Source organism: Anolis carolinensis, chromosome 2, assembly GCF_035594765.1.
Source record: "Anolis carolinensis isolate JA03-04 chromosome 2, rAnoCar3.1.pri, whole genome shotgun sequence".
Lineage (NCBI taxonomy): Eukaryota > Metazoa > Chordata > Lepidosauria > Squamata > Dactyloidae > Anolis > Anolis carolinensis.
The window spans coordinates 24253714-24355350 of NC_085842.1; the positions used below are offsets into that span (position 1 = coordinate 24253714).

The 101637-nt window shown below is 41.5% G+C and overlaps 2 protein-coding genes across 2 annotated transcripts; both read left to right on the forward strand.

Moving 5' to 3' along the window:
• Positions 1–2274: 2274 nt before the first annotated feature.
• Positions 2275–59825, forward strand: LOC100560312 (uncharacterized). The gene is made up of 19 exons (XM_062969314.1): positions 2275–3586; positions 5897–5992; positions 7369–7599; positions 8318–8340; positions 15648–15766; positions 23836–24362; positions 30260–30367; positions 32379–32609; positions 33932–33954; positions 35606–35724; positions 36602–36634; positions 38522–39030; positions 43613–44083; positions 49442–49537; positions 49973–50203; positions 55189–55211; positions 56092–56210; positions 56720–56764; positions 58144–59825. The coding sequence occupies exons 1-19, from the start codon at positions 3101–3103 to the stop codon at positions 58659–58661; spliced, it is 4008 nt and encodes a 1335-aa protein (XP_062825384.1). The 5' UTR covers positions 2275–3100; the 3' UTR covers positions 58662–59825.
• Positions 59826–83998: 24173 nt separating this feature from the next.
• Positions 83999–94612, forward strand: LOC100559717 (zinc finger protein RFP). The gene is made up of 5 exons (XM_003218015.4): positions 83999–84450; positions 85220–85411; positions 87033–87055; positions 90246–90364; positions 92915–94612. The coding sequence occupies exons 1-5, from the start codon at positions 84064–84066 to the stop codon at positions 93394–93396; spliced, it is 1203 nt and encodes a 400-aa protein (XP_003218063.2). The 5' UTR covers positions 83999–84063; the 3' UTR covers positions 93397–94612.
• Positions 94613–101637: the final 7025 nt, after the last annotated feature.

Below are 101637 nucleotides of genomic sequence, written 5' to 3' on the forward strand. Positions count from 1 at the left end.
ACACTGGGGGTTGGTGCTCATCTCCATTTCTAAGCCGAAGAGCCGGCGTTGTCCATAGACACCTCCAAGGTCATGTGGCCGGCATGACTGCATGGAGCACCATTACCTTCCCGCCGGAGCGGTATCTATTGATCTACTCACATTTGCATGTTTTCAAACTGCTAGGTTGGCAGGAGCTGGGGCTAACAGCGGGCACTCATTCTGCTCCTGGGATTTGAACATGGCACCTTTTGGTTCACAAGTTCAGCAGCTCAGCACTTTAACACACTGTGCCACCAGGGGCCCCAGTGGCACATTAATATGCCTTTAATATCATGGGGATATCTTGTCAAGATCTTGTCAAATGGGAGTTGCCAATGCTTTCCCTCTGAAGCTGCGGGAGAGTGTCTTGACCAAGGTTACCCCGTGGGTTCGCATGGTCATTTGGGGATTGGAATCGTAATCCAAAGCTTAAATCACTATAGCACACTGGCTTTAATTTGTAGATCTAATTCTCACAAATAATATAAATTTCATGATCCTATAACCTCGGGTTTCTGTGTTTTCAAGATAGCAATAAGAGGCAGTCAAAAACCAAAAACATAACACAGTGACATAATGTTTAGGAACTGGGTATTAATTAAACTGTGTTACGATCAGCAAAAGCTGTTCTCTCTGAACACTACCCTCAAAATACAACATGTTATGATCTCACACGGGCTCCTGGTTACACAGCGGGTTAAATTGCTGAGCTGCTGAACTTGCTGACCAAAAAGTCAGTGGTTCAAATCTGGGGAGCAGGGTGAGCTCCTGCTGTTAGCCCCAGCTTCTGCCAACCTAGCAGTTCGAAAAAATGCAAATGTGAGTAGATCAATAGCTACCCCTCCGACGGGAAGGTAACGGCATTCCATGCAGTCATGCCGGCCACATGACTTTGGAGGTGTCTACGGACAATGCCGTCTCTTTGGCTTAGAAATGGAAATGAGTACCAACCCCCAGAGTCGGACACCACTAGACATAATGTCAGGGGAAAACCTTTACCTTTACTATGCTCTCACACACAAACACTTCCCTATCTGTACTTTTATCTACCTAATAATAATAATAATACCTAAATATACATCTTATCTGTCTAATGCAATGGTTCTCAGCCTGTGGGCCTCCAGGTATTTTGGCCTACAACTCCCAGAAATCCCAGCCAGTTTACTAGCTGTTAGGATTTCTGGGAGTTGAAGGCCAAAACATCTGGGGACCCACAGGTTGAGAACTACTGGTCTAATGAAGTAGCTTAATCTTGCTAGTGTGTACTTAAACTTCACAAATTAGATTCTCGTAATGCATAATAATGGATTTAATACTTTGTAATAATGAATGATAGAAAAGGCTGTTGTAGGCCACCTCTCATAGAGGAAAAAAATACTACAGAACAAAAGTAACTCTTCAGTTGCTGTTTTAGCCATCTTTCGTATTTCTAAATATAGTTTCCAAATTGTTTTTGTTTTTAATTTGATTCTGTTCAACTTTGACTTTTTTAAAATTCAGAGTGGTGGGTTTATATACTGAAACTTGTATATAGAAGTTATATACTAGGTACAGTAGAGTCTCACTTATCCAACGTTCTGGATTATCCAACGCATTTTTGTTGTCAATGTTTTCAATGCATTGTGATATTTTGGTGCTAAATTCGTAAATACAGTAATTACTAGGCATGTCCGATCGAAGAAAAACTATTTCAATTCTCGTTTCTAAAATAGGGGGCAGTGGCGCTTCGATATAGAAAGTATTTCTGATTTTCTCACCCAAAAATTTCGGATATTTCCGAAAATTCGTAATGATTCTAAATGTTTCTAAAATGGCGGACACGCATGCACAATCGCCAAAAAAAAAAAAAAAAGGGGGGGGGAGGGACTTTTACAGGGCTCTCCCGCCCTCATTTCTTGAGCTATCCTCATCAAATTTGCAATGCCCTTGCAAGTTGTGCAAAGATACTTTGAAAACTAGAAATTCCCTTGCTATATTTGTAAGCAAGAAGGACACTGGAAATCAATGGTGTCTCTGGCTATGTAACCCCACAAGCCTCAACCCAATGCCTTCCATTAGAAATGGACCAGTGACCACCACGCCAAGCAATGCCCTGGCAAGGAGTGCAAAGATACTTTGAAAACTAGAAATTCCCTTGCTAGGAGAAAGAACCCTGTTAGGATGAGCTAAGCTCCCATTCAAGGTAGGTTGCAGAAACAAAAAGATTTTAAAAAATATTTTTAAAAATACGTTAAAAATGGGGGGGGGGGGGGAATAACAAAACATTAAGAGACAATTAGAGAATGGGCCAACAATGGTTCGAATTACATTGCTGGTTACGCTGTGAGACAATGTCTCGGAATGCGTATCAAAAAGCGAGAACAATCCGAAATAATTCCGATATACGATTCAAAACAATTTTTTGGACATGTCTAGTAATTACTACATAGCATTAATGTGTAATGAACTACTTTTTCTGTCAAATATGTTGTATAACATGATGTTTTGATGCTTAATTTGTAAAATCATAACCTATTTTGATGTTTAATAGGCTTTTTCTTAATCTCTCATTATCCAACATATTCGCTTATCCAACATTCTGCTGGCCTATTTATGTTGGATAAGTGAGACTCTACTGTATATAGAAAACTGAATGAGCTTTTGCAAGGATCAACCCCAAGGTTCAGGTAGATGTATGTGTAAAGAAAGAAAGGGTCCACATGCAGGTGTGTTGCATGGGTTAATAGGTGCAAGTGATTTCTCTTGCTGCAATCAACAGGATATAACTGCAGAGGTTTGAGTATACCATTTGGAGCTCTTTCCAAACTGCTGTTGAGGGTGTTTCAGCCAGAGCGGTCCTGGGCCTCCTTAAAATGCAAACCCCAGAATTTGATGGGAGGCAGTCAAAAGATTTAAAGTGGAATTGTGGTGAGATTAAAGGCAAATGCTTTTAATCAATAAAAATATAGTTGCAGTTTTCCTAAATCCCTAGTGCTTTAATTTTAAAAAGAAATGTTCTTGATCTAGAAAGTTTTCCTCCAACATATTCCTTCTTTGTCACGTGCTGGCATTGGCATGCTGAGTGAATCATTTACAGGAAATGCTCTGTCAGGAAATGCAAAGGAAACTGAAAGTAACCGTTGTTCTTTGTGAAAGAGGCATGGCTGATCTTTTTGCTGTTTGGGATCCCATGGAGGATCTCCTGGAGGAAGCCACTTGTCCTATTTGCCTGGAGTATTTCAAGGATCCGGTGACCTTGGAATGTGGACACAACTTCTGCAGAGCCTGCCTGACCCAATGCTGGGAGAAGCCAGAGGACACAGAAACCTCCTGCCCTCTCTGCCGGGAAAAAGTTCCGCAACGGAAGCTCAGGACAAACAAACAGCTAGCAGAAATAATAAAGAAACTCAGTCTGCAGGGATCCAGAAGGGGAAAGGGCCAGGAGAGATTCTGTGGGATACACCAGGAGCCCCTGAAGCTGTTCTGCAAAGATGATGAGGCCTCCATCTGTGTGGTGTGTGACAGATCCAAGGAGCACAGAAATCATGCAGTGATTCCTATGGTGGAGGCTGCTCAAGATTACAAGGTTAGAAACAATGGGGTTGAGTTCAAAAAGGGAAAAGGAATACAGTAGAGTCTCACGTATCCAAGTTTCTGGATTATCCAAGCCATTTTTGTAGTCAATGTTTTCAATATATCATGATATTTTGTTGCTAAATTCGTAAATACAGTAATTACAACATACCATTCCTGTGTATTGGACTGCTTTTTCTGTCAAATTTGTTGTATAACATGATGTTTTGGTGCTTAATTTGTAAAATCATAACTTAATTTGATCTTTAATAGGCTTTTCCTTGATCCCTCCTTATTATCCAAGATATTCGCTTATCCAATCTTCTGGCGGCCCGTTTAGGTTGGATAAGTGAGACTACTGTACTTATGGATGCTTCTGGAGATGTTCTCTAAAGAGCCTTTCCTATTAGAAATCCTTGCAGCTCAGCTATAAAAAGCAATTCCTTGAATGCAATGATGAAAACACTAAAAGGATTTCTTTTTTATTGAAAGTTTTACAGATTGCAAGAAAAACAAAGGGAGTGGGGAAGGGGAAGTGGGTAAAGAAAGTAAGGAGGGGAGAAGGGGATATTCGAAGTGAAAAGGGTGGCAGAGGGGTGGGGGGATAGATAAATAGGGACGGGGAATTGTTGCTTCCATTCTTCTTTATAGTGGTCTCATTTTGTTAGTGGTTCTGTGAAGTCTTCTACAAAACTATATACACTCCCTCTTCTCATTACATTCAAGGAATTGCTTTTTATAGCTGAGCTGCAAGGATTTCTAATAGGAACATAGCCAGCCATTCTGATTCTGTGGGCTCCTGGAGCTCAAAGGAGCAGGAGGATGCTCATCCCACCAGCCCTCCATTTCCCCCTCAAAAACTTATCTCAGGCGTCTGCCAGTGTTCATCTGATGCACATAAATGACACATGAGATGGAGGGAGGAGTGATTTCACGCCTCACCCCCATCTCCTGACACATCATTTTTGTGTATCAGGAGAACTTCCCAGAGGGGCCTGCACTGCTGGCAGGCCCCTCAGGTAAGCTTTTGAGAGAGAAAATGGGAGGCTGGGGGGTGGCTCAATGGCATCTAGCCACTCCCCAAAGGAAAGCTTGGGTTGGGGTTAAAATAGATTCAAATAAGCCAGTTCCTCTTCAGTTTTAGGATAGTATAGAACAGTGGTTCTCAGCCTGTGGGTCCCCAGGTGTTTTGGCCTACAACTCCCAGAAATCCCAACCAGTTTACCAACCGTTAGAATCATAGAACATAGAGTTGGAGAAAACCTTATGGGCCATCCAGTCCAACCCCTTCCAAGAAGCATCTAAGAAGTTAGGATTAATCCAAGAAGTTAGATTTCTGGGATTTGAAGGCCAAAACATCTGGGGACCCATAGGTTGAGAACCACTAGTGTAGAAGAACCCTAAGACAGGCACCCTTAAACTGCAGCCCTCAACCTCCAGAATCCCTAGCCAGCTTGTTCAATGATCAGGAATTCTGGGAGTTGGAGGTCCAAACAGCTGGAGGGCTGCAGTTTGAAGATGCCTGCTTTATGGCCTCCTAGAATCTCAAAGAACCATTAACCCTCAAGGGCAGACCATTTTAATTGGTCCTCTCCCACCCCTGCAAGGGTAGGTTGCAGTTATGATACTAGCTCTGACCAGAAAATGATCTGTCCACAACAATGTGGAGGTATCTCTCTGTATATTCTGGGTTTAAAACCACATCAAGGGTATGACCTGCTGCATGTGTAGGTCTGGAAATTAATTGGGATAGGCACATGTGTGTCATGGATATCATGAACTCTTGAGCTGAACCTGACAAACTGGCCTCCAGTGGTATGTTGAAGTCACCCAGAAGCAAAAGTCTGGGTGACTCCAGCAACATCTCCAAGACCAGTTCTGTGAGCTTGGCCAGGGAGTCTGTTAAGCAGCAGAGTGAATCCCTGGTTTTCAGATTCAGGTACACAGCACAATGATGATTCAGCTCCCGAGAAGATAATCTGGTCAAGTTGCTCTTTATATACTACAGCTACCCCAAGTCCCCCACCCGCTTTCCATCACCTGCTCACTGATACAGGACCCAGTTGAGACTGGAAGTAGGTTTGGATTTATTGCTGATATGATATTGCTCATCCTATACTGCTTATTATATACTGAGCTTAAAGTGAAGAATCTAAACTGTTTTATAGTCACCCACTTTACAGATCCAAAGAGATAAATGCACGCACTCCTTTCCTGTACGAAAATGGAAGGCAGTGGGCAAATATTGTTCATTTCCTCTGTCTCATTCTTTTACTTTTCTTCTTCCACCACTTTCCAACCAAGCCTGATTTTTTGTCTTTAGGAGTTGATGATTATTCGTCAGGATGATCTGGAGAAGAAGAAAGAGAATATTTTGTTATATAAAACAAAGACAGAAAAGGAAGTTCAAGACCTTCTTGTAAGTACTGGTATAAATGTTATTAAGGAAGGAACAAAGGCTTAAACCAATACCTGGGAAAGATTATCAAATACACATAATTCAAGAACCACGAGGCAGTTTATTGCAGAATAATTGACTGTTATAATCCTTGAAGTAAAGTAAAGGTTTCCCCTTGACATTAAGTCTTGTTGTGTCTGACTCTGGGGGTTGGTGCTCATCTCCATTTCTAAGCAGAAGAGCCAGCATTGTCCATAGACGCCTCCTAGGTCATGTGGTTGACATGACTGCATGGAGCGCCGTTATGTTCCCGCCAGAGAGGTGCCTATGATCTACTTACTGAAGGGACCATAAGCCAGAAAATAGTAAACTTTTGCATATGTGGCTTTGCCTCTGCATATATCATATTAGCCTTTTATATAGACAATGTAAGCTCTTTGTATGAACCAAAGTAGTACTTGTGACACAGGACTTGTGCCCCTCCCTTCTTGGGGGCTGGTGCTTTTCTCCAGAAAGTTCTGAGGAGAGAAGCTAGCTCAGAGTAAACAAATTAGGTCACAGACATCACTTGTGCCAAAATAGGTGTGGAAGGTGAGGAAGACCATCAGTAATTGGTCAAGTTTAGATAAGCCAAGGTATATAATCTTCGTTAACTGCAACACGCTTCGCAGTGGCCATTTGCCTGGTACAGACCTTTGTGTGTGTATGGCTGTTTTGCCTTATCATAACTATGATAACAATAAATACTTTGCTTTTTGTACTTTCATGGGACTGGGTTTTTTGCCTGATTTGCCTCCTGAGCCAGAACCCTTTCCGAACTGCTAGGTTGGGGCTAACAGTGGCAGCTCACCTCACTACCCAGATTTGAACCTCTGAACTTTGGATCAACAAGTTCAGCAGCTCAGCAGTTTAAACCGCTCCGCCACTGGGGGCTCCAATAGCACGCTGAAAAAGACTAAGATAGGCTGTTGAAAATGCTAACCAGAGGGGGCTTCTGTCTCCTTCAGGGTTGTGTGGTGTAGTGGTTGGAGTGACTACAACTCTGGAGACCTGGATTGGAATCCCCACTTTACTGTGGAAACCCACCGAGAGTGACACACTCTCCCAGCTTCAAAGAAAAGCAAAGGCAAACTTTCTTCTGAATGCACTTTCCTCATAAAACATCATGATGGGGGTCCCTAAGGGTTGTCATGATTTGGAAATGACCTGAAAGCACACAACAGCAACAAGGAGAGGGGAGGGAAGGGGAGGTCACCTGGTTCTTTGTAAAGCAACATTTCCTCACATTCCCACTTCTCTGTAACTATTAAAGTGTCAGGAGTCCTTTCTAGTTTTTACTCTGGTGACCCCAAACTAATAGAAGATTAATTTGCTTCCCTTTCCACCCAATACTGCAGAAGCAGAAAAAAGCAGAGATGAAAGAAACCTTAGAAGAAATCACACAACTACGCCTGATTCTAGAAAAACAAGAGAAACATCTCAGGGCCCAGATGGAAGAACTGGAGAAGCAGATTACAAGAGAAAGGGATGAACGCTCAGTCTTATTTTCCGAGGAAGTTTCCTCTCTGGAAAGTCTAATTCAGGAGATGAAAGAGAAATCTCAGCAGCCACCAGCTGAACTCCTGCAGGTAAGATTGGACAAAAGAAATTTACGTGCATCTACACTGTAGGATGTTCACACTTTGGTACCACTTTAACTGCCGTGGCTGAAAGCTATGGAATCATGGAGGTTGTAGTCTGGTAAGGCACTAACACTCTTTGCCAGAGAAGAGTAAGGGTCTTGCAAAACTACAGCTCTGATTATTTTATGGCATTAAGACAAGGCAATTAAAATGGTGTCAATCTGCATCAGTTCTACAGTGTAGATGTACCTTTAGGTGCTGCCCAAGCCAAAAATGGATAAAAAGCTTTGTGTAGTGGAACCCCAAAATATTTTGATGAGCGAATTATGATGCTATCTACCCCTTACCTTGGGCTCTCAGGCCCCTTCTACACTGGCATATAAAATCCAGATTATCTACTTTGAACTGGATTATTTGACAGTGTAGATTCATATAATCCATGATCTTGGGATAAAAGGCAGTGTGGAAGGGCCCTAAGGCAGAGTTGTCAGAGAGCAACAAGGAATAGAGGCATCAGACAAGTCAAAGGGAGAAAACTTCAGGGAACTCTTAACTGTCCTTTTCTTCTCTGTTGCCCTTTTGTGCATGTAGCCCTTTGCAGTTTGGCTATTCCCAATTTTTAAGTTACAGCAGTGTCCTTTGGGAAAGATAGACTATCTCGTGACTCAGCACAGAACGTGATATGTCAGCCATGATATCCCTCTTTTTCTCTTCTTCCTTCTAGGATGTGAAAAGTCTAATGCTGAGGTAAGTGGATTCCAGTCCTCTCTGTTAGTGCTTCTGGGAAGTGACTAGTCATAACAAGTGGAGACTGTGATCCTCCATGGGAGAGTATGAAGACCTCCAACAGGCCAAAATAAAAAAAAAGTTGCTTTACTACTGAACTCTAACCTGGTTGCTGTTTAATCAGCATTATTGATCTTCTAATGGAAAGCTCCCTCTATGCCTTTTCTTTAAAAATTAGATTGCAGGGTTCTCCTATTGCTATTTCTCAGGTGGGCTTACTAATAACTTTAACTGATGCACCAACTGTGCCCCTTCCTAGAATCTGAGGATCTAAAGATGGTAGTGCATGTACTGGTAACCTCAATATTGGACTTTTGCAATGCTCTTTGCATTGGGCTACCCTTGTACCAAGTTCAGAAACTCCTGTTGGTTCAAAATATGGCAGCCAAATTGATTACAGGAATATCTAGAAGTGAGCATATTACACCTATTCTAAAGTCACTCTGCTGGCTGCCAGTTAGTTTCCAGGCAAAATAGAAGGTGTTGGTTTTGACCTTTAAAGCTCTACATGGTTCGGGTCCAGGTTACCTACAGGATCTCCTTCTCCTGTACAATCTGAGCACTGAGGTCCTCTGGGAGGTGGCAACTCAATCTTGGCACCTGTCACCCAGAGGACGTTTTCATTGGCCAGCCCAAGACTGTGGAACGACCTGCTGGAAGAGATCCGACAGCTAAATGAACTGTTGGAGTTTAAAACACATCTGAAGTTCTCTCTCCCAATCGGCCTACGCAATCAGTTATTATCATGAATTTTAAACTTGCATCTTGTGCTCACTTTCCACTTCATTGAACCAGGTCATTGAGCTCAGTCATACTTCTCTGGAAATGAAACTGATAATTTCCCTATCTTCATCACACTGTTAAATTTAAGCAGTGTAACTCAGTTGTACTCAGTATTCTTTCAGTTTATTTTGGCCCTGCCCACCATTCCTCGCCCCCTGTTCTTTGTTGAAAAAAAACCCTCCTCTCTTTGAAATGTCAGCTGTTACAGTCTTCAATTCCCTGCACTTTCAGTCTAGCCTCTCTCTCTGCTGCTCCACCGCCCCACTGGGGAAGGAAGCAAGGAATAAGGGAGGGAGAGAAAACGGCAATGCATTTTCCCTCTCTCTCCCTCTCGGCTACCCCACAGAGAAGGGTGTGGACCTTGGGAAACTCTAACTCCCAGGACTGCATAGTATGGAGCTATGGTATTTAAAGTAAGGTTCATTTCACAGTGTAGATGCACCCAGAGAAGGGTATGGACCTTGGGAAACTGACTCCCAGGACTGGAGAGCATGCCACAACAACAACAACAACAACGGCATTTAAAATGAGGCCCAACTGTGTTTATTCTCCAGTGCAGATGCATCCAGAGAAGGGTTTGGATCTTATGATGTTCAAGGTAGTGATGTGGTTTCCCCCTATGAACCTGCATGATCTCTTTGATCATCTGGGGAGGCCCTTCTCTCACAAGCATCACAAGCTTGGCTTGTTGGGATGAGGGAGAGGGCCTTTTCCGTAGTGCCCCCCCCTCCCCCGATTTGGAATTCCCTTCCCAGGGAGATTAGGCAAGCACCCACCCTATCAGCTTTCAAAAAGGAGTTTAAAACTTGGTTCTTCCAGTGCACTTTTGAATAATTGGTCCCCACAACCAAAACCCCACTTAAATGAATTCACTATATTTCGCACTTTATTCTGCTCTCTGTTGGAAGTAACTTGAATTCTTACTTCAAACCAATTCTCTTAGAGAATGTTTAGCACATTGTCCATTTATGCTCCCAAATGGCATTACAATACATATCTTGGCACTTTTGCCTAGACCGCCCTCCCATTTTATTCACTTTGTTACTAAACGGTGGTCTTTTTATGTTTTATTTCTTAATGTTTTTATTGTTATTATATTGTATTACCTTGGTTTTAATGTTTTTTTTAATCTGTTTGAATATGTTGTTTTTATATGTACAGTAGAGTCTCACTTATCCAAGCCTCGCTTATCCAAGTTTCTGGATTATCCAAGCTATTTTTGTAGTCAATTTTTTTTCAATATATCATGATATTTTGGTGCTAAATTTTTAAATACAGTAATTACAACATAACATTACTACGTATTGAACTGCTTTTTCTGTCTAATTTGTTGTAAAACATGTTTTGGTGCTTAATTTGTAAAATCATAACCTAATTTGATGTTTAATAGGCTTTTCCTTAATCGCTCCTAATTATCCAAGATATTCGCTTATCCAAGCTTCTGCCGGCCCGTTTAGTTTGGATAAGTGAGACTCTACTGTATTTTACCTTGCTCATTATTTGTTCTTTGTGCTTGGCCCTGTGTTAGCCGTCTCGAGTCCCTGTGGGGAGATGGAGGCAGGATAGAAAAATAAAATTATTATTATATTACATTTGGGAAACTGCAACTTCCAAGACCATCTCATGGAGACATGGCATTTAAAGTAAGGTCCAGCTGCATTCGTTCCATAGTACAAATGCAGGTAATAGCAGAATTTTCCCTAACATGGGTACTTTTGGATCCTCCCACAATTTCCCCTCCCACAAATTGCCTTCTTGCAGTACCACCTCTATGTGAAAAAACGATCCCTTGCTTGTTTACCTTTGCAAAAGGTATTTTTCAATTGTGGCTGCATTTTGGCTATTTTTACAGGTGTCATGTAATATTGATAGAACGTTTTATAAAAGTTTTCCAACAGTGAATCATTTCTGAATATTGGTATTTTTACTTTCCAGAGGCATTCCCACTTGTCTGTCTTTGGCCTGTTTAGCATATGTTCTTGGATATATTTATCTTCTTGCTTGTAATATTTTGTCGTAATCGGCCTTTCCCCCTCAAATCCTTTTGATATTGATGGTATATTTGTGTAAATTCAAACCAGATCAAGCTGTAACCTTGTTGGCTTTTTCTGTCCGTTTTTAGCCTCCTGTTTTCTTGAGTAAATCCTCATAGGTTAACAGTCTTCTGTTCAACTTGGGATTTCCACTTTGCTTAAAGGCTTCCTGAATCCAAATCCATTGTGATTTTTTTGTATAAAATTTTCTTTTTTGCTTGTGCCAAGTTCTCGTCACAATTTTCCTGTTTGGGTGCTTTGGTCTTCTGCCACTTTCCCATAAATTAGGTATGCATGCAAGTCAAATTTTAAATCTCCTCCAAGAACTGTGAGGCTTTTATTATCAAGATGAATCCATTCTTCTAACCAATTCAGTATAGCTGCTTCTCTGTATAGTTTTAAGTTTGGGAGGGCAACCCCTTCTCTTTGTTTAGTAACTTGTAAATTTTATCATCTTTATTCTAGAGTTTTTCCCTCTCTAAATAAATCCTGTACGTTTAGCATTAGAATTATTTTATTCTTTTTCCTCAATATCAATTGGAATATATTGGAGCAAGAGATCATATTTCATGTTGGCAGAGCATGACACCCCCCCCCCCCCCAGAATGTTTCTGTTGGATGTCTGGTTGTCACCTGATGTTTAACGCAACTTGATAGCAGCAGGGTGCAGCTCTCAATTAATCCCACTAGCTTGGGAAGAATAACAAAAGGATATTTGTTCTCCCTGCTATAAAGCTTCACCCAGACAGTGTCTGATTCCCTAGTCAGTGATTGGCTAAAGGGGCACACCTGGCACCATCAGGTTGAGGTGAGACATGTTGGGTGCAGGAATGGCATCACTGCAGAAAATGGCACTGGGTATTTTGTCCTGCAGTAATCCCGAGAGTGCACATACAGGGTATTTCACCTAGAGGATTTCATTTGTTATATGGTAGAGTCTCGCTTATCCAATGCGATGGCAGAATGTTGGATAAACAAAAATGTTGGATAATGAGGGATTAAGGAAAAGCCTATTAAACGTCAAATTACATTATGATTTTACAAATTAAGTACCAAAAAATCCTATTTTTGCAACAAATTGACAGAAAAGCAGTTCAATACATGGTAACATGTAGTAATTACTGTATTTACGAATTTAGCACCAAAACATTGGAATGTATTGAAAACATTGACTTACTAAAAAACTGACTACAAATACAGATAGAATTGCATAAAATGACTTTACAGTAACAACATTGTAGGAAGTTAAATCCGTTAAAAGTTCAGTCCTGTGAAGATTTTAAGAAATCTGTGATCCTTGCCTGTCTAGAGAAACACTTGTGGATCCGGGCAGGAGGCAGACTGCATTGGATAATACAGAACATTGGATAAGCGAAAGTTGGATAAGCGAGATTCTACAGTATTATGCACTCTAGCAGCCTTAAAATCCCTGGACAGCTAGAAAGAAGTGCACTTTCCGAAAGCCCATCTTGCCACAAAAAGGAGATTGCAGTTTGCAGCTCTAACAGCTACAGTGAAAGTGGCTAATATGTTTAAAAGGAATATTCATAAAATGATGTGGCACAAAATGGATGGAAAACATTATAAAACAAGAACAATGTTTTATAAAACATTGCCTATCTGGACATCTTCTTACAAAGCTGTGCAATCATGGGATGGAGAAGGAGGAAAGACACAAGGGAAGGGAGCCATCAGTGTGAAAGTCTGTTTCAACAGTCACAGAATTTGGAAATAGTGGGTCTTGGAAGTCCCTTTCCACCTGTGCCCACCTCATCCCTTCCCATTCCTCCTTTTCCTCCCGGGTTTCGCTGGGAAGGGAGGAGGGCTGAAGGAGGAGAATTCTGCGTTTAAGGAGAGCCACCACAGAGAGTGAGAAAGGCTCAATGGGGAAAAGAGTTGTGCAAATATACATTGCACACCTCTCTCAGCCTTTCCTGGACAATGTTTTGAAATGAAGGGCAGTCCAGACAAATTCCACACAGTGGTCCTCCCAGTGTAAGGAGCTGACACTGGAATGCCAGGTCTGCCATGAAACTCTGTAGGTGCTTGGATGGTGGGCTGGGGGAATGACTTTTACACCAACAGAGAAAGATATGGCCCAGGCCTGTCTTTGATCAAAGAGCTTCCCCGGCCTCTTTACAAATGCAGACTAAACTCCTTTCACAAATCAAGTGTCCCATGTTGCTGACAATGTTCCTGCTGCTACATATAAAACTTTAGGACTTCTGTAGATAAGAAGATGGAATTTCAGTCTTGTCTTAAGTTCCTTTTTTTGTCTTAGGCATGGATTTGTAATGGATTGTCCTTGTTTTTCTCTAATAGGAGTGAGAAGGAAACCTTTGAGAAGCCAGTGGTTTTCCCTCCTGAGTTAAAATGGAAGATCGTTCAGTTCTGTGATCTAAACTGTGCTGAAAGGATTTTTCCAGGTACATTGAGGCCTTTAGACAACTCCTTTCCTTTATCACTCAATGTATGGGAAAGGGGAGCACAAAACATTTGACATCCACTTGAATGTTGGGCCTTTCTTGCAAAGCTGTGAAACCATAGCATGGAAAAGGAGGGGAGATATTGGAGAGGGGAGGCACCAGTGTGAAGTTATGTTTCCACAGAATAGCTGGGGATAGTGGCTCTGAGACAGGACTCCCCCCTCCCCATGGGCCTTCTTCCTCTGGCTAAAGGGGAATGGTGCCATTAAGGATAATAGGAAAGGCATGATGAAAGGAAGACACTGCTTCTGTGAGCCAACATGCACCCAGTTCTCACCTTCTCTGAACAAATCACCTTTCTGGACAAGTACCAAGAACATCTTTTGAAAAGAAGGGCAGTCCAGACAAATGCCACACAGGGGACCTCCCTACTCCTCCAAGAGGTATTTGGGGAAAGGAAAGCAAAGAAACGGGACCCAGGAAACTAGAGGGGTTTGCCTTGATTTCACTCCTGCCCATTGGTCTAAATTAAAATGAAGTTAAAAATAGAGAAAGAACAGAGAGGCCCAGTTGACATCAAGGAAGGCGTGGGACTGTTGTGGTGGCCGAGAGGTAAAAACCTGCACCAAAATTGCTTGTATATCTGCAAATAAAACAACATCACACCCAAGCAGAAAAAAAGGTTCTCTGATTACAGGCAGTCCCCAAGTTACAAACAAGGTAGGTAGGTTTGTTCTTAAGCTGAATTCATATGTAAGCCGAAGCAGGTACATACGAATTTCTATATCTATATATATCTATATCAATATCTATATCTATATACACATATGCACACATGCACACATGGATAGCATAGGTAAAGGTTTTCCCCTGACGTTACGTCCAGTCATGTCTGACTCTGGGGGTTGGTGCTCATCTTCATTTCTAAGCCGAAGAGCCGGCGTTGTCCGTAGACACCTCCAAGGTCATGTGGCCGGCATGACTGCATGGAACGCTGTTACCTTCCCGCCGGAGCGGGATAGCATAGGGAAGGGTTAACACCCCTGTGGTGTTTGCATTGCTCTCTGTGCTCCTCACTGTCTGTCCCTGTGAGAATTGGATTTGGAAAATGTGACCTGTTGTGTCAACAAGTATTGGGGATAAAACTTCAGTGGAAGCCTCTTTTTCCCATGATATTTATTTATTTATTTATTTCCCTCTTTTCTGTCCTACCCTTCTCACCCGAAGGGACTCAGGGCGGCTCACAATCTGGCAAAAATTCAATGCCAATATACAATACAAGAAGATAAAACATAAGCAATTCAAACAATTGAGTAATTTAACAAAATACAATAAATACATTTAAAACCATACAGTATAAAATCCTTGAACCATTCGTCCGCAAAACCTTATACATAAACCTTAATCCGGACCGGGTCGAAGCCAACAGAATTCACTCATCAAACACTTGCCCACAAATCCAGGTCTTCACCAACTCTTCCAGAAGTGAATTTCCTTTCTGAGGGATAGATTTCTCTCACTTCCTGTAGTCTCACCCCCATTTTGTAAGTCGGGTGTGTGCAACGCAGGAACTGCCTGTATATTTTTATGCCTGTACATAAGATTGAGAACCAAATACTGAGATGACTGCCCCACACAAGTCAATTGAACCATTGTTGCAACCTTGGATGATTCATGAGGGAGCAAGGGTTGTAAGTGTCCCCTGTTCCTTGCAATGTTCCTAGGAAGAAAACAAAGTTTCTTTTAAGCTTCCCAGCAAGGGCACCTTCTTTCTTGCACAAGCATTACATTGGTAACAATTTAGAAAAAGAAATTGATATAGTCTTTCTTTTTTGTGTGTGTGTTTTTTGTCCTTTACTGGTTGATTTTGGGGTTTTAGGAGGCAAGCAGAGAAATCATCTCTTCAGCGTGTGCTCCTGAACTTCTGGAGTTTGCTTCCTACCTTAAGTTCCTTTATTTGCACCTCTCAATGATCCTGGATCCTGGACTGGGTTTGTGGAGGGTTGACATTGTTTTTCTCCACTAGGTTTGAGGAGAAGCAAACATTCGAGAAGCCAGTGGCTTTTCCTCCGAAGCTGAAATGGAAGATCTGGGAGTTTTGTGATCTAAATTCCTTTGTAACTGCTGCCATGAAGCCATCCCGAGGTAAAGAAATATGTTCACAAGGATTTATGCTGGACTCTGCATTGGCCTAAGAGGGAATATGGGAAACGCTGGTTTTTGTTCTATTCTCATCACAGCTTGAGGCAGAAGCAGTGGGGCTTCTTTCTTCAGACCCAGGCATTGTTTTCTTCTTATTTACTAGAAGGAGCCAGTATTGTTCAGTGACAATGGCAGTCTGTGTGTTTGCACAAACATAAACACACATAGAGATATACCACTACCGGTTTATATGCATTTACAAGAATACCTCAGTTAATGAAATAGATTTGTTTCTGAGTGTTACTTCTTTTAATAGTGAATTTGGTAGTAGAGGCAGAATCAATATGGAAAAAATAGGGATGAGTTCCAACACCATGGTGTGTGTGTGTGTGTGTGTGTGTGGGAGGGGGGAGTAGAGGAAATGTTCATCATCTTATCGCAGACTGTTAAATCCAAATTAACAATATGCACATATGAAATGAAACAGATAAATTAAGTATTCTTTCCATTAGTACATGAAGATATTTTGAGCCTTCTAGAAGCCATTTCAAGGCCCCTGGCAAAGTGGATCCAGGAATTCATCCCCCCCCCCCCCCCATATTTCTTATGATTTCCACTTTGGTAGAGGATGCTGGTGGTGGAAGCTTCCCCACTCTCCTCTCTCTTCCTATGTTTTGCTGTTCGGGCATGATACCTGGAAAAAGATTGCACAACTTAATTGTAAAACATAACAGAACATCTTACGGAAGAAGAATCATGTCATAAGTATAGCCCTCCCTCCTTAAGCATGTACCATTCTTCCAGTATAATAAATGAGTATTGGTTTCAGTTTCTTTTAAAACCTTTATTGGAAGTGTCTAATAATAAACTTAATAATACACTTTTATTTATATCCTGCCACCATCTTCCATATGGGACTCGGAGCAGCTTACAAATAGCACACATAGTGCCACATCAGATATAAAATACAGTATATCAACATTAAAAAACATATTTAAAACCAGAATTATAAAATTGACAAAACTAAATTTTGGTAATAGTCATTGATTAAAAATTCATGCAATCAATTTAACCTTCCCTGGCTAAAGAATAGTCTGGCTGCTATCTTAAGCATTATCAAAGGCCCGTTGAAAGAACCAAGTTTTTAGTTCTTTCTGAAAGTACTGTATTGTGGGGGCTTGCCTAAATTCCTTGGGGAGGGCATTTCAGAACAGGGGGGCCATCACCGAGAAGACTTCTCCCTTGTCCCCACCAACCGAGCTTGAGACGGAGGCGGGACCGAGAGGAGAGCCTCCTCGGCAGATCTTAGAGCCCGTGACAGTTCATAGGGGGAGATCTACTGTGAATTGATATTTTTCTCAACAAGATGATTTGGTGCCTAATCTTATATATGTTTTGCTTTATTTTAGTTGCTTTCCTGGATGCTCTTTTACCTGGGATAGAGCTTCAGAAAGGTAAATTTCCAATAGTGGACAAAAGCCACGGGAAAGTGGTGCCATTTGCCTGGTCGCATTTCACTAAATCAATTTCATTATCTCCTCCATGTCAGTTCTTTTTATTCCTTTGGATGCTCTTGGTTGTAATTTCATGGATCAGCACCAGGGATTTTTACCATTTTTAAAAATGTGTGTTTTGCTGAGGGAATTCCATGGTTTAAAGCGCAAAATGGGGCCGGGCTGTGGCGCAGATGGCTAGTAACCAGCTGCAATAAATCACTACTGACCGAGAGGTCATGAGTACAAAGCCCGGGTCGGGTTAAGCCTCCAACCATTAATAGCCCCGGCTTGCTGTTGACCTATGCAGCCCTGAAAGACAGTTGCATCTGTCAATTAGGGAAATTTAGGTACGCTTTATGCGGGAGGCTAATTTAACTAATTTACAACACCATAAAACTGCCAGCAAAACACGAGGAAAGGAATGAGGATGTACAGCCACTACTGGACGGTGAAGCAACAGCTCCCCCTGTGGCCGGAATCGTGAAGCTGGAAAAATGTTAAAAATGCCTCTGAGTCTGTCTACTGTATGTTGTTTGTCTGTTGGCATTGAATGTTTGCCATATATGTGTTCATTGTAATCCGCCCTGAGTCCCCTTCGGGGTGAGAAGGGCAGAATATAAATACTGTAAATAAAATAAATAAATAAAATATCTCCTCTGAGTTTTCAAAAAAATCTCACAGCTAGAATGTTACAGTGTAAAAGAAGCATTGCACTTGTGCAATGAAATACCTCTAAATCAATTATTAAAAAGAGTGAATGGAGGATAATATAATGATAAGATAATAGAATGATACTCATTGAATAGCAGTGCTGGGGAAAAATGGGGAAAAAATTCAAGTTAAAAGAGCTAAAATAAGAGTAGCAAGTTATTCATTCTGGGAGTATTATTGTTTGTTTTCTTGTCATGTGATTTGATTGGCAATCGGAGCAGCTGTGTTCATTCATGAACAAATCAATACAGCATTCTGAGTAGAAAACCGTCGTAACTGAATGCAGCATCCACGTTGCTGACTGAACTAACAAAGCATATGTCCCCTTTGCTGAAACAACTACCAGTCCATTTACAATCAGAACTCGAAGTGCTGATGACCTTTAGCAAGCTATGTTTACTTGGGTCCTTACAACCTGTAGAGAGACAAAGTTTTTCATGACCCTGCCCATGCGCTAAGGTCTGCAGGCTTCCTCTCCTCCCACCGCCATCCCAGACACATTGGAGAGGAAACAGGAGCGAGCCTTTTTGGTGTCTCAAGCTGTAGGATCCCCTTCTTCAGGAGATTGGTTTGGATCTCTTCATACCGTCTTTTTGCCAGCAGTAAAGATTTTTTTAATTTAAGGAGACATTTGGTTTTTAGTGTGTTGCAGTGGATGGAGCTTTGAAGAGTACAGTGAGGAGGTTATGCATCTTTGGGTTGCTATGAGTTTTTTGGGCTATATGACCATGTTCCAGCAGCATTGTCTCCTAACGTTTTGCCTGCATCTGTGGCCAGCATCTTCAGAGTTCTGTTGGCAATGAAGCAAGTGGAGTGCATATATACCCGTGGAATGTCCAGGGTGGGAGAAAGAACCCTTTAAAGATTGTGCCAAAAAGGGAGTTTCAACGGGTGTTTCTTGTCGCACAACCATTCAGGAGACATAGGCCCTTTTTGTTCAAACAATCCCATTCAAAGGCGATACTACTATATGTATTCATTCAAAAATATTAACTGTAAAAGAAGGCTAACTTCTCTTTTTGAGAAGAGACCAACAGCATCCTGTTTTCTAGACAGAACCCACACAAGTAGAGTTTGAACCCTCTCATGATGGAAATACTGGTTTCACAACAAGTTGTCTTTATCACAATTATAAGAAGGATGTCTTATTGTGAGCAGAATGAAGTTGATTCTGTGGTGTGTTAACCCTTTCTGTACCATTATTCTCTCAATTCCTTCTGCTTCTGCTTATCTTTGGTTTCCTTCCTTCTCTCCCCCCCCCCCCCTTCCCCACTCTCTCTCTCAACAGCAAATGTCACTCTGGATCCAGACACAATGTCTCCCTGGCTCACCCTGTCTGAGGATCAGAAAAGTGTGAGATTCGGAGACGAGCCTCAAGATCTGCCTGACAATCCTGAGAGATTTAATCCCCGAACTTATGTGTTGGGACGAGAGGGATTCACATCCGGCAGGCATTTCTGGGAAGTTGTTGTGGAAGGGGAAGGAGACTGGTCTGTGGGGGTGGCCAGGAAATCTGTCAGGAGAAAAGGCCCTCTTGACTGTGGTCCTGAGGATGGGATCTGGGATGTGGGCAAGTTGGCAGGTGAGTATTGTGTTGTCAGTTGTGCTTCTAGGACTGATTTCCTGCTGAATGAAAGGACCAAGCGGGTCCGAGTCTGTCTGAACTGTGCTTCAAACCAGGTGGCCTTTTATGATGCTGATACAGGAGACCAGATCTGCCTACTTTCAGATGTCCCATTCTCCGGAGAGACTGTCCTCCCATTCTTTTATGTGCATGAAAAAGGCCACCTCATAATTTCACCTTAAAGCAGGCAAGCCTCTTTCATGGGGCTTGTTCTCTAAACCTGGATGATAACAATATAAGGAGTTTATTAAACTCTTCTTGAAAAGTGTTTTCAAAGTGAGTAATATTTGAAAATGTTTTTAATTTTTCAAAAAAGGATGATTTTATTTATAGTATTCTGCTATGAAAGCTATTGAGAGAGAATAGGCCTCAAATGTTTTAATGAATAAACAAAAATTATACAAACCTTAAAGTATATTTTTATTGAGTGAGCCTATTTTATATTTCTCCAAAGCCATCCAGGGAAGTTTCACAAACCACAGTCTTCAGAACTCCCACTGATGGGAAAGCACTTGGACCTGGTGGGCTGGACCCAGAATATGAGGCAATGATCACTCCAAAATTATTAGAATTATTCAATGCAATAATGGAGAACAAATACCCGGCTCATGGAAACAATCATTAACAATACTATTACCCAAACCAATTTTTTTTTGACAGACCCCGGTTCTTACAGACCAATATCATTAATTAATCAAGATCCCAAAATTTTAACAGCGATTATTACCAATAGAATGAGCAACTTTATGTATAAATATATAAAACAAGATCAATGCTGGTTTGTTAAAGGGAGGCAAATGTCCAACCTGATAGGAAGAGTTATAAATAAAATACAAACAACAGAAGGGGAAAAAATAAAGCGGGGATTCTAGCACTGGATATATTTAAAGCCTTTGATAGTGTGGAATGGCCAACTATCCAAATAATAATGAACAAATTTGGATTAGGAAATAGGATTAAAATATAACGAGCCAAATGTATTCAGATAATTATACAAAGATAATAATAAATGATGGAATCACAGGAGAGATAAAAATAACATGAGGTACAAGGCAAGGATGTCCTATGTCGCCTATACTATTTGCAATGGTAATGGAATTACTGGCTAATGTAATAAGAAAAGACAAGGAATTAGAAGGCATAGGAACAAAGTTAGGAAAAATTAGCTTATTTGCGGATGTCACATTGATAACAATTAAGGAGATAATGAAGAAAATGGAAATAATTAAGAAACATTTAACATAATTTGAATGGGCGACCAGATTGAAGATAAATTAGAATAAATCAGAAGCAATGTTATTTCATTATACCAAGCAGGAGGAAGAAGAGTTTAAAAAGCAAATGGATATAAAAGATGAGAATATGCATAAAAGAAAATATAAAATACCTTGGAATAACCATAATCAAAAATCTAAAATCCATAGAAAGGAAAAACCTAGAAGAATTAAGAAAAGACGTGGAGGGGAAGTTAAAGGATTATAACAATCTATGATTATCATGGTTTGGCAGTAAAAATGAAAATCTTACCCAAAATAAATTTCTTGTTCAGAATGATTCCATTATTGATTTCAGAAAAGGAAATAAATAAATGGCAAGAAATGATAAACAAATATTGCAATAATGGTAAAAAGAACAAATTAAACAAATAACTTTGGTACAACCCCCAAAAAGAAGGAGGACTGGGCCTTCCGAATATAAAAAAATATTATGAGGCAAACCAATTAAGATATGTAGTAGAGAAGATGATGGATGGAGAAGGTTTGGAATGGATGGAATCAGGGAATAAGGCAATTGAGTGGGAAAAGGATAACATTCTTTAAGGAAATCTTGAAGAAAGAGATAAAACAGATTGAAAATATATCATTAAGAAATATAATGGAAATATGGAGTAAATATAAAGGACAATAAGAATTAACACCAATAATAATGGAAAAAGATGTCCCAAAGTAACTAAAAGGAACACTAGGTAAAGAATTAGAAAAAAGGGAATTAAAAAGGGTAGGAAATTGGATAGAATGAAAAATGGAAAAGGTAAAAATGAGAGAAGAATTGAGAGGAATAAATATTTCTTGGATTCATTGGATTCAATTAGAAAAATGGAATGAAAATTGGTGGGCTCGAAATAAAACAGGAAAACAAATATCGCAATTTGAGGAATTAATAATAAAAGCATTCAAAAGAGAAAATAGCAAGAAAATAAAAGGAACAACAAGTAAAATATATAAAATACTAATTAAAGACATAGGAAAAAAGAAAAGATTAGCATTAAGAGAATCATGGAAGGAGGAACTAGGAACAAAGATAAAGGAAAAAGAATGGGAGGAGATATGGAAAACAAGACAATTAAAAACATGTCAATTAGAATTAAAAAATTATTATAAACTAATTTGGAAGTGGTATCTAACACCAAGAAGGTTAAACATTATGAATAAGAATAATAATGAAAAATGGTGGCAAGGGTGCCAGGAAATTGGAACTTACATGCATATGTGGTGGGATTGTAAACATGTACAAGATTTTTGGGAATTGGTTATAAGGGAAATAAAAATATTATGAATATAAAAATTAGAATGAATCCAGTGGAAATATTACTTTTAATTAAAAAAGAAGATGAGAAAGATAAGAGGAGGGGAAATTAATAGACATACTATTAACAGCAGCTAGATTACTAATTACAAAATATTGGAAAGGAGAAATAAAAATACAAATTAATGAATGGTATAAAGAAGTTTGCAAAATGGCACTGAATGACAAATTAACATCATATTTAAAAGTAAAGAAGGGATTATGGAAAAAATGATTTTGAAAGTATTTGGAGAAAATTTCTAGAAAAATTATTGGAAAAAGAAGATGGGAATTTACCTCCAAATGAAGAATTGAACTTTTGGTGGGATTTCAGAAGAAGAAATGGCTCTGGAGAAGGGGAGCACAGGAGTGAATGTAAATAAAAGAGGGGGAAATGCATAGAATATGTTTATATAGCTAATTTTTTCTCAAATGATAATAAAAACTGTAAAAAAACTCCCCCTCATTCATTCAAGTCTTATTTTTGATCTCTTTTCACATAATATCCTGTTTCTTAAAGAAGCAGTGGCACATTAATATGCCTTTAATATCATGGAGTTCTCTTGTCAAGATCTTGTCAGCAGGGAGCTGCCAATATTTTCCCTTTGAAGCTATGTTAACCCAGTGGGTTTCCATGGTCAAGTGGGAATTTGAATCCTGGTCTCCAAAATCGTAATCCAAGACTAAAATCGCGTTAGCATGCCAGCTTTAATTTGCAAATCTAATGCTAATAAATTATATAGATTTTGTGATCCTATAACCTTGGGTTGCTATTTTTTCAAGATAGCAATAAGAACCAGTCAAAATGTTTGGCATCCAAAAACAACACAGAATCATAATTCTTAGGAACTGGGTATTAACTAGACGGCTGTGTTACTATAAGCAAAAACTGTTCTTTCTGAACACTATCTTCAAAATACATGTTATATTCTCACACACAAACACTTGCCTATCTGTACTTTTATCTACCTCAGTGGCCCCCAACCTGTGGTCCGCAGACCACCAGTGGTCTGCAAGAGTAAAAATATAGTCCGTGGTCTTGCCATTACTACACTATTGCCTCAAAACCACATGTCAACAAGAGGGATTGGTCTTGCAAAACCCTTGTTTTGAACTGCTGACCTGAAGGTCAATGGTTTGAATCCAGGAGACGGGGTGAGCTCCCGTCTGTCAACCCCAGCTTCCCATGCAGGAACATGAGAGAAGCCTCCCATAGTATGTTAACACATCAAACATACGGGGTCCCCTGGGCAACGTCCTTGCAGACAGCCAATTCCCTCACACCAGAAGTGACTTGCAGTATATTCTCAATTTACTTCTGACACGATAAAAAAAAACAAAACCCTGGAGACTCCCCTCTTTGTCTCCTGCCTGAAAATAATCCATGAACATTGAACACTTAGGGACCTAACAATCTCAGGTTAAAATGTTTGAAGTCATATGCTGGATTTCATAGGATTTTAAGGGCAGGATTAAAATAGACAATTAATAAACCACATAATGATGATTATTGCATGTGGCATTGGAGGCACTGGCAGATTGAGAGGCAAGTGCTTTAAATAAATAAACAAAACACTGTTGCGGTTTTACTAAATCCCTGGTGCCTTGTCTTTAAAAATGAATATTCCTTATCTAGAAATGGTTTCTTCAAGGTGTTCCCTCCCTGTTAATTGCAGATGTTGGCATGCTGAGCAAATCATTTACAGAAAATGTTCTGCAAGTAAATGCAAAGGAAAGTGACATTAAGTGTGCTCTTTGTAAGTCAGACATGGCTGCTGCTCCAAGGGCACAGGATCCCTTTCAGGATCTTTGTAAAGAAGCTACTTGTTCTGTTTGCCTGGATTATTTCAAGGATCCTGTGACCTTAGACTGTGGGCACAACTTCTGCAGAGCCTGCCTGACCCAGTGCTGGGCGAAGCCGGACAACGCACAGAACTCCTGCCCTCATTGCAGAGAAATCAGTTCACTAAAGAACCTCAGGACAAATCAGTTACTAGCCAACTTTGTAGAAATCACCAAGAAACTCAGCCTTCAGAGACCCAAGAAGGCAAAAGGCAAGGAGAAAGTCTGTGAAAAACACCAGGAGCCCCTCAATCATTTCTGTACAGATGATGAAACCTTAGTTTGTGTGGTTTGCAGCAGATCCAACGAGCATGTAAATCATAGGATGATTCCTCTGGGGACGGCTGCTCAAAAGTACAAGGTAAGAAACTAGTGGAGTTTGATGAGGGAAGGAAATGACTGTGGAGGCTTCCTGGGGAAGTCTATGAAGATGCTCTTCCATTACAAAATCTTATTACTAGGCTCAAAATAATTTCTTCCCTGAAGTGGGGGGAAAGCCATTATTAACCAAAAAAGTTTGTTGAACTAGGTATATGTGATGGTAAAACGGAATTCAGTCACTCTTGCTTCCCACCTTTTATTAATGGGCTAATCTGTCTAGAAGCCTGCAAATTATAGGATTCTAGTAAAATTATATCTTTCTGGAGAGCACCAAATGGAGAAGATTAAAACAAAATTTCTCCCTGCAGTTAGTGCTGCCTTTAAGCTGCCTTGAAACACTGCTAAAGTGACTGCCAGTCTGTCCTGTTTAGCACATCTAGTGGGGAAACCTGGAGTTTCTTTCTAAGAAAAGTGAAGCTTTCTTACTCTTACGCAGAAGTAGATACTAGTTGTATTGGATTTGTATTACTAATGTGGTTATTACACATCCCATTTTGTGTATTAAAGAACTGAAATTAAATTGTAAGGTTTCCCCTGACATTAAGTCCAGTCATGTCTGACTCTGGGGGTTGGTGCTCATCTCCATTTCCAAGCCGAAGAGCCGGCGTTGTCCGTAGAGACCTCCAAGGTCATGTGGCCGGCATGACTGCATGGAGCGCCGTTACCTTCCCATCAGAGCGATACCTATTGATCTACTCACATTGGCATGTTTTCGAACTGCTAGGTTGGCAGGAGCTGGAGCAACAGCAGGTGCTCACTCCTAAGCCATTTTATAAGTAACCTGTTTATGATTCCAAATTTTTCTAGTAACTTATATTTTGGTCCCAAAGAGAAAAAGATACACTCTCCTGCACTGTACACAGTGGGTGGCAGTGGGCAAACATATTTTTCAACTGCTCACTTTCTATTTTTCCATTGAATCACAGATTTGGAAAAGACTCCAAGTGCCACTCGGTCCAACCCCCTTCCATGTAATAACACATGATCAAAGCACTCCTGACAGATGGCCATCCATCCTCTGTTTAAAAATTTCCAGAGAGGGAGACTCCATCATATTTTGAGGCAACAGCCTATTCCACTGCTGAACGGCTCTGACCATCAAGCAGTTCTTCCTAATGTTTAGGTGGAATCTTCTTTCCTGCATTTTTAACCCATTGCTCATTGTGTCCTAGTCTCCTTTCTCAATATGATATCCTTTCAGACATTTACACATGGCTTTCGTGTCCCCTTTTACTATTCTCTTCTTTGAGGGAAATACAACTGATTTGTTCCTTATAGGATTTGACATCCAGACTTTGGACCATTTGCCCCTCCTTGCCCGCAATCTCTGGACATGTTCCAACTGGTCAAGATCTGTCTTGAATTGTGGTGCCCAGAGGTGACCATAGTGCTATTCTAAGTGAGACCTTACCAAAGCAGAATAGAGTGGTATTATTATTTCTTAAGATCTAGGCACTTTATCCTATTGATGCAGCCTAGAATTGCATTGGCTTTTTGAGTTGGCACATCACACTGTTGACTCAACTTGAGTTGAGTTCTGCGAAGACTCCTAGATCCCTTTGACTTGTATTGTTTTCTTTTTGCAAATAAAAGACAACAGCATAAATATAAACATACTTGAACAACAATGACATATATATGTCTAATTACAAGTCAATCTAAAATAAAACAAATATAGATATTAGTTTCAAAAGAGGGCTTTCTGCTTCTCTTTTGTTGGTTTCTCTATGATTTAACTTTTTTCTTCCACTTTACATTCAGCAAGGTATTTACTTCTGCTTATTTTTGCATTGACAAATGACTATTCCAACTGTTTAAATCCCAAATCTGTACATGTTTTATCCTCTCCCTCAGAGATATAATGTTTCCTTGGAGAGAAACATACAACAGTTGGTAATGTCCACATAAATGATCCGCCTCGGTTCTCCCACCTATGTGAAAGGGGTCTTTAATATGACCCATGTCAGGATGTTCTCCCCTCCAGTTTGAGTGTCTGAGCTGGAAACTGAGGCGACTGGCTCTGCAAAGGGGATTATAAGATGCTTAATTTTTTTAGTATCTGGTAGAGTTACTTTTTTATTCTTAGCTCGGTGAATGGGGTGTGTATGTGCTCCTCTCCTTTGCCTACTGCTGCAATGAGTGGTATCAAGCCATGGCAGAAGTTTCTCCCTCCAACTCTAAAGAGAAACATGATTGCACAGCTCTCTGGATCATTTATGCCCATCGAAAATATCCACAAAAAAGAGAAGGCCCAGTTATCACCAAGGAGGAGGAGAAGAACTTCCAGGTCTTTGTCAGCCTGTGCATGGTTCAGGCCAAAGGGCATCCAGACCAAAGGGCCAAAGAAGTTGCTGAGCAGGAAATGAGAAAAAGAAACAATAATTTCTTTGTGTTGTCGAAGGCTTTCATGACCGGGATCACAGGGTTGTTGTATGTCTTTCGGGCTGTGTGGCCATGTTCCAGAAGTATTCTCTCCTGAAGTTTTGCCCACATCTATGGTAGGCATCCTCAGAGGTTGTGAGGTATCCTCTGAGGATGCCTGGCATAGATGTGGGCGAAACGTCAGGAGAGAATACTTCTGGAACATGGCCACACAGCCTGAAAGACATACAACAACCCAATGATTTCTTTGCTCAGGGACTCTCAATAAAAGTGGATGGATTTGGGGGAAAAGAAACAAACATCTCACAGTTCAGGCCAATGTTCCCATTTGTGACGCACAATCGGGCCGAAAACAGTTCTGATGGACTCTGTTGTTATCTACTTGGCTTAAAAGTTCAAAGTACAGTCATAAACTGCACAAAAAGAATCCAAGCAAAGAAAATAAAAGGCACCTTGGTACCTTACAATCGGTTGTTTAGAGTTCACATCCCAATTCAGTGTGAACTTTGCTTTTGAAAGGTAATAAATAGAATAGAATTATAAGGTTTTTCTTCTTCTTTAGAGCATGTCAGCCATCAGCTACTCTCATAAGAATGCATGGATGACTTTCAAATGAAATAGTGTCTCATAAAGGAGGAGTGTGATAAGGAATCAGTCAGACCTCTAGTGGGGTGGCACAAAGAGAAAAGTGTGAACCACTGATTTTGGCTCGATGATTTATGGTTTTAACAAATAATAATAACGTTTTAAAGGTCAAAACCAACACTTTGTGTTGTCCCCAGAAACTAACTGGCAGCCAATGGAGTAACTTAGTAAACCATGTTTTACTATGGTCACCATTTTAATTTTATGATGTTAGTTGTGTAAATTTTATATTACGTTGTGTTTCTTTTTTGATGTGTTTTATTTTGTTTATTGTAATTACCCGGGCTTGGCTCTATGTAAGCTGCCCCGGGTCCCTTTGGGGAGATGGTGGTGAGGTACAAAAATAGTTGTTATTATCCTGTAACCAGTCTGGCTGCCATATTTTGAACCAACTGGAGTTTCCGAACTTGGTACAATGGTAGCTCAATGTAAATCACATTGCAGAAGTACAATCTTGAGGTTACCATTGCACACCATACCATCTTTAGGTCCTTAGGTCTTTAAGGCACAGTGCCTCTAATTCCCAAATCTCCCAGACGTTCCAGAAGGATTTGTTTATTTATTTATTTACAGCATTTATATTCCGCCCTTCTCACCCCGAAGGGGACTCAGGGCGGATCACATTACACATATAGGCAAACATTCAATGCCTTTTAACATAGAATAAAGACAGACAAACATAGGCTCCGAGCGGGCCTCGAACTCATGACCTCCTGGTCAGAGTGATTCATTGCAGTGATTCATTGCAGCTGCTCTCCAGCCTGTGCCACAGCCTGAGTCCAAGGATACCAAGGTTAATGGTATAGAAAGCCACTGAGAGATTTAGAAGCACCATAACCCTGTTAGTGTTAAGATGGAGATCATCAGCTCAAGCGGTCATAGCAGTCCCAAATACATATCCTTCTCTGAAGCCAGTTTGAAATGGGTGAGGAAAGTGTCTGTCATCTAAGACTGTCTTCTTGGAGGGCAACTACCTTCTCAATCATTCCCACCCTCATCACAAAAGGTTGAGAATGGAATATTCCACTCCTCGAGAGATGCATTTGTTGTATTTGAAATTGAATTGCATCTCTTCCCTGGATGACCAGCCAAGAGGGACAGGAATCAGGAAAGTGAGTTGTCCTCCTTCCTTGCCCCATTGATTTCACTCAATAAAAACCTTTAAAAATAATGATGGGTGACAGGATAAAAGGCCTGCTTACAGGGCCAGCCCTAGGTAATTTTCAAGTGTAAGCAAACAGAATTTTTGCGCCCGCCTCCCAAACCAATCACTGAAAAATAAAAAGCGTTGGATAAGCGAAAATGTTGGATAATAAGAAGGGATTAAGGAAAAGCCTATTAAACATCAAATTACATTATGATTTTACAAATTAAGCACCAAAACATCATGTTTTACAAGAAATCAACAGAAAAAGCAGTTCAATGCATGGTAATGTTATGTAGGAATTATTATATTTGTGAATTTAGCATCAAACATTGAACTGGGTTATAGGGCAGTGTGGACTCAGATAACCCAGTTCAAAGCAGATATTGTGGGTTATTCTGCCTTGATATTCTGGGTTATATGACTGTGTGGAAGAGCCCTGAGGGTCCTTCCACACAGTCATATAACCCAGAATATCCAGGCAGATAATCCACAAGTATGTTTCAGTCTACTTGGAATACATAAAGCGTGTTTAAGAACCAGTCCAAGAATCCAGAAGTGCCTTGACTCCCCATATGACCATCATCCCACTTTCTGTGCTAGTTAACTTGAACCCAGTATGCTTTATTATGCCAATTGTTTGCCTTAGATCAGGCATGAGGCAAACTTTGGCCCTCCGGGTGTTTCGGACTCCAACTCTCACAATTCCCAACAACCTACCGGCTCTTAGGAATTGCGGGAGTTGCAGTCCAACACCCAGAGGGTCAAAGTTTGCCTATGCCTGCTGTAAATTGAACAAATGCAACTTCACAGCACTTTTAACTGCCATGACTCAATGCTATAAAATCCTGGGAATTTCAGAAAGTCTTCGGGCTGGTGACTCCCTCCCTCAGGCCCAGGTATCTGAAGCAACCAATCAGGAGGCCGCATCTCAGCCCTCCCCGGGGGGCGCTCGGTGAGCTCCTTCAACCCCTTCCCAACCCCCCCGCCCACCCCAAGTCCCAGCTTATGGTGCTTGGGGCTGCTGTAGGAAGCACCAAAGGTCGAAGGGGCTGCCCGCCTTGGCCGCTCCATAGGTGCCCCCGTTGCCCTGGCCCCCGCTTTCCACACCGGTGCCCTACATTCCTCGCCAGCGCTGGGAGCAAGCTGCGGCCGTCACACCTGAATTTGAGTGGCCTCAGGCCACACCCCCAGGGAGAAGACTTCAACTCCCAACAGCCTCACTGCTTTGGCTGATGCTCAGGATTGGTGGGAACTGGAGTCCAAAACACCTGGGTCATCAGTGAGGCTTGGGAAGCACTTGAAGGAAGTGACTCTGTGACTCTGCTTTAAAGTGAAGGCACCTCACCGCCACTTTTAACTGCCATGGTGGCCTGGTCGCCACAGAGGCCAGGCAAGGCCACGGCCGCGGAGGCAGTAAGACCACGCCTGGGCGGAGGTGCTTCAACAGTGCCCCCTAGGCACCCCCTAGAGGATGGCGCCTTCAGAAACCGAATACTTTGCCTAATGGTTGAACCGCCCCTGCCTGCTTATTAAATTTGCAGATGATATCCCAGATGACAGAATCCAAAATGATTTATCAGATTAAAGAGCTGGGCCAAGAAAATGAATTTCAGCAGAGAAATGTATGCAATTGCACTTGTGTGTGTGTGTGTGTGTGTGTGTGTGAAATATCACTGTTACCTTCCAATGAAAATTGAATGTTTGTTTCTCTGAAGGTTTTGATGGGTCTTCGTCAGGATGATCTGGTGAAAGAGAGAGAAAAGATTCTGGTATATAAAGCAGAGACAGAAAAGGAAGCCCAAGACCTGCTTGTAAGTATAGGAATAAATGTGATTACGAAAGGAACACAACTTAAAACAATGTGCAAAAACATGTTATAAAATGCAGCTTCATCATATAAATATTTGGATGGCGTGAAGACTGATCATGAATCCCACACTGTGACCTTGAGTGAGTCACCAATTCTCAGCCTCAGAGGAAGGCAAAGGTCACTCACCCTCTGAACTACTAAAATAATGTATAAATATTAAAATAAATATAGTGTCCCTACTTTGCGGATTTTCACTTATTGTGGGTGGTCCTGGAATGTAACCCCCACGATAAGTGAGGGAACACTGTATACTCAAAGATAAGGAGCCCTTTTTTTTAGTTGAAAAAACCCTTCTCAGCTTATAATGGGGTCAAGCCAGGCAGCGGAGCCTGGAGACCATTGCTTGCGGGCTGTGGCGCAGGCTGGTTAGCAGCCAGCTGCAACAAATCACTCTGACCAAGAGGTCATGAGTTCGAGGCCAGCCCGTGTCTGCGTTTGTCTCTGTCTCTATTCTATGTTATGGCATTGAATGTTTGCCTTATATGTGTGCAATGTGATCTGCCCTGAGTTGCCTTTGGGGTGAGAAGGGCGGAATATAAATACTGTAAATAAATAAATATTTCTCTCTCCTCTTCCCCTCCCTTAACAGTGTGTTTTCTTTTCCAGTCAAAAGAAAAGGAAGGAGGGAAAGGAGATATTTTTCATGTCCTCGTTGTTTGTATGTCTCTTTTTCAAACCCACCCAATTTCCTGGCTTTTTTTGTGTATCAAATTTATTAACTTTATATGTGCATTTTTGTTTCCTTTGAAGTGTTTACTGGCCATTGCAAGCTCTATAGATATATAAATATGTTTCTGTATATGCATGTTTCTCCTGACGTCTTTGCAAATCATATATATCCATTAATCTTATAAAAGCATTTTCTCCTGAAATCTGAAAATTGTTAATCCCTCCTATAGATATATAGGCATTACCCCTACAAGCCTTTGCAATCCCTATGTACCTATATATCTGTATCTATCAATCTATCTATATACAATAATTTTATATTTTATATTTTAATTTTCCCCTCATATGTTTGCAGGTCTTTGCAAATCTATATACATAGATATATCTAGAAATTTCCATGTACCTGTATATCTGTATCTATATGTATACATTATTTTTATATATGAATTTTCCTCTCACAAAATATCTGCAAATCCGATCTAGATAACAATAAATATATAGAGGCATCTATATCTCTCTCTATATCTCTCTCTGTGTGTATGTATATGTGTGTGTGTGTGTGTGTATATATATATATATATATAATTTTATATATGGTTTTTCACCTCACATGTATGCAAGTTTTTGCAAATCTTATATAGAGTGATGTCTAGATAGATATACATGAATATAGATATAAAGGGCTTGCAAATATTACAGGGGAAATGCACACACAAATAGATATGTCTAGCTAGATATGAATATAGATATATAGGGCTTGCAAATATTGCAGGAGGAAAATCACAAAGGATTTGCAAATGTTTCAGGGGGAAAGCATATGTAAAATTAGTATATATAATTATAGATCTATATCTAGCTCTGCATTGTTTAAAGGTATTGAATGTTTGCCTGTTACTATGCTGGAAGTCAGCCTGAGTCCCCATGGGGACGTTATTATTATTATTATTATTATTATTATTATTATTATTATTATTATTATATTGTTGATACCATTTTGTTTTTGTTGACCCTACTTTTCCACTTATAGTTTACTGTTTTTCTTTGAAATATGGTAAATATTCAAAAACATTTTACCTATGATACCTTAATAATATCATTTTATTGGTATCTATTTTTATTTTGAAATGTATCAGTAGCTGATGCATTTCCCACCCTCAGTTTATACTCAATAATTTTTCCCAGTTTTTGGTGGTAAAATTAGGTGCCTCAGCTTATATTCGGGTCAGGTTATACTTGAATATATACGGTACATATATACTTGCTTTTCTTTCTGTTCACTGTAGAAGCAGACAAAAGCAAAAACTGAAAAAGCCTTAGAAGAAATCACAGAAATGCAGCAGTTTCTGAAGAAACAAGAGAAACATCTCCGGGCCCAGATGAAGGATCTGGAGAGGCAGATTGCAAGGAAAAGAGATGAACACTTGGTCTTACTTTCCTGGGAACTTTCCTCTCTGGAAAGTCTCATCCAGGAGATGAAAGAGAAATGTCAGCAGCCACCAGCAGAACTGCTGCAGGTAAGACTGAGCAAAGGAAAATAGCTGCGGGCCATAGGAAAGCTAGATACAAAACTGCAATATTGTAGAGTCCCACTTATCCAAGCTCAACAGGCCGGCAGAAGCTTGGATAAGCGAATATCTTGGATAATAAGGAGGGATTAAGGAAAAGCCTATTAATTAGGTTATGATTTTAGAAATTAAGCACCAAAACTTCATGTTATACAACAAATTTGACAGAAAAAGTAGTTCAATACACAGTAATATTATGTTGTAATTACTGTATTTACGAATTTAGCACCAAAATATCACGATATATTGAAAACATTGACTACAAAAATGGCTTGGATTATCCAGAGACTTGGATTAGCGAGGCTTGAATAAGTGAGACTCTACTGTATTTTGGAAGTAGTTTTTCTGTCATGGACAAGATCCATTAAAAATATGTGCTCTTTGTTTATTATGGAATTAACTAGCCACTGTTTTAGTTAAGCACAGCTACCTGCATTTTTAATTTACTTTGATGTAGTGCCCTGGGCCCATTTACACAACACAAATATAGCACTATATTTTCTTTTAACTGCCATGGCAACATCTTATTGAATCCTGCATTCCCAATTTAGAATGGGGAATGTAGAAGTCTCAGCCAGAGCACTCTGGTGCCTTTTCAAACTACACATCCTAGGGTTAAATAGCAATTAAAGGGAAACAACTATTAGATTTGTCTAGTTTGATAAGGGCCTCCAAAATCTATGACTACACCACAGGTACAGAAGGAGTTAAAGGACCAAGCCTGATGTATTGAGAGACATTTCTATTCCATATATAGGAGCTTCCAAGATGATTGGGTGTATGCATGAGCCCTGGACCACCTCAGAAATGTTTAGTATTTTGATTCTTTTGTATTTACAGAGAATTACATAAGTTAATTGAAATCAAAGCTCTTATTTAGTATTTTCATGGAACAGAAACTTGTTAACAGCTGTTTCTTGTTTGTCAACCCTGCATGTCCCGAATTTCGACTGTTCCCTTTTGCTCTTTTGGAATACTCAGGAAGGAGACTGAGGGGGATTTGACAGAAAGGAATTCAAATCTGAGGGTGTGTATCTGTAGGCAAGAAATTGAGATGACACAATTCAAAAGGAGAACGCACCAGGGAACTCTAACTGTCCCTTTCTACTCTGTTGCCCTCAAGGGCACATAGTCTGTGTGTAAGGATAATCGCACTACTCCCAATTTTGAAGTTGCAGAAGTGTCCTTTGGGAGGGACAGGCTGCCTTCTCATTCAGCAAAGAATCAGATATGTCAGCAATGCATTCTTCTTCTTTTGTTCTTCCTTCTAGGATGTGAGGAACCTCTGGCAGAGGTAAGTGGATCCAAGCCTTTCCATTAAACCTAACACTATGATCCTCTGATGCTCTGTGGAAGAAAATTAAGGCCTCTAACAAGTCATAGCCTTGCCTTTGACCTTATGGCACTCTTGTCCCAAAGCTAGTGTCACTGCCATAGCGAGATCTCTACTCATTATTTGTTGTATTTGAGGACTCTGCAATATTTATCTTGAAATGGAAAGCTCTCCCTGTATCTTTTAAAATGTAATTTGCAGGAGTGTCCACCACTACTCCACCCGTTGCTAATCTATATTGTCAACATTTGGTAGTACAGTAGCCAATTTGTCAATAGGAGCAACAACAAAAACAGGTCAGAAGGTACATGGATTTTGACTGAGATCCTAATATCTTCATCACAATATTTCTACTGGACATCTGGTTGTTACCCAGTACATATTAACTCGACTCTCAGCCACTCAGGATGCTTGAGCTCGGAAAGGATTACATCAGTGGTTCCCTTTCCCCTGTGATGGTTGGAGTTTTTATGAAGGTATCTATATGTGTGTGTAGGTTTTCTGTAAACTGTGTGGCCCAATTGTTTATTGGGTTTGTGGATGACCAGAACATCTAGAAATGGCAGTTTTCCTTCCTTTTCTTTTTCCATGGTGAATTGGATGTTTGGGTGGATGCTGTTGAGGTGGTCCAGGAACTTGCTGAGTTCTTCCTCTCCATGGCTCCAAATAGTGAAGGTGTCATCTACATATCTGAACCATACAGTTGGCTTTTTTGGTGCTACGGTCAGCGAAAGACAAGAGGGATCCTCTCTCCTCTGCAGGAGTCTACCGGATACCATGCAGCTGTGGACAAGTATACATAGGGACCACCCAACGTAACGCCCAAACATGAGTCAAAGAACACGAAAGGCACTGCAGACTCACTCAACCAGAGAAATCAGCCATAGCAGAGCACTTGAGGAACCAACCTGGACACAGTATATTATTTGAGAACACAGAAATGCTTGACCGCTCCAACAACTATCATGTCAGACTACACAGAGAAGCCACTGAAATCCACAAGCATGTGGACAACTTCAACAGAAAGGAGGAAACCATGAAAATGAACAAAATCTGGCTACCAGTATTAAAAAACTCAAAAATCAGAACAGTAGATGGGAAGCAACACTCTGAAGGCAGAGGAGCCCCAAGGACGCTAATGACTCTGAACAAAGGATGCCGCCCAGGCAAGAGACAAACCTTTCCAATGCTAATTAGGGTGATTAACTGAAACATTAGCGCTGGCTTCCAACTGACAAAGGACTCTTGTCACACCCTGGACTCTCACAGATATATATTTACCTTCCTTGCCTAGTTCATCCATGCCTCACAACCTTTCAGGATGCCTGCCATAGATGTGGGCAAAACGTCAGGAGATAATACTTCTGGAACATGGCCACACAGCCCGAAAGACATACAACAATCCTAAATTGAAACTGACATTATGTTATATTGAATCATCATGCTCAAGATTTCCATAATTCTTGCAAATGGCAGGTGATGGTGTGGAAGTAAGAAAATTCCATACATAATGATATTATATAAAATATCAGGTTTCACTGGCCATTACTGGAAAGATAACAAGATATAGGCTAGCTGTTCAGAGCGGTGAGTTACTATACCTTCCTTTCAGGTGTGAAGCAAGAAAGGAGTTCAGGAAACCTGATGTATTTCCTCCTGAGCTGAAGTGGAAGATCTGGGACTATGGAGATATAGCTCTGTTTCTGGAAGTTACCATGAAGCAAGTCAGAGGTAAAGAAAATGCCTACAAGAATAAGGAACCTGTGGACATTTAAGTGTTATTTAAAGAAATACTTTCATTCCTTTCTGAGGAGAGCTCAGAATGGCAGCATTGTACCCATGTGTATTCTAGGGTGGGAGTTTCGACTGCTCCTCTTCTTCTAACTTTACTCCTATAGATAGACATGTGCAACCTCTATGCTAATGCCTGATTTTCTACTTCCATTTTGCTCCCCATCAGTCACTGTCCTTGTTTTTTCTTTGCTTTTTATTTTGAGTGCTTAGAATGAGTGACCAAATATTTATTCAGTAATCTCAGTGATTTTTACAACTCTTTTAAATACTGTAGAAACTAGGTTGCTGTGAGTTTTTCAGGTTGCTGTGAATTTTTCGGGCTCTCACAGCAACCCAGTGATTCTGGCCATAAAAGCTTTCGACAACACACTGTAGAAACTCTTTGGCTACAGAAGGAGTTTGCTTTGTGGCTGGACTAACAATACAGTTTGATGCTGATATATTTGGATAGTTGCAGCCTTTGTATTTCTCCAACAGCATCTTATCTTGAGATCTTTTCATACAGAGTAGACAGCACATTTGAGTCTTAGGATTGCCTGCCCTCTGTCTTACAGTGCTAGTTTCAGTGATGTTTGAAAACAGCCTTTTGTTTTCAAAATCCAAGAGCAGCCATAGTCAGGAATGTTAAAAAAAACTTTTCATTAGAATTCACATAAATAAATCTGCATACTTGCGAGGATAGAGCAGTTCAGAGATTTCAGCTAAAACATGTAGATAACCATTATGTTGTTATACCTATGCAGTGATTTTGGACACAGGATTTGTTAACACCTAACAATGCCGCATATTACCTTTCTTCTTTTTCCTTCCACAGATGAGCTAATATCTGGACTTACACTTCAGAAAGGTAAAATTTGGAAACACAAATTCTCAAAACGGAAGAGCTGCTTGTTGGTTTTTTACTAGAGATCCCTAGTTCTGCTTGTGTTTCCATTTAGAGTACAGAAAACAAACAATTTCCATCAATGGAGGCATTCTGATGGGATTGCACTTTGACATAGCCAACACCCAAGGTTTCTTGGTTTCCCTGTATTTATTACTAAATGTACATGTCTTGCTTACCTGTACCTGTGGTACTTCAAGAGGTCATCTATGAACTCTCACAGCTCCATCTGTTCTCCCTTCACTGTGTCTTGCTCTCTTTTGCTCTTTGGCTGCTGCATTGGCATCTAGGAAAAAGGGAATTGGGCAGGAACCTTGCCGGTCATAGGTACAAATAATTGGAGGTACAATACCACGTATCCATGACCAGTGTGTCCCCTGCTCAATTTCCTCAGTTTCCTGGATTCCAAAGCATCAGCAAGAAAAGCCTGCAAGGAGGAGATGAGCTATTTGTATGTTTACATAGATGACCAGTCACAAGCCACTTGTTATTCCCTCTCCTTCAACATCCATTAGTTGAAATGCATATCTGCAATCTAACAAAATCCTTGGGACAAAGAACACCTGGTTTTGCATTTGCGTGGAACCCTGTCCTTCTCTTCCTCTGTACCAATGCAGAATTGCATCGCAGTTGAGGAAGTGGGGGTTAAATTAGTGATTAAGCAGCTTTTCACTTATACATTTCTTGTATGTGCAAAGAGCACAAACACCGCAGGTATATAGGTAAAAGGGAGAAATGAGGAATGCAGTTCCCATCTCTTACAAAAGCATTTGAGAACTATGTTGCGGGCTCATGCCAAACCCACTATTATAGTTCCAAACATCTTTATTTATTCAAATATTTTTATCCCAACCTATATTTTTTGAGATATGGTATTACACATCCAACCATCTCAGGAGACAATGCAAGCAGTAAAAGTAACTATTTTATAAATATTTTAGATTTAGATTTATAAAACAAATTAGATAAAGTAATTTATATTTATAAAATAATTTATAACAATAGACACTGGCTGAGATCCTGCATGGGACACATGGAAGCCTAAATATCCCAAAGGCATCACATTCCATTTGACATTAGAAGCTAAGCAGGGCCATCAAGCCACCAATGAATCTCATGAGAAGGAACTTGCGAAACTACCTTTACAGAGCAAGGGGTACAGAGGACCCTGCCCTTAGAAAGACAAAACTGTCTGCTCCCACATTAAAGGATTCCTGTGGGAGGTTGGAAGAGCACCAGGCATTTGATGACAAACAGCTGGGTAATTGGGAAGATTGTGGGATCCTTAAATACTTTTCATGTTTCATTAACCTGTAGCCCTGAACTGACCCACCTCAAATGTTAAAGGCATCTTGACTAGGAGCACCTCAATGAAGTATCTCACAGTCAAATAGTTGATAAGCTAACAATGGGTGAGAAGAAGAAAAAGTCAGGAAAGGAGAAAAACTGGACAAGGTGTACAGCAAGCTCATGGTGCCTGTCTGGACAGAGGAAAGTGATGCCATAGCTCAAAGCCAGTCTACACTATGGACCCAACCACACTGTACATTTATAGTGCTATGGTTTCGCTTTTACTCCTATGGCAACATTTTGCGGAATTTGGGGATTTGCCGTAGAGATAGAGGTATTTTGAAGTATCAGTCGGAGAGCCTCCAGAAACTATAAGCAAGTCTGGGTTCCATTTGGGAGCAAAGCAGGATATCAATCAAAGAACATTAACTGCACTGCATGGAAATCCTATTGATCTGAGACTGACTGAGACTAATGGAAGTGTATAAAGTGCTTTAGCAATTCACCTAGCTGGTGATTCTTTTTAATCTTTTCCTCCTCTTCTCTCCCCATTCCCAACAGCAAATGTAACTCTGGATCCAGACACAGCTCATGACCATCTTATCCTGTCTGAGGATCGTAAAAGTGTAACATATGAAAACACATCTCAAAACCTGCCAGACAAACCAAAGAGGTTCAAGAAAACTTCTTCTGTCCTGGGATGTGATGGATTTACATCAGGAAGACATTTCTGGGAAATCTGTGTGGGAGAAGAGGAGCAGTGGCTGGCAGGGGTTGCCAGAAAGACTATGGAGAGAAATTATCTCATTGTCTATGGGCCTGAGGGGGGAATCTGGGCTATAGGGAAGTGGGGAAATACATATAGAGTTACTAACAATAATCAGTCTGTGTCTCTGAATAGTGAGCTCAAAAGGGTTCGAGTGTCTCTGAATTATGCTGGAGGTCAAGTGGCCTTTTATGATGCTGATACAGGAGACCATCTCTATTCATTCTCTGGGGCTTCATTCACAGGAGAGACACTTCTTCCTTTTTTTAATGTGAGCCAAAAAGGACATCTGAGAATTTCTTCTTAAGGCAGCAAAACAAGTTGACCACATATGCCCTACAACCTGCAAGATTTGGATATATCTCCTGTAAAGGGCAAAGGTAGTGCAGTTCTTGACAATAATTCTGGGAAACCATCATTCAAATTCAGCTTGCCATTCTGTGGAACCCTAGGAGTCCACAAAAGCATAGTAGGGCATAAAGCCCAATTTCAGAACAATTTAATTACAAAGATAAAACAATTTAATTTATCTATTAGGTGTGAATCCAATATTTTCTTGTACAAAAATAAAGATAAGTAATTATATTTTAAATTTTTCCACTTTATTGCCAGACATAGTACATTACACAAAACACTCAGGCAATAGGAGTGGTGAAAGAAGGAAAAACGTAGTAGATTCTTACTTTAAAAACAGGGATAGACTTGGGAAGTAGTCCTGAATAGACTACTGCAACGCGCTCTATGTGGGTTTGCCTTTGAAGACTGTTAGGAAGCTTCAAATGGTCTGACGAGCGGCAGCCAGATTGCTCACCGGAGCAGCGTACGGGGAACACAATCCTCCTGTTACATCAGCTCCACTGGCTGCCAGTCTGCTACCGAGCACAATTCAAAGTGCTTGCTTTAGCCAATAAAGCCCTAAACGGTTCTGGCCCAGCTTACCTGTTTGAACGTATCTCCCTCTATGAACCATCTCTGAGTTTAAGATCATCTGGGGAGGCCCTGCTCTCGGTCCCACCTCCTTTGCAGGTGCGATTGGTTGGATGAGAGACAGGGCCTTCTCAGTGGTGGCCCCTCGGCTATGAAATTCCCTCCCCAGGGAGATTACATCAGCCTCCTCCCTCTTGACCTTCCGTAAGAGAGTAAAAACATGGCTTTATGACCAAGGCTTTGGAGAACTAGTGCAATAGATAGATATGGAATCATGTGCAATGACTATAGGACTGGCCCAGATGACACTCGTGGATTATGCGATTCAATGTGATTGTATTATTTTAAATGTTTCTAATTGTTTTAATGTATTCTATTATTCTATTTAAATATTCATTTTAATTGTACATTGTCTTTAAGGCATCAAATAGTTGTCTATGTGTAAAGCTGCCTTGAGTCACCTTCGGAGTTGAGAAAGGCGTTGTAGAAATGTCATAAATAAACAAACAAACAAACAAATAAGTGGGGCGAGTCTTCTGAAGGGTTCCATGGCTGAAAAGGTTTGGGAACCACCACTGCTTTATTAGTAAAATTGAAAGTTCTTCATTCGCTCAATGAGGAAAGCAACGGAATGTTAAAGAGAGATGTCAATGTAAGGAGGGTTCCTTTTACTGATATGTAAGGGTCTTGTAATAAATTGTCAAAACTTAGTTTGAGAATCCAAAAAATTTTAAAGTTAGATCTTGTAATGGCATCAGAAGTATTTTGCTGGACATTAGTGATAAAACATTGGAAGGTAAATATATATTAATTTTTCACTACATAATATTAACGTCTATAGATATTTGCTGATACACATCAGCAGAGGTTCAGAGCAGACCAGAGCAGCAGTGGCTTCCCCACAAAGACTTTTTTGTTTCAACCCTTAATAAAATGTAACCTTTTGTTTCAATTTTCTGCCTACCTTGTATCCTTTAATACTATTTCTATCCCAGTGTTGTATATAATATGTGTAATTTATGTCAAAACATAACCAGATGGGTCTCAGAGGTCTTCAGCCACCTCTCCGACACATTTCCCGGGCAGGGAAGGCTTGGATAATCATGACACATTGTGTATATGTGTAAAACAGTAGACTGTTTCCATGTCCAATTTGATAAAGCCAGACAATGTTTGTCTAGCCAAGTACTCCACTTGAGCTGAGAGATTGCTGACCATGGAAACAGAAACCTAGAATATATACACTTGTGAACTTCTTTATTTCAAATCCAAGGCTTGATTGCAGAGATCATCACCTTTTGTTTCTGGAGTCTTACACCTTTGTTTTGCCAAATCATTTCCCCATCACCTGGAACTGGACAATTAAGCCAATTGGAAACTCATTCGCATTTCCAAATATGGGCATGGAATTTCCAGAGCTTGCCCCTCCCATGGAGACATCTGCAGAGCTGAAGGCAGGCCCAGGCTGAGCCAAAGGCCCGAAAGCTGAAGGCCTGAACTTAGGAGGAGGAGGAGGAAGGGATGCGCACGAGCCAACAATGTGATGCGGCAGCTAAAAAAGCCAACGGGATTCTGGCCTGCATCAATAGGGGTATAGCGTCTAGATCCAGGGAAGTCATGCTCCCCCTCTATTCTGCCTTGGTCAGACCACACCTGGAATACTGTGTCCAATTTTGGGCACCGCAGTTGAAGGGAGATGTTGACAAGCTGGAAAGTGTCCAGAGGAGGGCGACTAAAATGATTAAGGGTCTGGAGAACAAGCCCTATGAGGAGCGGCTTAAAGAGCTGGGCATGTTTAGCCTGCAGAAGAGAAGGCTGAGAAGAGACATGATAGCCATGTACAAATACGTGAAGGGAAGTCATAGGGAGGAGGGAGCAAGCTTGTTTTCTGCTGCCCTGCAGACTAGGACACGGAACAATGGCTTCAAACTACAGGAAAATAGATTCCACCTGAACATCAGGAAGAACTTCCTCACTGTGAGGGCTGTTCGACAGTGGAACTCTCTCCCCCGGACTGTGGTGGAGGCTCTTTCTTTGGAGGCTTTTAAGCAGAGGCTGGATGGCCATCTGTCAGGGGTGCTTTGAATGCGATTTCCTGCTTTTTAGCAGGGGGTTGGACTGGATGGCCCATGAGGTCTCTTCCAACTCTACTATTCTATGATTCTATGCGGGGGCACCTCAACTGTGCCCCCGGGATTATGGCACCACAGGCCTAAATTGCCTCATGGTTGAACCGCCCCTGCAACCATATAATGATTATAATTGCACGTGGCATTGGAGGCACTGGCAGATTAAGAGATAAGTGCTTTAAATAAATAAACACACTGTTGCAGTTTTACTAGATCCCTGGTGCCTTATTTGAAAGGGGAATGTTGTTTGCCTAAAACAGTGTTTTTCAACGTTCCTAATGCCGTGACCCCTTAATACAGTTCCTCATGTTGTGGTGACCCGCAACTGTAACATTATTTTCGTTGCTACTTCATAACTGTAATTCTGCTACTGTTATGAATTCTAATGTAAATATCTGATATGCAGGATGTATTTTCATTCACAGGACCAAATTTGGTACAAATACCCTATATGCCCAAATTTGAATACTGGTGGGGTTGGGGGGGGGGGGGGTGGATTTTGTCATTTGGGAGTTGTAGTTGCTTGGATTTATAGTTAACCTACAATCAAAGAGCACTATGAACCCATCCCACAATGGATCTGCACCAAACTTGGCACACTAACTACATGGCCAACATTGAATACTGATGAGGTGTGTGTGTGTGTGTGGGGGGGGGGGGCTGTTTTTGAATTCTGGGAGTTGTAGTTCACCAACACTCAGCACTCTGTGCCAAACTGGTGATGGAACTAGGAAACTTGCCACACATATTTAATATGCCAATTTTGAATACTGGTGGGGTTTCGAGGGGACTGACCTCAGAGGTTGGGAGTTATAGTTTACCCACATTGACAGAGCCATGTGCACCCAATGGATGGATTGAGACCAAACGACAGAAGTACTCAATATGACCAACTTTGAATAATGGTCGTGTTTGGGGGGAATGACCTAACATGATGGTAATTGTAGTTCGCCCTGTATCCAGAAAACCCTATGACCCCCACCGATGTTAGATGTGGACCAAACATGACCCAACATGCCCAACTGTGAATACTGGTGTGATTTGGAGAAAACTGATCCACAATTTTGAGAGTTGTAGTTCACCCAGTTATGCATTTTCTAATGGGGGCACTCATAAAAACAAAAGGAAAGACTGACTTTTTTCTAATAAATAGCATTATAAATTACCTAAGCTGCTTCTGCTGCTCCTCCTCCTGATTCTGCTGGGTTACTCTCAGTCCCACATAGCGTGGTTGCTTCCCCCATGCTTTGAAAGGACTTGCTGGCATGTGCCTCCCTCCAGTCTCACATGCTTTCCCTCACCCGTGCATGTGCACTATGGTGCCATGCATCAGGCACACCTGCTCTCCCCTCCCTGCTTGGAGTCCCAAAAACAGCCCTTTTCTTGACTGAAAGGCCAGTTGAGAGGCTGGCCAATCACAGCCGGAGGAGAGCTTTTGGTGGGAGGATTTGCCGCCTGTTTCCAAAAAGAAAGAGAAGGACAGGCAGAGAAATCTTCAGCCTTCTCTGCCAAAGGGGTTCCTAAAATCATCAGAAATATATATTTTTTGATGGTCTTCGGAGACCCCTTTTACAACCCACTCATAACCCCCCCCCCCCGGGCTCCCTGTCCCCAGGTTGAGAAACACTGGTCTACCGTGTTTCCCCAAAAATAAGACAGTGTCTTATATTATTTTTTACTTCCAAACATGCTCTAGGTCTTATTTTCTGGGGATGTCTTATTTTAGGGGAAACAGGGTAGAACCTGTTTCTGCAAGGTGTTCCCTTCTTGTTAAGAACTGATGTTGGCATCCTGAGTGAATAATTTACAGGAAGTGCTCTGCCAGTAAAGGCAAAGGAAAGTGAAAACAACAGTGTTCTCTGTAAGTCAGACATGGCTGCTGCTCCAAGGGCACAGGATCCCTTGCAGGATCTTTGTGACGAAGCCACTTGTCTTATTTGTCTGGATTATTTAAAGGATCCTGTGAGCTTGGAATGTGGGCACAACTTCTGCAGAGCCTGCCTGACCCAGACCTGGAAGAAGTCAGGCAACATAGAGACCTCCTGCTCTCATTGCAGAGAACCTGTTTCACAAAAGAACCTCAGGACAAATCAGCAGCTAGCTAATCTTGTTGAAAAAGTGAAGATACTCAGCCTTCAAGGATCCAAGAAGGCAAAAGGCAAGGAGGGAGTCTGTGAGAAACACCAGGAGCCTCTGAAGTTTTTCTGTAAAGATGATGAAACCCCCATCTGTGAGATGTGTGACAGGGAGCATCGAGATCATAGAAGGATTCCTCTGGGGACGGCTGCTCAAGACTACAAGGTAAGAAACTCTTGTGGAGTTTGATGAGGGAAGGAAATACCTGTGGAAAATTCCGGGGGGGGGGGGTATGTGAAGATGTGCTTGTATTAGAAAATCTTATCGCTGGGCTCGAAATAACAATTTCTTCCCTGAAGTGGGGAAAAGCCATCATTAATCAAAAAGGTGTGTTGAAATAGCTATATGTGATGGTAAAATGGAATTTAGTCACTCTTGCTTCCCACCTTTTATTAATGGGTTAATCTATCTTGAAGCCTGCAAATTATAGGATTCTAGTAAAATTATATCTTTCTGAAGGGCACCAAATGGAGAAGGTTAAAACAAAATTTCTCTCTGCAGTTGTAGCCGCCTTGAAACACTGCTAAAGTGGCTGCCAGTCTGTCCTGTTTAGCACATCCAGTGAGAAAACTTGGAGTTTCTTCTCCATGGTTAAATGTCATGAACTCCACTTTGTGGTCCCATTTCTTAAGGTTGGCTCTGCATCTTGTGGTGCAAGAGCGCAGTCTGTTCAGCACCTTCCAAGTCACCCATTCTACTGTGTGCCCAGTGGGGAGTCTCTCATTTGTTTTAGCCTGCCACTTTTGGACTTTCGCTTGCTGAGGAGTTCCTGCGAGTATCTCAGTAGATCTTAGAAAACTGTTTCTTCATTTAAGGCATTTTGAGCCTCCGGTGGCCTAGGGGGTAAAAGCCTCGTGACTTGAAGGTTGGGTTGCTGACCTGAAAGCTGCCAGGCTCGAATCCCACCCGGGGAGAGTGCGGATGAGCTCCCTCTTTCAGCTCCAACTCCATGCGGGGACATGAGAGAAGCCTCCCACAAGGATGGTAAAACATCAAAACATCCGGGCGTCCCCTGGGCAGCGTCCTTGCAGACGGCCAATTCTCTCACTCCAGAAGCAACTCCGGTTGCTCCTGACACGATTTTTTTTTTTTTAAGGCATTGGGCGTGCTGGCTGATATCTGAACAGGGGATAGGCTGGAGATGTCTCTGCCTTGGTCCTTTCATTACAGGCTGTTACTTCCCAGTGGATGTTAGGTGGTGCAATACCAGCTAAACAGTATAATTGCAGCAAGTTGGAGGAGGCCAAATGTGATCCCTATCTGCAAAAAGGGGGGAAAAAGGATGACCCAAACAATTACTGTCCAGTCAGCCTCACGTTGAAACCAGGCAAGATTCTGGAAAAGATCATTAAGGAGGTGGTCTGCAAACACAAGCGAATGCAGTCATCACTAATAGTCAACATGGATTTATCACAAACAAGTCATGCCAGACTAATCTGATCTGAATTTTGATAGAGTTGCAAGCTGGGTAGATGCAGGGAATGATGTGGTTGTAGCTTATCTGGATTTCAGTGAGGCCTTCAACAAAGTCCCCCATGACCCTCTGGCAAGCAAATTAGTCAAATACTGCATGGGCTAGGTAAAACAATGGTTAGGTGGATCTGTAATTGGTTAAGCGAATAAACCCAAGAGTGCTCCCCAATGCTTTCTCTTCATCATGGGAAGAAGTGATGAGTGGAGTGCCAGAAGCAGGGTTCCGTCCTGGCCCCGGTTCTGTTCAACATCTTCATTAATGACTTAGATGAAGGGTTAGAAGGCACGATCATCAAGTTTGCAGACAACACCAAATTAGGAGGGATAGCCCAATTTGGATAGGAGCAAAATTCAAAACGATCTTAACAGATTAGAGAGATGGGCCAAACTAACAAAATGAAGTTCCACAGGGACAAATTCAAGATACTCCACTTAGGCAGAAAAAACTGAAATGTAAACATACAGAATGGGGAATGCCTGCCTGAACAGCAGTATGTGTGAAAAAGATCTTTGAGTTCTCGTGGACAACAAGTTAAACATGAGCCTACAATGTGATGCGGTGCCTAAAAAGACAATGGGATTTTGGCCTGCATAAATAGGAGTATAGTGTCTGGATCTAGGGAAGTCATGCGACCCCTCTATTCTGCCTTGGTCAGGCCACACCTGGAATCACATTGTATCCAGTTCTGGGCACTGCAATTGAAGGGAGATGTTGACAAGCTGGGAAATGCCCAGAGGAGGGCAACTAAAATGATCAAGAGTCTGGAGAACAAGCCCTATGAGGAGTGGCTTAAAGAGTTGAGCATGTTTATCCTGCAGAAGAGAAAGCTGAGAGGAGACATGATAAGGGCCATGCATCAAGATGTGGGAGGAAGTCATAGGGAGGAGGGCGCAAGATTGTTTTCTGCTGCCCTGGAGACTAGGATGCGGAACAATGGCTTCAAACTACAGGAAAGGAGATTACACCTGAACATTAGGAAGAACTTTCTGATTGTAAGAGCTATTCAGTGGTGGAACTCTCTGCCCTATGGAAGTTTTTAAACAGAGGCTGGATGGCCATCTGTTGGGGGTGCTTTGAATGTGTTTTTCCTGCTTCTTGGCAGGGGGTTGGATTGGATGGCCCATAAGGTCTTTTCCAACTCTATGAGTCTATTATTCTATGAGTGGTATCAAACCATGGCAGAAGTTTCTGCCTCCAACTCTAAAGAGAAACATGATCACTCTGGATCAGTTATATCCATCAATAATGTCCATAAAAAAGAGAAGGCCCAATTGTCACCAAGGAAGAGGAGAAGAACTTCAAGACCTTTGCCAGCCTGCACATGGCTCAGGCCAATTCTCGGCCCTTTGACATCCAGACAAAAAGAGCCAAAGAAGCTGCCGAGCAGAAAATGGAGAAAAAGAAATAATGATTTCTTTGCTCAGGGACTTGGGGAAAAAGAAACAAACATCTCACAGTTCAGGCAAATATTCCCATTTGTGATGCACAATCTGGCAAAAAAAAGTTCTGATGGACTCTGTTGTTATCTACTTAGTTCAAAGGACATTCATAAACTTCACAAAAATAATCTAGGCAAAGAAAATAAAGGCACTTTGGTTCTTTACAATTGGTTGTTTAGAGCTCACACCACAACTCAGTGTGAACTTTGCTTTTGAGAGGCAATAAATAGAATAGAATTATAGGTTTTTTTCTTCTTCTTTAGAGCATGTCAGCCATCAGCTACTCTCATAAGAATGCATGGATGACTTTCAAATGAAATCATGTGTCATAAAGGATCAGTGTGATAAGGAAACAGTCAGACCTCTGGTGGGTTGGCACAAAGAGAAAAGTGTGAACCACTTATTTTGGCTCAAGGATTTATTATTTAATAATAAATAATAATAAATAATAATAATCAGCTGGCACAACAAAACATTGCATGGAAAGTTCCTTGACAAAATTGAAGGAAAAGCTGATAAGGAGAAGACCTGGCTCTGGCTCACGAATGGGACCCTGAAGAAGGAGACAGAAGGCCTGATCCTTGCAGCCCAGGAGCAAGCCATCAGAGCAAAGGCAATTAAGGCCAAGATCGAAAAATCAGCTGATGACCCAAAATGCAGACTGTGCAAGGAAACCGACGAAACCATTGATCATATCCTCAGCTGCTGTAAGAAAATTGCACAGACAGACTACAAACAGAGGCACAACTATGTGGCCCAAATGATTCATTGGAACTTATGCCCCAAGTACCACAGTACCACAGACATCACAGTTGTGGAAAAGAACAATTGATGTTGCCATCCCAGGTGACAGTCGCATTGACGAAAAACAACAGAAAAACTCAGCCGCTATCAGGAGCTCAAGATTGAACTTCAAAGGCTCTGGCAGAAACCAGTGCAGGTGGTCCCGGTGGTGATGGGCACATTGGGTGCCGTGCCAAAAGATCTCAGCCGGCATTTGGAAACAATAGACATTGACAAAATTACGATCTGCCAGCTGCAAAAGGCCACCCTGCTGGGATCTGCGCGCATCATCCGAAAATACATCACACAGTCCTAGACACTTGGGAAGTGTTCGACTTGTGATTTTGTGATATGAAATCCAGCATGTCTATCTTGTTTGCTGTGTCATAATAAAATAATAATAATAAGACTTTAAAGGTCAAAACTAACACTTTGTTTTTTGCCTGGAAACTAATTGGCAGCCAGTGGAGTAACTTCAGGATCAACCTTGGTATCCTTCTGGAACGCCTGGGAGGTTTGGGAATTTGAGGCACTGGACCTAAAGACATAAAGATGGTATGACATGCAATGGTAACTTCATGACCAGACTTCTGGAATGTGCTTTACATTGGGCTACCATTGTACCAAGTTCAGAAATTCCAGTTGGTTCAAAATATAGCAGCCAGACTGGTTACAGGAACATACAGGAGTAAGCATATTACTCCTGTATGTTCCTGTAACCAGTCTGGCTGCTATATTTTGAACCAACTGGAATTTCTGAACTTGGTACAATGGTAGCCCAATGTAAAGCACATTCCAGAAGTCTGGTCATGAAGTTACCATTGCATGTCATACCATCTTTATGTCTTTAGGTCCAGTGCCTCAAATTCCCAAACCTCCCAGGCGTTCCAGAAGGATACCAAGGTTGATGGTATTATTGAAAGTCACTGAGAAGCACCAAAAGCGTCTCATACCCCTTGTTAATGTTAAAATGGAGATTATCCACTCAGGCAATCATAGCAGTCCAAAATACATATCTTGCTCTGAAGCTGGTTTGAAATGAGTCAAGGAAGTGTCTGTCATCCAAGACTGCCTGGATTTGGAGGGCAACTGCCTTTTCAATCATTTTGGCCCCCCCAATAGCAAAAGTTTTGTAATTATAAAGGTCTAGTAGATCCCGGGGGGACTCTTCTTCAGCAGTGACCTAACTACTGCTTCTTTTAAACAGGATGGAATATTCCACTCCCTGAGAGATGCATCCATGATTTGTTGTATTTGAGATTGAATTGCATCTCCTCCCTGGATGACCAGCCAAGAGGGACAGGGATCAGGAAAGTGGGTTGTCCTTGTTCCTTGTCCTAGCTGCTTGTCCACATCAGTGGTACTCACTAATGGAAACAGATAAATTACATCCAAAGATATTAAAAGAACTAGCAGAATAATTTTGGAACCACTTTGAGAATTCCTAGAGAACAGGACAAATATCAGCAGACTGGAGGAGTGAAAGGGTTGTCCCTGTCTTCCCAATGGCTCCTTTTGTATTAGATGTATTTGACTATTTCCAGATGTTTCTCCTTTTTAGATTCTAATTCCCTTTGATTTCGCTCAATAACAAACTTTAAAAAATAATTGCAGATGACAAGTTAGAAGACATGCTTATCAAATTTGCAGATGATACCCCAGATGACAGAGTTGGAATCCAAAATGCCTTATAAGATTAGAAAGCTGGGTAAAACTAAGAAAATGAATTGCAACACAGAGAAATATACAACATTGCACGTGTGTGTGTGAGTCTGTGAAATGTCGCTGTTACCTTCCAATGAAAACTGAATGTTTGTTTCTCTGCAGCTTTTGATACGTCTTCGTCAGGATGATCTGGTGAAGAAGAGAGAAAAGATTCTGGCATATAAAACAGAGACAGAAAAGGAAGCCCAAGAGCTGCTTGTAAGTATAGGAGTGAATGTGATTACAGAAGGAACACAACTTAAAACAATGTGTAAAATCCATGTTATAAAATACAGCTTCATCATATAAATCTTTGGATGGCGTGAAGACTGATCAGAAATCCCACACTGTGACCTTGAGTGAGTCACCAATTCTCAGCCTCAGAGGAAGGGAAAGGCCACTCACCCTCTGAATACATCTTGTCAAGAAGCACCCATGATAGATTCATCTTCTGGTCACCATAAGAGGGAACTGACTTGAAGGCAAACAGCAACAAGGACTTTTATCTGACTGTTTGCCATGAAGACTCTGTTGAAATTCCTCCTTCTACACAACTATTGATGTGCCAGAAGCCCTCTCTATTTTTCACTTCTGCATCTGTCTCTTAATGTAATACTCATTCATTTACTTGCTTTTTTTTCCTACTCACTGTAGAAGCAGGCAAAAACAAAAATGGAAACAACCTTAGAAGAAATCCCAGAAATACAGCAGTTTCTGGATAAACAAGAGCAACATCCCCGGTCCCAGATGGAGGAGCTGCAGAAGCAGATTGCACAAAAAAGAGATGAACACTTGGTCTTACTTTCCCGGGAACTTTCCTCTCTAGAAGGTTTTATCCAGGAGTTGAAAGAGAAATGTCAGCAGCCACCAGCAGAACTGCTGCGGGTAAGACTGAGCAAAAGAAACTAGCTGCAGGGCCAAGGGAAAGCTAGATACAAAACTTCAATATTTTGGAAGTAGTTCTTTCTGGCATGGACAAGATCCATTAAAAAAACCTTCACTTTGGTTATTATGGAATCAACTAGGCATTATTTTAGTTAAGCACAACTACCTGCATTTTGAATATGCTGTAATGTTGTTCTAGAGCAGTGGTTCTCAATCTTCCTAATGACACAACCCTTTAATACAGTTCCTTATGTTGTGGTGACTCCCCAACCATAAAATTATTTTTGTTGCTACTTCATAACGTCACCCCTTAGGACTGTCCATGTTTGTGTGGCGATGTTGTTCTTCAGACTACAGGCCGTCCCCAAGTTACAAATGACTACTAGTTAAGAAAGGGGCTGAGACAACAGGGAGGGAGAGGAATCTATCCTTCAGAAGGGAAGTTCATTCTCGAAAGGGTTATCAAAGGGAAAAGTGTCTCCACTGAAGTTTCAATCCTTGTTTCCAATTTTTTCAAAATCCAATTCTCACAAGGATGGAAAGTGAATAGGGACACAGACAGCAAAACAAATACCACAAGGGTTTTAACCCTTCCTTTATGCTATTCAGAGGTAGTATATGTGTGTGCATATATATGTATGTATATATGTATGTACAAGACAAGATAGGTTGTCTTTGATCTTTAGTTGAATTTGTATGTAAGCCGAATACATACATATATATGTATGTATTCTGGCTTACATACAAATTCAACTAAAGATCAAAGAGAACCTATCTTGTCTTGTATATGCTTAAGAGAAGGGATGAATTTGCAATGACTTGAACAGGGATGTGGATGAGAAGGTCTCATCTTTAGAGGCTGCTCTGATGTGACTTCAAATCAAACCTGGCTATTGGAAATCTTAAGCAAAAACCATCAGCGTCTTCTTGGCCAGGTTATGTTGTCAGTACAGTAGAGTTCTGGTTATCTGACTTCTGGTTATCCGACCTACCGTATTATCTGACGTGCTTGCCAGAGGGATGAAACTCTTTCCTTCGGCAAGCACCCAGGACCTACACTTTGGGGAAGCCCAGCGGGTGCTGGCCTGAGGGATGAAGCTTGTCCCTCAGGCAACTGCCCGCATTTGCCAGGAGGGGATAATATGGCCTCCCTATTATCCGAAAATTCAGATTGTGTGACATTCCGCCCGTCCATTTATGTTGGATAACCGGAACTGTACTGTATTGCTTTCCTCTGAGGCTGAGAAAGAAAGATAGAGTAGAAAGGGGAGGGGGAGAGAAAGAGGGGAAAATAGAAAAGAAAGGGGAGAAGGGGAAAGGCAGGATGACAGAAGGAAAGAGAAAAATGGATGGATAGAACGAAAGGGAGGTGAGAACAGGAAAGAGATAGAGGAGGAAAGAGAGAAGAGTAAGAGAATTATCATTGCAGGTGGACAGACAACTGGTGCCCCTTCCTGAGTAGTGGCAACACCATTGACTTGAGGAGCTAGGGCCCCATTGGCCATCCATCTTCACACCCAAAGGCCTGGGCAAGTTGTCTGAAACTCTTGGAACTACTAGGCAAGGGACAGGGCTCTGTTTTCACTTTGATCGTCAGGATGTTTTTCCTAACATTTGGGTAGAACCTCAAAGTCAATTCTAGTCTCCAGAGTAGCACAAAACGAGCCCCTCACCTCCTCAAAATGATATCCTTTCGACTGTTTCAACATGGCTGTCCTGCCCACCCCTCTTCCAAGCGAAAGAGACCCTCCAAAGGGCTGCGCTCCGAGTCTCCCCTCCAAATGTCACCTGGCTGAACAAAGGCAACACCCCACCAGCCAACGGCAGCTCCCTCTTCCTCCTTTTCCCTGCACCTGCATCTCTCCCACAGCACATGGGGCACCCCCAGAGGAACACGCTCATCATCAAAAGAGAATTATCAATAGAAAAGGGAGGGATTGAGAGAAGAAGAGATGAGAAGGGAGGGATAGAAGGGGTAGGAAGAAGGAAAGAGAAAGAAGGTGAGAGAAAGATAGAAAGGAAGTGAAAGAGGGAGGCAGGAAAGAAAAAGGAAAAGCGAGAGAAGTAAAGGGGGAGAAAGATGGGAAGAGAAAGAAAGAAGGACAAAAGAAAAGAAAGGGATATAAAAAGGAGGAGAAAGAAAGTAGAGATTAGGAATATGGATACTCTCTCCTACTTCCTCGCAAACAACACATATAAATTAAGGAAACAGACTAATTGGGAACCGGTACTAAATTACCTTAAAAAAGAGAAAATTAAAATAATAACTTGAGAATAGTATGGAAAAAAACCCGAGATATAGAACTTCCCCGGACCATAAAGAATAGAGACTCCCGGAGACGTTAAAAGAATAATGGATGGTAAAATATTAGATACACCATTCAATGTAATGGAAGTCATTTTATTACTATGATTTCTTTCTTCTTCTTTTTTCTTTCTTCTTGTTTGTTTCCCTTTCATTAAATCTCTTTCTTGTCTTTCTCTCTCTCTTCTTCTTTTATCTTTGCTTTCTTCTTTTGTGTTTATAAGATTTCACGGTGGATTAGGGATGTGTTTTTACGACCAGGGGTTTATCTCAATTATTTTGGTGTCTTATATTTTCTTATATTAATTTAAACTTGGTATTAGGTATCAGGGGGTTTCTCTGTATTTTTCTGGCGGTATCCCATTTCAATTTTGTTATATGTCTGTTTGTTGCTATTTGTTTCTTTTTGTTCTTTGTTTTTTTTAAATTGTATTCTTTTTTCCACTACTTCCTGTGTTTATTTTTTTTCACCACTATGTGCAAAACTCAATAAAAATAAATAAATAAAAGAAAAGAAAGGGATATAAAAAGGAGGAGAAATAAAGAAGGAAGGGAGAAAGAAGGAGGGGAGGAAGAGAGAAAGAGTAAAAGAAAAGCCAGGGATGGAACAAGAAAGAAAGAAAGCACGTGGAAGGGGGCCAAGGAAGCAGCAAAGCTCCAAGGAAGAAAAAGCCTTTGCAATTTCCGTGGCTCACCACCTGTACCATGCCTGTTACTCTTGCCCGCATCTGACTGACTGCCATATTGAATTGAGCGGGAGACAAGTTGAAAGTTTAGCAAAGGCAGGCAAAGGAAGAAGAAAAGCTAAGGAGAGGAGGCGGAGAGAGCGAGCGAGTGTGTGTAAAAAGAAGCTTCTTTCCTTCCTCCTCTCCTGCCTTCCTTCCTTCCTCAGTCACAGCCGGACGGGAGCGCCTCTGAGGGACCTCCATTCTCCCTTCTGCTCCTCAGGCTGCAGGAGAGAGCAAGGAGGGCCTGGCTCAGCCTTGGCACGAGCAGTAGCAGGAATAACGTGGTACAGGCCCTGCCACCACAGAGGATCACCAACAAGGGCTCCGTGCTGCTCACACCGCAGGAGAATGAGGGACACTTTGGCTTCCTGGGCAAGAAATGTGTGAGAGGAGGAGAGGGGAGAAAGGAAGAGAAAGGGCGAGAAAGAATAAGAAGGGAAAGGGGGAGAGAAGGAAAGGGGAGAAAGAAAGGGGGGTGCTTGCTCCCTTCTTGCATGTGCCTCTGTCTCCCCGAATGGTTGACCCCTCTAGGGATCACGATCCCAAGGTTGAGAACTGCTGTTCTAGAGGGTACCCTGGGCCCATTTACACCAATACAAATATAGCACTATCTATCGTTTTAAATGCCATGGCAACATCCTATTGAATCCTGCATTCCCAATTTGGCCTGGGGGATTTGGAATTCTCAGCCAGAGCACTCTCATACCTTTTCAAACTACACATCCTAAGGTTCCAAAGCAATTAAAGTGAAATAACCATTCTATTAGTCTAGTTTGATGAAGGCTCCTAAAGTCTACTACTACACCACTGGTACAGAAGGAGCGAAAGAACCAAGCCTTATGTACTGAGAGACTAATCTATCTATATATATATAAAAGGGTAATTAAATTTCAGCCTAGGACAAATCAACAAAACTACACATCCCAGAAACACCAAACTTGGCAGCACAACCACTCATCTATGCCTCTACATTCATACAACAAAAAGAAAAGAAAAATAAAGTCCTAATTAGAGGGAGAGGAATAATTGTTTTCATCCAATTGCTGCCAGTTAGAAGGCTAAGCTCCGCCCACTTGGTCTCCTAGCAACCCACTCAGCCCAGGGGACAGGCAGAGTTAGGCCTCACTTAGGCCTCTTCCACACTGCCTATAAAATACAGATTATCTGGTTTTAACTGGATTATATGGCAGTGTAGACTCAAGGCCCTTCCACACAGCTATATCACCCATTTATAATCGGCTTTGAACTGCATTATCTTCACCCCACACTGTCATATAATCCACTTCAGTGTGCATTTTATCCAGCTGTGTAGAAGGGGCCTCCTACTTCGCCACAGCAACGCGTGGCCGGGCACAACTAGTTCCATATATAGGAGCTTCCAAGATGCACTGCATGTATGCGTGGAACTGAATATTCCTCAGAAATGTTTAGGATTTTGATTAATTTGTATTTACAGATAATTACATGAGTAATTTAACTGAAATCAAAGCTCTTATTTAGTATTTTTGTGGAATACAAACTTGTTAACAGGTGTTTCCTGTCTGTCAACCCTGCATGTCCTCAATTTTAACTGTTCCTTTTTGCTCTTTTGAACCATTCAATAAGGAGACTTATTGTTGGGATGTATCAAATAAAAAAAAGACAAAAGGAGACTGAGGAGGATTTGGTAGAAAAGAATTCAAATCTGAGGAGGTCTAGCTGTAGGCAAGAAATTGAGAGGTCAGACAAGTCAGAAGGAGAAAACACCAGGGAACTCTAACTGCCCCTTTCCTCTCTGTACACATAGTGTACCCTCCAGGGTACACATAGTCTTTGCATAAGGATAGTTGCACTATTCCCAGTTTTGAAATTACAGATGTGTCCTTTGGGAGGGACAGACTGACTTCTCATTCAGTGAAGAATCAGATATGTGAGCAATGACATTCCTCTTCTTTTGTTCTTCTCCCCTCTAGGATGTGAGGAACCTCTTGCAGAGGTAAGTGGATCCCAAGCCTTTTCATTAGACATAACAGGTGATCCTCTGATACTCTGTGGAAGAAAATGAAGGCCTCTAACAGGTCACAGATACAAATATTGCCTTGCTTTTGATTGTATGGCACTCTTGTCCCATAGCTAGTGTCACTGCCATAGCAGGATCTCTACTCATTGTTTGTTGTATTTGTTTACTCAGCAATATTTATCCTGAAATGGCAAGCTCTCTCTGTACTTTTTAAAAAAAGTAATTTTCAAGAGTGTCTCCTTCCCTCCCTCACTAATCTATGTTATCAACACTTGGTAGGACAGCAACCAACTTAGCAATAGGAACAACAAGAAAAGCAGGTTGGAAAGGGACTCTGGCTGAGATCCTAATATCTTCCACCGTGCATAACACATCTCTCAGCCAATCAGGGTGCTTGAGGTCTAAAGAATGACACCAGTGGTTCCTTTTCCCAGCAAGACAGAAATTGGTGGTGACAGCCCCATACAAGTCAATTGAACTAGTGGCTTGAACCACTTGGATGCTTCATGAGGGAGCAAGGGTTGCAAGTGTGCCCTCTTCCTTGCAATGTTCCTGCTGCTAAATATAAGACTTGGGGATTCCTAGGAACAAAACAAAGTTTCTTTTAAACTTTCCGGCGAGTGCACCTTCTTTCTGGCACAAGCATTACATTGGTAACAATTTAGAAAAATTGTTTGTTTTTTTATCCTTCACTGGTTGACTTTGTGGTTTTAGGAGGCAAACAGAGAAATCATCTGTATGTGCTCCTGAACCTCTGGAGTTTGCTTCCTACCTTGACTTCCTTTATTTGCTCCTCTCAAGGATTCTGGTTTCTGAACTAGATTTGTGGTGGGTTGACTTTGTTTTTCTCCACTAGGTGTGAGGAGAAGCAAACATCTGAGAAGCCAATGGCTTTCCCTCCAGAGCTGAAATGGAAGGTCTGGGAGTTTTGTGATCTAAATTCCTATCTCGTTGCTGCCATGAAGCCATTCCGAGGTAAAGAGATGTGTCCGCAAGGAGTTATGCTGGTCTCTGCATTGGGCTAAGAGGAAATATGAGAAACTCTGGTTTTTGTGTTGTCGAAGGCTTTCATGGCTGGGATCACAGGGTTGTTGTATGTTTTCCAGGCTGTATGGCCATGTTCTAGAAGTATTCTCTGCTGACGTTTTGCCCACATCTATGGCAGGCATCCTCAAAGGTTGTGAGAATAGAACAAAAACTCTGGAAGCTTCCCCGCTCTCCTCTCTTTTCCTATGTTTTACTGCTCAGGTGTGATGCCTGGAAAATGATTGCACAACCTAACTGTAAAAAATATAACAGAACATCTAACGAAGGAAAAATCATGTCATCAGCAAAGTGTAGCCCTGCCTCCTTAAGCTTGTACAATTCTTCCAATATAACAAATTAGCATTTGTTTCAGTTTCTTTTTAAAACATTGATGTGAGATGACTACTGTGAATTGATGATGTGGTGCCTGGTCTTATATTTGTTTTGTTTTATTTTAGCTGCTTTCCTAGATGCTCTGTTACCTGGACTAGAGCTTCAGAAAGGTAAATTTCCAATGGTGGACAAAAATCACAGGAGGGATGGTGCCATTTGCCTGGTGGCATTTCACCAAACCAATTTCACTATCCCCCTCCATGTCACTCTTTCTATTCCTTTGTGAGGCTATTGGTTGTAATTTCATAAATCAGCACCAGGGATTTCTACCATTTTTTAAAAAATGTGTGTTTTGCTGAGGGAATTCCATGGTTTGAAGGGCAAAATATCTCCTCTGAGTTTTTTTTTAAATTTGAACTCATGCTGGGAGAAGTGGGATATAAATTAATGAAATAAACTGAATTTAATTTCTGCTTTGAAAGGGTGCTTCTGCACTGTAGCATTAAAGCCGTTTGATACCACTTTAAGTATCATGCTTCAATGCTATGGAGTCCTTGGTGTTGTAGTTTCACGAGATCTTCAGCCTTCTCTGCCAAAGAGTGCCTCACCAAACTAAAACTCCTAGGATTTCAAAGCTGAGCCATGGTAGTTAAAGTGCTGTCAACCTACATTAGTTCTACAGTTTAGATGCACCTAAAATATTTCATGTATTGTTCATGGCCCGAAAGACTCACAGTAACCCAAGAATGTTTGTTTTTCAGTGTGCAAGTAGTCCCCAAGTTATGAACAAGATAGATTCTGTAGGTTTTTTTAAAGTTGAATTTGTATATAAGTCAGAACAGGTACATAAGTGTAGCTCCAGCCATATCATTGTGTTCATTTTGCTCTCTGCGTCCCCTTTCAGAGGTTTCATCTCATTTTCTGTCCCTGGGATATTTGGATTTTGAAAAATACTGCTTGTGGAAACAAGGATTCATGAGGAAGCTTCAGTGTAGACCCCTTTTCCCCATGATAACTCTTTCAGGAGTGAATGTTTCTTCCGAGGAGGAGATTCCTCTCACTCCCTGTTGTGGAAATGGAAGGACTCCTGTCCCTCTAGTGATTTGTGCAAATGAGGGTGTTTCAGTAGGTGCTTCCGTTCGCACAACCAGGTGATAGTCAGTACCTCTTGACATGGCCTCTTCTATATGACCATTAAAGAAACAGAGGCCCTTTTTTCCCAACAAACCCATTCAAAGGTGATATTATCATATGATTTCCCTCAAAATATTAATTGCAAAATAAGGCTAACTTCTCTTTCTGAGAAGAGACCAGCAGTATCCTTTCTTCTAGACAGAGTCCACACAAGTAGAGTTTGAATCCTCTCATGATTGAAATACTGATTTCACAACAAGCAGTCTTTATCACAATTATAAGAAGGATGCTTTATTATGAGTAGAATGAAGTTGATTCTGTGCTGTGTTAACCCTTTCTGTATCAGTTCTTCTCTCAGCTCCTTCTGCTTCTCTTTGCTTTCCTTCATCTCTCTCTCTCTTTTTGTCTCCAACAGCAAATGTCACTTTGGATCCAAACACAGCGGGCACCTGGCTCATCCTGTCTGAGGATCAAAAAAGTGTGAGATTCGGAGACGAGCCTCAAGACCTGCTTGACAATCCTGAGAGATTCAGTGACCGAGCATATGTGTTGGGACAAGAGGGATTCACATCTGGCAGGCATTTCTGGGATGTTGTTGTGGGAGAGGAAGGAGACTGGGCTGTGGGGGTGGCCAGAGAGTCTGTTAGGAGAAAAGGCCTTGTTAACATTGATCCTGAGGAAGGGATCTGGGTCGTGAGCAAGTGGAGAGGTAAGTATCATGCTACCAGTTGGCCGTCTAGTACTGATTTCCTGCTGAGTGAAAAGACCAAGCGGGTCCGAGTCTGTCTGAACTACGCTGCAAACCAGGTGGCCTTTTATGATGCTGATACGGGAGACCAGATCTGCCTACTTTCAGAAGTCCCATTCTCAGGAGAGACTGTCTTCCCATTCTTTCATGTGCATAAAAAAGGCCACCTCAGAATCTCACCTTAGAGCAGGCAAGCCTCTTTCATGGGACTTGTTCTCTAAACCTGGATTATAATAAGGAGTTTATTAAACTCTTCTTGAAAAGTGTTTTAAAGTGAACAATTAAAAAATGTTTTTAATTTTTGTAAATTGTATAGAACTCTCTCTATATTTTTAATTGTGTGTATGTGTGTGTATTTGTTTGTTAAATAATTCTTTATTATCCAAAATTTTATAAAGAGATTAAAAAAGAAGTGAAACGCTTAGGGTGGTGTGAGGGTAGGTGAGTTGGGGCTGGGGGGAATTGTCTGGAGGGGAAGGTGAGGGATTGAAGGGAATTAAAATAGGGTTTGGGAGGGTTTTCTTTATGACTTCTAATTTATCCTTCTGAGTAAAGAGTCTATTTTGTAATTTATTCTTGTCGACCACTCCATATTTATGTTTACCAATCAGTTTTACTCGAGTTTAGATATTTTTTTACTCCAGTCCAATCTATTGCTTTCCTTGGTTTCTCTTTGTGTATCATTAAATAGTAGGTTAAATTGTCCATATTCATTATATCTATTTTATTTACATTTATTTACAGTATTTATATTCCGCCCTTCTCACCCCGAAGGGGACTCAGGGCGGATTACAATGAACACATATATGGCAAACATTCAATGCCAACAGACAAACAACATTCAGTTTTAGACAGACACAGAGGAATTTTTTAACATCTTTCCAGCTTCACGGTTCCGGCCACAGGGGGAGCTGTTGCTTCACCGTCCATTGGTGGCTGTTCTTCCTCTTCTTTTCCTCGTGAGCAGTTTTTTTATGGTGTTGTAGATTAGTTAAATTAGCCTCCCGCATAAAGCGTCCCTAAATTTTCCTACTTGACAGATGCAACTGTCTTTCGGGGCTGCTAGGTCAACAGCAAGCCGGGGCTATTTTTTTTTTATGGTCGGAGGCTTAACCCGACTCGGGCTTCGAACTCATGACCTCTCGGTCAGTAGTCATATATATAGCAGCAGGTTACTAGCCAGCTGCGCCACAGCCCGGCCCCTAGTATTTTGGATGGCCATTCTTCTTTAGTGGGAATGTCTTTGGTTTTCCATTTCCTCGCGAAGATGGTCAGATGAGTAAATATAATTTCTTGATTTCTGTCAAATTTCATGTCTGTTAATCCTAATAAATAATATTCTGGTTTCATTTAGTGTTTGGTTTCCATTATTTCCTGAATTGATTTGTGGATATTCTTCCAACAAGTCTTTGCCCTTTTACAGCACCACCACATATGGAAGAAGGAGCCAGTTTGTTCTTCACATTTCCAGCAGAGATTTCAAACATTTTTATAATATTATTTGGGGCATAAAGGTTACAGATCAGGATTGTTTGGTTGTCTAGTTGAATTGTGGTGGCAACTATTCTTCGTCATTGTCTCTAGATGCTAATTTTGGTTATAGTTTTGGGTTTATGTATAGTACTACCCCTCTTTTTTCTTTGCTGCTGCAGAGTAATATTCTTTCCCTAATAGGGTGTTGGCTAGATGGGATACATGTTTCTGGCAAATGTGTGTGGTTTTTTTTTTTGTAGGACCATTATGTTATAGTTCCCGTTCTCTCCTTCCCTTTATTTCTTTGTTTATATATTCTTTGTGTGTAGGTTTCCTTCCTTTCTTTTCTTATGTGTACTTCCTCCTTGGATATTGAGATCTTTTCCTCCTTTCTTTTCTCTTCTTACTTCTTTCTTCTCTCTTTTACCTTCTTTTTTCTATCATCTGTCTTCTTACTACTTTCATCTATCTTCTTTCTTTTTCTTTGCCCCCCCCCCCCTTTGCGGACCTTTCTTCTCTTAAGTTCTCTCCCTTTCTCCCAAAAATGTCTGCTTCTTTTCAACGAGACCCTTCTTTTTCCCATTTTCTTACCATTCCATTGGGGGTTTGCCTTGTTCCTTCCTTTCCTTGCTACGGGGAGGTGGATCTGAGCTCTCTAGACTTAGTGCTCGATCTCTTCTGCTGCTTTCACTGTCCTTGAGTGCCTTCTTTGCAGAAATCGTCTTGGTTTTAGATGCTCCCCTCTCTTCTACTCTTGCTTCCTATTTTCTTCGTCTTTTGTTCCAGCTACACGCTGGACAACCACCCTCTTTCTTTCTTCTTTGCTTAAATAAGAGGAGTTTTTAGGCACAACAATCTTTGCTCAAGGTCAGTGGCTGCTCATCTCCATATTTTATTCCTGTATTGTTTTCCTCCTGGTCTGCTCTGATTCCCAGGACTATCCTCTCTGGGCATCCAACTCTTCAAGATCCTCAGGACCAAGTTTATTCCTTAATAGATTTAATAAGTTTCATGAGGATTTGGAGGTTTGAAGATTAGAGATTGGATCCAATTGTATATATTTTATATTATACTGTATATTGTATATTAGATTCAAGCTTGCTCTGTTCATGTGGAGGCTTGACTCATTAGGAAGAAATTATTTGCTGCACTTATGTTTCCTTTCTGGTCAGTTTCTTGCTTTGAAAAGTGCACAGAGTCGGCTGTTAGCCCAGGATCAGGTCCCGGTTTTCCCTAATGCGACTAGCTCTACTCTGTGGGTGCTTCGTCCAGGCTATGGACTCTCCTCCCTTGAGAGTGATGGGTCTCTTTGGCCATTGGTTTGCCACCCTGCAGATTTAGCTAACCTTCGGACCTCAATCCATCTGAAGGTGTAGAGCTGGCACTCGTTTAAGTCGCCTCTAGAGACTGGCGCAATGAGAGCCCTCACTGTGCCCATCCAGTTGCCATGCTGTTCCACCCGAAAGCGTACTCAAAATATATTTTTCATTGAGTGAGCCTGTTTTCTATTTCTCCAGAAACCCCCAGGGAGGTTTCACAAACCATAGTCTTCAAAACTCTGATTTATGCAAGTATTACTTTTTGCTCTTCTTTCACATAAATTTTATCAATATTTGTATGTATGTATTTTTATCCTTTACAATTTTATCTTGTAAATTGCCTAGAGCATCTTGGATGGAGGGCGATTAATAAGTAATTAAATGATGATGATGATGATGATGATGATGATGATATCCTGTTTCATAAAGAGACAGTGGCACATTAATATGCCTTTAATATCACGGAGTTATCTTGTCAAGATCTTGAGTTACCAATGCTTTTCCTCTGAAACAGAGTGTTTTGGCCAAAGTCACCTCGTGGGTTTCTATGGTAAAGTGGGGATTTGAATCCTGGTCTCCAAAATCATAGACCAAAGCTTAAATCACTATAGCACACTGGTTTTACTTTGCAGATCTAATTCTCATAAATGATATAGATTTTATAATCCTATAGCCTTGGGTTGCCATGTTTTCAAAATAGCAATAAGGGGCAGGTCTTCTCAGAAAAAGAAAGCCATCTTCAACCTCAGCAACACGGAATGGACGAAGGATTGGGGGAAATCCAACCCCAAATAGGGAAACAAGTTGTCCAGGAACACTTGGCCTCTCTAAACGAATTCAAGTCCCCAGGGCCAGATCAGCTACACCCAAGAGTACTGAAGGAACTAGCGGAAGTTATTTCAGAACCACTGGCAATTATCTTCGAGAGTTCTTGGAGAACGGGAGAAGTCCCAGCAGATTGGAGGAGGGCGAATGTGGTCCCTATCTTCAAGAAGGGAAAAAAGAACGACCCAAACAATTACCGTCCGGTCAGCCTCACATCAATACCAGGCAAAATTCTGGAAAAGATCATTAAGGAAGTGGTCTGCGAACACTTAGAAACAAATGCGGTCATTGCTAATAGTCAACACGGATTTACCAAAAACAAGTCATGCCAGACTAATCTGATCTCTTTTTTCGATAGAGTTACGAGTTGGGTCGATACAGGGAATGCTGTGGATGTAGCGTACCTGGATTTCAGTAAGGCCTTTGACAAAGTCCCCCATGACCTTCTGGCAAACAAACTAGTAAAATGTGGGCTAGACAAAACTACGGTTAGGTGGATCTGTAATTGGCTAAGCGAACGAACCCAAAGGGTGCTCACCAATGCGTCGTCTTCATCATGGAAAGAAGTGACAAGTGGAGTGCCGCAGGGCTCTGTCCTGGGCCCGGTTCTGTTCAACATCTTTATTAACGACTTAGACGAAGGGTTAGAAGGCACGATCATCAAGTTTGCAGACGACACAAAACTGGGAGGGATAGCTAACACTCCAGAAGACAGGAGCAGAATTCAAAACGATCTTGACAGAGTAGAGAGATGGGCCAAAACTAACAAAATGAAGTTCAACAGGGACAAATGCAAGATACTTCACTTCGGCAGAAAAAATGGAAATCAAAGATACAGAATGGGGGACGCCTGGCTTGACAGCAGTGTGTGCGAAAAAGACCTTGGAGTCCTCGTGGACAACAAGTTAAACATGAGCCAACAATGTGATGTGGCTGCTAAAAAAGCCAATGGGATTCTGGCCTGCATCAATAGGGGAATAGCGTCTAGATCCAGGGAAGTTATGCTCCCCCTCTATTCTGCCTTGGTCAGACCACACCTGGAATACTGTGTCCAATTTTGGGCACCACAGTTGAAGGGAGATGTTGACAAGCTGGAAAGCGTCCAGAGGAGGGCGACTAAAATGATTAAGGGTCTGGAGAACAAGCCCTATGAGGAGCGGCTTAAAGAGCTGGGCATGTTTAGCCTGCAGAAGAGAAGGCTGAGAGGAGACATGATAGCCATGTACAAATATGTGAAGGGAAGTCATAAGGAAGAGGGAGCAAGCTTGTTTTCTGCTGCCCTGCAGACTAGGACACGGAACAATGGCTTCAAACTACAGGAAAGGAGATTCCACCTGAACATCAGGAAAAACTTCCTCACTGTGAGAGCTGTTCGACAGTGGAACTCTCTCCCCGGGGCCGTGGTGGAGGCTCCTTCCTTGGAGGCTTTTAAGCAGAGGCTGGATGGCCATCTGTCGGGGCTGCTTTGAATGCGATTTCCTGCTTCTTAGCAGGGGGTTGGACTAGATGGCCCATGTGGTCTCTTCCAACTCTACTATTCTATGATTCTATGATTCTATGATTCTATGATAGTTCATTCCTATATTTATGTCTTTAATATTTATTTGTTATTCATCATTTTCTTCTTTTGGCTGCTGCCTTTAAAAAAATAAAAAGAAAGTAACTGTAGCTCATTTCTACCCTTCATCTTTTCTTCCTCCCTCCTGAGGTGAGAGTAGGCAGAGAGTGTGGCTATTTTGAGAGTAATGTCTAGTCCTGCATTCAGGAAGATAGCATTGACATCTCTGGCAAATCTATCCCCATTTTAAGGAAAGGTGTGAAAGTGGCATCTGACGGTATAGTGGCCATTTTGTGCCAGGAAAGGAAGGCTAAAAGGAAAAGATTTTTCAAGTAAAATTTTTTAAAAAAGACAGTACTCAGGGCACATTCATTGGAAGAAGACAGAGAGAAGGGTTCCCGATCAGTCACACATTTTGAGCTGCGGGGGAGGGGATTATTTCTTGAGGAAGATAAAGGCGCGTCATTGTAGCTGCCTTCTTTTCAAGCCTTGGAAGACTTTGGAACCCTTTTTTTTTTTGCTTGAGGCAATTAAAATATTACAACATCCAGTATTGCTGATCAAGCAAATCCTGAGGACTTTCCTCAAGATGTTTCTTTCCAGTGATGGAGGCAGAAACATTGTCCCCACTCCGAACTGGAGCAACTGTTTCCATTGGTTTTGCACAGGCAAATGTTGGATCCTTAGGGGATTTTATGTATTTGTTAGAGCCCCCCTTTTTCTGTTCCTTTTTGTATTCCTTATTGCTTCAGTTCTAGATGAGTTACCTTCCTATCATTGGCTGTAACACATACTAATATTGAAGCCAGGTTCCTGCCTGCTGGAATGATGGTGGGCATCAAACCACGGCAGGATGTTTCCGCCCGCATTGCTGAAAAGTCTAAATATTCAGGAATGTGAAACTATGGAACCACTACCAGATGAATAGATTACAAAAATTGTGAAATGACTGAAATGGACAAATTAACATTCATTCTACTACTAGAAAATACACAAAAACTGCAAGAATAATGGAAACTTTTTATGGGTTCTATAATAAATCAGAAGAAGATGACAGGATTTGTGAACTAAAAGTATTATGAAATAATACATGTGTATAAACTATATAACTTGTATATCTAAGAGCAAAAAGAAGTTTTAGAAAATTGATGAGTTAAAACTTCTGAATTAAAGTAGAAAAGTGTATGACTTCAAGAAGGTTGATACTATAGATATATACATTAATATAAGATTTATTATGTGTAAATCCTATGTAAATTACATATAACTATAATAAATATTTAAATGTATTTTACTAATCTACTAACAAAAGAAATTAACTGTAAGATATGCATATAGTTGACTGCAGTAGAGAGTAGAAAAAATAGAATTTGAATTAATTAATGGATCAAATAAGGAGAAGGAATACTATGCAGAGTTGGAAGAGATGTGTTGTAGATCAGCCATCATGGCCTGTATTCCATCAAGAGATGGAGTTGGAAATAGATGATGCTGCGGATTTTGCAGACAATTCTGCCCCAGACAGAGGCCCCATGGCCTTGCAGCTGCCTGATATGGTGGTTTCAGAAGAACCTCTAATTGGCAAACATTCCGAAGTATCCTCATCGTTACCTACACCAGATGATGTTGACCTGGGTGAAGATGAGACTTTTAATCGGAAGGAATTTGTTACAAAAGATAGAAGCAGGAAAGAGGGAGTGAGACAGAGTCAAAGATTAGCTCTCATGTCGGATGGCTAACTTTCCCATGGGAAGTTTTTGTGGGTCCTGTACTCCTTAATTTTACAGGCTTGGGATTCCTTAAAAGGACCCCTCACTGTATTCTCCTTGCGGTGTCAACTTTGCCTTTCCTCAGAAAAGGTTCCAGTTTCCAGCTCCTTACCTTGTCTCCTGACTCCATGCCAAGTTCCTAGTTCCAGGCGAGTCACGCCATACCGCGACTCTTGAGTAGACCTCGCCTTTGCACCAAGTTTCCTCGTTCCTGAATCGAGATTGACTCTGCCTTGTTTACCTTGCTTTCTTGCTCCTGCAAGTAGATTTAAAGTTTGCAGATTTGCAGCACTGTGTTCCTGCTATTGTTCAAGAACAAGCTATAATTTCTTGGAGGAAGCTGTCAAGAGTCAGATGCCAATTTGAGAGCAAAACAGAGTTTATTCAAGAGATAGTCCAAAAATAGACATAAACACAAAAGATGGCTTTAAACACTTAACTTTCAGTGTTTAAAAGCAGTCCAAACAAAAATATATCAAAAAGTATGCTTTCACAAGCAAACCGGATTATCCATGCAAATAATCCAGATTGTGATGACTCATGGGCCTTGTAGTCCTGTTCCTAGTACTATTGTGGCAGACGAAGAGGAAAACATGGGGTTTTCGCCGGTTCAGCAAGAGCCGGAGTCTCTTCACCTGCAGGATGTTGATGTTTGCCCTCAAGAATTCAGCCAAACAGGCCTTGGGCAGAACTCCCCCCCCCCCCGTTTCCCAGAAAAGAATATTATTCCAGAGAAAGGGGAATCAGAGAAGCTCAACGGAGGAGTTTACGCATTGCTGCCAGAAATCAAGCTGATTAGGCTTGCTTCCCTTGGGAAATTCTAAGGAGTCACACATCTGGACAGAGTTGGGTTTCGCTTCTCGTTCTCTAGGGAAAGAGTTCTGTTGGCAGGAAAACGAGACCCAATATAGGTGGTTGGCGCGAGGAATTCTTTGCGGAGTCAATTGATCAGCTTGAGGAGAGAGATCGTGTGTGGACTTCGTAATCCCAGTTCCTTGCTTTCCGGATCTAGCTTCAAGCCTTGCCTTGTCTCACGGTTTTACCACGGACTCTGTTCATGCTTCATGTTCGTCTTGCCTCCAGTCACGGATCTAGTCAAGAATCAAGTTTATTTCCAGCCTTGTTGTCAAGCTTCATTGGACTTTAAAGACTCTGTTATTTCCCCACACTATTGCTTGGCAAAGTGTGTGTTTCGGTCAAGTGGATTAAAACTTTGAACTCTAATATCTTATATTGGACAATACATTTCTGGACTATATTTGACCTCATCCGAAAGGTCTGCTTCTGAACTATATTCTTCACTTGTTTTTATTGATTTTATATATTTCTTTAATAAAGATATTAGATAGAGACTGGCCTCTGTGTAAGGTTATTGGTGCTCTGCAGCCTGGGTCCTGACAGTTTGACTCCGCCACCTTCAGCACCAAACAACCTAAGGCCAGAATGTCTACAGGAACCGGAGCGGAGGCTCAACCACCCAGTTACGCCATTTCCCAGGAGGAATTCAATAGAATCCGGGACACACTCCGAACGCAGGAGGGAGAAATACGGGGCTTGAAGGAACGCGGAGCCCGTCTCCCTGCCCTAGCGCTACCAACCAAGATTTCTGGAGAAGCCTCCAAAGTTCATGTTTTCCATCGCCAGTGCCAGGCGTACTTAGAAGCCCGCCAAGCCGGGTTTCCCCAAGAAGATGTCAAAGTGGCGTGGATCTACAGTCTCCTAGATGGGCCTGCGGCCACTTGGGCGACGGCGCTATATGATGCGGGTTCCACGCATCTAAGCACTGCGCAAAATTTCTTGAACCACCTTAGAAAGACCTGGGGGATCGAGTACGACGAGGAGGCGGCCGGCCATAAACTCCAGCGTCTCTTCCAAGGGGACAGGCCGTTGTCCCGGTACATAGCCGAGTTCCGGGTGCTGGCTCAGAGCACCGGCTGGAACGATATAGCCCTTAGAGGACAGTTTCGCGAGGGCCTCAACATCGAGATGCAGGAAGAAATCTCTAAGGTGGATCCCCCAGGGACTCTTGAGAGACTCATCAACCAGTGTTTACGAGCCGAAGCCCTGCTTGCCAACAAAAAACAGTGGCTCCGAGGCCAGAGTGGAAGAGCCGGAGTGAAACCTCCCGCTTCTGCCAGTGTTCAGCCACGTCCAGTATGGAGATCCCCACCGCCAGCCCCAAACCCCATGGGAAGCGAGGAGGAGCTGATGCAGTTGGGCAATGTGCGCCCCCGACTAGATGTTGCCGAAAAGGCCCGCCGCCAACGTTTGAATCTGTGTTGGTACTGCGGGAATGGGGGCCACTTCGCCAGAGAATGTCCAGCCAAAAAGAAGCCCGCCGCCCGCCTGGCGGCGGCGTCCTCCGCAGAGCCGGAGGCGGCCGAGGCGGCTGGAGCAAAGCCGGCAGGGGAAGCCAGCGACCGGGCGTAGAGAGGCTCGCCAACCCGGTCAAAAACCCCACTCAAGAGCCGCAAACCGGGGTCCTATTTCTCCTGGTGGTCACGCTGTGGTCAGTGAAAAAAGGACCCGTCATGATCCATGCCATGATAGACTCAGGGGCAACAAACAATTTCATCGATAGAGAGTATGCCGACTCTCTGGGATTACAATATCATGATTTCAAGAATGCCCGGGTGGTACAGGCCATAGATGGCCGACCCCTAAAGACAGGTCCAGTAAGCCAATGGACTGAACCCACCAGAATGTGGATAAGGGAACACATGGAAGAAATTTCTTTCTTCGTTACCGAGGTTCCCCACTTCCCTGTGATTTTGGGAATTCCATGGCTGACACTCCATGACCCAAACATCTCCTGGTCCAACAGAGAACTGCAGTTCGCCTCAAGATATTGCCAAAACCATTGTCTAGTAGCCAAGGTCTGCCATGCCACAGACGCAGAACCCATCATCACCTTGCCCAAGAAATATTCGGACTTTTGGGATGTTTTCAATGAAAAGGAAGCCGAGAAACTACCCCCACATAGAGCCTACGACTGTGCCATTGACCTGGTGGAGGGGGCCCCAATTCCGCGAGGACACCTCTACTCCCTGACCGAACCAGAGCAAGAAGCTCTCAGGAAGTTCATAGAGTCAAACCTCCGCAAGGGGTTCATCAGACCCTCCCAATCCCCAGCAGCTTCCCCAGTGATGTTTGTGAAAAAGAAGTCAGGGGACCTACGCTTGGTTGTGGACTATAGAGCATTGAACAATATCACGAAGTGGAATCGCTACCCCCTGCCTCTGATCTCGGACCTATTAGACCGGCTCCGAGGGGCCAAGGTTTACACCAAGCTGGATCTCATAATCTAGTTCGCATAAGAGAAGGGGACGAATGGAAAACCGCCTTCCAGACCAAATTCGGATTATTTGAGTCCCTAGTCATGAATTACGGATTATCCGGAGCTCCCGCAACATTCCAGCATTTTGTCAACGATATCTTCCAGGATTATCTAGATCGGTTCTTGATCATATACTTGGACGATTTTTGGTATATTCTAGATCACAATCGGAACACGAGCAACACGTCAGAATGGTGCTACAACGATTGCGGGATCATGGACTATATGCCAAGTTAGAGAAATGCGCCTTTGAACTGCAAGAGGTAGACTTCCTGGGATACCGCGTCTCGCCACTAGGGCTCTCCATGGACCCGGCAAAGGTTTCAGCAGTATTGGAATGGCGGGCGCCAACCAACAAGAAGGAAGTACAGCGCTTCTTGGGGTTTGCAAACTACTACCGCAAATTCATCCCAGACTTTGCTCGCTGGTCTGACCCAATCACCAGCTGCATCCGAGGGAAACAGCCTTTCCGCTGGACAGAGCAAGCAGAGAAAGGGTTCCACCAGCTAAACCAGTTATTCACGACCCAGCCAATTCTACAGCACCCTGATCCTAAAACCCCTTTTGTTGTGCAGGCTGACGCCTCTGATGTGGCAATTGGGGCTGTACTCATGCAACCAGTGGGAGAACATCTTCATCCTTGTGCCTATTACTCCCTTTAAAGATTGTGCAAAAAAGAGGAGTTTCAGCAGGTGTTTCTTTTCACACAACCAGGTGACACTCAGCACCTGCTGACAAGGTCTTTTACCATTAATATTTTGAGTGAAAAATATCACCCAAAGATTACAGTATCATGTGCATTCACTCGAAACATTAATGGTAAAATAAGGCTAACTTCTCTTTCTGAGAAGAGACCAGCAGTATACTGTTTTCTAGACAGAACCCACACAAGTACAGTTTGAACCGTCTCATGGTGAAAAGACTGATTTTACAACAAGTAGTCTTTATCACAGTTATAAGAAGGGTGTTTTATTGTGAGCAGAATAAAGTTTGTGTGTCAATACTTTCTGTGCCCGTTCTTCTTTCAGCTCCTTCTGATTCTCTTTGCTTTCCTTCATCTCTGTCTCTCCAACAGCAAATATCACTCTGGAGCCAGGCACAGCGGATCCCTGGCTCATCCTGTCTGAGGATCAGAAAAGTGTGAGATTCAGAGACAAGCCTCAAGACCTGTCTGACACTCATGAGGGATTCAGTCCCCGAACTTATGTATTGGGACGTGAGGGATTCACATCTGGCAGGCATTTCTGGGAAGTTGTTGTGGAAGGGGAAGGAGACTGGTCTGTGGGGGTGGCCAGGGAATCTGTCAGGAGAAAAGGCCCTGAGGAAGGGATCTGGACTGTGGGCAAGTGGAGAGGTAGGTATCATTCTACCAGTTGGCCTTTTAGTACTGATTTCCTGCTGATTGAAAAGACCAAGTGGGTCCGAGTCTGTCTACATAATGCTTTATGCCAGGTGGCATTTTACGATGTTAATACAGGAAACCAGATCTGTATATTTTCAAGATTCCCATTCTCCGGAGAGACTGTCCTCCCGTTCTTTCATGTGCATGAAAATGTCCTCCTCAGAATCTCACCTTAAAGCAGGCAAGCCTATTTCATGGGACTTGCTATTTAAACCTGGATGATAATGTTGTTGTTTATTTGTTCAGTCACTTCCAACTCTTCGTGACCTCATGGACCAGCCCACGCCAGAGCTCCTTGTTGGCTGTCACTGCCCCCAGCTCCTTCAAGGTCAAGCCAGTCACTTCAAGGATGCCATCCATCCATCTTGCCCTGGGTTGGCCCCTCTTCCTTTTTCCTTCCATTTTCTCCAGCATCATTCTCTTCTCCAAGCTTTCCTCTTCTTGGAAATGTGTTTTTAAAGAGATCAACTTTTTAAATGTTTTTAAATTTTTAAAAAGATGACTTCATTGATTGTATTCTGCTGTGAAAGCTTTTGATGGAGAATAGGCCTCAAATGTTTTAATGAATAATCATAAATTATACAAAACTCAAAATATATTTTTCATTGAGTCAGCCTGTTTTCTATTTTTCCAAAGGCCCCCAAGGAGGTTTCACATATTACAGTCTTCAAAACTCCCTTTGATTCCTTCAAGTCTTACTTTTCATTCTCCTTTCACATAGTATCCTGTCACTTAAAGAGACAGTGGCACATTAATATGCCTTTAATATCATGGAGTTATCTTGTCAAGATCTTTTTAGAGGGGAGTTGCCAGTGCTTTCCCTCTGAAGCTGAGTGAGTGCATCTTGGCCAAAATCATTCAGTGGGTTGTTTGCTATGGTCAAGTGGGGATTAGAACCCTGATCTCCAGAACCGTAGTCCAAAGCTTAAATCATTGCAGCACACTGGATCTAATTTGCAGATCTAATTCTCATAAATGATACAGATTTCATGGCCTTGTATCCTAGGGTTGCCATCTTTTCAAGATAGCAATAAGGGGGAATCAAAATTCTTTCGGAAATGATTGGCAAAGAAGATTACTTTTGCTTCACCTCCTCCAAAGACCCAGGGAGGGCAGAGGAGCTGTGATGGCTTGACAACCTTGAAGAACATGCTGATGTTTCATAGAGTTGGAAGAGACCTGAAGGGCCATCTAGTCCAATGCCTGTCATGCAGGAACACACAAGCAAACACCCTCAACAGATCGCCATCCAACCTCTGCTGAAAACTGCCCAGAGACGGAGGCTGCACTACACTCCAAGGAAGCATATCCTGCTGCCAAACAGCCCTTGTCATCAGGAAGTTATTTCTAATGTTTTACCCCCCAAGCAGGAAGCCAGGAGATGAAGCTATTCAATGCTAATTGAGGTGATTAACTACAACATTCACACTGGCCTCCAACTGACAAAGAGTTCTTCTCTCACCCTGGACTTTCCACAGATATATATAAACCTTCCTTGCTTAGTTTCTCCATACCTCACAACCTCTGAGGATGCCTGCCATAGAAGTGGGTGAAATGTCAGGAGAGAATACTTCTAGAACATGTCCATACAGCCCAGAAAACATACAACAACCCTTTTATGGGACTTTTTTTCCTGTAGGTTGAATCTATTGCTCCATGCCCTAGTTTCCAAGACAGAGAAGCACAAAATAACCTTTCTCCCTCCTCAATGTGACATCCATTCAAATATTTCAACATAGTTATCATGTCCCTCCTCATCTTTCCTTTCTCCATGCTAAACATGCCCAGCTCCTTAAGCCTCTCCTCATAGGGTTGGGTTCCAAACTTTTAATCATTTGGGTTGCCCTACTCTGGATGCATCACTTAGATCTGGACACAGTATTCTTGATGGAGTCTGACCAAAGCACTTAAGAGTTGGGACTCTATTATGTCCAGAGGAGGCTTGTGAGCGGGAGCGCTGGAGCTTTGCCCACTCCAAACTTGAAGCTGCAGCTGCACATTCACTCAGCAACCTCAGATCTCGATAGTGGTTGAAGGAAGCTCTTGTGATTGCTGGGGTTCCCTTCCCAAAGCTCAGGTCCACCATGTAAATGTAGACATGATAGATTACAGTCTAGGGTTGGGGGAAGTGGCAAACCCATGAATAATCAAATCTGCAAATGTGGAGGGCCAACTATAGCTAGAATTTATGTTCAGCTTCACAAGCTTCAGGATTCTCTGAAAATTTCCTGTCTCAAACAGGTACTGCACTGAACAAAATACCAAGGGCCTCTCCAGTTGTCAAAACATCATTTAAAAAGTACTTTGGATCGAAAACAAAGGCCTGGGTTTGAAATATGACTGCTTGTGTTACTTTTCCTCTGGAATCAGAGAGTTGGAAAAGACTTTGTGGGCCATCCAGTCCAATCCCCTACCAAGAAGCAGGAAAATCGCATTCAAAGCAACCCCGACAGATGGCCATTCAGCCTCTGTTTAAAAGCCTCCAAAGGTGGAGCCTCCACCACATTCTGGGGCAGAGAGTTCCACTGCTGAACAGCTCTCACAGTGAGGAAGTTCTTCCTAATGTTCAGGTGGAATCTTCTTTCCTGTTGTTTTGAGGCCTTTGTTCCACGTCCTAGTCCCCAGAGCAGCAGAAAATAAGCTTGCTCCTTCCTCCCTATGACTTTGCCTTACTTATTTATACATGGTCATCATGTCTCCTCTCAACCTTTTCTTCTGCAGGCTAAACATGCCCAGCTCTTTAAGCCACTCCTCATAGGGCTTGTTCTCCAGACCCTTGATCATTTTAGTTGCCCTCCTCTGGACACATTACAGCTTGTCAACATCTCCCTTCAATTGTGCTGCCCAGAATTGGACACAGTATGATTCCAGGTGTGGTCTGACCAAAGCAGAATAGAGGGGTAGCATGACTTCCCTGGATCTAGGCACTAGACTCCTGTTTATGCAGGTCAAAATCTGATTGGCTTTTTTGCCACCGCATTGCATTGTTGGCTCATGTTTAAGTTGTTGTCCACAAAGACTCCAAGATCTATTTCACACGTACTGCTGTCAAGCCACTCATCGTCCCCCATTCTGTATCTTTGCATTTCATTTTTTCTGCCTAAGTGGAGCATCTTGCATTTGTCCCTGTTGAACTTCACTTTGTTAGTTTCGGCCCATCTCTCTAATCTGTTAAAATCATTTTGGATTCTGCTCCTGTCTTCTGGAGTATTGGCTCTCCCTCCCAATTTGGTCCCATCTGCAAACTTGATGATCATGCCTTCTAACCCTTCATCTACGTCATTAATAAAGATGTTGAACAGAACCGGGCCCAGGACAGAACCTGGCTTATGGCACTCCTCTCATCACTTCTTCCCAGAATGAAGAGGAAGCATTGGTGAGAATCACCCCCTGGGTTCATTCACTTAACCAGTTACAGATCCACCTAACCATAGCTTTGCCTAACCCACATTTGACTAGTTTGTTTGCCAGAAGATCTTGGGGGACCTTGTCAAAGGCCTTACTGAATTCCAGATACCCAAATCCACAGCAGTCCCTGCATCTACTCAGCTTGTAACTCTATTGAGAAAAGAGATCAGATTAGTCTGTGTTAAGGATTCCTCTTCTTCAGAAGAGGAAGGGGAGCAGGAAAGTGTTCATGAATCTGAGGGTGAGTTGGAATCTGAGGAGGAGATTTTGCAAGTACCCACATTTCAGGAGAGGCGAAAGGAAACAGAGAAAGGAAACAACAGAGTTGTTCAGCTAGAATAGCTGCCAGAAATGCAGCTGAATAATTGGGAACTGCCCTAGCAGCTGTGAGGGGATGCGGGGCTACAAAGCAGAAGCAGGTGCAGCCAGCTTTTGCTGGTAACAAACTAGCTCTAATGCCTAAGCCTTCACTCCCCTTGTGCCTGCTTCGAGTCTGCATCTGGGAAACTGCTTCTATGGATTTATTGCTGTTTCTTTGTCTGAAGTAAGACTGCTATTTGATTTGGGAATTTATCAGAGACTAAGGACTGTGTATGCCTTAAGACTTCCTTGCTTTCTTTTGCATTATTCCTCTGAGAGTGCTGTTCTTTATGTTTTGCTGAAGTAAAGCAGTTTTCATTTGCTTACCAAAGTGTTTTAAGGCTGTTCTTGAAAGATAAAACAGGACAGTCTGGCATGACTTGTTTTTGATAAATCTGTGTTGATGACCACATTTCTTTGTGTGTGCAGACCACTTCCTTAACTATCCTTTCCAAAATCTTGCTTGGTATTGATGTGAGGCGTACCGGACAGTAATTGTTTGGGTTGTCCCTTTTCCCCTTCTTGAAGATAGGGACCACATTTGCCCTCCTCCAGTCTGCTGGGACTTCTCCCGTTCTCCAAGAACTCTCAAAGATAATTGCCAATAGTTCCAAAATAACTTCCGCTAGTTCCTTCAATATCCTTGGATGTGGTTGATCTAGCCCTGGGGACTTAAATTCATTTAGAGTGGCCAGGCATTCCTGAATGGCTTGTTTTCCTATTTGGGGTTGGATTTCCTTCATCCTTCATTTTGCTAAGGTTGAGGATGGCTTTCTTTTAGTGAGAAGACTGGAGAGGCTAAACATTTCCTATCTATGCACATAACTTTAGATGTATAATTACATTGTAAAGAAGTTGACAACTGGTATCTTGTTGTTGATTTTCCATGACTTATACCATCTCAACTCACCTTCTGGTTGTCCTAGCAGTTGACATTCTATTGCTCAAACTATATAGTGACTATAATGTCCCCAACCCACGCAGGGCCGGCCGGAGATATTTTTAAATGTTAAGCGGGGGTGCTAAAAAGCGCCCCCGCCACCGGCCCCGCCTCCCACGCCCTGGCCCCGCCCAGCGTGCCCTGGCCCCGCCTCCCACGCTGTGTGGGAGGCGGGGCCAGGGCGAATAGTGCGGGGGGCGGGGCCAGAGTTGGCCCCGCCCCCCGCCCAGCGTGCCCTGGCCGCGACCAGGAAGTCAGGCCATTTTGCCCTTAGTAACAAACTAAGGGCAAAAATGGCTTATCTGGCTGTGCGCATGCGCACAGCACAGATAGGCCATTTTTGCCCTTAGTTTGTTACTAAGGGCAAAATGGCCTAGGTGCTTGTCGCGGTTTGGCGTGGGCGCGGGGATTGAAGCCCCGCGGGCCCGCGCCAACACCGGAGGCGTCGGTGGCGCTACGGGTCGCTGTCGACGCCTCGACAGCGCCCCTAGCAGCCAGCGCCCGAGGCGGCCGCGTCAGCGGCCGCCTAGTAACAACCGGCCCTGAACCCACGTTTCAAATAGCATAGCCCCTCTGACATGGCCATTTCTGTTTTCAGAGAGCAGGACAATGAGTAAGGGTTTATCTGGTGAGTTTTCCACAGCTGGATGTGCTACAAGGATAACATCTGTCTGCACCTGCTAAGAATGCCCAGTGAATGTCTAGTATTATTTATTTATTTATTTATTTACAGTATTTATATTCCGCCCTTCTCACCCCGAAGGGGACTCAGGGCGGATCACATTATAACACACATAGGGCAAACATTCAATGCCCATAAACACATCAAACAGAGACTGAGAGACACACGCAGAGGCAAGTTAACCTTCTTCTGAGGGGATGTTCGATTCTGGCCACAGGGGGGAGCAGCTGCTTCATCATCCACACTGACGGCACTTCCTCATTCCAGGTCGTAAATTAGTTAATCTTGCCTCCCCACTTTATAAGTGGTACCTTATCTCCTACTTGATAGATGCAACTATCTTTCGGGTTGCTAGGTCAGCAACGAGCAGGGGCTATTTTTTATTTTTAATTGACGGGTGCTCACCCCGCCACGGGTTGGCCTCGAACTCATGACCTCATGGTCAGAGTGATTTAAGGCAGCTGCTCAACAGCTGCGCCACAGCCCGGCCCCATACATAGTAAAGTATGTTTAGCTATAGGAAAACAAACAAAAGAGATGTAGCACTGTGAAATATACAAGCTTTTGAATATTGTGTTTTATATTACAGTTGCAATATAAGGTAGATAAATCTGATTGACTGACTACACTTGGGAAAAAATCAGCACCCACATTGAATTTGATGCTGTTTGGAGTTAGGCTGCAACCTGGAAGTATGGCTTTGCATAGCCAAGGTGTTGCAAAAGTGTGATAAAAGGAGCTGTATGATACTAGCTGTAATGAAGATGTTAAATTGCCACTAACCCTCATTGCGGGAATACTGCAGGATTGTGACAAGTGTGTGGTAATGTCCACTGATGATGATGGGTAATGAAAAAACTTTTGAATAAGACATTATATTGGTATTTGAAAACAGTAATACAAGTAAGTAACCTGAAGCTGAAGTGAACCAGATTTTCTTGTCTGCAAGCTGTGCTTGAAGATGAAGTTTCTTTTCCATGCAAGGCAGAAACAGAAAGGATAGGTGAAGTTGGTCCATCACTGTTTACTGTCATCTTCTAGCTTCTGTCTGGTGATTTCATCTTTGGCTAGATCGACACTGCCATATAATCCAGTTTCAGAATGCAGATTAAGTGCATGGAACTGGATTTAATGAGTCTACACTGCCATATAATCCAGTTCAGTGCAGTTAATCTACATTCTGAAACCTGATTATATGGCAGTGTAGATCCAGCCTTTGACTTCCATCTGCCAACTTCCACCAGTGTCGACCCACCAGTTCATTACATTAATTGACACAGATACACACATCCTAACTACATTTGATGCTTCACTAACATACATGAAAAATGAAGGGGACATTCTGCTTTTCAGCTTCTTCTGATCAATTTCAAAGTCCACCAGCATCTGTCCAGCAACATCCACTGGTTTCCACAAGGATTGTTAGTTGACATCAGTCATCTTCAGTTTCTAGACCTCCCATGTACTCTGACAGCAAATCTACTGCCTGCTCAGGAAGCCCACAAACTGTGTCTTCTTGGCTTTCTTCTCATGGCCAGGTTCTTTTTGTGGATTCACTTTCTTATACCCACCAAGTTGCTTCTTCTATCTGGCATCCACCAAGTTTTGCATGCTTCCTTGGATCTGTCAGTCAGAAAGAGACAACAGGATGATGGTTTGCCACACTACCATTGATGATAATACAGTTCCCCTAGAGTGGCCAAACATTTCCCTATCTATATAAGTAATTTCAAATGTCGTTAACATTACCAAAAAAAAAGAGGTTGACAGCTGGTATACTGGGTCGTTGTGTGGTTTCCGGGCTTCATGGCAGTGTTTTAGCAGCACTTTTTCTTGACATTTCACCTGCAGCTGTGGCTAGCATCCTCAGAGGATCTTCTGAAGTTACAGATGCATGTAAAACGGCAGGGGAAAAATACTGCTAGAACACGGCCATACAACTTGGAAACCACACAATACCCCAGTTTTGTGTAAACTAAGGGTCAAAATGAAATGATAGCATGAAGAAAACGAAGGAACAATTTTCGTGCACATCTCTAGTACCTATCTCTGTAAATTCTTTATTTGTACACCTACTCAGATATTTGCCTATATAGCTATCCTTATGTATGCTGGATGATGGTTATTGCTATGCATGTTAATAACGATAGTTACTCTGGGACCCTAAGATGAGTCTGGAAGAGGAGTGCCTTCCTATTACATCTGATGTGTGCCAATGGGTCCTAATAACAATATTAAAATATTAATAACGATAGCTATTCTGGGATCCTAAGCTGAGTCTGGGAGAGGAGTGCTTACCCATGATAGCTGATGTGTGCCAGTGGGTGTTAATAATAATAATAATAATAATAATAATAATAATAATAATATTAATAACAATAGTACTCTGGGGAAGACCCAAATATTTCAAAAGTTGTTGGGCTAAAAGGGGTCGAAATGCCCTCAATGTGTGGCGATTTTCACCCCTCTAGCCCAAAAAAACAAGGGAAAGGGGGTGAACTTTGGAAGCCCTCCCATTGCCACCAATGGCATGAAAATTTTCATGTTTTTCATTAGACAGACGAAAATCCATTTCATATAGGCAATCCATTTTCGTTAGCAGGAACCAAATTAAAAAAAAATGAGATGACACGAATGAAACTACACAAAACCAACAGCAATTCCATACAAAAGCATAACATTAATAGGTGCATTACATGTCTCAAGAAAACATGGTGAAACATTTCATGCAAAGAGTCTCCAGTGGTTCTTACTACTGTACTAAAAAGCAGTTAAAACGTATGCATCTACTGGTTCCCAAACAGCTAATGAGTTGTTATGTTGGTAGCTATCTATTACTGAAAGATCAGCTCATTTGGGCTTTTCTGGGACTCCAGGTGATATTGGATGCCAGTCTAAGGGGGTAGGAAGCAGCATACCACCCATGCTATGTTCAAAGAAGAGGGAATCAGTGGGCCTCATTACATTAGGAAATGCTCAGTTTCTGATGCAGTTTGAGAACAATTTTGAATGGGTCCCATCACATGACGTTTGGCCCATTCTATCAGGAATCCATCTGCAAAATGTCATAGAAACAGTATTTGCACATGGGATTCTAATCATATTTGAAATGCTATGGAGTTTACAGCACTGTGCTTTCTGTGTGATCAGGAAATCTGTATGTATCCTGTATGCCAAAAATACAGCTTAATGATGTAATGTTAGAAAATGTTGACCATTTCCACTAGGCATGTGCGATCCAGGAAAAAAATGGTTCTAAATTCTGTTCGAAAGTAGGGGGCACTGGCATTTCTAAAGTCAATTACGAGTTTTGAAGTAAAAAATTCAAAACTTTCTGAAACTTTGGAATATTTGTAATTAATTTGTTAATGGCGGACACGCATGCGCAATAGTGAAAAACAGCACTGAGAGGGTAGAACTTTAGAAGACTCTCCTGCCATCATTTTTTAGCTATCCTGATCAAATTTGCTACAGTGGTAGAACACATTCACCACTGTTAGCTTACCAAATTTCAGAATGTTTCCCTTATCCTCTGAGTTTTGGCAAATTTTCATAGTTTATATATAAAAAAAACTTTTTTAAAAATTGCAGAAATCTGTTCTTGGTTTGAAAGTCTTGAACCCAGAGGGCTTGAACCAAAGAATAATTTAGCTATGTGTAACGTGGCTGTGGTCCCCAGACTTATGGAATCCAGTAGAGAAGGTTTCTGGAAATGATGGGACACCCAGTGCTTCGAGGAGGCCAAACAAACAAACAAACAAACCCAAAAGGGGGAGAGGGGTTGAACCCAAAAAAGGATTCAGCTATGTGTAACGTGGCAGGGGTTCCCAGACTTGGGGACTCCTGCTGATTTTGCTTCTGTAAATGATGGGACATGCAGTGCCTTGAGGAGGCCAAACAAACAAACAAACACACAAACCCAAAAGGGGGAGAGGGCTTGAACCCAAAAAATTATTCATCTATGTGGCTGGGGTCACCAGACTTGGGGAACCCAGCTGATTTTGTTTCTGTAAATGTGGGGCATGCAGTGCCTGCCTAGAGGAGGCCAAAGAAACAAACAAACATAAAATAAGCTCTTTCCCGTACCCTCACTTTTTAAAATAAAAAATTCTTCTTCTAGCTGCTTGATTTTAAAATAAAATGTGTCAGATATTTAAAATAAGCTCTTTTGACCTACCACCAACCCCTTTTTTCTCAAAAAATAAACGTTTCTTCTTTTATTACTTTATTTTAGAATTTTAAAAGAAAAAACAACTACCCCCTTTCCCACCCCATCCCAAAAATGCCTTTTCTTCTTTGTTAAGAGTAGAGTTCTTCTTTCATTCGCTGCCCCAGTGCCTCTTCCAACAACAGAGGCCAGGCCAGGCAGGCAGTCAGTGAGTCAGGCAGCAAAAGACCAGCCGGCAGACACAGGCAGGAAGCCCAGCCACCCTCTCCCTCAAACTCCCCAGCCCAGAATGAGCCTCGTGGCTTGCAGCAGACGCTTTAAAGGGAGAATGTCCAAAGCCCTCCCCTTGCATGAACATGCACAAAGATTGGTCAGGGAGGCAAGCCCAGGCTAGGCTGCTCCTCCCTGAAAACATTTGGTTGCTTCAAACATGCTTTCTCATATATCCAAACATATTAACAAGCCTATTGAATGAATGGGCTCCAACGCTTCAAAATCGCGGTTTAAATCCGAAGCGCCAACGCGCATTGGAACCCCATTCACAAATCGGATTAAATACGATTTGAATCTGATTTACGACGATTCCAATTAATTCGCACATGCCTAATTTCCACTACCAAGGTAGGAATCAGGCAAATGCATTTACTGCGCAGATGCGAGAACATTTTCAATCTCATGAGAGTAGTAGTTTGAGACTTCAGAGACTCCGTCATTGTGCAGTTTTAGAAAAAAAATTAAGGCAATGGAAAGACATAAACAGTCTGCCAGATGTATTGGGAGGAGCCAGTCTTCTGTGGTGTGATTAGTCAAAGCAGAGTATTTTCTGATCGTAAAATTCCTAGTATTTTGGTGTGATGGGGTCCCACACATCCCAACTGGAAACATTATGCAATCAATCAGAAAAAAACAACAGGATGCATATTGATAAACTGATTATATCCCAATGTGATAAGGTTCAGAAAGATTTATCTTTTTATTTAAAGGTGATCTGACTAGAGTTATGAGCATTCCATCGCCAAGTCCAGGCAGTCAATATGACTACAAAGTTGCATGTGAATGAGAAAAGGGGACGATGTTGTTGTCACAATGTAATTAAAGGGCTTCTGTATGAAGCAACAGAAAACCACTCCCTTTTGCAGCAGAAACACTCCCCCTCCGGTTAAGGATACATACAGAACTTTGTAGTAGATAAAACTTTATACAGTGAATATTTACAGTATAGCAGAAGACCAGGACTCTTCTCAAGTTATTCTTTGAGACACTCCCAGATAGTTGAAACCTTTTTACTTGCAAAAGGCTCTCACTGGTCTTGTTCTCCAAATCTTCTGTATCTGTGCAACTTTCTCTCCAACAACAACTCTCCAACACCAACCCCCAACAATAGAGAAGCTTTTTGCTACTTTTGTACCTTTTTATAGTTGCTCCACTCTAACTGATAGCGGAGACCCCCGCTTTTAAACTCATCTGACCTGCGGCGGGGAGTTCCACAGATCCGGATCGCCAGCGAAGTGGGAAAAATGTTCAGACCGCAACAAATTATTATTCAATCTTTTTTCATTACTTTCCCCAGCCCTAACATTGTAACTAATCCTTAAATAAAAAAGTACCCTTTCCTTTAACTTGAAATCCTCTCCAGTGGTTATTTTGTATCCCTTTTCTGACTCCCTCGCATGAATTCCTCTCTCCTTCCCTCCATTAACCCCACCGCGCTCTCCCTGCCATTGAATAACATGGCGGACGGGACAATTTGAACCATAACTTCATCAAAAACATTCCAAGCATGCCTATCTTTTATATTTAACACTTTTTGAGGCTTCTGGTTCCGGGACAACCAACAGCACCCGAATCGGTCCAGTTTGAAGCTCCGAATCAGCTGATTGTCAAAAAGCCGGTTTCGATTGCTCTTTCTCCGCGGCAGCCGCTCCTCGGGCTTTCGCGGCTGGCGGGCTGCCTCCAAAGAACATGGGCTTTTCTCCAGGGCTGCTGATGGTGGACTGTCATCCTCCCTGAGAGAGAGATGTAGCTTCTCCAAGGACGAGCTGTTATTTCTACGGCGGCAAGAGCTCCCGCATGAATTTCTTCCATTCATTCATTCATTTTTATGAATGAACGTATTCCTCATTCAAATATACCTACCTACAGTTTCATGAATTGCTGGGCTCCCAAGGACAGAAATCAACCTGAATTCTTTCACCTTATTATTTCTATGAACTTCCAATTGCCTGAGCTGCTTATGAACTTTTCATGAACTGTATGCTTATATGTTTATGAAATATTGGAATCAATTCTTTATTAACTGTTTAGCCAGATGTAACTTGGTCTATGGGTTCCCTGGAAGACCCCCAAACTCATATATTTCCCCTATATATATATTATATTACAGAAAAACCTGGGTTTTTCCTTCCCTTTAAAATCGGAGGGAATCTGAACTCCCGGTCCTCAGACAAACCGCGATATTGCCGAATTGTTTACCCCCCTCCCCAGCCTACACTTTCACTCATAACTCACTCAATTTTGCACCGAGAATCATCCCTTTTCATATTTATGAATAGAATCGCCTAATCTTTAAAATACAACCATCGGAGATCATTTTTGACCATTTTTTCTCTGATCATCAGCTGATTGTCAAACTGTGTTCCTTGCCTAAATAGCCTCCCGCCTTGCGCTATTAGCGTAGAAATGGAAAATAAGCTATAAATGTTAATATTTAGTACTTTTTCAGTAATTTTGGGTGGAAATGGCTAGAATATGATTCTCTATATTCCCTAGTATGTTTTAATCAATGAAGGCATAGTCTGAACTCTAGTTAACACCGGAAATTCCTGCCTTCCCTCACCCTAGATTCTGGGCTTCACACACAAAAGAGGACAAACGGTCACCATAAAATTTAATCTATTTTGCATCTGCATGGCCCATAGCGAGAGATTGGAACACCTCAGATTGGAGAAGTCCCTCAGGTGATAAAATCTCATATGGTAATGTTGACCACAAACTCATCCGGACCCCTGGGAAGCCGTAGGAAGGCCTCCCGCTGGTCCAGCCACCATAATCCCATAGTGTCAATATTTGCTGTCATCTCCACCACACCTTAGGTGTTCATGAACCGTGTACGTGTGTAAAGAACCCCAGACATTCCAAATGGCCCTATTCAAAACAACGATAATCCCTGATTATCTTAGAAGGCGCTAGCCTCAGGTAGTCACTTTGCATATCTCTGCTGATTCATTCATCAATCCACTGTCTAGCTGACTCCCGCCTCCCCCAACCTGATTGTCCCTGGCAGAGGCGAAGGTTGTTCCTCATTGGCCAAGGCGCGGGGCGGGAAGCCAAGCTCCCGCCTAGTGCAGCGCCCTCGACCTATCAGCAGCCAGATGGGCGTAGGGACGGGGTGGGAGATTCAAGCAGACTTCAAACTTAGAAATGTATAAAATGGCTTTATTTTCGCTGTATCGTTACATCTCGCATATCGATCTATCGCAGCGGGATGTCCTTTTCAGCTGAATCGCTTTAATAAACACTTTGACGGTTTTCCCTTCAACTTGGCAGAGCCTTTTTCTTTCGGACTCAGGTAAATTATATTCCGGGTTATTTTCTGCTTTTCGGCTGGCTCGCCAAGGTTCGTTCCCTCATCTGGGAGACGGATCGGATTTCCCTCACGGGGTAGATCCGTACCAAATCATGGTCGATAACATAATCAGGTGGCCTGATTCTTAATGCTTACATTACGGCTGGGCTTGATCTTTACACTTATTTACTGGGGACACTTTTGTATCATGTTTAAAAACTCTGGTTGGTTCAAAATAGGGCAGTCAGTGGAGTGACTTATGAATGTGAATGTACATTGTAGTTGTTTATCAAATTTGCTTATTTTATGATGTTTATATTCATTATTGATGTATTTTGATTGTTATTTATATGATTTAATATGTTGTAAGCCGCTTTGAGTCCCATGAGGGAGAAAAGCGGGATATAAATAAAGATTTGTTATTGTTATTACATCTGTTTGGGATAGCAGAAGAAACCTGGTCAAGGTTGGGCAGTGGGAAATCCCTGAAGAATCAAATCAGTGGATGTCAAAAGAACGAATGTGGAGGGGGTCTGTAAATAGACCATGTTGCATGTGGCCTTAGGGGCCTGGTAGTTTGAAATGGAATAGCAAAAGTTTTTGAAATAAAAATCGTTGAAGTTTTACTAAATCTGGTGTCTTAATTTTAAAAAGGAATTATCTAGAAATGGTCCCCCCAGATCGTATCCTTTTAAAGACAGGCTGACGTCTTCATGCTGCGTAAATCATTTACTGGAAATGCTCTTTCAGGAAGTGAAAACTTATTCAACTTAACTCAGCCATGGCCGCTGCTTCTGTTGTTCAGGATCTCTGTGAAGAAGCCACTTGTTCGATCTGTTTTGATTATTTCAAGGATCCTGTGACCATAACATGTGGGCACAATTTCTGCAGAGCCTGCCTGACCCAGAGCTGGGAGAAGTCGGGCAATACGGATGCCTCCTGCCCTTTCTGCAGGGAAACTGTTCTGCAAAGGAAGCTAACAACAAACTGGCAACTAGCCAACATTATAGCAGCAGTGAAGAAACTTAATCCAAACTATGAAGGAGGAAAGCAGGAGCCCTGGAAAAGTGTTTATGAAGATTATGAATCCAGGATCTCTTTGGTGGATGACAAGGAACACCACGATCATCGACAAATTGCACTGAAGGTGGCTGCTCCAGACTCCAAGGTAAAAAACCATTGGGTTTTCCTACCTGGCTGAAGAGGGTTGGACTAGATGCGCTTTGGGGATCTTTTCATACTCTAGTAATGTGCAGACTGCCTGGGAGTCCAGTGGAGTCTCCTTCTCTCGAGGTTTTTAACTAAGGCTGGATGGCTGTCTGTTGGGAGGGCTTTGACTGTCTTCCTGTCTGGCTAAAGTGGGTTGGGCTGGATGCCCTTCTAGTGTATAAAATAGAGACAGAAAAGGAAAGACAAATCTGTGGAAAACTTTATATAAAATGCAGATAAATCAGGAGCCACAAGACAACCTCATTTCACAGAAAATTCTACTCTTGTAATATAAACCTTTAGATAGATTAAAGAAAAGCATTCATAGTGAAAACTAGGGAGGGTATCTGTCTCTTTTATGGCTGCATGGTTTAGTGGTTTGAGCTCTCAAGTACGACTCTTGAGACCAGGGTTTAAATCCTGGCTCAATAATGGAAACCAACTTGGCGGCCTTAAATAAGTCACCATTTTCAGCCTCAGATGAAGGCAAAGGGAACCAGTCACTCTGAACACATTTTGGCAAGAAAAGCCCATTATTTGGTAATGAGATGAAACTATGCAACAATGAGATTCACCATATTTTTTCTTGTCAGCTGTTTATTTGATAAGCAATCTCTGTTCAAGTTCCCTCTTCTACTTGACCATCAGATCCCTTTCTACTTTTTCACCCTGGCAACCCAATCCTAATCTGAGACTCAGTTCCTTCCCTTTTTTTCTGTTTACTGCAGAACCAGGAAGATGAAGAGATGGAAAAAATCTTAAGAAAAATTACACAAGATTGCTGGTTTCTGGAGGATCAGACCAAGCATATCTGGGCCCAGATAGAAGAGATGAAACACCAGATTGGAAGAAAGACAAATAACCAAGAACTCTCCTTTCTGGAAAATCTCATCCTGAAGATGCAAGATGAACTCCTGCAGGTAAGACTGGCCAAAACAAATTAAGCAGCTTGCCAATGGAAGGGGATACAAAGATTTTGTATATGGGTTGAGAATCCTTGCCATATCTGAAATTGCTTGGTACCCGAAGTGTTTTAGGCTCTTAAAATGTTTGTAATATTTGTGTTTACATGTATGAGGTATTTTGGATATGGGAACCAAATGCAAACATTGAACTAATATTCATTTCATATACACCTTGTATGTCTAAGCAAACTGTTTTCTTCAATGTGGTTCCACTTCAGTAGCAACTACATTATGGTTCACCACATGTTTTGGATTGAAGCTCTCAAAAGCTCCAGCCACTTGGACTATTGATCAGGAAGTCTAGAAACACCTGGAAGATGATTCTTTTGGACGAGTGCTTAGGTCTTATGGTCACTTTCTGGTTTTGTCTTTAGTGAGTTCATTATAGGAGCTAGCTGGAAAGATTGGTGGTTCTGAAGTTAGTGAATCCACTCTTGAGTTTAAACCTAAACGTTAGCTAAACTATCGTAGGTACTGAACCTGTTTGAGGGATATGGTTTGGCACTTTAGATTGCTCTTTCCAAATCTGGGCCAACACCTACAGCTGATTGACTGCAAAATTGATGTTTCCCCTAGAAATTGATGCTTGGAATCAGTATCAAATACTATCTTCAGTGAAGAAAATTTACTGAGGAAGTTACATACTGTATCTGAAAAGGAAAAGGGAGAGAGTTGTTTTTCTGTCACTACCACAACTCAATGTGCATACACACTGCACAATGATAGTGCTTTAATTCCACTTTAAGTACCACAGTCCCCTTCTATGTGATCCAGGAATCTGTAGCTTTCTGAGGTTGCTAGAATTCCCTATTAGAGACTCCTATTGCTCTAATTCAGGGGACTTGAATTTCAAGTACCTTACCATGGTTCCTTCCACACAGCTGTATAACAGCCATATTGAACTGAATTCTATGGCAGTGTGGACTCAGATAACTGAGTTCAGATATTGTGGATTTTCTGACTTGATATTCTGGGTTATATGGCTGTGTGGAAGGGCCCCACACAGCCCTTTGCTAATGCCATCTCTAATGGCATAAGCAGCACAGAGAGAGAAAAAGAGTAAGGCCACTTCCACGCTGCCCTTAATCCCAGGATCTGATCCAAGAATATCTGCTTTAAACTGGATTATATGAGTCGTCACTTCCAGGTAATCTGGGATAAGCAGATAACCTGGGATCAGATCCTGGGGTATAAGGGCAGTGTAGAAGGGGCCAAAGAGAAGCCAGATCTCAGATCGGAAGTCCTGGTTTTCCAGCTGCTTTGAGTTAGGAATCTGGAACTTGCTGGTAAATAAAGTTTGTTCCAAGTCATGTCACACTTTTTCTCCTTCTACATTTTTTGTCCTATCCTGGTGCTCTGGCTGTTATTAACAAATGTTTTGGAACATGGCTTAGAGCATGTTCAACTTAACACAAATCCCAGGAAACTCTTGATACCACTTTTTTCTTTATTGCACTTTCACATCTGCCTATTTTAAGTTCAGAAGTGACTCTTGCGAGGACAGAGGGTCTTCTTGTTAGGAAAAGAATGGATTAGGCCAGCAATAATGTTGCTCTTCTTCTTTTCCTTCCTCTAGACTGCAAAGAGCCTTTCACAGAGGTAAGTTGATCCTAGTCATTGGCATTAGTGCTTCCTAATCCTGGAAGAGGCTGGACATCACAGGTAGGTACCGTGTTCCTCCAACACTCCAAGGTAGACTGTGGAGGCCATAGGTAAACATGCTACCTTGCTTTTTGAACTTATGGCACTTCTGTCTTGAAACTAGTGCCACTGCCACAATTGAGACTTCTTTTCCCATGTCACAAAAGGCTGAGGACTTTTCCCTGGCAACTCTTGTTGAATTTATTTAATCAGCAGTATTTATCCCCAATGGAACACACCTTCTGTATCTTAAAAAAAAGTAATTGCTGTGTTTCTCCCTCCAATTGCTATTGGGATTTGGTAGTGTAATAGTTAGTTTGGCAATGGGGCAACAGGCAGGGAGGCACATGGACTTTGGCTGAGCTGGTATTGCCTCTTGGCAGAACATGGTCTTCCCCAAGGATATTTTTTAATGCTTTCCTAGTTTTTGCCCAATGTTTAACACAGTTTGATGGTGCCAGGAAGCAACTTTCAACCAGTCAGGATGCTGGAAGTCTAGAAAGACAATATCAGGGGTTCCTTTTTCCCAGCTGCAAAACTGCAACCATATGTGCTCTGTTTCCCCAGCCACTGATTGGCTGAGAGAATGAATCCTGTCACTCTCAAGTTGAGGCAGAACAGGTTGAGATGGAACAATGTGCCATGCAAGAACACACAATTAGAACACTCCTGGCAGATGGCCATCCAGTCTCTGTTTAAAAGGCTCCCCAGACCACTTCGAGGTTGCATATTCCACTGTAGCATTCTGTTAAGGAAAATGAAAGAGCATGAAAAGGATGGGAGAATTTATAAAATAACAAAAATTAAGCATTGTCTATTGGAGTCAGGTACAAAACAAAAGCATACAAAGACATCACAACCATTTCTTGAAAGTTCTTGTTAAGATGAAATTCCTTCAAAAGATATCAAAGAACCTAAGAGAAAGAGAGACATGTGTTCATGCCCCCTTTCACACAGCTGTATAAAATCCACATTGAACTGGATGATATGGCAGTGTGGAATCAGATAATTCCATTCAAAGCAGATATTATGGATTTTTTTGCCTTGATATTCTGGTTTATATAGCTGGGTGGAAGGGCCCTATGTGGTGAAATTAGGTGATTCCATGATTGTAAGCATGAGATTTAAAAATCTATATCACAGAATGCCTCTAAACATAATTTACCCACAATGCCTTTTAAAATCACACCTGATTGCCCAGCTGTGCATCCTAGCACCATCAACTTTAGGTAGGATATGTGGAAGGCATACTATAACTCCCAAAGTACACATGCTGTGGTAACAAAGCATATGTCACCTACAGGGCTCATGCTATAGGGGCTAAAAAAAACCAGGTCAAGAAGAGATATATTGGTTTAAAGCAGGGGTCCCCAAACTAAGGCCTGGGGGCCGGATGCGGCCCTCCAAGGTCATTTACCTGGCCCCCGCCCTCAGTTTTATAATATATTTTTATATCATTTTAAATAATATATATTATATATACATATAATATTTATAAAATATTATAATGTTATACAATATAATATTAATAATACCATATAATAATATTAATTATATGATATATATTACATATAATATTACAGTATAGTGGTATAGTTCAATATAGTAATATATAATGCTAATATTGTGCTATGCTAATAATATAATATATTGTATGTACATACAGCTGCTCTGAGTCCCCTTCGGGGTGAGAAGGGCAGGATATAAATGTAATAAATAAATGTAGTAAATGAATAAATAAATAATTTTAGACTTACTCTTGCCCAAAGTCTGAAATGACTTGAAGGCACACAACAACAACAATCCTAATTAACTTGACTATCTCATTGGCTAGAAGCAGGCCCACACTTCCCATTGAAATCCTGATAGGTTTATGTTGGTTACAATTGTTTTCATTTTTAAATATTGTATTGTTCTTCAATTGTTGTTGTTTTGCACTACAAATAAGACATGTGCAGTGTGCATAGGAGTTTGTTCGTTTTTTTTTCCAAATGATAATTTGGCCCCTCCACAGTCTGAAGGATTGTGGATCGGCCCTCTGCTTTAAAAGTTTGAGGACCCCTGGTTTAAAGAAATTTAACAAGCGTTTCTTTAGTAGTCAAAGTGGGAATACTGTAGTTGTGTTGGAGGAAAGGAAGAGCTCCTCTTGCCACAAAGTATCTGTGCAGTATTTTAATGTTGCCAGCAAGGATACCTTCTTTCTCTTTCTCATGTTACTTTTTGGCAACGATTTAGGAAAAGAAAAGAGATGGAAAGACACAGTTTTTCTATTCTTTTGGTCCTCAAGTGCTTGGCTTTGGTGTTTTGGAAGCCAAAATTAGAAATAATAATAATGACAATAATAATAATCTTTATTTAAAGACCACCCTATCTCCCTGAGATATATGGCAAGCATTCAATGGCAACTTAATGCCAAAGCTGAAAGGAAGGCTAATGGCCGACAGTGCTGAAGATGAACGACAAATCCGATGTTCTAAAGATCAACACACTATAGGAACCTAGAATGTAAAATCTATGAGCCAGGGCAAACTGGAAGACAGGAAAGCTTGGAAAAGATCATGTTGCTGGGGAAAGGGGAAGGAAAAAGGAAGAGAGGTCGACCAAGGGCAAGATGGATGGATGGTGTCCTTGAAGGGCCTGGCTTGACCTTGAAGGAACTGGGGGCGGCGATGGCCGACAGGGAGCTCTGGTATGGACTGGGCCATGAGGTCACGAAGAGTCAGAGACAACTGAGTGAATGAACTCAAGAAAATACCAAAGAATTGAACTAACAACCCTAGCAGACTTAGTCACATTATACACATTTACACAAAATACAACACTTAAAATACATACAAATAACACAAAATACAACACTTAAAACTACTGGACCCATAATATTTCCTCCACAATGTGTACAATGTGGAGTTTTCTTCCTCCTTTAAATTCCTTTAATTTGCTCCACTCAAGCCCCTTCTACACTGCCATATAAAATCCAGATTACCTGTTTTGAACTGGATTATATGGCATTGTGGACTCAAATAATCCAGTTCACAGCAGATAATGTGGATTATCTCATTTGATAATCTGTTTTATATGGCAGTGTAGAAGGGATCTCAGAGATTCTGGATTGGATTTGTGGCAAGTTAACTTTGTTTTTCTCTACTAGGAGTGAGAAGAAGGAAGCAGCTGAGAAGTCAGTGGCTTTCCCTCCAGAGCTGAAATGGAAGATCCAGGAGATTTCTGATCAAAATCCAGATCTAACTACTATCATGAAGTGGTTCCAAGGTAAAGGAGTCTGTCTGCAAGGAGTTGTGCTGTTCTCTGTGTTGGCCCAGAAGGGAACGTGGGAAGCTCTGGTTTTTGTTCTCATCACACTTGGGACAGAAGCAATGAGGCATCTTTCTCCATGGCCCAGACACCATTGCTTTCCACCAGAAGGGCCCAGGCACAGTTTTGTTCTGGGACAGCATGAGATAGGAGCAGGCAGGTCAGTTTGTGAAGTAGATATGTCCCGGGGTGTTACTTTTTAAAGAGACAATTTGGTACCAGAGGTAAAAAAAACAACATGGAAAGAGTGGGGATATGGCCCTCCACCATAATGAAAAAAGTTAATCATATCAAAGCAAACTGTTAATCCCAAGATAGAAATATGCACATGTTAAATTAAACAAACAAGTACATTTTCCAAAAGTAAATGAAAGTATTTTGAGCCTTCTATCAACATGGATTCAGTCCTTAAAATTTCTGTTTTAGTGGGCAGAATTCTAGAACAATGGTTTTTAACTCATTAGAGATAGCTGGTGAGGGAGGCTTCCCTACTCTCCTTTTTTTTTCTCTTTTGCTGTTCAGGTATGTTTAGCTGCTGTTTGCTTTGTCTGTTTCAGGTAGGCATACATACATACATACATACATACATAGTAATCTTGTGCATTTGTATAAAATTGCTACCAGTTTCTGTTTGTTCCATTCATATGGCCCTGTTTCCGTGTCCATCCACTGCCCATCCAAATGAGCTCTTTCATTTCACCATCTGAATATACAAATGCATTTGTCCCATTGGTGGCAATGGGCGGGCTGCCTAGGCTCCCCTTCCACTCAGTTTTAGGGTTAGAGTGGTGAAAATCATCACACGTGGAGGTCATATCTACCACTTTTAGCCCTCCAACACTTACCAGTACAAGGTTTGGGTCATCTCCCAAATTTTAGGGATTTTTCTTTCTTTCTATAAATAAAATCTTTTAAAAAACATTCTCTCTTTTCCTGCTGGTCCTGCCATGTAATTTAAGGGCTTAAGATATCACTGATTCTGAAAGGTTTCCCTCTCGATATGCAGAGTTGATAGAAGGCTCAAACTGAGGCTAAAGACAGGGCTTAAGGTACCACTGATTATGAAAGGTTTCCCTCTCAATAGGCAGAGGAGACCTAAGGTTAAATAATAAGCAGACTTTGAGGCAGGCACAAGGCAACAAGTGTAGCAGGCAGAGCAGCAACAGCAGCACCTAGCAGCTAAGAAGGACATGCCTGTAATGAGCTCTATGGGGGCATTCACCCCATTAAATAGCCAGAGCCTATTTAACTTTCAGAACTTTCAGTCTGAAATTTCAGTTCCTCTGATTGGCCAAAACTGGCTCAGAAACTCAGAAAATGCTCCCAGGGCCTCTCAGGGAGTGCCACATGGAACAAACAGCAGCAAAGCAAATGGTTTTGTGCTGCTTTCATTTTCATTTCACATCCATGTGGGGAGGGCTCTGCCCTACCATGCCATACAGATGAATGACATGGTACAAAAGCACGGATGAAACATATGAAACAAATACTGGGCCCTACTCTAATATATAGTCACTGTAGAATAATAATAATAATAATAATAATAATAATAATAATAATAATATATTATTATTATTATTATTATTATTATTATTATTATTATTATTATTATTAGAAACACAAGATGAGTCCACAGCAGACACTCTGCTGGCTGTTGAATTGGATCACACGTCAGACACTTCTCAAGTGTCTAGGACTAGTGTGATGTATCGGCAAATAATGTGAGCAGATCCTAGTAAGGTGGCCTTCTGCAACTGGCAGATGGTAATTTTGTCAGTGCCAATTGTGTTTAAGTGCAGGCCAAGGTCTTTAGGCACTGCACCCAGTGTGCCGATCACCACTGGGACCACCTTGACTGGCTTGTGCCAGAGTCTTTGTAGTTCAATCTTTAAATCCTCATATCGTGTCAACTTTTCCAATTGTTTCTCCTCAATCCTGCTGTCACCTGGGATTGCGACATCGACAATCCATACTTTGTCTTTTAACACGATTGTGAGATCAGGAGTATTGTGCTCCAAAACCCTGTCTGTCTGAATTCGGAAGTCCCAGAGTAGCTTGACATGTTCATTCTCTGTAACTTTTTCTGGCTTGTGATCCCACTAGTTCTTTGTCGCAGGCAGATGGTATTTGTGGCACAAGTTCTAATGAATCATTTGAGCAACGGTGTTATGCCTCTGCTTGTAGTCTGTCTGTGCGATCTTCTTCTTCTTATTATTATTATTATTATTATTATTATTATGTTTTATTATACCTTTCTCTTTGTCTCTACAAGGAGACTCAAAGCGGCTAGATCAGATACCATACAAAACATGTCCTTTCCAGTCCAAGCTTTAGGGCATTATTTACCGCAGACATGGTTCTGCAACCTATCACCCTTTTTGGTCCAACAAGAGTCTTCTGGAGTGATATCATGTGTGATTTCTGTGATAACATTTTCTGTGACAGTTTTTCAGCTACTTTGGCTTCACTGTGGTTTCCTTAATCTCTCGTTCTCTTTGTCTCCAACAGGAAATCTGGATCCAGACTCAGCGCCTTCCTTCCACTTCCTGTCTGATGGTCATAAAAGTGGGAAATATGAAGCTGAGCCTCAAGGCCTGCCTGATAATCCTGGGCAATTCTGCAATCCCACTTACGTGTCAGGGTTCAAGGACTTCATAACACGTTCTCATGCTGAGGAATATGCTGTAAGGAAGGAGGGAATCTGGCCTGTGAAGATGGCCACCAAGCCCGTGAGAGGAAAAGGCCATCTTCCCATTGGTCCTAAGGAACGTATTTGGCCGATGGGCAAGTGGACAGGTATCTATCCTGATACCAGTCTCCCTAGTATCTCTGATCTGTCTTTGAGTGAAAAGACCAAAGGAGTCCAGAGATATCTGAATGGTCTTGCAGGCCAAGTGGGTTTTTTTGATGGAGAAATGGGAGGCCAGATTGATGCAATCTTGGAAGTCCCAATCTCAGCAGTCTCTGTACTACCATTTTTTTACATGTAGTACAGGGACACATTGAAAGCTCACTTTAATGCAGGCAACGTTATCTCACAGACCTTATTCTCTAAACCATGATAATATAATGGTTTAACTGATCTTCAAGAATCGTTTTGAGATTTATTTAAAAATCTCTTTATATGCTTTTATTGACTGTATTCTTCCCCAAGAGTTTATGATAGAGAGTGGGCTTGAAACAGTTTAATAACAAGCATAAATAATACTATTGGCATAAAATAAGAATTTAAGATTCAGCTGTACGGTGATCTATTACAGTGCGCCATCTTGAGAATAGTTGGCATTTCCATGCGGCCTGTGTTATTAGTGAGCTCTGCCACAGTATGAAACCGCAGTATGATGTGCCCAGGGCCAGTAACTCGAAGGTATGGTTACATAAAGTACTAGACCCTGAGAACAACCTCTTAAAAAACAAAGAAATGCTTGATGCATGCTGCGCTGGTAACATAGACCTCAGGTATGAATTACCATATATGCATTAGATATTGCTCATGCACACTTTGCATAATTCTCTATTAAAATATAGGTATTTCAACCTTTATAAAAATTATATAACATACTGATCCTTGAAAAATCTCTCAAGCAGAATGTTTTTATGCTAGTATTACACAATGGAACTCACCAGCAGTAAATATTTTCATTTTTACCATTTACACAATAAATGTGTAAACCTCAGTATATGCGAAATAGTCACTTGTTTCTGCTTCTTCATTCCCTTCCTTGCTGTATTTGAATCAAACAAGAAATTGTAGTGGATCCCATTTGTTTTAATAATTAAAAACACATTTTAATATAAAAACATAATAGCAAAACATTAGGAATAACTATGTAGGACATGAGTTATATTTTCATGATTTCAAAAGGCAAAATAAGCTCCTTTGTAATTTGTAATTATTTGTTGTATTGTACGAATCCTTTCCAAGTGGACCTGTGGGCTAGTAGAATGTGTCTTATTCTTTTGTTAGTTAGATTGACATAAGAACTCAATGGAACCCATGTTATCTCAAATATATTATTATCTTTCTGCTCTTTAGCTTGCCATTTCTGAACTTTAAACCCTTTAATACAGTAAGTCTAAACTAAGTACTGTAGAAGTTTTCCAATAACTGGCAATGACCTGCCTGGCGTTATGATAGAGAGGAAAGCACACCCTATCATATTGTTCCTTTATTTTTACTGCTAAATAAATTTATCATTGCCTAGATGAAGTGTAACAAGGTATTTTATCATTACTGATTAAGTATCCTGCCGGGTACCTCCCCGAGAGGGCCTCTGGGACTTTATAATAATAATAATAAAACTTTATTTATGTTCCGCCACCATCTCCCAGAGGGACTCGGGGCAGCTCACAAAACATTCAAGGTGTGACATAAAATACAAAATACAACAAGTGCAAAGCAAAACACGGGTAATAAACAGTCAACACAACATCATAAATTCACAGTACCCCCTGGTAAAAGCAATAAAATACAGCAATTGCTGTAGATGAAACAGCAGTATTCGACCTCAGAATTGTAAAGTGCTAAAAGAAGATCTAACGGTCCTCATATGTATTATAAGAGAGTCTAAACATGATCGATGTCTTGTTGGAAAAGCTAGGTCTTCAATTGCGTGCAGAAGGCTCCCTCGGGAGGGCATTCCAGAGCCGGGGGGGGGGGGGCACCACCAAGAAGACCCCCTCTCTCATCCCCACCAACTGCACTTGAGACAGAGGTGGGACCAAGAAGCCCATGCCAGTTCCATGCCAGTTCACAGAAAGAGATGCGGTCTTGAAGATAAGTTGGACCTGAAGCATAAAGGGCTTTATAGGTAATCACCTGCACTTTGAATTGGACCAGGAAACTTGTCGGCAGCCAGTGGAGCTGCCTTAATTGGGGCATGGTGTGCTCCCTATAACCAGCTCCAATTAGTATTCTGGCCACCAAACTTTGCACTAACTGCAGTTGCCGAGCCGTCTTCAAGGGCAGCCCCACGTAGAGTGCATTGCAGTAGTCCATTCTAGATGTAACTAAGCCGTGGACCACCGTGTCCAAGACAGGCTTTTCGAGGTACGGTCACAGCTGGTGCACAAATTTTAATTGTGCGAAGGCCCTCCCAGCCACCATCGACACCTGGGCATCAAGCGCCAGTGCTGAGTCCAGGAGGACCCCCAGACCGTGGACCTGTGCCTTCAGGGGAAGTGTGACCCCATCAAGCATGTGAGGGTTTATAAAAGAGGCTCCATGACAGAGTGAGTTAACTGGAAAGGGCACGTGGTGACAGCTGATTGGCTGAGCCAGTCAGGAGCCAAGATTCTGATTGGCTGTTGCCTCTAGCTTGGCACTGAGGTAAATGGTTTTTAACTGCCACTTTGATCTAGGAGAGGAAAAGAGCAGCTGACTGGAAAATGGTCAGGTACGAAATGGCTGTTATACGTCAACAAAGCATAGCTTGTCAGCCTATACCCCGATCGCCCCCACGACTGACCAGGACATCTGTCTTCTCTGGATTAAGCTTCAGCTTGTTGGCCCTCATCCAGTCCGTCACAGCTGTCAGACACCTAATCACATTGGGATATAATCTGTTTATATCAGTATGCATCCCGTATTTTTTTAGGACTGGATGCATATTGTATTCAGATGGGATAATATATTCTCCTCATCACACTTGAATCTTACATTTTGAAAACATTGAACTTTGACCATGGAGGGCTGTCTCCTCCCAATCTGTTTGAATGCCTCCATATGTCGCTTTTAATTTTCTCTCTCTAATATCTCACAGTAACATAGCCTGTTACACTTCCTTTTTGCTTGAGTTCTGGGTGATTTGCTTCTCCCTGGCCACACCACAGACTGGCTGTTACAGAAGTCTGTTTCCTGCCTGACAGAGCAATGAGAAGGCTAAACACATTACTGAAAGTTCCTGCCTTCATCACTGAAATGAAACATCTCAGCAAACAGTAAGATGTCTTCCTGTTTGTTACACTGAAAAAACGGGCCAAAACAGTTTGGACAGGTTTAAAGGTTACATACTTTACTTAATCAACTCACTGTTTCACAGGGTTTTAAAATAATAGGGTAATTCTCATTATCCTATGAAATGATGTGTCTTGCTCATTAAACCTTGCTACCTGAAATATTATGCAGGTAGAAATATCATTACAGGTAGTCCCCAAGTTACAAACATCTGACTTACAATTAAGAATTGGGATGAGACAACAGGAAGTGAGAGAAATCTACCCTTCAGAAGAGAAAGGTGTCTCCACTGAAGCTTAATCACCAATCCTTGTTTTCACAACAAGCCACATTTTTCAAAATCCTATTATCACAGGGACAGAATGTGAGGTGAAATCTTCTGAACAGGGGCACAGACAGCAAAACAAGCCCCACAGGGATGTTAGCTCTTCCCTATGCTATCCAAAGCTAATACAGATATATATTTGCTGGAGTTAAACTTTAAAAATGTACCTGTTCCAACTTATAAACAAATTCAACTTAAGAACAAACCTACAGAACTGTCAGGACCCAGGCTGCAGAGCACCAATAACCATGCGCAGAGACAAGAATCTAACTAATATCTTTATTAAGGAAATATATAAAGTCAATAAAAACAAGTGTAGAAAATAGTTCAGAAGTAGACCTTTCAGGAAAGGTCAAATATAGTCCAGAGAAATAATGTCCAATATGTGATATTAGAGTCCAAAGTTATAATCCAATAACCGAAACACACACTTTGCCAAGCAAAGTGTGGGGAAATGACAAGGTCCTTAGGTCCATAGAAACTTGGCAATCAGGCTGGAAAGCAAACTTGATACTTGGCTAGAACAAGACTTGAAACAAGGCAACAAGAGTAAACAAGATCCGTGGCAAACGCGGGACAAGGCAAGGCTGGAAACTTGATCCGTGGACAAACGCGGGACAAGGCAAGGCTGGAAACTTGGTCCGGGGAACAGGAAACTGGAGTACGAAGTCTACACACGATCTCACTCCTCCAGCTGACGAATTGACTCCGCAAGGATTTCTTTGCGGGCAAACACCTATATAGGATCTTGTTTTCCCGCCAAGGAACACTTTCCCTGGGGAACAAGAAACGAAACCCATACTGTGTCCAGATGCATGACTCCTTAAAGTTTCCCAAGGGAAACAGACTTAATCAGCTAATTGTCTGGCAGCTATCCTGGCGCTCCTGCGAGTCGCCTCCCGAGCGCTTCTATCTTGATTATAATAATCCCGGCGAGAAAATGGGGGAGATTTCTGCTCAAGGCTTGTTTGGCTAACTTCTCGTGGCCAAACATCTTGCAGGTGCAAGGGCTCCAATTCTGGCTGAAACGGTGGAAAACCCAAGTTTTCCTCTTCATCTGCCACAATAGTACTAGGAACGGGACTACATGGCCCATGAGTCATCACAAGAACCTGTCTTGTTTGTAACTTGGGGGCTGCATGTACTGGCAACTCACTGCTTCCAAACTCTGGGACAGACAACGTGAAACTGTGGGGGACATTAAATTAAAAAAAAGAAAATGTAAAGAAGCAAAGGACTCAGTGTTGAGGGAATATACATTCTTGGCAACTCAGCTTTTATTGGCCCTGTGACCTGTTTCTGCAAAAGGAATAATTAAAACTATAAAGATGTTATTGTATTAGATAATAATAATAACTTTATTTATACCCCGCCACCATATCCCTGCGGGGACTCGGTGTGGCTTACAACGAGGATATAACAACAACATAGCATACAATGCACACAATCAACTAAAACAATGAGATTTAAAAACGCAATACAAGATAAAAACAACATAATAGTAACTTAAAAACTGGGATAATTTGCTGGGATAATTTTTTTTTCTGATGGCACACAGTTTTATCAACTTTTCAATATAAAGTACTACATTTTGAACCCAGTTTTATAAAGTTTTGCCCATGCTGATAATGCTTTTTGAAGCTCCTCCATGCAAACAGACTACTCAGAAACTGCAGTTAGTACAAAGGTCGGCAGCAAGATTACTGGGCAAACTTTAGACAGCATAGAATGCCTCCCCTAAAGCAGCTCCACTGGCTGCCAATAAGTTTTTTTATCCACAGATATGACTGCACTTAATGAATTTTTATGTTTTACATTGTAATTATGTATGGGTGTGATTGTAATTCTATGGTTTTGTCATTTTGGATTTATGTATATTCTATATGTGGCACCTTGCTGTATTTTGTTAGCCACCCTGAGTCCCTTCGGGGAAATGGTGGTGGGGTAGAAATAAAGTTTAATAAAAAATTAATATCTGAATGCTTGCAAAGGTGCTACGTATCTTTATTTATCTTTGCAGGTCTGAGCTAATTAGAATCAGACCACAGTTCTCAATTAATCGTTAGCCCTATGGTTAATCTTGTCATTAAAACATGATCCTCTGAAGATACCAGCCACAGGTGCAGTTACTAGCTGCCTGCACATCAGCAAACGTGAGAGCTACACATGCCCATCTTAAGGAAATAATAGTCATTTTGTATCCCTAAGAAACAATTACGTCAAGGCAAAGAAAACCTGACACATTGGCTTCACTTACTGCAACTGGCAGTAACAAATACGGAATCAGACATTGACGCTCTCATTAACCAAAAGCAGGACCACACTTTCCATTGAAATACTGTTAAGATTATGTGGGTTAAAATTGTTCTTCAGTTTCTTTCATGTTTTTAGCACTACAAATAAGATATGTGCCATGTGCAAGATTTGTTGCATGTGGCCTTACAGGCCTGGCAGATTGAGAGGCAATATTTATTTATTTAGAGGTTTTTTCTTCAGCCTGCTCCTCAGACACAAGGACACTCAGGCCTCTTCCACACAGCTGAATAAAATCCCACATTGTCTGCTTTGAGCTGGAGTAAATGGCAGTGTGGACTCAGATATCCCAGTTCAAAGCAGATATTGTGGGATTTTCTTTTTTTTTTTGATATTTTTTTATTGAGGGTTTAAAGTTTTACAGTGGGATAGAGAAATAAAGAGGTAAACTAAAGGGTAAAAAAATAACGTGGGGGACTGGATCTGAATTGTTTCAGAAAGAGGAAAAAGAAATATAGAGAGAGAGAAAGAGAAAGAAAGAAAAAGTAATAAAGGGATCAACAGTTTGGAAAGGAGCCCTAACCGAGGGGATGGGGGGTGGGGGAGAAGTTGACTTCCAATCAGCTAACTTCCATCTTCATTACATTTGGTTTCTTCATTTCGACATGTCTTGAAGGTATTCTTCAAGGAGCGACCAATTTGTTTCTTTCATTGGTCTTCCGGTTGATTTTTTAATCAGAAAGGACAGTCTATCTATATTTTTAATGTCCATTAATTTCTCCAGCCACAATTCTTTCGAAAGGTTTTTCTTCTCCTTCCAGTTTCTTGCTAATGCAAGTCTGGCCGCAGTTACGACATAGGTAAATATTCTCTCCTTACTATCTTTTTCTTTCTCTGATATTGTCTCTCTCTTCTTTGAAGTTGTATAGTCCTAATAAGTAATATTCTGGTTTGCATTCAAATTCTAATTTGAAGATCTTTTTACATTCTATATGAATTATTCTCCAGTACTTTTTAATTTCTTTACAGTTCCACCACATGTGGAAGTATGACCCCACCTGTTCTCTACGATGCCAGCATCTATTATCATTATCTTTATACATAAATCCTAATTTTTTTGGTGTTAAATACCACCTATGTATTGTTTTTAGCCAATTTTCCTTTAAGTCCGTCGAATAACACAATTTGATCTTTTTATTCCATATATTATTCCATTCGTCTATAGTTATCGGCCTTCCTATATTTCTGGACCATTTTATCATTGAATCTTTGACAATTTCCGTTTCTGTATTCCAATCTAATAATTTATTGTATATTATTGTTATAATTGTTTCCCTTTTAAGTAAATTATCCCAGAAATTAGTAGTGGTGTTAAAACCTATTATTTTGTCTTTTTTTAGTGTTCTTTTAATTGATAATATTGTAGCCACGTAATATTCTCATAATCTCTTTTAATTTCCTCCCATCCTTTCATAGGGGGGTGTAGACGTCCCTGTCTCTATTTTTTTTAATAATTTCAGAGTACGTTGTCCACTTTTGCCATCCAAGTAGTCTGCGTTGCGTTGCCTCTAAAGGAGACAGCCAAAGTGGAGTTTTTTCATAGAAGAATCTCTTATATTTTTGCCAAGTTGCAATTAGGGCTGATCTAATAAAGTAATTTCCGAATTGTTTGTCTATTCTAGTTTTGTCCTGCCATAAATAACCGTGCCATCCCCACCGCAAATCATGTCCTTCTAATGTTAATATTTTAATCTTCTCCAATCTTACCCAGTCTATTACCCAATCTAAGGCACATGCTTCATGATATAAATGTAAATTAGGGAGGTCAAAGCCTCCTCTTTCTTTTGGGGTAGTCATCGTTGCAAATTTGATTCTTGGTTTTTTATTATTCCATATAAATTTATTTATTACCCGATTCCAATCATTAAATAATTTTTTACCTCTAACAATGGGGATATTACGAAATAAATATAATAATTTAGGCAGGACATTCATTTTAATGACAGCTATCCTACCCAATAATGATATATTTAAATTCTTCCAATTCTCTAAATCTTTTTTTATCTCCTTCCATTTTGCTCCATAATTAAGCTCTAATATTTGATTATTCCTATTTCCAATCCAAATTCCTAAATATTTAAATTTTCTAACAATTTTTAATCCCGAAATGTCTTTCAATTCCCCCTGACTTTTATCTGACATATTCTTTGTTAATACTGTTGTTTTTTCCTTATTAATTTTGAAACCTGCCAAGGCCCCATACTTCTCTATTATCTCTAACCAGTCTTTTATACTATCTTTTGGATTTTCTAATATACAAATCACATTGTCGGCAAATGCTCATACCTTTATCTCTTGTTTTTCTATTTTAATACCCTTTAATTTTTCCTTTTTTTAATTAATCTCAAAAGAATTTCTAAAGTGAATATAAAAATTGGGGGGGACAGTGGACAGCCCTGTCTTGTTCCCTTTTTGATTTCGAATTCTTCCGTAAACAAGCCATTTATTTTAATTTTTGCATATTGTTTTTCATAAATTGCATTTATTCCATTTTGAAATTGATTTCCCATGTCCAATTCATTAAATAATTTTTTTTAAAAATCCCAATTTACCTTGTCAAACGCTTTCTCAGCATCTAGTGCTAAGAAACCCACTTCTTTTTGATGATTTTGTTCAAAATATTCAATGGCATCAATA

Coding starts and splice junctions, on each gene's coding strand:
- LOC100560312 (XM_062969314.1), top strand. CDS start 3,101: ATGCTCTGTCAGGAAATGCAAAGGAAACTGAAAGTAACCGTTGTTCTT. Junction 15,767..23,835: donor TGCCATGAAGCCATCCCGAG/GTAAAGAAATAT, acceptor TGTTAATTGCAG/ATGTTGGCATGCTGAGCAAA. Junction 36,635..38,521: donor TGGACTTACACTTCAGAAAG/GTAAAATTTGGA, acceptor CATTCCCAACAG/CAAATGTAACTCTGGATCCA.
- LOC100559717 (XM_003218015.4), top strand. CDS start 84,064: ATGGCCGCTGCTTCTGTTGTTCAGGATCTCTGTGAAGAAGCCACTTGT. Junction 87,056..90,245: donor GCAAAGAGCCTTTCACAGAG/GTAAGTTGATCC, acceptor TTTCTCTACTAG/GAGTGAGAAGAAGGAAGCAG. Junction 90,365..92,914: donor TATCATGAAGTGGTTCCAAG/GTAAAGGAGTCT, acceptor TGTCTCCAACAG/GAAATCTGGATCCAGACTCA.